This window comes from Rhinolophus ferrumequinum, chromosome 22, assembly GCF_004115265.2.
Source record: "Rhinolophus ferrumequinum isolate MPI-CBG mRhiFer1 chromosome 22, mRhiFer1_v1.p, whole genome shotgun sequence".
Taxonomy (NCBI): Eukaryota; Metazoa; Chordata; class Mammalia; order Chiroptera; family Rhinolophidae; genus Rhinolophus; species Rhinolophus ferrumequinum.
Window position 1 is genome coordinate 40,931,567 of NC_046305.1, and position 144,179 is coordinate 41,075,745.

Consider the following 144,179-nt stretch of genomic DNA (forward strand, 5'->3'; position numbering starts at 1 on the left):
GCAAGTAGAAATGATATGTGTCACTTCCAGGCCAGGGCTTTTGAGAAAGTAGGTGTGCCTTTTCACTTTCTTGTTGAACCGTCTGGCAGCCGGAAGCAGAAGGCGCGAAGGCCCAAGGAGATGCTACCAGCCCCAGTGAAGCAGCCTGACCCTCCAAATCACCACATACAAGAAAGCCACCTGCCAATCAGGTGAATTCATCAAAATGTTTACTGAGCAATGTGAAGATGACACAGATGAGAAACAAACATCTATTATGTAAAGCCATTGCAATTTGAAGGTTTATTTGGGTAACCAGCATTCCCATAATGAACTATCCCTCCCATATGCACAGAACTATCCCATGGGAGACAGACCTATATGTACAACAGAAAGAAATGCCTAAAAGCTATCTAGAATATCCCATTCTTAAACATGACAGACAACTAAAGATCACAAGATCATAAGAAAGAAGACAAGCAACATAAAAGAGAAAGACCAAAATAAATAGCACTGATCTTAGGGAAAGAGCAGAGATTATCTGTGGGATAGAAAAAGAAGCTTTAAATTTTTCATATGAGCATTATCAGAGAGAATTGAAAAAATATTGCTACCACAAATTTAGAACTGGATGCTCTGTCCTCTCACTCTGACCTCCCCACACACACCAAAGTAAAAACCCTAAAGAAGAAAGGGTTCTCGGAAGTTAAGCATGATTGCTGAAATTTTAAAGAAACAGTTGAAACAGTTGAATAGTTGAAAAACAAAGCTTAGGACCTTTCCTGGAACATAAAGCAAAAGATTAAATGAGAGAAAAAGAAGAAACAAAATCCAGAAGATCGAGTATCCAGCAAATAGAAGTTCCAAAAGGAAAAAACAGGTAAGAATGAAATAGCTTTTTTAAAATTACATATATAATTTAGATACATGTAATTTATACATATATAATATTATTTTATTTTTTGCCTAGAAGCAATGTGTGATTAATTCTCACACAGTAAATGCAAGGAGGGCTTTCCATCACTAAATGAATTCATCAAAATGTTGTTTACTGAGCAATGTGAAGATGATACACACTAGTATTCTCAAAAAAAAAAATGCATTAAGCTGAGTAGCTTGGACTTGGACCAAATGTGGCAGAAAAAAAGGTATACAAATGGAAAAATATGTATCAATTTTTTTAACTCTAAAATATGGTTTAGTGGAAACCCTCTTAGCGTTTTGTAAAAGGACTTGATAGATTTTATTTTACTGAAACATAGTGAAGAGGAAATATTTTAAAAGACATCATCAATTTTTATTTATGCACTGCCCTTCATTTTGAAGGAAATGATACAATTTCAAATCAGAACTTCCTTCTCAAGAAGTGGTATGAAGTGATTTAACACAATCTTCAACAAAAATAAAGTTTACACAATTTACTGGGAAATAAAATGCATGTGGAATTTATGTTAATCAATGTAATTCTCCATAGTCACAAGTATAGCTAAAAAAATCATAATGAAAAGTTGAATAAACCAATCAAATTTATAATTATCCTGATTTTTTTAATTCACAAATAATATGTAACTTTTCCAAAATCCATTCAATAACCATTATCATACTAGATCTTATTCTAATTTATAAAAAATGATTAGACAATCACATAATATCAAGAGTCTTCAACACAATGAATTCCATTTTGTTAAGAAAAAAAAGTGGAAACAAGTAGTCCTTAAATTTTCTTAGATCTCCATAGCATATTTCATATAAAATTAAAGTCTGGCATATACAAGGTCTGACGATTAAGTTTACGAACTCATCCTAGAAAAAGTGCTACATATCTCACTGCTGAATATCACTATGGTCACCTTTGATGTACTCCCCTTGGGAAGCTATGCACCGATGCCAGCGCCTAGTCCACCCTTCAAAGCAATTTTGGAACTCTTTCTGGAATGGCCATCACAGTTGTCGTCGTATTACGCTTGATGTCCTGAATGTCATCAAAATGTCTTCCTTTCAATATTTCCTTTATCTTCAGGTAAAGAAAGAAGTCACTGGGGGCCAGATCAGGTGAGTAGGGAGGGTGTTCCAATACAGTTTTTGGTTTATTGGCTAAGAACTTCCTCACAGGCAGTGCCGTGTGAGCTGTTGCATTGTCATGATTCAAGAGCCATGAATTGTTGGCGAAAAGTTCAAGTTGTCTAACTTTTTCACGCAGCCTTTTCAGCGCTTCCAGATAGTAAATTTGGTTAACTGTTTGTCCTGTTGTTACAAATTCATAATGAATAATCCCTCTGATATCAAGCAAAGGTTGTAACACGATCACGAATTTAATTGTCATACTTCGTATGTAAATGTGTGTGTGTGTGTGTGTGTGTGTGTATTTAAACCAACTAAAACTAAAATTTTTTCTGTGCATTTGAGTGTGTGCTTTTGGAAAAAAGATCTGAAGACTATATTGCAGCCTCCACTGGGTAAATTTATTATGTAATTTATTGTTTATTAAACATAGGACAATGAAATTTTGAAAGCCATCTATTAAAGATGACAATGTTAGTTTTAGAATTGTTAATATTTTATCATTTTTTTCTGACAATGTTTATTATACAAGGATTGATTGCCCATTGAGGTCATTCTTGTTTCTTGAAAGAAAAACCATATTATCCCATAATTACCTACTTCTACTCCCAATTTTCTAAAATAGTGAGGCAAAAGGTCATCAGGTGACTTTATTTTAAAACACTTTAAATTTCAGAGAAACCACCCCCAAATCTTTTAATGCTATTAAAATGCAAATTTTTAAAGCATCAGTAACCAGGAATCTCTATTAAGCTTATGTACAATTCCTGTCCTCTTCAATCTCAATAATCTCAACTCCGTCCAGATGTCCAATCCAGAAACCTGATAGCAATTCTTGCCCTCTTCCTGTACTTCACTCGCCATATCCAACCATCCCCTACAGTCCTGTTGACTATAACTCTAAAATATTATCATGAACCCTTTCACGCTCTCTAGTTAGATATTGCAGGAGTGGCCAGTTAGCTCAGTTGGTTAGCGCGTGGTGCTAATAACACCAAGGTTGCCAGTTCCATCCCCGTATGGGCCACTGTGAGCTGCGCCCTCCTTGCAAAAAAAAAAAAAAACACAAAAAAACGATATTCCAAGTCACCACTATCTCCTACTTGGGATGCTAAAGTAATTTTAAAAGTGAAAATAGTAACAAACACTTCATAATACTTACTATGCATCAGGCACTCTTCTGAGTACTTTATATGTATTATTCATTTATCCCTCTCAACAACCCTATAAGGCATTCTCATACATCACCAGTTTAAGATGAGGAAACTGATGCACAGAGAAGTTAAGTGACTTGCCCAAAGTCACACAGCTAGGAAGTGGAGAAGCCAGCAATCACCTCCTAAAATCACCTCCTAACTCTCCCTCTGCATTCACACCAGTCATCCTCTGATCTGATATCCACTGAGCAGCCAGTGTGATTGTTGAAAACAAGTAACTTTTACCCAGAACCAGAGAGTCTCTTAAAGTGAGAGCAGAAAACAATTTTATTCTTTTTTTCCCAAAAGCCTGATCAAACCAGCTCTGTAGGACAGGTTCTTCCTAACGCCTAGGGCAAGTCCCTTGACTTTTTTGGTACTCTCCATTAATAAAAATCCTTTTTAGTCACAAAGTAGTCTCATGTCAGTAAGAAAAATGCCCAGTTTAGTGTGTTGCTCAAAACTCTGAACTTCGTTACAGTTAATTCTTCCTCCCACCACCCACCCAAACTGCTTGGGCTGGAGGCCTTTGTGGTAGGTAGGGGTTCGCTCCTCTCTTCATTCTCTCCCTGGCCTTTGACCAGCCAGGGGTGGAGCAGCCAGAGAAGGAAGGGAGGTAAGAGGCAAGAAAGTTCTGTTTGAGACATAGACATAATCTAGCATTGGTATACTCTGGCCACAGCAAGTGTTTAAAAATTGACTCTTGCTCCCAGGGTTGTTTTTATGAGCATATAGATATTCCCCTGTGGGTTCCTCTGACTATAACTTCCTTGAAGTTGGCAAAGCCTCTACACTTACACACCTACCCAACCCTCAGCCTCAACTTCAGTCTTTGAATCTGATGGCACATCTCCACCTTTTTCTGCTAAGATTGTCTGGTTTAAGCAGAAGGTTTCTTGAGCATATCTTTTTAAATGACCCAAGCATTTATTCCTACCTTTAAGATGCCCAAGAAAGGATCACAGTTACTTTCCAAATACAATTCTTTATTCTGATGCCAGTAAACTATTTTCCAAGTATTTCTGTATCCCCTGGAATCCAGAGGATGCAAGTCAAACTCTCCGTGTTGTCTCCTTAAAGCCTTCCTCACTGGGCCTGAGGTGAAGTAAAAACACCTGTCCCACCAGTCTCCCATGGGTGTAGGGAAGATTCACAACACATTGAAGATTGTTTCCATAGGAATCTTCCAAATCTCAACTAGCCCCTCAGCCCCTTCGATTTTAGCACTTTTATAGTCCTAAGATAGGGGAGTAAGGATCCACAGAACAGTTTCTAGCACCTTCTTTTTAATTCTGTCATTGAAGATCTGACAATAACACTTGTCGACTGAGTATAAATGAATCAAGAGACTTTGCTAAAATTAAAAATGCAGTTTTATTCAAGTGTCTTAGGATTTGCAAATCCTAAGAAACACAACTAGGCAATACCCAGAGTTTTCTGAAGAAGAAAGAAAGGCTGAGAGTTCTTACAGTAAGTAGTACATTCTTGAGAAGAATCAGTTCTGAATTCTTAGCTTCTGGATTGGTCTAAGATGGTAATCTTCCAGATGCCCAGTGGTCTGGAAAATAGATGGCAATGGTCTAGACATATGAACATTCTTTCCTAAGTTTGGAGAATTTTTTGGAGGGTTATCTGTAGAATTTATGTATCTCTAGGCATTGACACACAACCAAAAAGTTTAAAAGTTTAAATCCTCAGACTAAAGTAAGATGAGAATTGCTTCTTCATGCCTCAGCCTACCTGATTTTAGTCATTTAGCAGTTTAACTATAGTGACTCCATTTTATCTCTTCGTATTTTCCTCACACTTCACTTTGGAACGTGACTCAGCTGAAAGTGATTCAGAAAGAGTCCCTGTTTAACATCCTGTTAAAAACACGAAAATATTCTGTCTTTCCATTGCTATTAGGATGAAATGCTAACTCCTTCCTACGTTCTGGGGAGCACTGCATAATGCGGCCATTGCCTACCTCTCCAGTCTTGTTCTATGACACTCTTCCCTATGCTTAACCACACTGGTCTTGCAGGTCTTTAGACTCTCTAAGCTGTTTCCTACTTCAGAACCTTCATACATGCCTAGCATGTTCTTTCTCCTACCACTCTTTGTCTTCTCATTTTTCAGGTCTCAGTTTAAATATTACCTCACAACAAAGGACTTTCCCTTTAATAGCTCTCCCACCCCTACTCCATTATCCTCACTCATATACCCGAATTTACAGCATTAACCACAAGTTATATAATTGTGTGTTTACTAGTTTGTGGCCCTGTGGCCAGAGATCATTTAACTATTTACCAAAGCATGTCTGTTTTCCTCTGGACATACAATTGGACTACATTTCCCAGCCTTCCTTGCAGTTAGGTGCAGCCATGTGACTAAGTTCTAGCAAATGGAATGTAGGCAAAAAAAAAAAAAAAATACCACTTCCAGCATAAAGCCTTCCAACTTTGAGTTCGTTATAGTCATGAACCTCATTCAGAAAACCCTGGTGTAAGTGGCTTCTGCCACTTACTGATTGTGTAAACTTGACAGAGTTGCTTAATCTGACTGTAACTCAGTTTCTTTATCTGTAAAATAGAAAAGTAATATCTACCTCATTGAATGGTGTGGCTTAAATAAATGAATACATTAAAGTGCTTAGTCTAGAACAACACCTAGTACATAGTAGCTGCTCGATAAATGCTGACATGATTACTGTTATAACAGTAATCATGTCAGCTAATATATGGAATAACAGAAATACAGATTTGCAAATATACAGAATAAGAGAAATACAGATTTTTTTTTTAAAGATTTTATTGGGGAAGGGGAACAGGACTTTATTAGGAAACAGTGTGTACTTCTGGATTTTTTCCAAGTCAAGTTGTTATCCTTTCAATCGTAGTTTTGTGGAGGGTGCAGCTCAGCTCCAGGTCCAGTTGCCGTTGCTAGTTGCAGGGGGCACAGCCCACCATCCCTTGCAGAAGTCGAATCGGCAACCTTGTGGTTGAGAGGATGCGCTCCAACCAACTGAGCCATCGGCAGCTCAGCTCAAGGTGCCGTGTTCAATCTTAGTTGCAGGAGGCAGAGCCCATCATTCTTTGTGGGAGTCAAGGAGTTGAACCGGCAACCTTGTGGTTGAAAGCCCAATGGCCCATATGGGAATTAAACCTGCAGCCTTCGCCATTAGGAGCACGGAGCTCCAACCACCTGAGCCACTGGGCCGGCCCCGAGAAATACAGATTTGCAAGGTTTAAATTGATAAGGTAAAGGAAACAGATATTTTCCACATTCTGAAAGAATTTTAAAAATCATAACACATAAATATGTACAAGATTAACAAAGCAGGGCTTGACTACATGAGAGGTAAGAAGTAGCAGAGAATTTCAGAATTAAAGTCTTAGAAACCTGTGCCAACTGCAGATCAATCATAAACGAAAGTAAAGGAATTCTGAAAATATAACCTAGCCATTCAGATTTGATTAAGAACAACAACAAAAACATCATTTTACGTACAACTTTTCAGGAACACGTCTGTGGTGTAAGTCAAAGCACACCTGTACCTTCAATACAAAATGGCTCTCTAATCAGCAAAGACAGATGGGAGCCCTTTCGTCCTGCCCTCTCCCTTTCTATCCCACATAACCACCACATCTCCCTTCTATAACAACTTCTGTATATAAGGCAGCAACACCAGTATTGCTCTAGCCCAGGCTTATCAAATTAGCGCAAGGCCAAAATATATTTCCATAAATGAAGGTGCTTGATTAATTAGCTAAGATATGTGTTAAGAAATCAAATCTGCACTAAAAATAAAGCCAAAAATTGAAGCAAATCACTGGATAATTTTAGTAAAACTTCCTTTTCAAGCAATTGTTTGTGTATGTACTTCAGTTTCCTTTCCTACATATCACTGGAAAAAATTTTTTCTTTAATTTTTTTATCCCCCACATTATTATTCTGGTTTTTGCTTCACAGTAAAATCATCAGGGTGAGATTTTGCTGCACTACCCTCTGGCCAGAATGACTTGCCAATTATGTAGCAGTCTTCTTGTTCCCAAGAAAGGAAGCTCCCATCTTTTCACAGGTAGTATTTGAAAGTGTGCCAAAGAAAGGAAATGATGCTGGTTGTCTCAACATACCTTAAGTCCTGGCTCTCCTCTCCCTCAAAAAAAGAAAAAAGCTTCTTATAAAGATAGCTCTTAAGATTTAAAGGGTGGCCAGTTAGCTCAGTTGGTTGGAGCATGTTGCTCATAACAAAAAGGTCAGTGGTTCAATCCCCGCATGGGCCAGTGTTAGCTGTGCCCTCCACAACTACACTGAAACAACTACTTGACTTGGAGCCGATGGGTCCTGGAAAAACACACTTAAGAGAAATAAAAGTTTAAAAAAGATTTAAAGGAAAATTTTAAATGTGTGAAGTTAAATATAACCTTCAAAGTATCGGACTAAATAGGCCTACTACATATTCCAACTGTAATTCTTTTTAGATTGAAAATCAAAAACCACAGATATGGAGGAAGGTACTGCTCAGAACATTTTGTGTTATAAATGGACTCAGTTTTCATAGCAGGTCTTCCTTAGCCATCTATTTAGAAAGTACTCTACTAAAACAATTGTTAAACTCCTAATTTTTTTTTTATCTTAACCAATTATTCTCAAACCTCAATATTCCTTCTTAGAAAGATTGTACAAATAAAATTACTGTTTTCAACTGGGAAATATTTGGCTGCATTAGTCATGATAGTGACAGAATGACAGTAATTGGCTATGGGCTATTTTTTTTTAAATATATAAAATACATCAGATTTAATCTGGAATGCCCCTGAGTTTAAGTGTTCAAAGAACATGTAAGCTAAAAGCTTCAATCAAGTCCATCTATGGATAGGTACTCTTTTGTTATTATTAGATAAAGATCTTTTGTGCTATTTTAAGATTCTCCTTGGTTAAAGATTTTGAATGCAGTAAAAAAATCTATATACCTCAGACACTTGGCTAACCAAGAAGGTCAGGTTAAGGTTACAAGAGGCATTTCTCCAAGTCTTCAGTCTGAGAAAATATATATACTTAGTAAAGGGAACAACATTGAATACAAGTAACCTGGATACTCATTATTATCACAGTGCAAAAATTCAAGATGTCCCCCAGTGCAGTTCACATTTTCATCATTGGCATCAGTTAAAGTGAATTGAATATATATAGAGGGTGCCCAAAAAATGTATACACATTTTAAGAAAGGAAAAAACCGTATTAAAATTATGCTGATGGCAACCACTTTGAGCACCTCTGGTAATTGCAGAAGACAAATGTGACTTGTATTCATCTTTTGTTATCGGTACATATTGAGTATTACAATTTTAATGCAGTTTTTTCCTTTCTTCAAATGTTCATGCATTTTTTTGGCATCCTCTGTATATTTCTAGAATACAGTGTAAATATATTTCTTCTTTATAGGTTCGTATTTTTTATATAAATCTTTATCTGTTTTTCCTCCTGAATCTCCTAAACCTGCTTGAAGTACCACCATCCTCTCTGTCATGGAGATTTATAACATCAAAGTCATTTTTCTTACTTCTTCCCCTTATCCCATAACCATATGCAATAGCTTGCCAGGGCCTATTGATTCTAGGTTTACAATAATCTCTCATGAGTTCTCTCTGCTCTAGTGTCCCTAATAGTATCCTAATTTAGAGCCTCATAATCTATTGTCTGCATATCTGTAATAACTAGCCTTGTAACTGGCCCCTGCTTCAGGCTCTTCCTAGCTCAACGTATCTTAAATACTCCTGTCAGATTAATGTTCCCAATGTACAGCTCTGATTTTTCATTCCCTTTCTCAAATGGCTCACAATCTATGAAATAAAATCTCAACTACCTAGCCTAGCATTTAAAACCAGGTTCTAGCTACAATCTGTTTCCAACCTTGTTTTCCTGTACTTCTTTTCGTAGCTATGTTTTCCTTTATTTCAACTCAGAGTCTTCTCCTCCCTAACTTTATGCTTTCCTGCCTCTTTGCCTTGGCTCAAGTCCAGAAATGGCCTTTCCTTCCTTCTCTGCATTTGCAGATCCTACACTTCCTTCAAGGCTCTAAGTCTAGCTCAATGCCACATCCTCCACAAAGCCTTCTCTTAATGTCTCATCTGGAAGTAATTGCATCCTCCTCTGAAGTACTCTGGTAGTTATATAAATACCTCATTATCAACTTTCTTCTGTTTTATTTTCTCTCAAGTCCTTGAAAAAAACCAACTCTTATTTGTTTTTGTGTTCTCTGATTAAATAGTTGCATATTGGTCAACTAAACAAATAATAATTGAAGAAATAAATATGTATATATATCCAATTAGAGGGCAATAAGAGTTTCATGGAAAAGAAGACATGATCTAATGCATAGAAAAATACTGGACTTGACACTGTAGCCAGACACCATCAAACAAGAAAAAAAGAACTTTGAAAAGGAGTATGTATTTATATCCAGGTAAGAACGTCATATAATCCTTTTGTGGATGAAAAAGGGGCCACATACTAAACCTGACAAGCTCAGGGGAGGCCTGCGTGGCAGGCCCTATAAACTTAACCACATAGGATGGTCTGAACATAAAAATTGCTAACTAAAAGCAGGTCATGGCCCGTAGTCACATCCTTGGCCTGCAGCTTCCTTGACAAAGGTCAGTCTTTACCTTAAATGAGCCTGTTTGCATTGTTGTCTTTTTTGCATCTAAGATAATATACCCTTGGAATGTCAGAATAATCCCTTTTTCCAGATGCATCAGGGCACAACCACCCACACCAGAGCAGGAAACTCCAGAATCCCTCCTTTGTTGTGCCCTGATTACCATCTCTATGTGCTGTAATATGCTAACTTAACTATCCTGTGTCCACCAATGTCAAAGAAGTATCTGTCCCTCCAATATACTTTTTATCCAATCCCAGAGATCCCCCACCCTTTGCTTTTTCCCACCTCCTTAATCTACCACCAATGGATTTCTGTAATCCTCCTCCTTTGATTCTAATGTATAAAATAAGTTGCAAAATCACCATTTTCAGGAGCATTTTTTCAATGCATAGAAATTTTGCTTCCCGGCAATAGTGATCAGTTTGGCTCAAATAACTCTTATAAGCTTTCTCTTAGGCTAGATGTTTTTCTGTCAACACTTTCTAAGAAATAGCTCCTCAAAGTATTTATTCTAACTGATCTATTGCAGAACTTATGAACAAACGTGCCTAATCCTTTCATTTCCACTTTCTTCAATTCTAGTCAATGCTGCTGATTTGATCTTAGGCAGTTGAAATAACATTTGAAGCACCATCAATTCTAAATATGACTGACCAAAGTCATATTTAGACCAATAAATATAAAATTGAATTAAATTGAAACACTATCAATTCTAAATACAACCAAACCCATCACCTGGTAATTTATTTCCTGAAAAATAGAGTCAAAGTCTGTTTTTATTTCACCGTACACTTCTGAGATCACCTTTAAAATGTCATCAAACTCATTTTTTTCATTCATGCCTAGCAAAGCGCTTGGTACATAAAGAAACACTCCCTAAATGTTGAATGGATGAATCTATAGAATAAGAGTGCTGATAGTATTTGTTAGTTACTGTCTCTAACTGATAATGCTGTACTCAGAAATCAAGCTAATAATGAGCTGGACAGAAAATATGTGCTTTGTAAATATTTGGTGAGTTTAATTCATATAATTTTAGAGCTGGAGAGGATCTTAGAGATGACTCGCTTTCCACTAAATGCTCTCTCCTCTGTGCGCACAGTGCCTTTTACATATGAAGTCAGACAATTAAGTTCGTGAACTCATCCTAGAAAAAGTGCTACATACCTCATTGCTGAATATCACTGCAGTCACCTTCGAAGTACTTCCCTTGGGAAGCTATGCACTGACGCCAGTGCCTAGTCCACCCTTTAAAGCAATTATGGAACTCTTTTTCTGGAATGGCCATCAGAGCTGTCGTCATATTACCCTTGATGTCCTGAATGTCATCAAAATGTCTTCCTTTCAATATTTCCTTTATCTTTGGGTAAAGAAAGAAGCCATTGGGGGCCAGATCAGGTGAGTAGGGAGAGTGTTCCAATACAGTTATTTATGTTTACTGGCTAAAAACAACCTCACAGACAGTGCCGTGTGAGCTGGTGCATTGTCATGATGCAAGAGCCATGAATTGTTGGCCAAAAATTCAGGTCATCTTTGTCTAACTTTTTCACGCAGCCTTTTCAGCACTTCCAAATAGTAAATTTGGTTAACTGTTTGTCCATTTGGTACAAATTCATAATGAATAATCCCTCTGATATCAAAATATGTTAGCAACATCCTTGCAACAAGTTCACGAACTTAATTGTCAGACCTCGTATGTTTATTAAAGCACATAGTTTAGCCAATATTTACTTAGCTTTTCTTCATGTTAATTTCTTGATGGCAAAGACATGGTGATGACCCACCTTCTCCATAGCCTGATGCTTGGCAGATTATAGGCAGTCAAATGTTTGCAGAGTGAGAGTGAGGCTAGACCTTTACAGTCCAATATGGTAGCCATTAGCCACATGTGACGATTGAAATTAATTAGAATTAAATAAAATTTAAAATTCAATTCTTTAGCCATACCAGGCATATCTCACATGTTTAATAACAGTGTGTGGCTAACATCTTGAGCAGAGGATATTTACATCATTGCAGAAAGTTCTATGGGACAGTGCTGTTATGGACTATTCCCGTATTTTGCAAAACAAAATGAGATCAAGAAAGTTGTCACTCAAAATCAAACCGCCAAAAGCAGAACTGGGATTAACACCTAGAACTCCTAAATCAATGCCCATAAGTCATAACTCTGATTCATTTCAGAATTCCAGTTGAATATAGCCCTAACTTAGAACTACTGATATTATGGGAGGCATGGTTTTGTCTTATGATTGCCATAGAAGCTATTTATTTTTGTATTGTAATCTACCAATTTGCATGTTTTATAAACAAAAAAATACAAGTAAAAAAAATGTACCTGAAAGTTCTATACCTCTGGTGTAAAAGGAGAAAATAATGCTAATTAAAAGAAATGTTACGATAGTATTCTGGTTTTGTGCCAATTTAATTAGAAAATGAATAAAATAGTCCCTGGGTTAGTGGTTGCTTTTTGGTTTGGTTTCTTTAAAGCATTCCTCTTTGGTTTACTCATTTGTAAAAATCATTTGGATCTAAATCAACAAATTACCAAGGTTTGTTCAGATTTGGGATTCAAGGTTAATTTGGTTTCAATTCTTAAAAGATTTCTCAGCTTTTTTCAAGCTCATCCATAATTTCTAAAAAGCTCTTAGAGAAAAAAATCCTTATTTTTTTACAACGTCCATAATGTATTTGTTTATGAATTTAGTATTTAGTGTTCTCCAAAACGGGAAATCTAGCTCTGCCTGATAGGAATGATTATGAAGAGGTGAGGAAGTGATCATTCCTATAGGTACCCTAACATTAGACCACAGGAAGCAAGGAAAGAAAGGACCAAATCGTTGTTTAAGGATCCCCCAAATGCTATCAGTCTAGGGCACTTGACTATCACATTTGCTAAGCAAAAGAACCCTTCGTAATCCACTCTAGATATGTCCTGACTAGAATGAAGTTGTTGAATAAACATTGGGATTGCTGATAGAAGAGCATACAGTCCAGTGTTTGCTTTCAAGAACCACAAAGGCAATTTGCCATCTTTCCATAGAAATTTGAAAAAAAGGTAAAAAAAAAAAAAAAATAGTGATGAGAGAGATCAAGTTTTAGACTTAAAGGAGGCACTTCAGAAAGTAATCTGGTTCTTTCCTTGAAAGCCCTTATCCTTCCCTCAGGCATACTGGTATTCAAGACAGTTAAATGTTTGTACTTGAGTATCAGTAACATCCCTATTTAACCACAGGACCAAAGAAGGAGAGTCTGTTTTTACAGCCATATTTCCTTCGATGTGAAATTAAAAAGCTTTTGTTTGGCTGGAAATGTTATTATTTGTACTCCTTTGTCATTCTCTTATAATCATTCCTCGATAACTCCAGTCTAGTTTGGTTTTAGGCAACAGAAAATTAAAGCATGTATTTGATTTATTATTAGAATATATGCTTTTTTAAACAATCCAATATAGCAGTGTTTCCCAAAAATGAATAATGTATAGAAAAAAATGTCATGGACTCCCAGTGTTGATTTATTTCAATTATAAGGTTTCCTAAATGTATTGGTTTATAATTACCCCTGGTTGTTCCCAGAATGTGAAAGAATTCATGAGACTCTGAAAAGTAGGAGAGCAAGAAAAGGTTTATTGAAAGTTGGGCAGCAGGATGCCCGTGGCAGTGTCTGGAGAAGAGAGCTGGCACAGGTTTCTGTTTAGAAAAGAGAGAAAGCACCGGCAGAGGAGTTGCTAGGGGCAGTCAAGAATAGACAGCTGCCATGGGTTTCTGTTTAGAAGAGGAATACTTGCAAAGAAGTTTGACAGGGCAGAGTTTGATAGAGATAGCTGCGGCGGGTCTCTGTTTAGCTGGGATTTTATATTTTTCTGTACAGGATGTAGGATGCTTGTTAGTTTGCAGGGGGTTGCTGTTCACAATTGGCTTCTTCTGTGAAGTGTCCTATTCCCATCTATGATGGATGTCAGCTTGCAGGGGGTTGCTGTTAAAACTGGCTTCTTCCAGGAACTTCTGTTCCCATCTATGATGGGTGTTTGTTAGCTTGCAGGGGGTTGCCTTTGCAAGTGGGCACTGTTGTGTTCCCACCTATGATGGATATAGGGTGCTTGTCAGCTTGCAGGTGCAGTGCTAGCCAGGGGAGTCAAAGCCAAGCAGTTAATTTTTAATCTCGTTCCTGCTAACTCACAAGCTCACTTTTGTTAATTCTTTGCCTGTCTCATTCTGCTAGCTCACAAGCTTACTCCTGTTAATTCTTTACCTGTCTCTTCACTAAATGTATATTAAACAAAAGTAGATATTTTATAACTTTCATATAACTATAAAACAGTAAAAGTTTACAAATAAAATACAATATAATGCTCTAAATGAATGTTTCAAATTAATAACAACAGTTGAATGTTCATTCATTTAGCATTTATTTGAGAATCTACTCTGTTCCAGGCACAGAATATGTAATTCTGGCTGGTACAGTGAACACACCCTAAATTTCAGTGGCTTTAAAAAGTAAATGCTTAAGTGAAATAAACCACTCACACAAGGACAAATACTATATGATTCTGTTCATACAAGGTACCTGGAGTAGCCAAATTCATAGAGACAGAAAGTAGAAGGGTGGTGGTCAGGGGGTAGGGGGGAAGAGGAAATGAGGAGATACTGTTTAACCGGTAAAGAGTTTCAGTTTGGGATGATGGAAGAATTCTGGCGCTGGATGGTGGTGATGGTTGCGCATCAATGTGAATGTCCTTCATACCACTGAACTGTATACTTAAAAATCGTTAAGATGGTAAATTTTGTGTTATGTATTACATTTGTATTATAATTTTTAAGAATAATTTTTTTACATCACACACCAAAAATTAAATGCTAATTTCTCACAGACCAATATCCTGGTCAGTGGGTTTGAGAGAGTGGGTGAGGAGGCACTGCTATAAACTAATAGAAAGACCCAGGCTGATAAAGGATTTCTCATCTTCAATGCCTGGCTTCCAAGTCCATCTTAACAACAATATTCAGCCATCACATGGGGGAAGGGAAAGGTCCACATGCAGGAGGTTTTCAAGGACCAGGCCTGGAGGTTACACACATTCCATTGGCTGGAACTCAAGTCTTGCAGCAACACCTAATTTCAAGGGAAACTGGAAAATATAATCTAACTGTGTACTCAGACAGACGAGAAAACAGGTTTTGTGATGGCCTACCACTCTATGCCATAGTCCATCCATTTGGTCATTGAATAATCCATTTCACCCTTCTTCCCAAATAATACACGCACTCACTCTTTCCCCAAGGGAGGTAACCTAAAATCTCGCCCAGTCACTTCATCAAATTCAAGGTACAGGATCTCCAGGTGACTGCGCAGGCTTCCCCATCTGTTCTGAATACAGCCCCACATCATCTTATGACCTGATGATTCCTAACCGGGGATGACTTACATTAGGCAAAGTCTGGGAACAGCTTTGGTTGTCACAACTGGGAAGGAGAGGCATGCTGCTGGCATCCAGTAGGTAGAGGTCAAGGTACTGCTAAACATGGTACAATACACAGGCCAGCTCCCACAACAAAGCGTTGTCCGGTCCCACATGTCAATAGTCCCAAAGGTGAACAGCTCACTGTGACCTATAAACTAATAAGATGCCTTCCTCAAACATACCCAATGCATAATGATGAAGCAAATGTATTGCAGTAAATACTGGCAGGTGGGAAATGGAGAAAGGGAGACACTGGCCTACCACAAAGATGAAATTCTGCATGGAGGCGTTGTGATGTCCCTGAACTGGCAGTGGGGAAGTTCCTAGGCTAGACGTCGTTTCTACTTTCTGCAAGGAACCCCCTTGTCCATTGTCCTCTGTGGTTACTGGCTCCACCCTGTGGAGTTTTTCCTCTACGCCCACATGTGAAGTGGATGTTGGGAAGCATGACTTCCTTGTAGACAGTAAAGCTTTTCATACAGGTTCATGATTTCTTTAGCATTTCAGTCCCTCAAAAACTGAAAGACTTCTGATCTATTTGCTTCCAACCAGTTCCATATGCCAGTAACACTAAGTTCTTTCCTAGAGATAAATATAGGCTCTATTTTATTTCTTTGCTTTTTCACCATATACTTCTCTTCTTCTCAATTTAAAAGGCCTTCAGTCTTAAATGTGAAAGCTACACCCTAAATATAATCTCTGCTGCGTGGCTGAGTTTTAATGGGCCATAATTGCTCAAAAGCTTTTTCAGTCTTATTTCCTATTCTTTGAAGTATAGAACAGTCGGTTTTTCCAATCCCTTAAGGCTCCAGACTTCTGTGCTCTCTATATTCCTTTTCATTTATGTTTGCAAACCTGCTTATTACTGCATGAGCTCATCTCATGTTTTCTAATATCTATCTAAATGCAGCCAGTAAACATAATCCACTAACACTCCATTTTCCAACCTCTTCTAGAGCTATCGGCTTTGTAGGCAGCTTTTTTGCCTTCTGATTATCGCAGGCAACTCTTTTAGCAAATGTCTTGCCATGGGTTTCCATTTTCTAGCTCCTAATAATGGTTTCCTTATTGTCTACTGCCTGTCTGACTAGTTTTAGATTTTTACGATAGCACCCTACTTTGGTAACAATTTCTGTGATAAGGTAATGCTAGCTATTGTGGCAAACATACCTCAAAAGATCCCAGTAAAATTTTGTTTCTTGCTCACATAACAGCTCAGTGTAAGCGCTCCTGCCTGGTTAGGGATGGAGGATTAAGGGAGTAACTGTTTGGAGACCCAGGCTTACAGAAACTCTGTCATCTTCACCATGGAACTTCAGACATTTCCCTTGACATCAAATTCCAACCAGCAGATGCGAAAAGAGAGGGAAGTGACTGTTAACTAGAGTTATTATGGTAAACATTTCACTATATATATGTGTGTGTGTGTGTGTGTGTGTGTGTATACACACATATATATATACATATACATATACATATATATATCAAATCATTAACTTGTACATCTTGGACTAATACAATGTTACATGTCAATTATATCTCAATAAAACTGGGGTGGGGAGCGTTTACTGCTGGTATTAGCAGTTCTCCATGTGTTGATTCAGTGAGCTGGTCTGCTTCAATGTGTGGCTATTACATCTCAACCCACTGTTTCCTCCACAACAATTGTGGCAAGGAAGACAAAGTCTAGAGAACTGCTCAGAGGCTTCTCACTGTCTCATCCTGAAAATGACACATTACTTTTCACCTGTTATTGGCTAGAGCTAGTCACATGGCTCCACCTAACTGCAAGGTGATCCAGAAATATAAACCCCCATATGCCCAGAAAGCAAAGGAAGACCAGATACTAGTAAACACTAGTAATATTTGCAACAAATGATATGACCTTGAATTCAATAGTCTGTTGACTTCCACTCCTCCAGTCCTTCCAAGGGTTTCAGAAGCGCTGAATTGCCCGACTGATACCCCTTTGTTTTTTGAAATATCTAGAGTGGCTTCAGGTTCCCGCAGTGAACTTTGCCTAAATCAGGTATGTGCTGGTAGCTTTCTGTCTCCTTACCTACATCCACTCTCCACCCTTCTGTGCCCTGCGGTGTCCCAGTAGGCTATCCTCTATGAACTGCATCTTCCAGGTTCCTTTTCCCTCAGGTTTGGTTGGGTTTGGGTCATGGGACTTACCAGCGGGAGGTCAGAAAGCAGGAGATGAGAGGTCAGGGTATCTCTCCCCCTTTTCAACTCCTCACCAGACTGTGGGTCCCTTATCCTGCCCTCAGTTCTGTAAAGAGTCCTTTCATTAAACTTTTCTCATTTAAACACTTTGAATATAATGTCTTTTTCTTGTTTGGACTTTGACTCATACAAGGTATTTAATAATCAAATCATGAGACTAAAAAAAGAGTACTAGACTCTCTACCTCCTTCCACTTTTACTGAAGCTTAAAAGCTTTATAGAATGCAAATCTGAATGTACCATTCCTCTGTTTTAAAACTTCAGTGGCTCCTCATTACATCCCTGTCGCCACACCCCACTCTAAGTTGCAACCAGACTGAACTACTTTCAGTTCCTCCTGCAACACAGGCTCTCTTCCTCTGAGACTCAGCACGTGCAGTGCTGCCCTCTTCCTGGAAACCACTCCCTACCCCCACTCTCATCATTCAAACATCAGCTCAAATGTTGCTTACCCCAGAAAGTCCTCCATAAACCTACTTTTCCTAGTAGTTAGATGTTATTATACACTCCCACAGCAACCTCTATTCACCATCATATATAGATAGAACTCAGTGTTACATTGAAACTGTATTGCAACTGCCTGCTTAGTTGTCTCCAATAGACTCCAACGGTCCACCAATAGACTGTAAGATACAAAACGGGGACTGCATCTCAGATCTCTAGGACCTATTAAGGTGCTTGGCACATAATAGGCTCTCAGTGAATCTTGGATAGTTCCTGAATGTTATTTTAAAAGCTTGAACCCTTCTTCTCTAGTTACGGTCCTCTCTCTCTTCATTCCCTGACAAAATCAGAAAAAATAATTTTTAGTCACCCACTCCTCATTACTTCCTTCCGTTCACTTCCCAGAACATTTTAATCTTACTTTGCCACCACCTTGTGTGGAGATTTCTCGTCAAGATTATCAATGACCTCCTAGATCTTCAGTTTAACAGCTTCTTTTCCATTGTAGGGGAGGAAAAATAATTTTCCTTTTACCCTTCTAAATTCTTCTGGCTGGTCTAATCAAATTAACATGAGAGAGTAAGAGGAAAAAATAACCACATTTATTACATACGAGCATATGGGGGTTTCATAAAAATTTGGGACCCTGAGGACATATCCAGTTGAGGTATGTATGCTGTTAAGGGTTAAGGAGAGGGAGGCAGGGCTCTGGGACTTCAAAGGGAAAGCAGGCAATTCACACATAGATGAGAAGGAGCACACCTTTGGTAAATAAATTCTTGCTGGGCCACCCAGCAACCATGGGACACACAGGGGAGTTCAACAAATAGAGATTGCTAGGTTCCTCCCTTTCTGACGCACTTAATTTATTTATGCTAAGGTGATAGCTTCCTTCCTTTAAGCGGGTTTTTCTATCTGAATTCCTTTAGTCAGGTAAAGGGGAGAATCAAAGGTTCTTTCTGAGTCTTTTGATTCTTAAAAATAACCAGCTTAACATAATCAATATCCCAAAGAGCTTATTTTGGGGTGGCAAACTCTGCTTCCCCTCACAGTCCAAATCCTCCAGAATTGCCCTGCAGCATTTTCTGGAAACTTTCTCCTCTGCTCTCCATGGATCATGAAGATCTCTCTCTCTCTCTCTCTCTCTCTCTCTCTCTCTCTCTCTCTCTCTCTCTCTCGTTTCTCTCTCTCTCTAATTGATCTATTTGCACATCTATGTTATCCTTCATTTATGTATAAGCCCCTGTGTATCCTGGTCATTTGAATAACTATGAACATTAAATGATTAAAACTCTTTCTTGGCTTCCAGGCCATCTCTCTTTCTTGATCTCCTCTTTCTTTTACTGTTCTCAGGCACTTTCACAAGCTCCTCTTCCTCCTTCTACCCATTAAATGGTCTTCAAAGTAACTCATTTTTATCTACCTTTGGGGCTTCAGCCATCAGGGAATACTCTCATTCCCAAGTATTTTCAGTCTTAACCTTTCACCTGAGCTAAGGCTGCCCTTCTCTCCCTGAATATCTCTAAGGCAGTTCAAATATTCATTATCTTTTCCATTTCCAACCTGGCTTCCTCCTGCTTCCTGTTGACGGAAAAAACATCCAGCCTAAGATAAAGCTTATGAGTATTTGAGCCAAATTGATGACAATTGTCGGGAAGCAAAATCTCTATGGATTGAGCAAATGCTCCAGAAAATGGCAGTTTTGCAACATGTTTTGTACATTAGAATCAAAGGAGGAGGATTACAGAAATCCATTGGTGGTAGATTAAGGGGGTGGGAAAAAGCAAACGGGGGCGGGGGGATCTCTGGGATTGGATAAAAAGTACATTGGAGAGAAAGATACTTCTTTGACATTGGTGGACACAGGATAGTTAAGTTAGCATATTATAGCACATAGAGATGGTAATCAGGGCACAACAAAGGAGGGATTCCTGCTCTGGTGTGGGTGGTTGTGCCCTGATGCATCTGGAAAAAGGGATTTCTCTGACCTTCCAAGGATATATTATCTTAGAAGCAAAAAAGACAACAAACAGGCTCATTTAAGGTAAAGACTGACCTTTGTCAAGGAAGCTGCAGGCCAAGGATGTGACTACAGGCCATGACCTGCTTTTAGTTAGCAATTTTTATGTTCAGACCATCCTATGTGGTTAAGTTTGTAGGGCCTGCCACGCAGGCCTCCCCTGAGCTTGTCAGGTTTAGTATGTGGCCCCTTTTTTTGTCCACATTCCAAAGCTCAGTCAACAGAATTAACATCCATCTAGTTGTCCAAGTTACAAACCTCAGTGTTCCCTTAATTTTTCCCACTGCCTTTCCCGCTTGCCCTGCTGGGCAGCCAGCTTTATCCCCTACCAAACATACAGCCTCAAAGTCCTAAACTCTGCCTCTGGGTCTTTACTTCAGTTTCTTCCACATGGGAGACTCCTCCCCACTTTGTCCCAAATCCTATTCATTCTTTGATATTCAGAACACTGGTTAACTTCGATTAATTGCTTCTTCTTCCCAGTTCTAGACAAATTGCTTCTTCACATTCTGAATGCTGTTTTGTTTTTTAATGACTGATTTATATATGCCTCCCTCACTATGTTACAGGAAAAGAGAGTTCTTGGCTTCACCTAGCAAAGAATTCAAACGTGAGCCAATATAGAGTTTAAAGTAAAAGTAAGTTTATTTAGCATAGAGTAAGAAACCAAAGGCTACCCCATAGAAAGAGTGGCGGTCTCTAATCGCTAGTGGAAGAGAGACCCCCTCCATCCACCGGGCTAGGGAGGGTTTGTATGTGTTTTCTACTTCCGTGGGAAATTCTCTGGTGTGCAGAGAAAGGAGGGTAGAAGAAAAATGGTAAGTTAACTTCAGTCACATGCAAGAAGAATAGGGGCAGGTTTGTCTTCAACTCTTGTAAAGCACAACCTGTGTTTCCTGTCCGTGGGCTTAACTACAGGGATGGTCCTAATGCAATCTCAAGTCTTCTGGAGAGATTGCTCTGTCATTGATTAACGTCGGCCTGAGTGCTCTGTCTTGGAGCTCGTCGGCAGCAGGCTGGGAATCCAACCTCCTGGTTCCTTCTGCAAAAATAGGCCTCATGCCTCTTCCCTGTATCAACGGCTGTAAAATTCTTGAGGGCAGGCTTTTGTTATTTCTTTTATCATTGGGTCTAGCCAGTGACTGACATTTTAGGCGACTAAAAATATTTTTATATGAATGAATGCGTGAATAAATGAGTGAACTGGGAATGTGAATCTCTTCAATTACACCCGTTCAGAGACGACTGCCAGGGAGGGACCCTTTGAATTAGGACAATAACTCGGTTTGAAAACAGGAGTATTACGTAACCAAGTAGGCAATACACGTTGTACCGACATATTCATGCTTGTAGACAGCAGGTAATTGCTACGTATCTAGGGAGACTTTATTTTTAGGCTTTTTAGTTCTTGGTATGGAAGGCCAAATTTTAAAAGGGAAGGTGTTATTTTAACCCGTTCTGTACTCCATTATACTGGGTGACAGAAAGTAAAAGTATAAACAAGAGAAAACACTTGTAGCAGCCTAGGCACTTGGTAGGTCCCCAGCACATTTTAATCCCTTTTTCCTACCTCGTCCTCATTTTATACTAGAAGGCTCATGAATTTAGAGAACCTAAAGGAAATTTCAGCTTTAGGATTTCAATTTGATGAAAACAACGTCGTGAAGATTCTGATTAGCTCTATTCACCCAAGATTCTCAATCCCAAGGGGAAATCCCCGCTGGAGGGGGGAGGGGAGAAAGGAGACGGAGCAAAAACTGAAAGACCGAGACGAGAGGAAGCGGGAGAAGGAAGCTCCTTTTTGGTTGAGTTTGTCTTTTTTTAACCCGAGAGACGTGACGCCGTTAACTGCCGTCGCGGGTCGGCTTCCCGGCGGAGCGCCCGCCCGCCCCGAATTTCCTCGCCCGCCTTCCCGCTTCCGCCCGGCGGTGCGCTGCTGGCCGCCGCCGCTGGGGGCGCTTGGGGAACGGTGGCTGAGGCGGCGGCAGCCGCGGCGGTTCTCCGAGCGTCGCTTCTCCACGCTCTCAGACGGGCGGCAGCGGCGGCAAGCTGCGCACCGAAAGGGCGCCCACCGCCCAGGCGAGCTGCAGCACAACCGCTCCCGCGCCGCGGCCGCCGCCGCGCTCCGGCCCGGGCTGCCGCGAGAGGCGGCGGCCCAGTCCCCGGCCCGCCCGCGGCGCCCCCCGGCCGCGCCCCTGCGCGCAGCTCGCGGCCCTGGCTATGGGGCTAGGCGGGCCCGCAGCTCGGCCGAGCTGAGGCGGCGGCGGTCCGCGCGCCCCTTCGGGCCGCCCCCGCACCCCGCTCGCCGGCGTCTGGCTCTCAGGATGATGAAGAAGAAGAAGTTTAAGTTTAAGGTGGACTTCGAGCTCGAGGAGCTCTCCTCGGTGCCCTTCGTCAATGGGGTCCTCTTCTGCAAGATGCGGCTGCTAGACGGCGGCAGCTTCACCGCCGAATCCCCCAGGTAACGCGCCGTGCCTCCCCGGCCGCTGTGCCCGCGCCTGCCCGCAGGGGATGGTTTGTGGGCAGCGTCTCTTTCCTTGGCCGTTTGCTCCAGGAGGGCGGCCAGCCTCGTGAGCTCCTTTCTCTAGGGACTAGTTTGAAATCAGTCAGGAACGTATTGATCTGCACAAAGTGCTTCGCAAATGGTTGCATCTGGACTGGGCTGGGCTCCTGCTCTCCTGATTCCAAATGGGTCCTGCTGTCTGCTCTTCCCTCCTAAATTCTCTAGGAATGGGAGCAATGGCCAGAAGGGAGAGGATGCTTCTGGTTTCTCCTTAAGACGTTTCCATATTTGTGAAGTGCAAAGTGGAACTTGGGCTGTTGTTAAAACAATAACAAAAAATGACCCAAACTGCTTGAATTCCAAGAGAAGCCTGTGCTTAGCCTAACTCCTTCTCCCTTGTTGGTTCCTCAGGGACCCAGGAGCCCAGGGGCAGGCCTGGTCGGGCTTGACTTGAGTCAAGTGTTCCCTGGCAGATGGGACAACAGTCTGTGATTCATCAGAGAGCTGCGTCTCCAATTCTGTGCTAACCCTCACTGAATTACCGGTCTTGAAGTGGCCACTAGTAGCTCTGAGTGTGGGGGACTTAGAACCAACCAGAAGGAGAACCCAGATCCTTCCCTCATTTTGATGAGCCCCTCGGCACTCTGGGAGAGTCGTTGGCAGGTTGCAGAATGAAGTCAGGAGTAGTAATGATCCTTGAGTAATTTCAGGGCCATTCGCAGGTTGACAGATTTACCCTAAAGTGTTCCTTAAGAAAATAGGAATTTTACAGCATTTTAAAAAATCAACCTTGAAGTTCCTGAGATCAAGGGAAAAGGTTAATAGTTAAAGCTTCTTTTGCCTAAATTTACTGTTCATAGACTTTATTTTTATCCTAAAAATATTCTGCTTTCCTTCTATCATTCCTATTAATCATGTATAGGAAAAAATGTCAATGGGTTGTGGAATTGGGGCCAGAAAATTGTGGCAAGATCGAAGCCTATAGAAACCAGAAATTGTAATGTCCAGTTGGCTGAAGCCAAATATGTAGGAAGCACTGTTGATTCTTAGAATTAAAATACTGTCAGCAGAGGATAGTTTTTAAAATTAAACTGTGGTGACAAATCTTCTGTGGCTATTCAGCTAATGAATTATACTACAATCCTTTTTTTTCCTTTTTTTTTGAGTCCCTATTAGTGCCTTGTTTCATTAGTGACTTTTAGACACATTCAGTAGGCACTAATTATTCGGAACAATAGCAACGTACTAGTTGGAAAACATTCAACTACTGAAGAATACACTACAATCATTTTTAACACAGATAAGAGAACAATGTAGCTTAGAATGGTGCGACAAATATTGTACCAGCTGTTAGGGTGTTGAAAAGCCAAAGCCAATTCTTGAATGTCCTGCAGGTGCAAGTGAGTCTTAACCCTGAGCCGTTGGGTTTTGCTGCAGGGTCCTACCGCCACTTTTAGCAGTCAAACCATTTCTTCTGGGCCAGTGGTGACACCTGGTGGCCAGGGTACTTCTCTACCATCTCCTTTCTCCCTCAGGTTATTGATTTGGCTTTCTCCTCAGTTATTCCAGTGTTGCAGACAATCATTTATTCAGCAAATATGTATAGGCTGGGTCCTTTTAATATAGTATCGTATTTAATTCTCACAGCAAATTTTTGAGGTAGGAATTCCCATTTTGTGGATCAATAAACTGAGGCTCAGAAAATATAACCAACTTTCCCAAAGTCCCCACATCTGGTAAGTGAAATGCCAAAATTCTGATACCAGATTGATGCCAGATAAAGGGTATAGTTCGATTTGTAATTTGCAAGGGTTGGACAGGAAAAAGCAGAGTTTTTCCTGGGTTAAACTTAGCCTGTTCTGATCCAACTGAAATTTGACTTTGATCAAAGTCATAGTGCTCTGTATAACCAAAAAACTTTACATATGTATATAAAGATATGTATGTATATATATATATATATATATATATATATATATATATATCATATAGTTTGGAGGGAAATGATTCATAATAAAGAGGTGGAGGTAGTTGGTATAAACCAAGACCATGGGTTTGGAATGAGGTGGATCTGAGCCTAAATCCTAGCTCACCTGGTAAACCTGGGTGGATTACTTAACCTCTCAAAGCTTCCACCTATAAAATACAAACCAAGAGCAGACAAGGAACTTGTCTGAGAGGGTTCATTTCTTTTAGGTATTATACTTAATTCCTTATCCTGACATCTGTGAAAGTTTGTTTTGAAAAAGATACCTCATTTTACAAGGGAAAAAAAAGAAAGAAAGAAAACCTGAAATACCTAAAGGATGTGAATTATTTAAAAATTGTATAACTTTTAATTCTTGGGTGCTGGTCTAGGCAATGCATCTCTAATTAAATGCTAGATTTTAATATTTAAAAAAGTAACTTTATGTGCCTCTTATAACTCAAACATAGTGAACACTGTAACATTTCTCCCATAAAAATACAAAACGAACTACATCGAAAAGATTTAGCATAGCAGGCCCAAGAGTGCTTTTCTTAGAAAGACCTGCTTACAGTGTTTTTGCTGGCAGCTGAGAATTTGAATAGTCAACAGCTCCCTACACCGATATAAAACTTCAGAGTGGCTCACTGTGCCACCCTGAAAACACCCTACAAACAAGGTGACTTATGGTGAATACTTTCTGGGAGTCTGGAATTGACCAGCCCTTAAAAAAACCTTATGCACTGTGTCTCCAACAAGCTTCCTTGATAGACATCGTGTGTTGTCACAATTTGATGCTGGAGAAATTGTGCTCTGGGTGACTCCACTGGGCGAGGACTCTTGGAAGCTTGCACTTGGTTTCTCAGGACTTTGCCCCTGTTCCTTTTCCCTTAGCTGATTCCGCTTTGTATCCTTTCACTGGAATAAATCTTAGACATGAGGACGACCATGCGCTGAGTCCTGTGAGTCCTCCTGATGGATCACTGAACCTGGGGGCGGTCTTGGGGACCCCCCCATGCATGAACCCATAAAATAAGAATTCATTTTGTTCAAGAAAAGCCTTAGAGGTACATAGCAAATTATAAATATATTTGGCTTTGTACAAAAACTTAAGATACAGCTCATTCATGGTTCACCAAATATTGAGGATTTACCAGGTTTGTAGCTGTCAGGGGTTATGAGAGGTACAACTAATAGAAAGGACCATAAGGGAATTACTTCTTCTTAATTAATTTAGGTCATAGATGTATAATAGCTTGACAGTAAGAGGCATTATGATTTGGTGCCAGATCAATGGGTCAGACAATATGTGAGTGTTGTTGGAATTCTGAAGGTGAAGAGTTTATTTACAGCTGTAATGGTTACTGAAAACCTCACTAGTAGTTTTTCAGTTGCGTGTTGAGCAGCATCCTCTCTGTAACTAGGAAGCCAGGGTGGGAGGACAGCTTGAGCAAGTCATCAGTAGGAGCTGGTGACATCAGCCTGACTGTGGAGAGAGTTCACGTTGAACAGAAGCAGAAGATAAAGACTTGGGATACCTTAATAAAGGGTTCGCTTTCCACTGCTCATAGGATGAGAGTTAATCTAAGATGCTTGCAGTAAATTGTAATGTGATTAAAGTGGTATTTAAGCTGGCTGGTGGGCTGATGCCCTTTGGATTCAAGTGGGGTTAGATTAGAAATGGGGAGAGACATTAGGAGTCTATTTAAATAAGCCCGGCAGGAGCTAATACGAACTTGAACTTGGAGGTCTCTTATGTAAGTGACTGATGAAATGATAATGATATGACAAATGCCTTGATGATATATGACAGTAAAGAAGTCAAGAAGAACCTTTGTTTTGTTTTGTTAAGGGGAGCGTAATTTTGCTTTGTTAAGGGGAGTGTAATATATCATGAGGGAGGATATGAGGTGGTAAGTTGTATGTTAACGTACTACATTTAGGTGACAGAGAGCCTGATAAGCAGTTGAAGGCATATAGAGTATGTATTTCTTAGATTCTAGTCTATTATAAGTCAGCCTGTGCACTGAACATTTCATCTAGAAGTTTCTTATACCATTTTGCCCCTTTAAAGATTATTAGTGCAAATTAATTTTAGAAGGATTCAGTTTTTCCCTGGGAAGCTATGTCTAGTGAAGGGGTTATAAAAAATATAAAGACTAAAAGGTATTTATTTGTAATAAATGTTATTAAAATGGTCAAATTTTACATACCATAGTGAAAAATACGTTGTACATTGTACGATTATAGTAAACTGAAGCTAAATTATTGCCTAATTTTATTTTATATGTATGTGTGTGTGTGTATATATATGTATATATACATATATACACACATATATATATATATATATATTTTTTTTAATTTTTTTTTTAAGGAGGGCGCAGCTCACAGTGGCCCATGCAGGGATTGAACCAGCAACCGTGGTGGTGTTAGCACCACGCTCTAACCAACTGAGCTAACCAGCCACCTCACTAAAATATTTTTGAAGACCTTTCAAAGACAGAATGTTACATTATTTAAATCTTTCAGGGCACCCTTCCTTTGTAAAAGCATCTGAATCACGTTTGAGGTTCATTAAGACTGTCAAAATAGGTTTAGTTTCTGGTTTGCTTTAATAAAAGGAATAAGAATGTTTTCCTGTATTTTTTAGGATTCCTAAATTTGCCTTGTGTTGTTCATCTTTTTTGATTCCTATAGCTAAATACTAAGTTTCACATGGGCCTGTGGAAGAAAACCTCGTGAATTCAGGGAGTGTCCGGAAAGTAATGAACACATCTGTGTACTGGATCTTTTACTTTGTAAACAAGCCAAAGGGATTTCTTGTCTTTGGCCAGAGAATGCCTTAATGTTTTCAAGATTTTAGTTTGCTGCACATTGTGTACTTCCTTTTAGTAACATTTTTCCTTATTTCAAAAGTAATATAGATTCATGTGGAAAACTTATAGAAAAGCAAAAAGAACAAAAATTACATAGAAATGAACCAACTAGAGATAATCACTGTTATTTTTTGTTGTATATAACCTAGGAGTCTTTATTAATCCATGTACACACACACACACACACACACACACACACACACACTGTTTTTAATCCAAAATGGGATCATAGCGTAATTGAATGTTTTTTCCCTTGACATATCTTCCCATATCATTAAATATTCTATTACAAAATTATTTTTAATAGACGCATACGATTCCATTTTATGGATTTCCATAGGTTATTGAATCAAGCCTCTTTTGTAATAGTCTTTCTTCTTTGCTTTCTTTTTTATTGATACTTTTATAAACACATTACAACGAGCATCTTTATAGCCAAATTTTAGGCACATTCATTATTATTTATTAAGGACTAACAGTTGGAAATGGAATTGAGACAAAGGGCTTGCAGATTTTTTAGGCTTTTGAAATATAGTATCAACTTACTCTTCGGTACATTAAATTGACTTTTTAAGATGGAAAAAAATGACTTATAAGTAGCAAATATAAAGAATAACCACACTATTAGAAAATGCTATTTGTCCATATAGCACAGAATTCTTTATACCCTGACCAGAAATGGTGTCATCTCTTCACATTATTATAATCGGTGTGATAATGGTAGCTAACGTTTATTGAGCACTTCCGCCATGTGCCAGGAATTTTTCTAAGCCTTTACATCCTCAAACTAATCCTAGGAGGAAGGTACTATTACTGTTATTACTGTTACTGCTACTGTTATTGCTCTCATTTTATATGTGAGGAAACAAGCGCAAAGAGGTGCTGAAAGTTGCGCAGCTAGTCAGCGCCAGAGCGACGAGTCGATCCAGTCCCAGGGTACACTATTAATCACTAAACTCTGCTGCCTCTCCAATTTTGTTATATGTGTTCTCATTTTTATGTTTTAACAAGATAGTAGATAAAAATGTAGCATGAGTTTTTCTGAATGTCAGTCTCAGAAAACTGGTTCCAGTATGTGACACTAAACAGGTCATGAGACCTGGCCCCTTTGGATTTGCCCGAAGGTTATTGTGTGTGAAAAAGAAGAAACATAGTAGTCATGCATTTACTTCTTCAAGGTATGACTTTCCAGTAGTAGGTCCTCAAAATTCAATCTCATTAATGTGCAGTTGTACCTTGTAAAAATATTATTAATGCCATTTTACACCAGTAAGTTAGTAGTCACTATTACATCACTAAGCCTGCACAGCAGGCGGTTTATAAATATTTGTTGAAAGAATGCAGATATTTGGAGACAAGATCTGTTGTAGCTTTGCTAAGGGTGACAAATGCACAGAAATCCCCCAATTAAGTATATAGGGAAGTCAGAGGGGGAATTTATGCTGTTCTATGTACAAAGCTTGCAAAGAATTTATGTTCAGTTTGAGGTGTCAGCCTTTGAGGGGTATTATCAGATAGAGATCCAGGGAAATATATTAATCTTGAATTATGTTAATAACAGGGTCTGGGGTCAGTCTCAAGAGAGAAGATGATGGTCTTCAAACAGTAAAAAATGAACCTGGGTATATTTTGTAGTTCTAATTTTATTTAATTCTTACAAAATTCCTTTTATAGAGGTGTTACCTCCTATTGGGTATCAAAGTGCTGTAAGACATATATTACAAAAAAAATAAATAATAAGTGGCTTAAACAAGACAGAAGTTATTACTCTCTTGTATAAAGCCCAAGCTGATGTGATGGCTATGCTCTGGCAAGTAGTGAGAGGCCCTGACTTTTCATCTTGTTGCTCTGTCGTGCCAAGGGTATTGTTCTCATCCACAGGGACTAAGTTGGCTCGCCCTGCATCCGAATTCCAGCCCCTGGGAAGGAGGAAAGGGAGGTCCCATTTGCTCACAGCCCATTGACCAGAATTTAAGCACAGGCCACATCAAGCCCCAAGGAAGACTGAGAAACGTAGTGTTTCCTGGGTGCCCATGTGCCCAGTAAAAGACTCAATTACAATAAAGAGAAGGGGAGGACAAATATCACGGAACAGTTAATTAGCCTTTGCCACATGTCTCTTTTAAAAATGAAAAAGTTGATCCTCAGAAAAGCGACATAATTTGTTCAAGGTCACACATCAATAAATGAAAGCTATTTTAAAGACTGTCCCATAAGGAGGGAATAGACTCATGCTGGGTGCTTCAGAGGAGAGAACTAGGACCAGTGGGAAGCTGTTAAAGAAGGTATGTTTCTATTCTATATAACATACTGTGCTTCCCCGAAAATAAGGCCTAGCCAGACCATCAACTAATGCGTCTTTTGGAGCAAAAATTAATATAAGACCTGGTATTATATTATATTATATTATATTATATTATATTATATTATATTATACCCGGTCTTATATAAGATTTGGTCTTACATTAACATAAGACCGGGTTTTGTATTAATGTTTGTTCCAAAAGATGCATTAGAGCTGATGGTCCAGCTAGGTCTTATTTTCAAGGAAACACGGTAGATATAACACTTAGTATAACATATATAACAGTATTCAGTATAACATTTAGAAGAGTACAGTGGTATATATGCTACCTCAATACCTTGTCCATTTGTCGAGAATGTTATTCTCCATTTGAAAGATGGGTGACCTAGATGATTCTTAAGGCCTTTTCTAATTCCAGGATTCTGTGATTAAGCTTTCAATTTTATTTTCTAATACTGCTCTTCCTGAACCTCCTGTTTTAGCCAAGATTGGTCAGCTTATAATAGCCAAAAGTGTGTGCATTTCCATCTCTTGATCCTCTTTTCCCTCCTCTTCACCATTCTTTCAGGTGATTCAAATTTCAACCATTCTTCAAGATCTAGATCAATTGTCTCATCACCTTTATGCCCACACCTGTTCCAACCTACAATCCATCCACTTCTTCCCTCCAACACTCACTACACATACTTGTCCTTAAGAGATGTTGGTTATTTGTTGAATGGATGAAATCTTTCCGCACTGTCCCACTATGATTTCACCTCTCACTCAATTCCTGTGGTTCTTGTTTCTGCCAGTCATTTCAAGTTACCTTTGTGAAAAATTTCCATGCATTGTAAAATTTAGTAAAAATAAATATAAGAAAAGGTAGGAAGAAGTGCTTAACTTTTTTTGGGTGCAGAGGTGGTCAGGGGAAGTGTCATGGAAGAGAATTCTTTAGCAAGGTTTTGAAAAAAGTCTAGCTGGAGAAGGAAATAGAATGGAGAAGAAACTACACACAGTGGTAAGGAACAGTGTGTGGGGGAGGAGGGGCATTATGAGTGTTCAGCTTGCCCTTCAGTACATTAACTTGACTTTTTTTTTTTACTGGAGAATATTGGGGAACAGTGTATTTCCAGGACCCATCAGCCATTGTCCTTCAATCTAGTTGGAGGGCGCAGCTCACTGGCCCATGTGGGACTCGAACCGGCAATCCTGTTGTTCAGAGCTCACGCTCTAACCAACTGAACCATCTGGCTGCCCTAACTTGACTTTTTAAGATGAAAAAAATCACTAATAAGTAGCAAATATAAGGAATAGCCAGTATGAGAAAATGCTGTTGCCACATAAAGAGAAGGGAGAGAAGGATCATTACAAGGAGACTGGACTTGCTTCGATACTGTAGGGCCTGGGAGCCAAACGCAGGGGAGTGGCTGACGCAAAGGTAGTTGGTTGGCTTAGGGCTGAAATTTGAGACAATTCTCATCTGGTATCCTTAGCTTTCTCAGTAGCAACCAAAAAGGGTGGAGTAAGGGGCGTGAGGATACTGACAAAAGATCAGAAAAGCTTCTATGAAGGTCAGACAATTAAGTTCGCGAACTCCCCCTAGAAAAACTGCTGCATACCTGATTGCTGAATGTCACTACCATCACCTTCCAAGTCCTCCCCTTGGGAAGCTGTGCACCAGCACCAGTACCCAGTCACCCTTCAAAGCAATTTGGGAACTCTTTTTCTGGAATGGCCATCAGAGCTGTCATCGTATTACCCTTGATGTCCTGAATGTCATCAAAATGTCTTCCTTTCAATATTTTTTTTTCTTCTGGTAAAGAAAGATGTCATCAGGGGCCAGATCAGGTGAGTAGGGAGGGTGTTCCAATACAGTTATTTGTTTACTGGCTAAAAACTCCCTCACAGACAGTGCCGTGTGAGCTGGTGCATTGTCGTGATGCAAGAGCCATGAACTGTTGGCGAAAAATTCAGGTCATTTTCATCTTTTTCATGTGGCCTTTTCTGCATTTCCAAATAGTAGACTTGGCTAACTATTGGTCCAGTTGGTACAAATTCATAATGAATAATCCCTCTGATATCAAAAAAGGTTAGCAACAGCATTGCAACAAGTTTGCGAACTTAATTGTCAGGCCTTGCCTGTGTATAAGGAATGGGGCCACGTGAGGATACTGACAAAAGATCAGAAAAGCTTCTCTATAAGGAATGGAAGAGGAAGCTAACGAAAGACAAGTCCGAAAGGCCCTACTGAAATTTAAAATGTAAATTGTAGTGACGGCAGTGTGTGTGTGTGTGCATTTTTCTCCAGCCATGCTCATAGGTTTGACATAGGAGAAAATGGGTGGTAGGATTGATTCAGGTTTAGAAGTTTGTAGGTATGTGGAAAGGCGAATCAGACCAGGGAATTAAGTATTGGTGAGAAAGGAATTTAAGAACTCAGTCATGGGGTCTGTACATCATAAAGAGAAACCGTGGCCAGGAAGATAAATCAGGAAAGTATAGAATGGAATGGTTGGAATATGAAGGCCTCCATGATTGTGAAGGAAGGCAGGTATGGAAGGAATGAGGCTGTGACAGATTTGGTCGGGTATTGAAGCTTGGGATCCCCTCAGAGCAGTCCAGAGAGGTGGTGAAGTCCAGAGTGTGGGTGTTAACTGATGTGGTGTGAACATAGCTTGAGACAAAGTCTAGGGTGTTAGGTTATTTGCATGGTTTAAAATAGCCCGTGTGATTGTAGGTGCTGGGGTGAAAAGAGAGGGAGCCAGAGAGAGAAAAACAGGTACTTCAGTGTGACATTAAATAGGAGAGGAAGCGTGTGACATAGCCAGATCTTGTGTGCCTTCAGTTTGTAAATAGAAGAGTTACAGCCCATAAGTGGCATTGAGAAGTTAAGAAAATGCTAGCTAGTAGCGTGGCCTCCTGTGGAAGGTGGGGGTGAAGAATAAACATCATCTACTCCACAAGGCTTCAATATAAGTAGTGTCCTCATGAAATAGCCCGGTTTCGGTTAGGAATGAGCAGGGTTAAGTGAAGAGGTTGCACATGTAAGCGTGTATTTAACCATGGAAGCAGGGTTCAGGTTACGGTATGGTGGAGTGAGTTGAGAAAGAGCAGCCACAGAAGAATGAATCAGAATGAGGAAGAAGAGAAGAGTAGGAAAGAGCAGACTAGGGATTTAGGGAGGATAGGTGACGAGGACTTGCGTTTTTGTCTTTTTCTGTAGGTTACAGAGATGAGAGGTGTACATAGAACTGAGTGACCTTAAGATTTCCAGTATGGATATAAAATGATTTAGTGTCATCTCTAAGGCCTAGATCATACAAGTCAGTTTCTCCAGCTGCGACTTGTGGAAGTGCAGGAATGAGGTCATGTTACGCCTTACCTTTCACCTCCTAAGAGGCCTTGCCAGTCTGTCTCTGTGTTTGTCTCTGTCTCACAAACCCCCTGCTTACAAACTAATCTTCTTCCTCACTAACCTTTTCACTCTCAGAAGACAAAATATTATTCTTCTTGCTCAATGCCAACCCATTTCCCTCTATCTTTGATCCCTTCTCCATCTAATTTTCCTCTCCTCTCTCTGTACAATCCTGATCGAAATTTCATGAAAAAATAAGCTACATTTTGTCTCTTAGGCATTCCGCCTCTCCCCTCACCCCGGTACTCTGACTGCTTCCTCACTGCCCTTGCCGACAGCATCAGCCATTTCTAACCGCCGTATCTAGTCAGTATTTTCTCATTTGTGTTCTATTTGAAATTCTGTGATAATTACCTGTTTCCTGAAACTTGGCTCTCTTGGCTTCCATGAACCTTCTTCTCCACTTTAACCTCCCATTTCTCTGATTCCGTCCATGAATTCTCTGAGGGCACGTCTGTCCACCCTCTTTCTCTTTTTAATGGACTTTATTTTTAGAGCAGTCTTAGGTTTGCAATACAGTTGAGTGGAAGTAGAGAGTTCCCATATAGCCGCTGCCCTCACACAGTGTCCCCAGTGTCAATATCCCACACCAGAGTCATGTATTTGTTACAACTGATGAACCTGCATTGACACATCATTGTCACGCACAGTCCATGGTTTGCATCAGGGTTCACTCTTGGTGCTGTATATTCCTACGGGCTTCAACAAACATACAATGACATGTGTCTGCCATTTTAGTATCATACAAAATAATTTCAGTGCTCTGAAAATCTTCTGTACGCCACCTATTTATCCCTCCCCCTAACCCCAGGCAACCCCAGGCAATCACTGGCTGCATAGAATTGCCTTTTCCAGAATGTCACACGATTGGAATCATACAGTATGTAGCCTTATTCAGATTGGCTTCTTTCACTTAGTAATATGCATTTAAGATTCCTCCATGTCTTCACGGCCTGATAGCTCATTTCTTTTTAGCGCTGAATAGCATTCTGTTGTCTGAATGTACCACAGTGTATCCATTCACCTACCATTCACTGTATGATGCCACTTGCATGAGGTAACTAGAGTAGTCAAATTCACAGGGACAGAAAAGAGAATGGTGTTTGCCAGGGGCTGGGGGAGGGAGGCATGGGGAGTCGTTTAATGGGTACAGTTTCAGTTTCTCAGAAAAGAATTCTTGAGATTTGGTGCACAACAATATAAATGTACTTAGGACTACCGAACTGTACATTTAAAAATGGTTAATACAGTAAATGTTATGTTATGTGTACTTCACCACAATTTTTGGTGAATGAATGAATAAATATCTCAGCCCCCCCCCAAATTTTTATGAGGCCAAGCCAATTATTTACATGTTAGTATTTTCAAGTAGAGTGGATTAGTATTAAAAAGAAAGTTTTCTCCTTTCTAAACTTTGTAATTTAAGGATATTTTGCCATGAATTTTCTGCAGTAGCATTGAGGTGTCTGTAACTAATAGGATTGAATGAAATATAGACATATAGGCTTATACAGTCATTTTTATTTAACAGTTTTAGAAAAAAAAACCCTTTTTTTCCTTACTCGTGTTTCTGCTTAGCTAAACCATTATGTTTGCTTTGTTGTGTAAGTCTTGAGATAATCTTATTTGTTGCTCATCAACAAATATCAGCATTTATTGATAATATTATTTCAAGTTTATCTTTTATTAAGTATATTATCTTGCAGATAAGTTTGTCCTGTGAAAATACTCTCTATGGTGTTTACTTTCATTTTTTGCATGAGCCCTCAAGAGGAATGATACATTGTTTTTAATAATCATTACTGTAAACATAGGTATAAAACATAATTTTTAGTATCAAGGAACCTGCGGTTTAGTGGGTGATACTGATACATATATTGTTAAATACAATAGAGGACAGAGTGAGTGACAAAGGCTACAGTTTATGTACAAAGAAAATTGTATGGCAGTTCAAAGGAGGAAGGGAACTATTAATTCTGACTGAGAAAGTAGGGAAGACTCCTTAGAAGAGCTGGCATGTGAGATAAACTTTGAAAGATTAGTAGGATTTAACCAGTAGGGGGGCAATTGTATGGTAGAATTTCTGACATTTTGACTCTAATGACATTTGACTTGTGTTTATTGTTAAAAAAAAAACTTATTTTAAAGAGTGGTACATCATTACTGAATCTTCATCAAGAAGGCATTTTCTAGTGCAACCCCTTTGAAAAACAGACTGGCAATTCCTCAAATATTAAACAGAATTACTGTATATGTGGCAGTTCCACTAATATACCCAAGAGAAATATGTCAACACAAAAACTCGTACGTGAATTTTCATAGCAGCATTATTCATAGTAGCCAAAAAGTCAAAACAAACTCAATGTCTGTCAACTGATGCATGGATAAATAAAATGTGGGATATCTGTGCAATAGAATATTATTCAGCAATAAAAAGAAATGAAGTCCTGATACATGCTACAACATAGATGAAACTTGAAAACATCATGCTAAGTCAAAGAAGCCAGTCACAAAAGACCCCATGTATAATTCAATTTATGTGAAATGTCCAAAATAAGCAAAACCTATAGAGACAGAAAGTAGATTAGTGGACTACTAAAGGGTATGAGGTTTTGAAGATGGTCAAAGCATTCTAAAATTGTGGTGGTGGTTTCACACTGTAAACATACTGAAAACCATTGGGTTGTACATTTTAAACAGGTGAATTGTGTAATATGTGAATTATATCTCAATAAAGCTGTTTTATTATAAAAAGTGTTTACTGACAAAACTCCATTAAGCCAATCTAATTAATTCCTTGGACAATTTTCTATACAGAACAGTTCATTCTTTCATTTAACAAATATCTTTTGAATCTCTGCTATAATGCCAGAACTATTCTAGGCAATTGAACCATTTCTGTTATTTTTCACATTTTTATTTTATGAAATTATTTTCCTTCATGTTTATTCTCTTCTCTGTATATTTTACAATGAACATGAGTTATAAAACAAGTGTGTAGATCATACCATGTTTCCCCGAAAATAAGACCTAGCCGGACCATCAGCTCTAATGTGTCTTTTGGAGCAAAAATTAATATAAGACCCGGTCTTATTTTACTATAAGACTGGATCTTTATAATATAATATAAGACCAGGTCTTATATTAATTTTTACTCCAAAAGACACATTAGAGCTGATGGTCCAGCTAGGTCTTATTTTCGGGGAAACACGGTAAGTGAAATCATACTGTTTTTGTCTTTCTCTGCCTGACTTATTTCACTTAGCGAAATGCCTTCAAGGTCTATCCATGTTGTCACAAATGACAAGATTTCCTTCTTTATGGCTGAATAATACTACATTGTGTGTGCATGTGTGTGTGTGTGCATGCGCTTGTGTGTGTTTTCTTTTTTCAATATCCATTCATCCATGGATAAAACGCTTAGGTTGTTTCCATATCTTGGCTATTGTAAATAATACTGCAATGAAAATATGGGTGCATACGCATATATCTTTTCAGGCAATTAATGTTTTTGTATTTTTTGGATAAATACCCAGAAGTGGAATTGCTGGATGATATGGTAGTTAGTTCCATAGTGACTGCACCAATTTACATTCCCAGTAAGTGCACAGGGTTCCCTTTTTTCCACAGTCCCTCCAACACTTGTTATTTCTTGTCTTTCTGATAATAACCATTCTAATAGGTGTGAGGTGATATCACATGCTTTTGATTTGCATTTCCCTATTGATTAGTGATGTTGAGCATCTTCTCATGTACCTGTTGGCCACTTGTATGTCTTCTTTGGAAAAATGTCTACTCAGATCTTTTGCCCAATGTTTAATCAGATTGTTTGATTTTTTTGCTATTGAGTTGTATGAGTTCTTTATATATGTGTTTTGGATATTAACCCCTATCAGATAAAGGATTTGCAAATATTTTCTCCCTTTTGGTAGGTTGCCTTTTCATTTTTTTGATGGTTTCCTTTGCTGTGCAGAAGCTTTTTAATTGGATGTAGTCCCACTTTTTCTTTTGTTGCCTTTTCTTTTGGTGTCAAATCCAAAAAGCCATCACCAAGACTGATACCAAGAAGCCTACGTTTTCTTCTGGGAGTTTTATGGCTTCAGTACTTAAATGCAAGTCATTAATCCGTTTTGAGTTCATTTTTGTGTATGGTGTAAGGTAATGGTCCACTTTCATTCTTTTGCACGTGGCTGTTCAGTTGTTTCATTTTTGAGTCATAGGTTTCAAGCGGTTAGGGAGTGAACAGAAGCAGCAGAAGCACTGAGAATAATTGTCCTTTTGGTAAGTTTGTTAATTAAGAGAAGAAAAGCAGAATTAGGTAAAAGGGGGAAAACAGGATCAAAGAAAGATTTTATTTTATGCTATTTATTTTTAGGATAGAGACTTGAACATGGTTATAGGTTGGGGCGAGGGAAAAGTGTAAGAGAAAATAGGGATACAAATATTATAAAACAAATCCATGATTGAAAGTTTGTTTTTCTGTTGTCTTAAAGAAAACTTTTTCCTGTTCTGAAACCTGTTTACTGTTTTCAGAAGAACTCAGGCTTTTCCTAATCAAATGGTATTTCCAAGCTTTGTGACTTAGAAACTCGCTTACACCCAGGACTTTATCTTAATGAAATGAAGAACTACCCATAGTACTGATTTTGGAGTTTACATGTTTGCTTCATTTCATTGTAGTGAGTCATCACTAGCATAACAGCAGAATGAACTCATTTATTGGCATTTGCTTTCCAGCCAAAAATTATATATTTCCTGCTCACACAGACTGCAACCACATTTCAAGAGCAATTGCTGGGAATTCTCTAGTACTGATGTCTAACATGGTTACTAACATTCTGTCTTCTGTTGTTACCTTTTGAGGCCAAGTTAGGATCTCATAAGGTATTGTAGTTTTAAAAGTGTCACCTCTGTGTATCATCCTAGACATCAAGGTCTCCCTGTTTTGGTCATTCCTTATGGTTAAGGAATTATTTCCAGAAAGCTCAAATGAATATCTTACTGGGACTGTCCTGTGGACATCACTGTTTCCTCTGTGTACAAGGCAGCAACAGTTTTAGAAATCACAGCCTCAGGAAGGTAGTTAGAAAAGATCATTCAGGGCCGGCCCAGTGGCTCTGGTGGTTGGAGCACCGTGCTCCTAACACCCAGGTGTCAGGTTTGATTCCCACATGGGCCAGTGAGCTGCACTCTGTACAGCTAAGATTGTAAACAAAGGCTCTCCCTGAAGCTGGGCTGAGCACCCGGAGGCTGCAAACAACAGCTTGAACGAGGCGGGTGGTGGGGGAAGAAAGGGGGGGGAAAAAGGAAAGATCATTCATAGTCCCTGCAAAAGAAGGTAATTGCTTCCAAAATTTTGCCTGTAGGTTAAATTAGTAAAGTACCTTTTATAAGCAACCATAAATTATCTTTATAATTTCTATTAACACATTTCTAATACAGAAAAATAAACTCAATTATTAAGTTAGTAATACAGATAATACACATTTGTAACTCTTTCATTGTACTAATAAAGTGTAAACCTCCCTGAAACAACCAGGAATTCAGTAATTAATAATTGCAGTATTGGTACTTGCCATTTCCTAATTTGAGAAACTAAATTAGTACTGGTACTAAACAAAATGCAGTCTGAGAGCTATTTTTGCTAAGGTAACCCGTATAAAACCAGCATACAAAATAATGGAGAAGTTATTTTAAATATTTATTGCAATTTCTCTAACTCCCCTACTTACTCTGCTCCCACAGGGGTTTATTTAGATCTGTGTGAGGAAAGGTATCAGACATGTCGAGTAATGCATTTGTGCCACGTAAACATCCAGCTTACACTGACTGTGATCAAAGTCAGCAGGAGCTACCATAGCTGATCTGTGCCACTCAAGAAATATGCCAACATGTATGCTCAGTACAGTCCTTTTTCTATACAATCCCCCATAATTTCATCCTTTCACTGCTGCACAGGTTTCTTCCAGTCTCTTCCCCAGACGTCCATTCAAAGTAGGGCTCACAAGACTGTGTTGCCTGCCATGCTTTTGACTTCAATTTACTTTATTTGCATGAGATTTTCCTTGTCATTATATCATTGTCATTCTTTTAAGGGTAACCGAGACAGCCAATTAGAGTCTTCACAGTAGTTTGTAATACTCTTTGTGCTATGTTGTCATATTCCACTCGTTTCGCTCTCAAGGTTAAGAATGTGAAATTCTGCAGTCGGTTCCTCCTTATCTGTGCCTCCAGGTAGGACTTGGTGGCTTGTACATGCTCTTTGGGATTCCCTACTTCCTATCCCTGTACCAGAAAACACTCTCTGATACCATAGATTCAGTTCCCTTTCAGTGATTATACCAGTGAAAAGTACTTTCATAACACTCAGCAAAACTTCATTGAAGTCTCATTTCTCTTGCTCGCAGAATCTTTCATTTGCAAGGCAACTCCAAATGTGCATATAAAATGTCCCAGGATTTTATAGGAGCAAGAATAATTTTACCCCAGGGCTCGGGAAATGTATCATAGAGAAAGCTTTTCAGTGAAGTTTTGATTCATAACACCTTGTGGTTTACACAGTGATATATACCAGGGGTGCCAAAAAAATGTATACAAGTGGACACTTTGGTCAACGTTGCTCAAGCCGTAGTTTGCCATAATCAGAAATGTCTAGACACTGATGGTAACCACTTGGAGCACCTCTTGTAATTGCAGAAGTCAGACGTGACTTGTATTCATCTTTTGTTATCAGTATATGTTGAGTATTACAATTTTAATACAGTTTTCCTTTCTTAAAATGTGTATACATTTTTTGGCACCCTCTGTATATTATATCATTTCATTTTCAAACTACCCCTTAAGTAAGTTTTGATACCATTTTATAGATTCAAGCAACATGTTTATCAATTTGTAGATGGCTACAAAACATTTCATGAAAGAGGAAACTAACACAGGGGAAAGTAATTTGTTCATCATCATTGAGGGTTGAAATTAGACTTGAGCTCAGGTCTTCTGAGTCCCAAGTTTATTCCCGTGCCATTATACCATGTGGAAGATGCCGGATGGTGGGTAAAGTATAGGCAGCACTGGGAGGGCATCCCAATGAAAGGGATGAAGGCAGAGCAGCATGAAGGCGGGCGTGCGGGGACATAGTGCCTGTATGGGGAATAGTGGATAATTCAGGTTAGTGAAAGGTCAGCAAAGGTAAATCATAGGGGATCAAATCCGAGAGGTTAGGGGAAGACTGTGGAGGGTTGAATATGTAGTTGAACTTGGCTTTTAGTCTACAGATAAAGGAGCCATACATTTCTTGATCTGGAAACTAATTGAATATATGATATAGAAACTGTTTACAACTGTTACTTTCACACATGCTTTTAGATTATTCAGAAAAGACAGAAACATCCTTTTGTTCAAAAATAAAGTATTTTTGAAAGAACAGGTAACCCTTGGTTTCTTGCCCTTCTTTTCTGTTACTGTTCTTAAGATCTAACTTAATTCATTCTTGTTCTTGCCCGATTCTTCAAGTGTCTTATTCAGATAGTGTACCTTGGTGATAGTTTTTTGCTTTGTTTTGTTCTGTTGTGTTTTGTCCTTGAGTATCTGAGAGAATATGTATTTTATTTCAACACAGTGCATAGTTTGGGCGTGGTATAGAATCCATAATTCACATCAGCTTCTGAGTTCTGTAAAATGAGTCCCTTGCCCCTTTGTTTTTAAGAGTTATGGAGAACACATTTGCATTCCTATGTACGTAACCTGATTTTCATTTCCTATATTCTTGAAGGATTTTTACATTATGGAGATTAGGAAGTTTTGTGTAGTTTTCTTTTCATTAAATAATCCTAGACTATACTGTAATGTGTATTACATTTTTAGTAGGTCTTTTCTTAGATTAGGATTTTTTTTCCCTATTATTTCATTTTTTATTGTGTTTTCTTCATCTATACTGCCCTTTCTGGAAAGTAGGGAAGTGATGCTATGTAAAATACGTATAGTTGCAGCAAAATAAATTAATTTTCTAGGATGATAAAATATTTTTGTCAAAAATATTTATTTTGATACATGGAATCATGAAATTTTATGCTACGTAGCTCTAGTTCAACACTGCTGTTCTAGATGAGGAAATTGAGGCCCCGACAGGGTAAATGACTAATTCAAAGTCACTTACATAGCTTATAATAGACAACATCTTAACTCTGTCCTTTGCTCTTTCCATTATACCATCCTGCTTTCCTTTCACTGGCCATTAAGCTGAAAAGTTATGAATAGAAAACTATATGTTAACTGATAGCTGAACTGGGTACTAATCTCCCTTTTTTATAGTATTCTAATTGTTTGTATTAAATGTTTAGAAATGTGATTGAAAAGTATATAGAAAGAATGATCTAAGTCTAGATATGAGGGAATTTAATTCATGACTCTTTAGGTAAACGTAAGTTCATATTTTTAGTTTAAACATTTTGCCCCATAAAAATTATTAACTAGTCTATTATGGTACTATAAAAAAGCACATAATTTTGCCTACTTTAAATGAAATTTTTCATTACGACACCTGCTAAGTCAACGAATGACAGCCGTTCTTGAGTGAGGCTACAAAGATTTTTTGTAATATATAGAGCAGATTATTAACAAGCAAGTATTCAGCAAACTTTTGTATGCCAAGTGTACTGTGTTGTTTATATGAAATTTTTCATTAGAACAGTCTGGGCAATGAAAAGTGGCCTGTTGACAAACTTACCTGCATTAGAACATGTCATTTTTGCTTCCCCTCCTTATGATGCAAGAGGAGCCCCTTCTCTTGTCCAAGGCCAGACCCCCCCCCCACCTGTTGTCTGGATCCCATCCCCTCTGACATTCTCAGGGGTGGGTCCCCTCTGGCACCATCATTCACACCCTGTCAAATCTTTTGACTTCTTCTCTTTATTGATTCTTTCCTATCAGCACTAAAGCATGCTTAAGTCTCTTGCGTGTTCAAATGAAATCCTCCCCCCACCCCATATCCCCATCTGCTGCCACCCTGATTTTCTCCACTTTATTACTAAAATACTTGAAATCAATTGTCTGTGTTCTCTATCTCCATTTCCCATAGTAGTCTGTCTTCTACCCCCACCTTTTCACTAAAACTACACTTACCAATGTTATCAGTGACTTCATTTTAATCTTTATCTTACCTGACCCCTCTCCCACTTTGATATTGTTGAGCAACTTCCTTCTTAAAAATCTTTTCCCTTGGTTTTCCGTGGTTACGTGATCTCCTTTGACTCTCTGTTGATCCTTTATCTCCTTTGCCTGCCTCCCTCCCTCTGCTGTATCTCACCGTGTTCCCTAGAGTTCACACTCAGCGCTCTTCCCTTCCTACTCTGCGCACTCTCCCTGACTGGCCTCATCCATTCCCATGGCCTCAAAGACGTTCACATTTGTGTCTATCCCTGTGCTCTCCTTTGAGTCCTAGGTCTCTATGCCTCTGTCTGTTTGCTGGGCATTTCCAGATGAGGGACTCTCAAGGCTCCTCAAACTCAAAAACGTCCAAAACTGGGTTTTCCCTTCCCTCACTGTCTAACACCATCAGCAAACTGCATGAATGAAAGAAAATCTTCTTGTGTTCAAATGTTTTCCACTGAATGATAGTAGATGGTGCTGTCCACCCAGTGACCTTAAGCCAAAAATACCTCTGGGATGTGTGAAAGCCATTTATCCTTAATATTGTAATTAAAAGTCACAGTTAGAGCTAATTTATCTTTGGAGCCTTAAAAACTTGTGTTTGCCTCAATTCCAAAAGGTTCATTTTTCTCAGTAAGCAGTCCTTTATAAAATAGATTAATGTCAAAGAAAATTGTCTACTTGTAAATTTAACCCTTACTTCTCTCTGAAGAAAGTCCAGCAAATGTAAGTGGACTTAGAACTGTTTATATCCTTGATAATAACTTCTAACATTTATTATTGAGATCCACTATAAGCCAGGTACTGTCACTTGGTTTCCCAAAGTTCCCATGAAGTGTAGGTACTGTTAGCATCCCTGTTTCACAGAGGAGGAAACGGAAATGCCGGGAGGTTAGAGAATGTGGCAATTGGCAGAGGCAGGATTTGAACCTAAACAGACTAGCTCTGAACAGAAGCTCTTCACCTCCGGGCAGTAATGTTGTCTGGCAAAACAGTTTGCATTCCTCATAGCAGTTTTTTTTTTAATCACCATTTCTAAAAAGTTTAAAATATCTTTAATTACCAAGCCATAGCATAATTTTAAATATGTGCTAGAGTATACATATGCAAGTTATTCTTAGAATATTAATACAGTTTGCTAGTACAGTAACTAAGTAGTAACAAAAAAATGGATCCATAGTTTTCATTTTATTTTATTTTTTTTTTTTAAAGACTTTTTGGATTTTCTTTGACTCTTTCAAAGCATAAACAGTGGCCATAGCAACATTTATCTTCCTTTAAGTCCTCTGCTTATGTATTTCACAATCAGCAACTTTATCATTTTATCTTAGAAATACTTGGCTTTCCACAGTATCAACACAAATCATATTCTGTTGCTTTGTTTCTTGAAAGTGGTTAAGCAACCATATAAAACTCATAGGAAATTAATGACTCATGTAACGGAAAGCATTTACTAATGTGACTTTTGTCTCAGTTGCCAAGTAGTCTGAGTTTGTTTCCATGGTAACCCATCAGTATAACAAACTGTCATGAACCAACTCAGCCACTTTTTTTGTTTGTGTGTATACTTTGGACAGCCTTCTAACAGCTGTGTGTGTGTGTGTGTGTAAACACTAAAGATTATCACAAAAAATTCTGAGTAATTAATTTCCTTAGGCACAGAAACATTTTTTTTTTCATTTAGAGAAGTTGTTTAATACTCCAGGGCTATTATTTTTTGCCATTACAAAATCTAAAAGATTATTTAAATTAACACACCTATTTCTGCTTGAGTTCTTACTAGGAAAGGCCATAGTCAACGATTTTTTAAGCTTATAAATTTTTAAAATTCATTTACACTGTTGGTTCATTTGAAATATGTGTAATCATAGAAGAATCTGCCTCAAGCAAGGCAGGGAAGAAGAAATTAGGACCTCGTCCTGGGGGGATGAGGACTGAATGGAATGAAGGAGGAAGCCAACTCAGCCAGTTCTTGCCAGCCCTTCCCTGGATGGCAGTTCTCTAGGAGGGCGCCAGCCCCTTCCCTGGATGGCAGTTCTCTAGGACGGGGCCAGCCCCTTCCCTGGATGGCAGTTCTCTAGGACGGGGCCAGCCCCTTCCCTGGATGGCAGTTCTCTAGGAACACTGAGGTATTCAGGGAATCGAGGCAGACCAGGCTTTGACGTAAAGGCTGAGTTGGGAAAGATTCTTAGAGTTGGTAATGGCTAAACTAAAGGAGTTAAAAGGCAAATATGGGAAGTTGAAAAGAAGAGTAGAGGAAATACGAGGGAAAGAAAACATGAACAAAGGCATACAAATGAGAAATACTGTGATACAAATGGGGAATTGCAGGATAAGACAGAAAGAGATGAGACTAAAGGTAGGCAGGGGCCGAATCACGGAGATGCCATGTTAAGAAGATTGGACCAAATGCTCTGAGATAGGGGGAAGCGGTGAAGGATTTTAGACAGAGGCATGACGTTACCAAATTTATATTGCCACTCCGGTAGCAATGAAGAAGGTAGATTTGAGCAAGGACCATTCAGGAGACTGTTACCAAATTCCAGGGAAGATCTATGAGGGACCGACTTAGGGTCGTGGCGCCAGACAGAGGAAAGGGGGTGGAAGTAACGTAGGCCAGAATGGGTAGCTGGGACTGTTCACTTGTGGCCCATGCGTGACATTTATTCAGTCAACAAACACTGAGTGTTTAACTGTGATTGGCAGTGGCTCGTCCAGAATGTCATGCTGAGCTCATGTGTTCTGCATGCATCGTTTCTAGGTTTCTTCTCCAAATAAGGACCTTTATTGTGAGTTAATTAATGGACAGTTTTCATAGCCCTCGTTCATTCCAGCCGATCTCTTGGCTCATTAGACCTCCTTCCTGTCACAGAAGAACCTATTCCGGAGTCCTAGCTGATACGTCAGTCAACACTCGGGAGGCAGTATTCATGTGTCTGCGTAGTGTCTTCTCCTCAGCAAGTGGGTCTGAGCTTTTTGCGACTTCACTGGGTGGGGCTAAACAGGTCGTGAAAAATATGTACAGTAGGTTCCAAAGCATTTTATCCCTACGATAATTTTCTTTTTTTTAGCTTTATTAAGGTATAATTGGCAAATTAATTTTGTGTATTTAAGGTGTACAACTTGATGTCTTGATATATGTACACATTGTGAAATGACCACCACAATCAGGCTAATTAGCATATCCCTCACCTCACATAGTTAACTTTTTTTTTCTAGTGAGATCACTTAAGAGCTACTCTCAGGAAATTTCAAATATACAATACAGTGTGTCAGCTAAGGTCACCCTGCTGTACATCACATCTCCAGAACTTACTCCTCTTTGCGTAATTTTGAATTTTGTACGCTATGACCAGCATCTTCCTCCTTCCCCCACGTCCCAGCCTCTGGCAGCCACCATCTACTGTATACTTCTGTAAGTTCAACTATTTTCGATTCAGTTTTGGTAAGTTGTGTCTTTCTAGGAATTTATTGATTTCTTCTAGGTTGTCCAATTTGTTCGTAATAGTCCCTTAAAATTCTTTTTATTTATGAAGCATCCATTGTAATGTTGCCTCTTTGATTTCCAATTTTGTCTCCTTTCTTTTTTTCTTAGCTTAGATAAGGGTTTGTTGATTATGTTTCTGTTTTCAAAAACCCAACCCTTATTTTTGTTATTTTTCTCTGTTGATTTTCTGTTCTCTGTTTGACTTGTGTCTATTCTAATGTTTCTTATGTCCTCCTTTCTGCTAAATGAAATAGCCATTTCTGTCTCTCTGGTAATCTTTTTTCTTCCTCCAGCATAGACTATTTTGTTCAAGTTGCCTTTTTGCTATTCATTTCAGTCTCTGTCTTTTATACTTAAAGGGCTATCCTCAAGTGTCTGCCCATATTTAACTACGAGGTATTTCAAGTTCCTTAGAAGCTTTGTACACGTGGAGAGTGTTTTTTGACTCAGGGTTTTACTGTAGATCGAGCTGGCTGAGCCATCTTGTTGGGAACCCTCAACATCCACCCCATTAGATCTTTTCTCTGGGGCTGGTTGGATTTCCCCAGAGAATGTTCTTCCCCCATGTTGAGGAATATATTCCGAGAAGCCAGTTTAGGGAAGAAGGTTGGAGGTCTCAGCATTCAGTAGGTGCTCTTTCACCACCCTCAGCCTCCCCAATATGCCCTTACTAACATGTCTTTTCTAATACCAATCCCTCTGTTTTACCTGGTCAGGAGAACGAGTCTCAGTCTTCTGCAGGAGTCAGGGAGAGGATATGAGGGACTGTTTCTGAAACAGTTTTCAGCCAGCCCTTCTGCCTTTTGTCCCTCCTTCGTTCTGCTTCAACACCAATTTAAGATTCCTGCTCTTGGCTTTCACCGTTACCAGCTGAAGGTTCAGCTTTCTTCGGTTTGCTAAAGTCAGTTATCATTTGTCCATCCCAGGCCACTTATTTTGGTCTCCTCTCTGGTTCTCTTTGTCTTTGTGAGAGAATAACTTAAAAATAAAATAGAAGCTATGGGGGAGGGAGCACTCAACCTGCCATCTTTAACTAGAACTTTTTATGTAATTTAAAAGAAAAGTAAAATAAGTGTTTGTTTGTTTGTTTGTTTTAATGTTGTCTCTGGTTCCTGATCATACATCAGTGGTCTGAGCGACAGGAACAACCGAGTGCCTCGAGGCATAGCGTGCTCCTGAAAGGTCCAGCACATCAGTATTCCTGCACACCTTTTGTGGGGAGCTCCACAGGCCACGGCTGATGCCTCTGTCAAGGCTGGAGGCCAAGACATGTTGAGAGGAAGCAACAATTTAAGAAAAAAAAATCTGTTCTATTTTTTTCTCTTTGTTATTTTCATTGTTCACTGATTTTTTTAAAAACCGTTTATTTTTGAGTGTACAGGTTAGTTACTGCTCATCTTACTGGGGGTGCCTCACGTGGCCTGATAAATACGTCCACATCCATCCTTTGCCAATTACTCATTCTGCCTGTATTGTGACCATACAAATAAATTGCACCCTTGCTGAATTTCAAGGGAAATTCTCCTACGAAGATAAATACATTCTCTTCGCATCATAATTTATTAAATCACCTGAAGATTCCTAATGAAAAAAATAAAAAGGCTAAAGTTATCACAGTGAAACCTGTGATAAATTATATGCCCTTGGCTCCCATTTGTGCGTCCATTTATATGTATATAAATACACATGTACATACCACATGCAAACATATACTTGATTTTTAAATGATACTTGTGTTTGCAATTTTTGTTCTGGATTTCTGTATACTGATGGACAAATCCATGAAACCAAACTGACTGGTTTTAATACAAATTCATTTTTTTCACCGAGACAACTACAGGTTGATGCCCTGTCACATCCTCCACTTCAGTTGTTTCTGACTGTCATCAGCCTTTAAGTTTTCAAATCAGCCATCAGCCTCTGTCATTCTATAGAAGTAACCTCACCTATTACTTTCCTAAGAAAATCAAAACTATTCAGCCTGGGCTTTCTTGCCTCTCCCTTTGCTTTCTCCAACTTTCTCTTTATTTTCCCCCATTGTCTTTCATTTCTTCCTATGTTAGAGGAATAGTTATCCTTCTTTTCTAAAGCTAAGCCCCCTATACTTACAGGGAACAGTGTAGGGGACAGCACATACAAAGGCCTGGGTACTAGAGAAATATAGATATTCTTTGGTGAACAAGTAAGCTTGTGGGTTAAAAGGACCTGGTTTGAATGCTAGTTCTGCTACTTTCTCCCTCAGTGACCTTGAATTAACTTCCCTCCTTGTGCTTCATTTTCTTTATCTACAAAATGGCTACCTCCTAGCATTGTTGTGAGATTAAATAGGATGTGGTACACTGTCAGTAAATGGTCACTGCTGTTGCTGTTATGGCTGGAACAGGAGTAAAGCTATGGCAGTAGCTCATTTTAGAAGAACTATTTGTTTATATTTCTGTCTCTTTCACTAACTGGACCATAAGCCTTTCAAGGTTAGGAAGGCTGTCATTCTCATCTTCGTATTTTAAACCTCTAGAAACATACCCAACACTCTAAAGTAAACATGTATTATTGTATGTTGACTGAATGAATAGTGAAGCTTCAATTGGTAAGTAAATTCACTTTTTTTCAGTTTCTGTGGATAATTAAAAGCTTCAAAGATTTTCAGATCACATTGTTAAGAATTTGTTTTCTTCATGTTTTCACTGTTTCTGAATACTGGCTTTTTATATATCACTTTCGCATTATAGACGAGTGAAAGAGTGTGTACTTTTTAAATATGTCATCAATAATAGTTAATTAACTGGTTCTTTTTATTTTCTTTTCCTTCAGGGAGGTGGTGCAAGCAAACTGTGTTCATTGGAGGAAGAAGTTCTCATTTATGTGCAAAATGAGTGCGAGTGCCACCACAGGCATCCTAGATCCTTGTATCTACAGGGTATCTGTGAGGAAGGTATAAAAATAGCCTCTTACTTCTCCCCTTTCAGAAACCATAATTAGTTCCATAGTCACAGACTCACTTTATTTAGCTCTGCTTTATCCTTCAAACTGTTACATGTAATTTCATTTCACACTTGCAGCAAAAATGTAAATTACATGACCAATATGGTGAAGAATCCGAAGTTATAAATTAAGATATTCAAGGATCTTAATCTCATTGTCACTATGCATAAAAGTATTAACCTTATTTGTGTTATTTTGGGGGCTCTGTATATCTATATCCTGCTATTCATTAAGTTCCTTTTTGTTAGGCATTAGGTCTAATAACAACCCTGAAAATAGGTGGGGTTTTTTTTGTTTTTTTTCAATTCTGAGGACAACTCAGGCTCAGAGAGGCTGTTACTCACCTAAATTCACATAGCTAATAAATGGCAAAGGACTCAAACACAAATCTTTCTAATTCCAAGTCCATGTTTTCTTTTATATAGGTTGAGGCATATTATCAGTAATGTACAGAAGTGGAAACTTAATCATATGTTTCAACTTAATTATATGTAAATATGTGATCCTGCCTTTTTAGGGGGTGAAAAAGAGGGATCCATTAGTCACCAGTACTGGTGAATTAAACAGCTGGCGTTAAAATGTACATTTTTATGTTTTACATTTTATATACATTTTAAAAATTACCAAAGTAATTCATATACATGTTCAAAAATTAAATAGAGAAGGACTTAAAATGAAAATCAGGAGTCCCTTGCTTTGTTCTTTTCCACTCCAGTCTTGCATCCTTCTATATGAGATAAAAAGTTATGTGCATATTTTAGCTTTCTTGTTCTGCTTTGAGTGAACTGTTAGCACTGTTATGTGTGTAGCTGTATTTCATATTCTCTTATATTGCTTAATCTACTCAGTTAAAATGTAACATATATGTATATATAATGTATGTATATATATAAAATGTATATATAGTGTATATATATATATATATATATATATAATGTATATATATAAGAGAGAGAGAGTTTTAAGCCTTAAATGAAAATAGACCCCTAAAATAGTCATATTTGGAGCAGCAATAATTGAATAGACGCTTCCTAAAAGGAAGCGTAGTGCAGTGAAAGAGTATATGGTATTATACGACCTGGATTTGAATCCTAGAAATACCACTTAACTGTGAGACCTTAGGCAATTCTCCTGATTTTTAAAAAATCAGTCTTCTCATCCAAATAATGGTATAATAATAATTACTTCCTCAAGAAATTGTAAGGGATAACCGAGGTATAAGTAAAGCATCCTAACTTCCCTTTCTACCTTAATTGCTGCTCAATATGGCTCTTACATTGAAACCTTTTCTAAATGGTGTTCTCATCATGATTTTTGAAAGATGATCAGTCTTTGAATTTTAAGAAAAACCATATAACCAGTTTAGAATAAGGAACAACTGCTAATTAAAGAAACTCGGGGCCAGCCCGATGGCTCAGGTGGTTGGAGCGCCGGTTCGTTTCCCACATGGGCCAGTGAGCTGCGCCCTCTACAGCTAAGACTGTGAACAACAGCTCTCCCTGGAGCTGGGCTGCCGTGAGCAGCTGGAGGTTGGCATGAGCTGCAGTGGGAAGCTGGGTGTTGCCGCAGGCTGCTGTGTGCTGCCATGAGTGGCCATGGCCAGCATGCGTGACCGGCAGCCAGCGTGAGTGGCCGGCGGCCAGAGAGAGCTGTGGTGTGAGCGGGCGACTGGCGACCAACTGCCTCAGCCTGGGGGAGCGCAAGGCTCATAATATCAGCCAGGCTTATAATGGGCCAGGGAGCTGTGCCCTACACAACTAGACTGAGAAACCACGGCTGAACCAGAGTGGGTGTGGGAGGCGGAAGAAGGGGGGAAAGAAACTCAGAGTCTGTGTTTATAAAAACTAAATTTTTTGCTATTTAAGGTAGGACTTGTTCATCTGAAATAAACCAGTTCCTCATATTACGATGGTTTGGTGTATTAGGGCACATATAATAAGCTTCTGACGCAGACACCCAAATGTACAGTGACTTAATAAGTAAGATAGAAGTTCATGTCTGTCTTGGATAGTAGCCAAGGATCCAGGGCTGGTAGGGCAGCTCTGCCCTTTTCCGACGTGGTGCCCATCTTTAGAAGGAGTTGCTCCAGTCTTGTCGTCTCTTAACCACTGAGAAAGAAGAGAAAACCACATGAGAATAAACATAAGATCCCATAAAGAAAAATTAGTAAGCTTAACTATATAAACATATTCTGAATTGAAAAGAAAATAACCTTAAGCAAAGTCATAAATTAGGGGAAAATATCTGCAAATCACATCAAAGGCCTAATTTTCTTAATATGGAAAGAGCACCTTCAAATAAACTATGTATAGTGATAGTGAGGTAAGGTTCTTGAATAATATGGTAATTTTACTTCACACTTGCAGCAATAATTTAAATTACTACGACAAATATGATGAAGAATCTGAAGTTATAAATTAAAAGATCCGCAACCCTATAGTTAAATAGGCAAGGGACAGTATAGACATTTCACAAAAAGAAAAATAGCTTAAGCATATAAAAAGTTACTCAGTCTCACTTATGTATATTAAAACTACAAATAAGATACCATTTTTTAACCTATAAATTTGACAAAGATCAAAAAGTCTGACAATATACTCTTGTTGTCTGAGCCACAAGGAAGCAGTCAATCACCAGTCAACAAATATGTGAGGTCCTACAATGTGCCAGCTACTATTCTAGGCACTAAAAGAACAGCAGTGACTTGGAATGAGTTCCTGCCCCCAAACATTCTACTTTCTGATTCCAGTTCCGTGGCTGTCTTCCTGTGTGTCTTCGCATCATCTTCCCTGTGTGTGTGTCTGCCTCTATATTCAAATCTTCCCTTTTTTATAAGGACACCAGTCATATTGGATTAGGACCTCATTCTAACTAGATTACCTACATAAAGAGTCTATTTCCAAATAGAGTCACATTCTGAGGTACTAGGGGTTAATATTTCAGCATACCTTTTTGTGAGGGAGGCCTACAATTCCATCCATAGCAGGCCCTAAGATTATAATAACCCTGGGGATTTATGCTTCTGAAATGAATGGATTAGCTTGTTACAGACCACCACTCCCTCCAAGAACAACCAGAAAAGCTAGACAAATTATTAAAAATGACTGCGTGAAGGAATCAGAAGTTGCCAAGGCAGTAAGGATTTGAGAGGCTTAGCATCAAAGACAAGGGAAGTGTAAAGAGGTGAGCCTGAGATTTCTTATTAATTTTACCCTTGAAGCATTTGTTAATTTTCAAGCAATGGTTAAGAAGCTGAGCCAAGGGTGGCTGGTTAGCTCAGTTGGTTAGCGCACGTTGCTACTAACAGCAGGGTTGCCAGTTCAATCCCTGTATGGGCCACTTTGAGCTGTGCCCTCCTTAAAAAAAAAAAAAAAAAAAAAATGGAGAGGCTGAGCCGAAAACAATGACTGAGAGGCTAAGAAGCTGAGCTGAGATTCCAGCAATTTTACAGGACTAAAGGGACAAGTACTGTATTCCCAGGCCCATCAGCAGAAGGTGCCTTGATAAATACCCCAAGCTTTTCACTGGGACTCCCTAACATTTTCAACCTAGAAGGGGGAATATAATGGATATAGATTGGCCCTTATAAAGACTGAAACTCAGCTTCCAATCAGCTCAGTCCCTGCTTGGATGAAGATGATCTGCCCCTACTTTACTACTTACCAGAAGCAAATATATATATATCTTTTCGGAAGGAAAGTAACATTACTCTGAGCTTCAAATTATTTCTTCAAGTTGTCATGCATAAAAAGTACCAAGCGTACCAAGTGACATGACTACATGACCCACAATCAAAAGGAAAATAGGTAATAAAAACAGACCCATAGAAGATACAGATTTGGAAGATCAAAGGCAAACTTTTTCAATAACCATAATTAGTGAACAATATGGGGAATTTCATTAAAGAACTAGAAACTATAAAAAAAGAAGCAGATTGAATTCTAGAACTGAAAAATATAATAACTAAAATATAAAGCTGAAGAAGTGAAGATAATCTCATCAGACAGATTTAATAGCAAGTATACCATAACTGAAGAGAGCTTTGGTAAACTGGAAAATAAGACAAGAAAATATGCAGAATAAATTATAGCAAAAGGGTGGAATATATAGAAGAGTGTAAGACATGGGAAACGGTATAAAGATCTAACATTTATGTAATTGGAGCCCTAGAAGGAGAGGAGAGAGATTGTGGCTGAGACTCTTCTAAGACTGATGAAAAATATCAAGCTATAGATTCAAAAGTCCTGTGAACCCCATTTAGGACAAATAGCAAACCTGACATGTTTAAGTGACAGAAGGCCAGCCTGGAAAACATGGAGAGGGCAAGTTCTTGGTGATAAGATTGGAGGCACTAGGTCAGGTGGTGCCTTACAGGCCATGGTGATGAGTTTAGATTTTATTCTAATTATAATTGGAATCCATTTGAGGATTTTAATGAGAGACATGATCTTTTAAGATCACTTCTGCTGAAGCATGGAGGATGAATTGCAGAGACCACTTAGGTGTTTGGGACAGTTCAGGTGAGGAATGCTTGTTTTGGCATGGAGTTATTAACAGTAGAGGTGTCATGACTCAGGATGGATTTTGGAGATAAACCCCCCACTAATGGATTGGATGTAGCAAATGAGGGAAAAAGAAGAACTGAGGATAACTCAACGCTTTTGCCTGAGCTTTAGGTAGCTGATTATGCTATTTCTTGAAATGGCAAACATTCAAAGTGGAATAATTGGGGACAGATAAGCAGAGATCAGTCGGCCTCTTTTGGTGATGTTAAATTTGAGGTGTCTGAGACACCAAGTGGAGATGTCAAGTCGGCATTTTAAAATACTAATCTGGCACTCGGAGGAGAAGTTCAGAGTAGGGAGATATTTGAGAGTCATCAGCATACGGTTTTTATTTAGAGCCGTAGACCTGAATGGGATCACCCAGCGAGAAAGTGTAGAGAGAAGACAAGAGGCCCTTGGGCAAATCCTGGATCGCACCCACACGTAGATGTAGTATAAATTACTCTTAGCGGGTTCAGGAAAGGAGCAAGAAGGCATACATACCACTTACATGCCTTTGGTCAGATCGTAGTCATATTGCCGTAGCACAGGAGGAAGGTAGAAAACATCATTATTTTCGGTAGCCAGGTGTCCAGCTCAAAATAGAGGATTCTGTTACGTGGAGAGGGGTAGAATGGATAATTGGGGTACAACTAGCATTCTTTCTACAGAGGTTGAGTACAGGGCTAGGTCCAGCAAAGGAGACTGAGAAGGAGCAGCCAATGAGGCAGGAGTAAAACCAGGCAATTGTGGCACCATGGAAGTTTAGAGAAAATGATAAAAGCAAGGAGATGGAGTGGGCAAGCCTTTCAAATGCTATTGAGAGATTAAGTAAGATGAAGACAGAACCTTTGGCTTTAATAAAAAAGATCATTGGTAATCTTAAGAGCCACTACAGTGAGAAAATGAGGACAAAAGCCAGTTGGAATGATTGAATAGAGAGTGGGATTCTGCAAATTAAGTCTTTTGAGTAGTTTAGTTACAGAGGGGAACAAAGAAAAGAATGGTAGAAGAGACAAGGATCATCGGAGTAAGTTTTGTTTTGCTTTATTTAACAAAGGGTGCTATTAAGGGAATATGACAATGACCTAATAAGAAAAATTCGATAATTCTTAATGGGGTAGATCTGGTGGCACGGCCACACCAGCCTCAATGGGGCACAGAAGGGAAGGGGCAGCAAATATTCATGAATAATAGAATTTACCATAGATTGCTTCTCAGCTTATTTAAATTCACCACTTTAATGATAGAAATGGTAGATAATGCCTCATGTATCTGGTTTATGGAATAAAGATAAGAGACAGCTCCATCCAGCAAACCCGTTTCCAACAGTGGGTGGGGAGAGAGAAGTTTGGCCCTAATTATAATCGCAAACACTTAAACAGCATATACTGTGTACTAGGCATTGTTCTAAGTGTTTTACACTTATTCTCACATTTGTGTGACAGCCTGAATCCAGAGATTTGACAAATCAATGTACAGTTCTATATTTTAAATTAAAATGGTAAGACATCTATATATTATTTTGTATTTCTCACTCTTGCCATTGTTCACATTAGATAAGAGGGTTTCTCCTATACTAACACGGAACACCACCATATATATATGTGTGTATATATATATATATATATATATATATATATATATATATATATGGAAACAGTAAACAGTAAGGCATAGATAGAACAGCGTGTGTAGTACGCTATCATTTCTGTAAAAGAATATATACATATGCATACGTATGCATGGAGTGTCTGTTGGATACCTTCTAAAAATTGATAACTGGTTGTCTCTGGCAGGGGTTTTAACTCTTGTTAAAATCTTTCTACAATGTGTTAATATGCTTAACTAAGTAAGTAATTTAACTTTTCTTTAGTGATTCGGGTTCTTGCAATGTGTCTAGGACCCTTTTGGCAATTTCTTCAGCAAAGAGATTAAATATTAACTTGTCTTCTTACCATTTGTCACTTTCAGATTTAAGTTAAATTCTAAATAAAAATTCTGGTTATTTGCGGCGGGGCGGGGCATCCAAATAGTTGGATATAAGATCATTAGACTTATACTATCTATATTTGCCAGCATGTAAATCTCTACTTCAGAATTATTTGACATGAAAAACCCAGAATTATTTGACATATATTTAATTTTAAATTTTTAATCATGTGATAACCTTATAGTATTTTCTATCTTTGGCAGGAATTAAAAGGTGGAAAAACTTATGCAAAGGTAAGTAAATGTTCTTTAACTCTTTTGGAATTTGTATTATCACTCATTGCTATTTACAGGGTTAAAAATTAAACAATTTGCTCTTCTAATTGCTGTTCAGGTTGGCTATCTTTAAATAAGGCAACTTGGACATTGAACAGCTGGAGCCAACAATAAATTATAGTCAAATTCTGTCTAAATGCTAATTATGGGATGTTCTTCTTACGTTTCAGCTTCCTGACTAGATAATGATCTCTGGTTTGCATTAAGCAGTAGCATCTGTTAATTCAGGCTCCCTTGGAAGTATTCCCAGTCCCACCATTGCCTCCACCAGTAGAATAGGACCGCTCGTCTGTGTCCTCTTAGCACTCTGCATATACATGATCTCTCCTTTCTTTTATACATTTACTAGCTATAAGCAATTCCTAATGAATGTGCTCACCTTTTTGCTAAATAGAAGAAAGGAGTAATTAGTCATTCTACCAGAAACCCACACACTCCTCTTTTATTTCCAGTCTCTGTGATGGTATCTCCATCAACCCAGTCACCTGAGCCAAGTACTGGGCACTAGTTCCAACCATCACATCTACCTAACTCCCTAAAATTAGCTGGCTACAATGTCAGTTAGGAATCTCTTTGCTATAAGTAACAGAAAACCCTCCTCACCTAGAGATTTTTTTTAAATCTCACTAAACAAGTAGACGTGAAATAGAGCTGCTCCAGGATTAGTTAATCCACTGACTGGAGAATGTCATCAAGAACCCATGTTCCTTTTCTCTTTCCGTTCTTCCATTATCTATGTGGTGACTTTGACCTTGGCTAGCTACCCTCATAGTCACCAGGTAGATGGCTGCTTGAGTTTTAGTCTGCACATTCAGATATGGCAAAATCCAGCTGCTTCCCCACGTATGACTTTTTTGCCTGAAAAAAACTTTTCCTAGGTGGCCCTCAAAGCAGTATCCCATCCTTTCATTGTTCACAGCTGGAACATATGCCCACTCCTAAACTATAGGCAATAGGAGTGGATGGCCATGGTTAGCTTAGACCAGGGGTGTCCAAACTGCGGTCCGCAATCCATTGTTAATTGGCCCGCAGCAAATTCCAAAAATATATTTAGTTTACTTAAATAAACCAGGTGAGGCAATATGTACTTCACCTCAAGTGAGTGGCCCGGCTGTTTGTGTATTTGACCGCATAAGGCCCTTGGTGAAAACTGTTGAAAAAAGTTTGGACACCCCTGGCTTAGACGATTTAACAATGAGCTAGAGGTTTAGTTAACTTTCCTTATGTACATGGATGAGCTAAAAGTGGACATGAATAAAATCAGAGCTCCGCTAGCTAGGAGTATGAGGGCATTGAATGGTGGGATAAGCAAACAACAGGGTCTGCTATCATTGGCAAATCCTCTTGGTTTCTCCCTTCCAGAAAGCTCTTGAAACCATCCCTTCTCTCCATTCCCAAGTCCACTGCCTTAGGTTATACCTTCATTAATTCTCATTTAAAGCCAACATTGGCCCCTATCTTTTGTTTTCTGCCTCTGTTATCTCCTTCCAGGCCTTCCTCTATATAATTGCCAGAGTGATGGTTTTAAAGTTCAAATGTGATCATATCATTCCCTCACTTTTAGTCCTTCAGCAGCTATCTATTACCTGTAAAGGGAAATGAAGTGAAAAGTCTTTAACCCAGTATATTAGACCCATCTTGGTTTGCAGATCATCTGTCTACACGTGCACACGCACACACGTACACACGTGCACACACTCACTCATCCTTGTGCTTCAGACATACTGCCCTCGTAAACTTCCTGGAATGCGCCTTGTGACTTGATGTTTTCCCTGCCTTGTGTGTGTTACACTCCTCCCTCCTCTTGTCCTGTCAACTCATCTATCATTCAAACTCAGCTTAGTCATCCCTCCCCACTGAGAAATTTTCTTTTCCCCTCTTTCTTGCAGTTTGTCTTCCTCTGTGACAGCACTTACACTTTTTTATAGGAATTTGTTTTCTGTTTTCCCTTAGCAAACTGTGAGCTCCTTGAGAATAGGAATGATTTCATTCCTAATGCCTAACATTACCTGGAACATAGATGCTCTAAGTTATTTGGCAAATGAAGTAACATTGTCCACAGATACCATGTTAATGAGACAGTTATATCAGTGAATCCAAAGACAAAATCGTAAGGAAATATGGGCTCTGATACATCACTAGAATGTAACAAGACAGCCCTTACCTGTCCTGTTCATCACTATATTCCAGTGTCTAGAACAGGACCTGGCACATAAACAGTGCTCAGACCCTCAGCCTGGCCTGAAACACCACATTGGCATACCCCACCTTTTAATCCTTTCTGAACAGGGACTGACCGGATTCTTTTTTTTTTTACTTGCATTATGCTTAGTGACACTGTAATACCAGCATCCCAACAGTGGATGGTAAGCCGATGGGCTGTTTTTTATTCAACAAACATGTATGAACTGCCTACCATGTGCCAGGCATTGTTCCTGGCACTATTCTAAGTATTGAAGATGCAGCGGTAAACAAAACAGATAAAAATCCCTGCCTTTATAGAGCTTACATTCTAATGGAGGGTTGAAGCAGGGGGGCAGACAATGAACTAAATAAAAATGAAATGCGTGTGTACATGACGTGATGATAACTACTAAGGAGAAAAATAAAGCAGATAAGGGATAAGGGAGGCCACTGCAGGGTAGGGGAAGCAGGAAGGGTCAGCAAAAGCCCCTTTAGAGAGATGACATTGGAACATAGACCTGAATGGAGTGAGGAAGAAAGCGACAAGAAGATGTAAGAGAGACTCCATCTGGTAAAAAAACAAACACAGTAATTGTTAAAGGCCTTGAGGTGAGCTCGGCACGTCCACGGAAACCGGAAACAGGAAACAGACGCTGTGGCTAGAAGAGTAAATAAGGATGGGGAGAGAAAGTTGAGGAGGTGCGAAGGACAGAGGGGTCAGAGCCAGTCCACACAGAACTCCTTCAAGGAGTCGTGCGATAAAGGGGAGCAGCAAACCAGTTCAACAGACTGGGGACAGAGGCGAGGTGAGGCTCCGTTTTCTTTTGTTCATTAAGACGGAGAAAATCCAGCACGTTTGTGTGCTGATGGGAATGATCCAGTGGAGAAGGGACGTTGTAGAATGCGAAAGCGAGGGAAGGATTCCTGGAGCCATGAACGTGAGTAGGCAGGAGGAGAGCGGTTGGCCTCAGATGGGCGCACAGCCAGTTCACTTACAGTCAGCGGGAAGGCAGGTATGTGGGCACAGATGCAGGGAAGTGAGTAGATGTGGCTGGCAATGAGAGCTTATGAAAGTTAAGTGCTCTTTGATTGCTCTTATCTTCTGAGTGAAATAGGAAGCAAGGCCTCATCAGAGTACAGATGTGAAGGAGGTAATGAGGTTATAGAGAAAAGAGAATGTATGAACTAGGGCATGTGGATGCTCTGTGGTCACGTAGGCACGTGAGTCTTCACATGCTCATTTGGATGCAGCTTTGTCCTGGGCATGCCCAGGCTTTTTGGCTGATCTGTTGGACCCCTACAGGAGGCAAGTGAATTAGGTAGGTGTTACCTGTGGCTTGCTGTGTTCCGACCTATTGCATTTGGGGCTTGTGGCCCTTCAACTAGTCTCTTAAGTTCTAGTCCTTCATTTTTTGTGTACTAGTTGAAAGCTACTAAAATAATGCTCCAGCTGGCAATTAAAATCTTCATCTCGAATGCCATTCATATGTGCCCAGTGTGTGTTTTAAAATCTTAAAGCAGGCAACTTAAAATCACAGCAGTGTCTGAAATGATCACTGCTTTTTATTATGTATTCAGGGAGATAATCGCAAACTCAAAACATTTTTTTGTTGTTGTTAGCAAAAGATTCCCTATACACTTAGTCATGTGTTTAAAAAAAAAAAGTTATAATGGGGTTGACTTGTTGTACCACTTGGAAAGAAGAAATAGGGCTAAGCAACATCAGGGGAAAGACCGAAGGGCAATGTTTGGTAGCTGCATAAAACAGAGACCAAACCTGGGTAGTGGCATGAGGCAGGGACAGGTCTGAGCTGAACTTCTGGATAGCAGCAGAGAGGGTCAGTGTGGGCACAGCTTCGAGGAAGGGAGGAAAGGTGGAAGGGTCCCTAAAGAGAGTCGGCTCAAGGATGATCAGCAACACAAGGTTATGGAAGATGCTGAAGGAGAAGGGGCTTATACCAAAGAAAGTGTGTAATGCGCCTAAAGCATTTGAGTTCTTGTGTGGATAACTTAATAACCTGCAACTGTCTGCAGTCGCCACTGGTTAACTGAGAACAGAGCCAGAACCAGATTAGGGAGAGGGAAGTCTGATTAGTTTTCTATATGGATATGCAAGTGCTCATGATGGATCTGCTCGTATTTCCCACAGGATGGTGTGAGGACCACTGTTACTTGCAATGATTTTAGTTGTTTGACATGATTAACTTCAACAGTTACATATTTTACTGTGTACAAGAAAAACATGTATATATTTGGCACATAACATCTGTGATTTCAAAGACTGTAGTGCTTAAGACAAGAGTAGAATAGGTAATAAATATTTTTACCAAAAGGGAGCCAATTTAAAGACACATTAAGTAGATAACAAAACAGATATTGTTAAGATGGCAGAAGTCACAAATGACTGTAGTTTGAGGTAGCTTGTCTAGAGCATGGGTTGAATGTTTATTTTAAGTAGAATATGAGAGAAGCCTAGTAGATATTCTATTAATATAATTATTTTTCTTTTCATAGCTGGGCTTTGCAGATCTAAACCTGGCAGAGTTTGCTGGATCAGGAAATACCACTCGTCGCTGTTTACTGGAAGGCTATGATACCAAAAATACAAGACAGGATAATTCTATTCTTAAAGTAAGCACGTTTCAAGGTTTACATGTCAACAAATTAAATTCTCTGCATTTTAAATAAGCATAGGTATATACTCTCAAGGGCAAGATGGAAATCAATACTCAGATCACAAGCTGACCTCACCATTGAAATACTCATCATGTAGGGGAAAAAAATACCCAAATCACAGAAGCAAATATTCACCGTCTTGATCCCAAGGTGTTTCTCTCTGGTGCTATGACCATTCAGGCAACAGTGCACACAACCACTGCAGCACAAGGGCTCGTTGGGAGGAAGGAGCATGATGAATGGGTAGCTTAAAATGTTTATAGCTCCCGAAAGGTCATTTCCAAAGCAGCTGTGGTGGCCACAGAGAAGTCACTGGGTTCTCTTGTCACTAGTGAAGGGATAGGTGGAACTCAACTTTGGACGTCTGCCCTTCGTTTCCCAGTACCATCGGGGGCCACGCGTTTTGATGGCCACAGACAGAATATACACTTCAGAGAGTTGGTGGGAGCATTAAATAAGGCCCGTTGAGAAAATGTTTGTAAAGTGTCTTGCACCTCGTAAAACTCACTGGATAAACCTTTTGCTGTATTTCAGTTAGGTCACCCATGACGGTAAGTTATCTAATGATAAGAAAAATAATTCTGAATAAAAACTGGATGGTCAGAGAGTGGAGCAAAGAATTACCCCATACCTACAGTTTTCAAACTTTATTTTCAGTAAATATTTAGCCCTGAAGATGTGAAAATGCATGAAGTGGTTATTATAGCCAGTCCATTCCTTGCACAAATTTAGCAGCTGTAAAGAAAGGGATGTAGCTGGGGTGGAGAGGTAGGTGGTGAAAGAAGATAAGGAGAAAGTTAGAAAAATAACATGGTATAAACTTCTGTGCACATCTTGTTAATTTTATGGTTTTATGGTCATCTCTATATAGATGAAAAATTTCCAAAGCACTGCATATACCTGTGTGAAGTAGATGGGGTTGGATAGGTGGGCATAGATTGTCTCCATTTTGTAGAAGAAGCTGAGACTCAGAAGGTTAAGGGTCTCACTAAAGTAGTGGGTGGCAGAGCTGAGACCAGAATGCAGACCTTCTGCCACCTGGTCAGCCATCTTCTCATGTTACCATGCTGTCAAAACATCAGACTCACAAGGAGCAGACGACGCTGTTCATTCTTAGACTGATCCTGAACAAGCCACTGAATTCAGTTCCTTCATACTTCTTATATAAGAAGATAGATAATCCTTCTCTTTATTATGGTGTTTTTATTAGAAATTGAAATTACTTTGACATTTCAGACCCCCACATTCCTTCCGGCCAGCTCATGGAGTAGTCTCCTCCTGGCTCCCCATTTCTCCCACTTTGTCCTACAAAAACCGTATTCTTTTATAGATCATACCTTTCCGCAGTCCTTCTCTCCCCCTTCTGATCTCCGTGATCTTTTGGCCGCTTAATTACCTTCTTTCTCCTACTCATTGATGACTTAGCTCCTAGCTCACAGTTTTTCTCTCTATCCCGTCTGTCATCATATTTGGTGGCTTCAGCATCTGTGTGGGTGAGCTATCCTTCTGGACTGTCTTCTCTGTATAGTCTCTCACTCTGGCTAATCTTACATGTGCCTAACGCCTCCAGTTTTTTAAACTACGTATCTCCAGCCACCTTTTCCTTTTCTTCATCTCAATTCCTATGCCCATGGTCACACTCTGGACTTTCTTGCCACTAGAAACTTTACCAACTCCAAATTTTCGATTTAAAGTATTCCTGTCTCCTGCTACTACCTCTTCTGTTTCCAGCCCTCTTGGTCTACTACTCACTTAGCTATCCTGAACGTTATCACTGTCTCACTCTCTCAGCCTCCTCTTGCTTTCGCTTTCCTCTTTATCCAGCTTAGATTCCATGATCCATGATTATCATAACTTTCAAAGTACTCCTTGCTCCTTTGTCCCTGTCTCCCTCCATTGCCTTCCCCTGAAGAATCCCTCCCCTGGATAATCCCTAACCTCAGTCAAACTCAACTCTCCTCTCTAAGTCTGCATCCTAGTTGTCGGACATTGCTGCAGAAGATCACACCGCCAAGCCTAGCTGGCATTTCTAAAGTCATGCCCACCACCGCCACCAATCGTACTCTACTCCCTTGCCCTGTTTCCTTGAAATTCTGTTTCATACCTTCTTTCTCCTCATATCGCCACACTCCAGTCGTGCTCTCAGCTAATGGTCTTGCTTTATGCTTTATTGAGAAAATAGAAGCCATTAAGCTCTAATTCTCTCATCTTTCCATTACAGAATTTACAAGTCTTCCTGTCTCTCCAGCCCTCTTGTCCTTTTTGCCTGCTCTTAACGATGAATGAAGTGTCCCTCTTCCTGTCAGAAGTTAATCGTACTCTGAGGTTCTAGAATCCAAAGCTTGTCTATCAAGAGCTTTGCCCCTTAGATATTCCCCTCTCCTAATCATTTCTCCCTTTAATGAACCATCCTCATTAACATATAAAGCAACAGCTCAGGCAACTTCTCGGCTCCAACCACTGTCGCATTTCTTAATTCTACTTCCCTACACAATTTCTTAAAAGCTGTATGTGCCATCTCCATCTCCTCCCTGAAACTTTCAAGATAGTTAAGAGTGCCGTTTTGATGAAATTGGAAACCAGGTTGTAGAGTTCTATGAAAGAAGAGGTGATGAGGAAACCAGCACAGCAGGTGTAGGTCACACATTTGGTATTTTCAGCATTTAAAGAGAAAAAGAGTAGTAGTGGTCGTACTGGGGATAAGAATAAAATGAGAATGTAGAATACATATCAGCCATTAGTGTGTATATATATGTATACAACAGTATATATATATAATACACTGTTCTTCATTGAGATCATGAGTTTTAGTATTATGCAGTCCTGGGTTCAGATTTCAGCTCTGCCCTTTACTAGCGACCTGATCTTGAAAATATTGCTTAATTTCCCGGGCTTAAAATGGAAGTATCGATCTCTAATAGGAGTTTTGAAGATTAAATTAAATAATTTATATAAAACACTTAGCTTCTGCCTGGCACATAATAAGTTCTCAAATCATGAATGTTGTTGATATTACCATTATCATTATTATTCCCAGAAGAACACAGTAAGATCCAATGGCTGATTCTTAAAAGGCACTCAGCAACTAGCAAACAGCAGCATTTCAGAAAACATTAGCAAAGCTTTGAATTCTGATTTAAAGCTGGCGCAAAGGCAGGAAGCATTCTACTCTTATAGACCACCACCAGCAGGCACCCCTCAAAGCGACGACAGGACAAGTTGGAGCGAAATCTTCCAAACACTTGAGCACTGCTGGGAGGAAAGACACAAACTAGACAAACACAGCACACACCCACAGGCTTGGTACTGCTGAAGCACCTGCTTTTTGTTTCCTTCTTCTCTACTCTGGTTTTTGCAATGCCAAAGTTTTGAATGTTAAAAATGATTTTTAGTCTGTGTCTGCATAAAGCAGCAATTTAGTATCGGATATAATCCAATTTAGCAATCATTTTATTTAATGCTCTCCAAGTAGGAAATACTGGGCTAGGTGCTCTGGAGGATGCATAGGTTAGTAGAACATGGCTTCTCCTCTCAAGAGATCTTTTATAATCACAGAATTTCTTTTTCTTATGTTTAGGTTTTGATCAGTATGCAGCTGATGTCTGGTGACCCCTGTTTTAAAACGTAAGTTGATGCTCAGTAAATGTGTTATTTATCTGAAAGTATAATAGTGATTTATGGGTTTAAATTTTTACATTCATATTTTAGTGTTTACAGGTCAATACCAGTGAAGGGATGGTTCCTTTCCTAGGGAACTGACCTGACCCTCACAGAAGTTACTGTTACCTATTACCAGACGAGCTCTCCACACTCAATAATTTTAGCTATATGTCTTTTGCCACCTTCAGGTTTTGGGTAAAATTATACACATTAAAATTTTTAATTTGACCTTTGTGGACAAATTTTCTTCAACAAATACCTATAAAGTACCTTCCCATGTCTAGGCCCTGTTCCAGACACAACAGAAACAGCAGGGGGGAAAATGATAGACACGGTCCCTGATATCTTGGAGCTTATATTTGAAAACAAACAACAAACTAACAAGTAAATGTATAATATAAAGGTGGCAGTGAGTGCTTTGGAGAAAAATCAAGCAGGGTAGGAGGTCCGTGGTGGAGGAAGTGCTGCTGTTTGTTATGGAGCAGTCAGAGAAGTCTCCCTGGTAAAGCTGATATTTGAGCAGAGACCTGAAGGAGGTGGGAAGCAGGCCATGCAGATATTTGGGGAAAGAGCATTTGAGGTAGAGGTAACAAAGGCAAAAGCCTTGGGGGAGGAGTGTGTTTGACACACTCAAGTGACTGCCAGGAGACCAGTGTGTCTAGAACAGTGAATGAGGGAGGAGAGTGATAGGAGATGAGACCAGCTGGTGAAGCGTTTGTAGGCCGTTATGATAGTCTCAGAGGCCACTCATAATGTGAGTGAGATAAAAAGGTACTGAAGGGTTTAGAGCCGAGGAATGAAATTACCTGACTGTGACTGCTAGCTAGGGGACAGTCTGGGAGCGTGACAAAGGAAGCAAGGGCAGAAGTTGGTAGATAAGTTAGGCAGCTGTTTGATTGGGCCTGAGTAACTAGAAGAATGGTTTTTCCATGTATTGAAATGAGAGAGCCTCCAAGAGGAAGAGGTTGGGAGCTTGGGTGTTGATCGTATGAAGTTTGAGATTCCTATTCAACATCTATCCGGGCATATCAAGCAGTCAGTTAGATATACAACTACAGCGTTCAGTGGGGAGCCCCGACTGGAAATACGTACTTGCTTGAAAATCGTGACATCATCAGCACATAGATACTAGTTAAAGCCATGAGATACAATTAAATGACCTAGTGGTAGTGAGTATAAATTAAAAAACAAACAAAAAAAAAAATAACCAGACTGAGGTGTGGGACACTCCAGCATGTTAGGGGTTGAACAATCAGTGAGGTAGGAGGAAGAACCAAAAGAGAATACTGTCCTGAAAACCAAGTGAAGAACGTGTTTCAAAAAGGAGGGAGTAATAGACTGTCATACACTACTGAAGTGGTCACGGAAAGTGGGGACTGAGGGTTGACCTTTGGATTTTGCAGTATAGACACCGTTGGTGACTTTGACAAATACTTTGGTGGAATGCTTAGACTACAGCTTTATTGGAGTGGGTTAAGGAGGATTTTGGAGGAGAAAAATTGGACAGTTGAGTACAATGGTTTCCTCCCTTATCCACAGTTTCGCTTTCTGCAGTTTCAGTTATCCGCAGTCATCTGTGGGCCACAAATAGTAAATGGAAAATTTTAGAAATGAACAATTCCTAAGTTTTCAATTGCACACTGTTCTGAGTAGCGTGATGGAATCTCTCACCTTCCCGCTCTGTCCATGTGAATCATCCCTTTGTCCAGCACATCTGCGCTGTATATGCTCCTCACCGTTAGTCACTTAGTAGCCCTCTCGGCTATCCGATCGACTGTCACGGTAGCACAGTGCTTGTGTTCAAGTAACCCTGATTTTATTGTTATAATTATTCCATTTTATTATTAGTTATTGTTGTTAATCTCATACAGTGCCTAATCTCAGTTATCATAGGTATGTATGTGTAGTCAAAAATACAGTATATCCATGGTTTCAGGCATCCCTGGGGATCTTGGCACATATCCCTCACAGGTAAGGGAGCACTACTGTATCTGTATACTGATGTGAATGGTCCAGTAGAGAAGGGGAAATGTGGTGCAGAAGAGAAAGGGGACAATTGCTAGAACAGTGTCCTTGGATCGTTGAGGGATGAAGGTAGAGAATATGGCTACAGATGCATGTATATGAGATGCGGAAGCATGTAGGCGTTATTTTAAAATTGGTGCTGGTTTCTTAGTGAAATAGGAAACAAGGTGGTCATTAAAGAGTAAGGCTCTCTGGTGCGGCCCGTTAGCTCCGTTGGTTAGAGCGCGGTGCTCTTAACAAGGGCGCCAGTTCGATTCCCACATGGGCCACATGGGCCACTGTGAGCTGCGCCCTCCACAACTGGATTGAAACAGCTACTTGAGTGGGATGGATGGGTCCTGGAAAAACACGCTTAAAATAAACAAAAGTTTAAAAAAAAATAAGATGAAAGATGGAGGTGGTGGTTTGAAGAAAGAGGAAAAGATGTGTAAAAGGCTTCTCAGAGAGTGAGCGAGTGAACTGAATGGAAGAAAGCAGTAGGATTGCCTGTCAGCAGTTGAAGACACTTAATAATTAAACATGAAAGTTAATTAGATCTTATTTAAATATCTGAGAAAAATGTATTTAGAAAAGTAAAGAAAACATTACTTCCCTATGCATCAACTTCATGTTTTTAACAGCAACATCTCTGTAGTTCTCTAGTCACGTACTGTTTTGTAAACATGAAAATACATACTTTAATACAAATCTTTTATTGATTAAAACTATGCATTTTCCTCCAACTTAGCCTTCCTGTACTGTCTTCTCTCAAACCATAATTTTCTGACTTCTTTATTTCCTGCTGTCTTGGGACTAAACAGTTTTTGATATACTATTTTTTATTTCTTGGGTGACAGTATGTTTTTCTGGTGGAATCAGTTTTGGGTGAAATGAGAAAATGAGCAGTAAAACTTAGTACAAGAAAAAGAATTTATCATTTCTTCTCATGAACTTTTTATGAACAAATAGTACCTTACTAGCCCTTCCTCTGCTGTTTTATCTCTTTACTTGTGAAATTTAAATACTGAAAAGCTCAAAAATAGATCACTTTATGTTCTGTATTATCTCCACAAATGTAATTCTGAGTTTATATTTATAGAAAAAGACTTTTATAACTTGTTAGAATAAATAGACCTTACCTCAGCCCAAGATATATGAAAGTATTTCTCCGGAGAATCAAACCCCCAATATTTGTTTTCTCTTTTCTTTGAATATCTGAAATTATGCATCTGTCAGTGGAAAAAGGGCAACTCTTAAAACGTCCATTCACTTGTACATACTAAATATGGATTGAATAGAAAAAAGTAAATTATTTTTATCAACTTATATTTCAGTGTATATAAATACGTAAATCACAGTACTTTAGAGCTGAAAAGGATGTTGGAAGTTGTTCAGTTTGGTGATTTTTTTTTTCATAATATTTAGTCATAAGATTGTTTTTGGCTCAAATGTATTATAATCCCAGTATATGACATTTTTCTAATGAGAGGCAAAAATGTGTGTACCCCCCTGAAGTCCCTGATGGAACTTCATGAAGTCAGTTCAGCAAGTGTTGGTATAATCCAAGTCCTCATTTTACAGATGAGGAAACTAAGGCACAGAGCATTAGAGTGACTTGACTGCGTATTTGTCTGTAAGACACAGATTTAAATAACTGCTGGAGAAGTTCATTCCATTTTCTCTGCCTTTGTCTGTCTTTAAATTTTTCATGATATAAAATTTTTAAAAAACCTACTAGAGAAACTATTGGTAAAGCCAATCCTTAGCATTCTCAGATTAAATCCTAGTTTTGGTATTTTATGAGCAGAAGATCTGTGGCAAAGACTATATAATTTTTCTGAAGCAAAGTTTATACTATGAGGCCAGTATTTTATGAAGAACAGCCAGTAAGTCAACCTCTAACCACCTAGTACCTCCAACTCTGTTTTATAGTTCTCCACAACTCATCAAATATCCACCAACTCTTGTAAAAGAATGAAACTGACTCTGACAAGAAAGGCAACCACTAGTGCTGATAAAGCAAAAGAATATTTTGAGAGAAAAATTATATACTATACTGGCATTTGGTAATTTGGTGATAAAGCAGATCTAGGGATGATGTGACCCCTTGAATAGCTGTGGAGCATTTATATTCTAGAAGAAAGGAAATGACCATTTGTCAGCATGATTAAATGAATATTACAGTTTCCCAATTTGATTCTTGAAACAACTGTGTGATGTGAGTAGTAACGGTACCTGTAAGTGAGGACACTGAGGCTCAGAAGTTAAAGAGCTGGTTTGTCCTGGTCCCAGGATGCGCTCATTCATTCATACCTGTGCACTGATAGCTGCCATGTGCACACATTCACCAGAATGAGTAAGATCAACGCTGCCCTGAAGGATTCACTGCTTATGTGGGAAACAGACACACAGCATATGATGTTACTGAGGCAGAGAGGACGGAGTCCCATCTACTTTTCCATGAAAGCCAGGAAAGTCTTCACTGAGGGGGTGACACTGAGCTAAGTTTGAAAAGATAAATAGGAAAGTAGTAAGCAGGGGAGGCGGAGAGAGACATTCCAGAAAGAGAAAGCAGCTTACACAAGTTTATGGCATAGTTACAGGGCATGGAATATTTACAGAATACCAAGTAGGTGGTGTGGTCATTTTAGAAGGTCCTTTTTCATATACTGTTAACATTACTGTGAAATTAAAATAATCTCATCTCTTTTGTTCTTTAATTGAGCTACATTCAACAATTTCTGTAAGGGATATGAAACCATTTCCAGAACAAAAGGGGTAATAGAATAAAAGCTGGCACGTGATAGGCACTCGATGATTATTTATGCAACACGACTGAGTTGTTTAGGGAGACTTAGGAGCGCTGCCAAGGCACAGCTAACATTTTAGATTCTAAATTTGCCTTAATATCAATCCCCATGGTTGATGAATTTTCTCCATCATGCTTAGTTGCCCCAATATTAGAGCAGTTAGTGTTGCAGATGGCTGAAATTATCAAGGGCTGGAGTTCAGGTTTTCTGAGACTGCAGACAAGTGCTGCCAAACTGAAGATTTTGCTAAGAGTGTCCTGACTGCGGAGTCAGGCCGGACAGGAAAGAGCGGAGCCAGAGGGAGACTGATAGAGAAGGAGAAAGGGAAGAGGCCTCAGGCTGGGAGGTCTGAAGGGTCGGAAAACGGCTCTAAGAGGTGGAGGGACAGAGACGCTGTAATCAGGCCATCTGTCAAAGGAAAACCAGAGGAGCTGCCATTGAAATGATAAGAATTGGGTCAGGCAGGCATGGGCCACCATCAGTGATTAATAACTGTGACTATCGACTCCATTCTTTGTAGGTGTATTTAATGTTAGTCTTTCTTATACATTGAATGCAGGTTTTTTCACCAAGCTGTTTTATATTACAGCAGGTCCTCAAATAACATTGTTTCATTATAACATTTATGAGATACCACAGGAACTTACCTCTTGTTTATATCAATTAGCTTAGGGTAAAACCGGTCTTGTTTGTACCTTATTTGTCTTAAAGTCACAGAACCTATCAACAATGTTAAGTGAGGACTTACTGTATTTAAAAATATAGCTTTTGATATTTGAAGAGGTAGGTCTAGGCCAGACTACAAAGGGCCTGATAGTACCATTCTAAGGAGTTTGAGCTTTATCTCTAAGGAGCTAGTGAAGTATTAAAATCAGAGAGGAACGTGTTCATATGCACATTTCAGAAAGACCACAGCGACAGTAGCATAGAATGGAGGTAGGCAGACTACGTAGCTAAGAGACGCTTGTAGTCATCCAGGAAAAGGTACAAAGGCCAAACTAATTAGTGGAGGCAGAGGAGAGATGGTAAATAGGAAAAATATTAGGTGAGAATCTGTGGAGTTTGGAAATTGGATGTGGAGAAATGGGAGTAGGAAGGAGACAGGCAATATCTAGGGTTCTAGTTTTGGTGACTTCGTGGATTGTGGCAGCACTCACAGAGACGAGGAATACAAGAAGAAAGCAGATTGGAGAAAGAAGATAAGTTTAGTTGGGGATATGTGACTTTGATTTACTTGCAGGACAAATACTTGAAAATTTCTCGATAGGACATGGAATTTTGGAAATTAGAAGATCCTGGGATATAAAGAAATTAAATAGGTTTAATGGCAATCTTAAATGTCTATATCCTCAAGGACCTGAATCAGCTTCATGATTCCTTTGATCATCTTCCTATTTTATCTCAGGTCTCTGAGGAATAGTCTCTAGGAAAATGTGGTTTTCCCCAGGAAGATCAAGCTCAAAAGGTTAGGGATGTTTTATTTAAAAACAAAAAGATTTCTATTAGAAACTTGCCCCACCCTTTTTCACAGCTTCCACATGAAGATAGAAGCCTACTTCCATCACCTACTTCTAGAGAATCCAGCCCCAAACGCAAATCTAAACAACTGAGTTTCTTTATAGACTCTCCCTGGGGCAAATGAACCATTTACAGAGAAGAAAGTAGACGAGAAAACCATGGACGGTATTTAAGAAGTTAGTGACGCCAACGAGAGAACATAGGCACTGAGGCAGGAGGCATTCCCTTCCAACTTCAGATGCAGGGGGGCTTGGAGCTGCCCCCTCCCCCTCTCAGACGCCTCCCTGCTTGGTCTGAGCGTAGAGCTGACAGTTGAAGCACCCTCCACTGTTAGTTCTGGGAACACACTGACTCCCTTTCTAGTCTCACATTTTTTGTTGTATAAAAAACTCCCGCTGTGAATTTCATTCAAGTTTTGAGGATGCTCATACATTATTCGTTGATATTTATTACCTTTCCCCCTCAAAGAGGTAGCATTACAGGCACCTTACCAAGGTTGTGTACTGACTACACAACCAATCTAACAATATTTCTAACTTTCAGATTCACCCATGTACCAAATTTCTGATCCTTAGAAATGTGTATTTACAGGCCTCCTTCTACATCAATGTCTATACCAATTGCTGGTGAATCTGAATCTCTGGAAGAAGATAGAAAAGGTGGAGAGACTCTCAAAATCCATCTTGGAATAGCAGGTATGGATGTGTAGTTTATTGTTCGTTTGTTTGTTTGAATTTGTGAGAAACAGTGCCACTTGATGTCCTAAAAGTTTCCCATTATTCCCTCCCAGATTTAAAATTCTATAGATACATGACTTGAAGTGGACCAATGAGTATCAGCAGAGTTTTGATTATGCAGTTTTTGGTTAAGCCAATGCTTCGTTCTGTCCAAGTGTTATGTTTGTTCTGACTGTTTAAAAGCGAAATGTTGCAGTGACACACCCCACCACTGTATGCTTCTACTCCCCACACGTAAAAACAGGATACTGCAGGGTTAGGATCAGTGGATCCTTCCTGTACTTTTAACCTTTCATTAGATTGTTCTCTTTAGTATGTAAATATTCTGAAATTTTCCTCATATTGGAAAAGAAAAAACAAAAACCCACAATAACTCATTACTTAGCCCCACGTCTTTCTCTGGCTACTGCTCTTCTGTGGGTTATTGCTCTCTTTCCCCTCCCTCTTCCTCACACTTTTTATAGCCAAATTTCCAGAAAGAATATACTGCCCATTTATTCCTAAACACCTATGCAGTCTGGCTCCTAGCTTCATCTTCTTTCACGTTCCTCTTAAACGTGGATGTTTCACAGGCCTGTCCCTTTGCTCACTCTCCCTGGACAATGTCATCTGTCTTCCTGGAGTTAACTGTCACATAAATGTACATGTGATCATGTCAATATGAGTTAAATACTTTCCATTTACACAGTTGTGTTGCCTCCACACCTCCTTCCTGAACTCCAGGCACATATTTCCAAATGCTTTTTGGAAAGGTCCACTTCATGTCACATCTCATACTGACATCCATCTGTTTATCTTTTTCTCCTCAGCTCATTCTTCATGATCAGGTCTTATTTGTCTCTCTGTGTCTCCAGCATAATGCCCAGGCCACAGTAGAAATTCAATGAATATTCAGTGAATGGGTGTCCTCAGGTGTGTCAGTTGCACATATCCAGCACATGTCTTCCTAACTCTTCCTCTTGTATTTTCTATCTCAGTTATCCTGGCACACGCTTCTACTTAGTGACTGAGTCCTGTCATTTGTGCCTGCTACACGTCTCTCCCTCTGAGCTGGATTGTTATGAAAACCCTCACCCCGTTTCTCCTGTTGCCAACGTGATCTTCCCAAAATGTGTATCTCATCATGTCACACCCTTGCTTAAAGCCACTGAATTCTTTCCTTCTTTAAACTCACAGAAGGTCCTTCATTAGCAGGCACCTGCTCACCTCTCTTTTCCCTTCAATCTACACCACTACCCTATTGGCCAGTTTTATCAGACGATTTCCTATTCTACAAACAAGCCATGTTGTTCTCTGTGCTTTTCCCCAGTTAATCTAGCTGAGGAATTCCTAGATATTGTTAAAGACCTGGAGTTAACCTCTTCTGTGGGGTATTTCCCCCATTATCAGGTCGTGTTCAATGAACTTGTCTTTTGGAGCTCTATCATAGTAGCTTCTTTTTGGTGCTTGTACGTATTTTAGTATTTGCCACATTGTATTATAACTGCTTCTACTTCTAAACTCTGAGCATATATTTTTTGTCTTACTTATTTTGTACCCCCTGTTTATGGTATTGGGCACCTGACTTGGTAAGAGGTTAATAAATATTTACTAATGAATAAATTTTGTAAACCAATGGATAAATGGATAAATTAAGATCTGAGCCAACCATGGGAGTACAGAGTTAGTCCTGTATAATTCTTGATATGAACCAAGTCTTTGAGTTCAGACTTTGTTTGTCCAATTGCATTCAGTATCATTTATACACTGCTGCCATAATTGCTGTTACTCAGGTGGTTTTCTAAATGAAAAACAATTCGTTTCCAAATATTTCACCCTAATGAAAATGGTCACAGTTCTGCATTCTTTGGAAGAAGCCTGGTTCTGGAAATACATAACTGTCATCCGGAATGTGCACATTATCAGGGAACTGCTAGAAATGACTTTGACACTGCTTTCTTTTAAATACATTTACTTTGAAACTAAATACTATAATCAATTTCTTAAGAATCTTTGCTCTCAGTGCTGTATTCCATGTTGTGTTGACTTAAACCACAGATATTTGGCCAAATTACAGCCTAGCACTAGCAACACTAATGTTAAAGTAACAAAGTACTCTTTAGTTTACTGCTGTCATCATCGATTTTTTGAGAGCAAGATTTCCTCAAAAAACCTGACAATTCTGTGAGAATTTATAAGAATACACCTGACTCATTTTTATTAGAAATACCAAACAATAAAAGCTGAAATAGTTTTCAGATAGAGTGCTGTTAAATCTTATTGAAAGAAAGTACTACAAGTCTGGCGTCAGCAGCCACAGTAGGGGACGCTGTGAGAGCAGCAAGGTGGTGGCATTGGCCGTGTGGGAGTCCAGGGAGCCCCATCTGTACTGAGCACCACCGGGAGGCCTCCTTCGACATCCTGCATGCATCCGTGGTGAAGCGTGACATTCCGGAGGGAGGTGAGGAAGCAGTGCAGGTCCAAGCACAGAGCATCCGGGAACTAGGGTCTCTCCTGGTGAAGACTGGACAGGCTGCACAGCTTGGAGGACTCCTGAAGTACGTATGAGCCTTCCGTCAGCAAGGCTAAAGCAGCTCGTCTTATCCGATCTCTTCTCCATCTGTTTCTTAATATGGAAGCAGCTACAGGGCAGCAGGTCGGGTTGTGTTTAGAGTGCATTCAATGGGACAAATCAGAGAAAAGAACTTTCTTACACCAAGCTTTGGAAATAAGTCTGGTGTCTTTGTACTTTGATACCAAAAGGTACCAGGAAGCATTGCATTTGGGTTCTCAGCTGCTGCAGGAGTTGAAAAAGATGACAAAGCCCTTTTGGTGGAAATACAGCTTTTAGAAAGTAAAACATACCATGCCCTGAGCAACTTGCAGAAAGTCCACGCCGCCTTATCTCTGAGCGAACCACAGCAAATACCATCTGCTGCCCCCCCAAATTGCAGGCCACCTTGGGTATGCACTCAGGTATTACCCATGCAGCAGAGAGGGTTGGAAAACTGCATCCTCACATTTCCATGAGGTATTTGAGGGTTGTGACTCCATCGATAGCCCCAAAGCCATCTCTGAAGTACATGTCTCTGAAGTACATGTTACGGTGCAAAATCATGCCTGGCACCCCAGAAGATGCCCAAGCTTTGGTGAACAGGAGGCTTGCACTTCAGTATGTGGGAGGCAGACAGAAGCATTAAGATGTGTGGCCCAGACTAGCAAGAACAGACACTGGCAGATTTTGAAAAGGCCCTGACAGATTACCGGGCAGAGCTACGGGATGACCCAACCATCGGAACACACTTGGCCGAGTTGTGTAGTAACTTCCTGGAACAGAATCCGATCCAAGTCACTGAGCCTTTTTCCCAAGTACAGATCAAACACATATCAAACCTCATCAAACTTTCCAAGGCCGATGTGGAAAAGAAATTATCACAGATGATTCTTGATAAGAAGTTCATGGGGTCTTGGGCTAGGGGGAAGGTGTCCTGGTTACTTTTTATGAACCCCCAGTAGATAAAACTTACGAAGCTGCTCTGGAAACAATTCAGAACGGGAGTGAAGTTGTGGATTCTCTCCACAACAAAGCCAAGAACCTAATGTGCGTTGGATCTGTGGCAGTCTTCTGGAGAGTGTGTGTGGCACGAGACGGAAACCTTTGGGGAAAATGCTAGGAGACTCTTCTTTCTTTTTGTTCTACTTTTCCCTCTGAAAGCTTTTAAATCCTCATTCAGTGCACCTGGATTCCATCTGATGAGTGTGCCAGTTTTTGTGTAATCTTTACTGGCCCTACTTGGAAGTGGGGGCATTGCTTAAAAAAAAAAAGGAAAAGGTTATTCTAAAAAAAAAAGGAAGAAGGCCTGCCCTACCTAACACTGTGCTCTCTGCCTCCGGCGAGAGGGCCACCACGCCAGGCCCTCTTCAGAGTTGGGTGTTTTCTTGACCATCAAAGCAAGGACTTTTTATGCTGTTTGTACTGAACCAAAACAAACAACTGTGTTCAGACTGCTGTTTTCTTTTTTATTTGAAATGAGGCGTTCCGGTGTTCTTTCCCGTCATACGGCCTGTCCGCCTACCCTCCCCTCCAAAAAATTGCTCCAACACATTCGCCGAAGATAAGCCACAGCCGCACAGCAGCAGCAACACCTGCAGGGCCCCGCACTGACCTGTGAAGGAATGGGGACCAGGCCAGGAGCTAGTGTCACCATGGCCACACAGGGAGCAGTGTGGGCCCTCGGGAGCCTGCGTGTGGCTCTTTTTCACGTAGTAAACTACATTAGACATCATGTTTTAATTACTCCTCTCCTGCTCCTCTCTCCCTTCTCTTTCCCCTCTCTCAACCCGGAGACGGACCATCACGTCTGTCTTCCTCCTTCTCTCCACCCAAAGGACTCAGACTACCTGAAATCCATTAGCTTTTCTACCTGGCCCACTCCTCCTCTCCTGCTGTCAGATGGCTTTATTCCTTTTTTAAACAATGAACATTGGAAATGAGACTGTAGGGTATGATTTGGTGGGTTTTTGTTTTAATTTTTGTTGTTGGGTTTTCAAGCAACCTCTCCAACCCAGGGATCTTTTTTATTTACCTCTTAGAAATCGAACAGATGGGCGGTAGAGCATGTGTTTCAACATGCTTTGTTTTCTGATGAGGTTACATAGCCAGGCTTGAATGCCAGTGGGCAAGTCAGCTTCTGCACCTCTATTGTGCTCGGCTCTATTTTCTTTTTCTTTTTAAAGAGGATACTTTTCTTTTCCCCCTAAACTTTTATTTATTTTTTAACTGTGTTTTTCCAGGACCCATCAGCTCCAAGTCAAATAGTTGTTTCAATCTAGTTGTGGAGGGCACAGCTCACAGGATCCCATGTGGGGATTTAACCGGCAACCCTGGTGTTAGGAGCACCACGCTCTAACCAGCTGAGCTAACCGGCTGCCCCTCTATTTTCTTCTTCCCCTCATCTCCTCTTTGTTTTCTCTTTTTCCCTTTTCCCCTCCTCCTGCCTCCTTCCTGTTGGCCTTCTTTTATCTTTCTTTCCCTTTCTCAGATTATCCTTCCAGGTTTCATAATGAATTTATATTTTTTAAAAGGATTTGTTGTACCAGGTTTCACATCCTCACTGAATCTGACTGGCTTTTATTGTCCTCTCCAAAATCAGGTTTTTGTTGCCAGTGTCTCTTCCCATCATGTCCAGTCACTGTTTTTGGTTTTGGCACCAGATGTACAAATGGTTCTTACTAACAAACAGTAGGTACATCTGATGTTCAGATGAGTTCCAGTAAAAGCAATTTTTTTCAAAAAAAAAAATATATACTGTAGTTCTTCAGTAAACTATATTTAAGCTTTTTATTTTCTTGCAGTACATTTGTTTACATTGTACTGACTTAAAGGGATCTCTTTCACTTTGTAACTTAATTTCCTTAATAATGAACTTGGAAGTTTAGGAAATCCGCAAATTAGAATACGAGTTGACCATTGATTGTCTTGTTGGCCATAATAGTAACATTATGTTATGACATATTGCAGATCTCTCAGCAAAGAGTGCCTCTGTTCCAGATGAACTTGGTGCCTGTGGACATTCTAGAACATCAAGCTATGCAAGCCAGCAGTCAAAAGTGTCAGGTACTATCTTTCGATAGATAATTTGATAAAGAAGATGTGGTATATACAATGGAATACTATTCTGCCATAAGAAAAGATGAAATACTGCCATTTGCAACAACATGGATGGGTCTTGAGATTATTATGCTAAGTGAAATAAGTCAGATAGAAAAAGTCGAGGACTATATGATTTCACTAATATGTGAGATATAAAACTGAAAGCAACAAAGGAACAAGACAAAGAAACAAAAACTCAGACATAGACAATAGTTTAGTGGTTACCAGAGGGGAAGAGGGAAGGGAAGTGGTAGATGAGGATAAATGGGATCAAATATATGGTGATGGAAGGAGAACTGACTCTGGGTGGTGAACACACAATGTGATATATAGATGATGTATTACAGAATTGTACACCTGAAATCTATGTAACTTTACTCACCATTGTCAGCCTAATAAACTTTAATTTTAAAAAAAGTATCAGGTAGAGGCCAAAAATGAAGTTGAATTCCTTAGACATTTATCGCTTTAATTTCACTATTGAAATTGCTGTGATGTGGGAGGAGAACGTATGATTGCAGTGTGTTTGACATCAGTGTTATATCCAAAATGATTTTCTCTGACAGGGTATAGCACGTGCCACTCCCGGTCATCTAGCTTCTCTGAGTTCTGCCACAGGAGAAATACCTCAGTGGGAAGTACATCAACAGGAACTGAAAGTATTCTGGAGCCATGTGATGAAGTGGAGCAAAAAGTAGCTGAACCAAATCTTGATACAGCCGATAAAGAAGATACAGCTTCAGAAACACTCAACAGGTATCATTTTTGGTCTCAGTTTAAATGAGGAAGAAGGAAAAAAACCTTTGTTATCACAACATAATAAAAAAGAGGGGAAATTTTTAATTATTTTCAAAGGTGCCCAGTGAAACAAGATTCTGTAGAATCTCAGCTGAACCGAGTTGATGACACCAGAGTGGATGCAGATGACATTGTGGAGAAAATATTACAAAGTCAAGACTTCAGCCTCGATTCCAGTGCAGAAGGTATGTAGGTGATAATTTAATATATATAGATGCATGTCACCCAGGTTTGTATAACCCAGGGGTTAGCAGGACCTCGTGATACTGACTGTAGCACATTTGTAAAATAAATGTCATGCCCATAAAAATCTGAAGATAACTTTGTAGCTTATTTCTAAGAACAGATACTAAATTCGGAATAGGATGAACTTTTAAATGTTCAATTTTAAAGAGAGCTTTCATTGTATTTTTTAATTATGCGTCAGTGTCTACCATGTTTGTGTACCTGGTGTAGATAGCTACATTTGCTTTGTCAAAGCTGGACATTAGTACTTCAAGTCACTATTGTAATTTGGAACGTTGGGTGGTGATCTTGAAATGATACTGAAAAACAGAATCTTTTTCATTCCCTCCTTAGAATTTTCACTGAAACTTAAAATTTAAATACCACCAATTTGAAAGGTATAATTACTCATGCTAGTGTGAATAGAGAGCAGTTAACAATAGCTTTCGCTCCATTATATAACTGGTTGTAAAGAGAAATAATTAGATTTCACTTGTGGAAATTTGTAGAAGAGCTGTCTTGACTCAGTTTTAAGAAAAATAGCTTTTCATTAAAAAAAAAAAGAAAAGAAAAATAGCTTTAGGAAAGCTGATGAAAAATAACTATTAGGATATCTTTTAAATTGCCTGTTTTAAAACATGTTTGTAGTTTTTTAAAGTTTTTTATTTCTTTAAAATGTAAAATATGAATGTATTACAATATGAATATTATTTGGCAGTAATCTAATAATTGTACCCACGGTATTTTAAATGTGCGTTGCAGAAGAAGGACTGCGGTTGTTTGTGGGTCCTGGGGGAAGCACAAGCTTTGGCAGCCATCATCTTCCAAATAGGTATGTATTCCAAACAGTATCTTATTAAAATAAAGAACAGACTGACTTTTTCTTTTAAATGTTCATGAATAGAAGAAGAAAGTTATAAAGTTTGTATTCGGCTGAGGATACAATACACAAATCTTAGTAGTTCCATGAGAATTACACCTCTTCATGTAGCTCGTAGTTTTCCTTATTCCGACTACATTTGGAATTATATAAGTTTATTTGTTGATTTCCTTAGATGTATTTGTAGAACGTATTAGTAGAGGACTAGTAGAGGATTGGGTGGCATGCAATACAAAAAGGACATTTAGAAACGAGTTCTTAGTCTAATATATTGGAAAGAGCAAAGCCCAATTACGTTTTCACTCAGTGGTCTTGTGTGTTATGAGTTGTTATGAGACTGAGCATCATCCGCTGATACTAACCTTTCTTGTGCTCTCCTTTTCTCCACCCCCTGGAGTCTAACATACATAGTAAGAAAATTTCAGAAAACCAAACATCACTTTGGTAGTTATTCAGATTGAGGTGAAAAAAACGCACCTGCCAAACTTCATATTCTCATTCCTGGCACTGCCACAAAGGGTAATGAGCGCAGATGCTGAGGACACCTTAGGGATGCTGGTCACTCCATTGCTTCCCCACAGCCAGACCCCTGTCCTTCTGTGCACCCCTGATACTCAGTATTTCCATGTAATATTTGTGTAGAGTTCCAGCACAACTACAGAGTAAGTCCGAGTTGCAGGGGGAGGGAGTCCCCTTGGTCCAAGACAGTTATCTTTTTTTTTTTTTTAATTTTTTTTTTTAATTGGGGAATATTGGGGAACAGTGTGTTTCTCCAGGGCCCATCAGCTCTAAGTCGTTGTTCTTCAATCTAGTTGTGGAGGGCGCAGCTCAGCTCCAAATCCAGTCGCCATTTTCAATCTTTAGTTGCAGGGGGCACAGCCCACCATCCCATGCGGGAATTGAACCAGCAACCTTGTTGCTACGAGCTCGCGCTCTAACCAACTGAGCCATCTGGCCTCCCCTCCGGCAGCTCAGCGGGCAGCTTGTTGTCTTCAATCTAGTTGTGGAGGGCACAGCTCACTGGCCCATATGGGAACCGAACTGGCAACCCTGTTGTTCAGAGCTCATGCTCTAACCAAGACAGTTATTTTATTCTCTAATGAGCAAAACCTGAAAGAATTTTTAATTCACTTCTTTTATCAGTAGTCATTTTATTGAGTACCTCCTATATGTCCAGCACATTGCAGGGCCCAAAGGATACAAAGGACACAGCAAATACCCACATCAACAGCTAACTATAATACAATCAGTGGGGGTAGATAAGAGAGGGGCATAGAAAGATGCTATAAAGGAACAGGTAATTTGAAAAGAGGTTTATAAAGGATTAGCACAGTTTAGACCTTTCGAACCCTTTCATTGACTTAACCAATTCATTAAATTCATTAACTATCTATTGGGCCAACTTGTAGAAAAGGATGTAAAGATGAAAGACCTAGCTTTCACCCTCAGCCAGCTTATGGTCTAGCACCTGAGGTTGGCAACCTACAGTCCGAGGGCCCATTTGGCCCACTGCCTGTTTTTGTAAATAAAGTTTTATTGAAATACAACAACACCTGTTTATGTATTGTCCATGGCTGCTTTGTGCCATCGTAGCAGAGTTGAGTAGTACAGTGTAGACCATATGGCCCACCAAGCCTAAAATATTTATTATCTGACCCTTTCTTTCTAGCAGCTGAGATACACAAATAAACTAAAATTTATAATAGTATGATAAGTACTATAATATAGAAAAGTAGAGTAAACTCTGATAGAGCAGAGATGGGGCCTCACTCAGAAAACTTCCTGGAAGAGTTGACACTTCAAGAGAGTCTTTGGATGAATAAAAGATAGATTGGAGTGTTACCAAGTGGGTATGCGGAAGACATATTCCTGGTAGTAAGAACAAATAGAAGGAACTTACATACGTAATAATTACGTAGTTATATAATAAATACACAATAATTACATGGTAACACTTCCTGAGCACTTATTAGTTATGTGCCAACCTCCATGTGTATGTTTCCTTCAGTTCTTACATCATCTCTCTTAATACCCGTAACGTACTATTATTAGTTTTTAAAAAGAAGAAAACATACAGAGAGGTTAAGGTACCTTACACAAGGCCTTAAAACTAGTAAGTGGTAGAAACCGAGGTTCAGGCTCCTGTTTCTTGGAGTCCAAAGCCCATTCGTTGTACTAACCACTGTACCTACTGGCCCGTGAATGACAGAACCTACTTAGAGAACTGCCGGTAAACAGGTTCTTCTAAGGAGAGAGGCGTGTGAAATGGAGTTGAGGGACGTGAAGTGGGCAAATGTCTTGAAGCCAGGTGATAAAGGGCCTCTGTCGCTATAATGACATGTTTACCCTTATCCTGTGGACATTGAGGAGCCGTTGGTCATTCTGTGGCAGGGATGTGACCCAGCAGATTGGCATCTTAGAAAAGTAACTGGCCATAATTTTGAAGGTGGATTGGAGCAGGGAACAGGTAGAAGAGTAATGTTTATGAGAACCGTGATATGTATGGTACAGAGAACATGTGTTTTTGAGTTAAGGAGACTTGGGTTCGCATCCTAGCCAGACCATGTTTGGTGCAGGTCATTGAACTTCAACTGAATTTACCTCTGTTGAAAAGTGCGATCATATGCCTACCTCATGGGATTGTCTCAAAGGTTAAATGACATGATACATTCAGTAAACCCTAGCTACTGTTAATGTAGGTACAAGAACACCACAAGATACAGCTCCACCCAAAAGGAACCAAAATAGTACATGCGCAAAACACGGCTGTCCTTAGACTGCTCGGGGACAAGTCGTAGCTCTTCCTCTGTGGACTATACTGATGGTATTAACCTCTGTACACCTCATTCTCCTCACCTAGGAAATGGGAGTGATAAGTAAGTTACCTAACTCATAGGGTTTTTGGGAGGATTGAGTTAGATAATTTACATAAACAATTTAACACAGTGCCTGGCACATAGAAAACGCAATATATGCCAGCTATTTGTGTTGTTATTCAGAGGAAAGAAAGATAATTTCTAGTTGACAGAAGATCTACAACCTAAGACATAAAAGCATTTATGAAGTTAAGAATACTGGCTCCCAACACTACTAACAAAATTAAATTAAAAATAAAAAAGGAATTGTGGCTCCCACACCCTCCCCAAATGAATTTTAGAATAATCACCCAATACATGAAAGCCTAAACTGATTATTAGGGGTTGAAGTAGATGATTAATACTACATGCCAAAGGTGGAGGAATTTCAGAGACAGCGTGTCATAGCGAAAAGATAATGGGCCATGGAGTCAGACGTGGGTTTGATTCCTGGCTTAGCCATAATTATCCACCTTAGCCATGACCTTGGCAAACCACATCTCTTGCTTGCTACCAAAACAGACAACTGCATCCCTTTTATTGACATCACAGGCTCTGGAGTGGGCTGCCTGGGTTCAGTCCCCCCAGCTCGACCACTTGTTAGCTGTGTGTCTTTGGTAAGTTACTTCACTTCCGTCTGCCTCAGGTTCCTCACCTATAAAATAGTGATGATAATACAACTCCCCTTATAAAAGGTGAATTAAACAGTTTAAGTGAGGTAAGACATGTAAATGCTTAGAACAAAATCCGTCCTGAAGTAAACACTCAAATACTTTATATACACTAATTAATGGTCCACCTTGCAGAATTATTCTGGAGATTAATCTATTTGAACTGCCCAGCACAATACTTGTATACATAGTCTCTCCATAAATAGTAGATATTCATCAGAGAAGCTAATGTGTTAGTATTAGATCTATTCTGTGAGATAAACTGGTAGCACAGGATGAAACCAAAATCATTTGCCTAGGACACAGAAGAGGCACAAGAACCGTAGTTGAGAAAAGTCATCCAGGAGAAGAAAACAGAGCCACGGAGATAGAGACTTGGGGAAGAACATCTTGGGGAGCTGGTTTTAAGTCTGGTGGGCACCGCCTGGCCAGCTCAGGGTTGCTTACGGAGCTCTGCATGTACCTCCTCACTTACCTTTGGGACATTTAATTTCTGACAAGAAGTCTGCTTTCACTCCCATATATACTCCTCTATGATTTATCTTTCATCTCTGGCTGCTTTTAAGCATTTCTCTTTATTACTGTTTTTTAGAAGTTTTCATGAAATTTGGAAATTCTCCCTCCGTTATTTCCCCCCACTCCTGATATCCTGACCAACAAATTCTAGCCCCCAGGATCTCTGAGCTATGACCTGTGACTCCCACCTAGAGAGACCACCTCGCGTTTTGGGTTCTCCCTCCCAGAAGGAAACAGCTTTAGGCCGCACGTTGGGACAGTTGTCTGGCTTTCTTCATAAGTTTCCCTTCTCTCAGGACCAGTCCCGTGCTGCCTGTTGTCCAGTGTGTGAAAACTGTCATTTCATATATTCCATCCAGTTTTCCAGTTGTTTAAAGCCGAAGGGGAAGTCTGGTTCCTGTTACTCCGTCACTGCCAGAAGCAGGACTATTTTAGGGCATCTGAAAGCCAGTGTGCAGTGGTGCTCACCACGGTTCTTTTGAGTTCTTGTTATCTGTAGCTATGAATGGGTGTTTACTGGTGTTCTGTTGAGGATATTAGTATTTCTTCTAGACTGAATGTGTAAAAACAGGAGTTTCTGAGCAATCAACTGAGAAGTCCAGCTCAGTCCATGGTGGGCTGGTAACCGTGAGCTTACTTCCATTTTTCAGACTTTTCCCTTAAAATTCCATTAAGAGCAGACATCAGTCATGGTTCTGATCTTCCTGACCTCTGGCGTACTCAGAGGGAAATGTCAGGTAGTAGCCCCTGACATCTTGACAGATAAGATGGGTACCTGGTGATAACCTTAGGCTGTCACGCTCCCTCCATGCAACAGCACTTCAACTCTCCTTCTAATCACTCAAGAGGGGTAGAATGATCTTCATCCAAAAGAAACCCAGCTGCTATTACACTGTGTGCTTTTATAAGCTTGTAGAAAACATTTATCCTACCAGACCAAGAAGTGCTAGAGGGAGCATGTGTGTTCATTCCATAACATAAGGCCGAGGTACTAGGTGTGTCTATAATAACCAAATAAGTATTGATGAAGCCATTGCTTAATTTAAATCTCTCTAAATACTTTATTCACAGAGCTTGCGAATTTTAAGTCTTTTAGTGCTCTCCATATTTCATTAATAGAGGTTAGTTAGTACCTAGCATATTAGAGCAAAGGCTAAGCTGCCATAACAAAGAGACCCCAAAATACAGTGGCCCGCTGATGGGACAGCTTACCCCAGAAGTGATTCACTGCCCTCCAAAATGGAGGTACCCTCCATTTTGTCCTTCACCATCCTCCTTACCTGTGTTGTCATAATTGGATTGCTACCATTCCAAGGCAGGCAATTTCCCTTTGAGCAAGTGAGGCAGAAATTGATATTTCTCCATTCACGTTCCCTGGGGGGAAACTTAGTCACATGACCACACTAGTTTACAAAGGAGTTTAGGAAATGTGGTCTCTAGCCAAGCAGCCTGTACCTAGCTAAAACTATGAAGAAGGGGAGAGTAGATTTGGGGGTACAACCAGCAGTCTCCAAACCAAGCTAGTGAAGAAATAAACCCCTCTTCAAGATCATTTTCTCTTTAAATCTACATATATAAAATTTGCAATACTGACCATGTATAAAGATATTTGCATATTTGACTAAAAGAATTCTTGCACTTCCTAGGAAAGTACATTAAGACACCACACTACTAAAGCAGCTAAAACTGTCATCCATTAATTCTGTGCAAGACCTGAACTGTCAAAGTCAATTTATATTCTTGGATAAGACTGATTTTAAGATTTATATATTAAACGTGTTTGCCACAGTGTGTTGATAGGGTAAGAATTTGGAAACATTACTAGATTATTGTGGGAAAATAAGTATGAGAGGATCAGGGACTAGACTAATCCAATGTATTATAAACATTTAATATTTCAAATATTTTCTATCTATGATATCTTTAAACCCTGTGGAAATCAAATCTAGCAGAAAATGCCTAATGCACTCTCTCTTTGGAGCCAAGTTTAACTATAACAGTTTCAGACATGATGGCTTAAAATTTTGAAGTTATTTTTTTTCCCACTGTTTTAGGGTGGTGTCTGGAGCTTATGAACAAGTTGTGATCAAACGCTAGAAGTCAAGCTGGTGAGCTGAAGCTTCCCTGTGGTTTAAAATGTGGGCAGTTGAGCTATGAAGGCACTTTATTCAAGCACTTATGAGAAAATGAACCTCTTTAAAAAAGGAAGCATGTTCGTCTGTCACGAGGAAAATCAACACTGGTTTCTTCTCTGAAAGTGCCCACCGCTACCCTTTCCCATGCACCAAGACGGGCCATCAGAATGGCAGCACCAAGGCAGCGTGCCATGTGTGTGTTTTGAGGTACACGGCTTCTGTGGTCACTGCACATGATAATGAAAAGACAACTTTTTCTTTGAAAACATCCTGGTGCGGAATACAGACCTACACATCTGAGCTGAGTTCTAGTACTAAAATGTAAAACCTGCGATAGAGGTGCTCAACAGATTTGGGCTATAATTCATTTCATGTTCGAGAGACAATAAGTGAAGATCATTTAAACCCTATAAATTCTGTCAAGATAGTTATAATTCCTGGTAAGGAAATCTTCCATATTATACTACCTACAGTATTGTACTAAGTTTATTAATTCTTTTTCATCATTGATATAAAAATGTGGGTGTTCATACTTTGGGAAAAAGTTATACTACAATTTAAACATGTAAAATGCTTAATAATTCTAAACGTATCAGTCATAACTTGAATTAAGTGTTTTTAAGTCTGAGATCCATGAATGGCTATAATATCATTATAATGCAGTATGTATTGTCACTTGTTAATAATAGATAAGCTGTAGAACTCCCAGTAGCACTAGAGAAGAAATTCAAGAGAAGTTGATATTCACTATGTTAGGCTACCACGAGGCACCCTAACAGAAAAGCTGTTTTTGCTAAGTGAATAGTATCTGCTGGTTTCAGGAGTCAAAATTTAGAACAGGAGGGAAATGGTGGTATGATGAGAAACACGGCAGCTTTTTCTCTATAAGTTCAGACTTACCTGAAATTGAAGAGTATTCCCAGGAGGTAGTGGATAAAAGACAGGGGACAACTAACATTATTAACATGGACCTTGGTCTTCTATTGTTTTCTTCTTACTAGATCAGAAATTAGTTGTTTTAGGCAACAGTAGAATATAACATACATCATGCAGAGCTTTTAAACTAAGAATACCTATTCCAGATCTAGTTTAGTAGCACAGCAGATAAACCTTAGAGAGTTTATCCGGTCTTATGTGACAGTTTCTGTGTTGGAAATAATTTTCTGTGTTTTCTTGGAATTACTCAGTCACTGAAGAAAAATGTAGATTCTGTAGAACTAGAAATTCCCAGTCTTTATTCTTACCGTGTCCAAGTAACATAACATGTTAGAATTACTTTAGTTTGGGTGTTTTCATGTTGGCAAAAGTAAGGGGAAAAATATGTTATTTTTAAGAAACCATTAATATCCAAATTGAGGTTTGGGAAAATTTGCATAGTTCATGTTAGGGCTTTTTTCTTTGTTTTTTATTTTTATTTCAAGGATTGAGTATTCCAAATGAATCCAATACTACTTTTACAGATAGATTCTGAGATTTATAAAGAGATGACACCCCAGTTTAGAATATTTTGAATATCAAGAGATAGGGTTTTCTGAGTCATTAAACTTTCTTATTTTTTAAGATTTGTTTTTAAGAAAAAAAAAAATTGACCTGAACATTTTAGTCTAACCAAGGAAAATGTTATCTTAAGTGATAAAGACTTGCTGTCTGTGAATAAACAAGTGAACTGATCCGTTCATTATATATTATAGAAAAAAAAATCAAAGAAAGTTTTTAATAGAGATATGAAGATATTGTTTAGAGAGAGATTTATTGTCACAGGTTTTAAAAACATATTTTTCTATTTTCAAAATATTATTTCTAGGATCTATTTTTTATTGGCGCTTCTGCAAATGATTTTGCAGTTTTGAAATGATAATAAAAACTATATTGTAAGCAAGGTTCAGTGAGGACGTTCTTCAGATACTAAAAGGTGCTGTAATTAGGGCACTAGCCCTGTGTACTCATCCTTGGCCGCCCTTGGGCAGTACCTTCATACCAGTGTATTTAAAAGCGATATAAAATTATTTTTTAAAAACAAAATGTGGATTTTGAAAAGCATAAAAATCATGCCTTTGTAATTTTAGCAACCACCAGATACATCTTGATTTCTATATGAGTAAATATAACAAACATTAATTAGGAAGAAGAGAGATGGCAGTGTCCTCTGTAGTCATTGGTCTAGATTCATTTTATTTTGTGTTCCATCAGCATACTTTGCAATCATATTTCATTACAGTCCTTGAAAATATCTGTTAAAGATTGCCTAAGTGTCTGCCTTACTTCCAAGTTTTTCTTTTCTGAGAGCATGCACTGTTAATATCTTAGCCATGTAGCAATTGAAAAACAATCTTATTAAATATCAAGTCCACTTTTGGTTTTGTTTTGAGTTTAGAAAATGTAATTTGAAAGAGTAGATCTTAATACATTGACTTTTAAATATTAAAATCAAATTTCAAATCGCCCAGTATTGGAGAATTTGCAGATGTGTAACATTTTCAAATCCTATGCTAGAGAAAAGATCAATGGTATTTGAAAGCTACATGCCTGTGGTAAGATAAGAAAGTCTTTTTAGGGAGCAATACAGAGGCAAGTCAGGAGCCCACTTCCTGTGACTTGTGCTGGTGACTGAGACCAGAGAGGATGTGATGGATAACAAAGGGCAAAGGAGGCCCTGGGCCATCAGTTTCCACTTTGATGCTTGATTCCCGTTTGTGGTGGTGTTGAAGGCTTCTGTACACAGACAACTAACGTGGATTAGTATTTATAATCTGACAAAGTCTTGACCAAGAATCTTAAAGTCCACCATCCCATTCCAGCAAAATACTATCCAAGTATGTAATAAGAGCCAACAAGATTCTTCTGTATGTGCTTTTTGTCTTTTTTTTTTTCTTAAGAACTGTGAGCCATTTAGCCCATTTGTTGCTAGAAGGAAAAAGAAAATCTAGCCTCCAGGCAAAATATATTCAAATAGCAGTGAGTTTTAATAAGTTAAAACACCCCGAAGTAATTTTAGACTTTGAGATTTCCATGCTAACTAGACCACTTTGCAAGCTGAAGGTGACCGTATTTTTAAATACTTTACTGAAGTGTTAAGTCAGTACATGTAATAATGCTCTGAAGAGACTGGGCTCATGTGATGGGGTTGTATTTTATTTTAACAGGCCTTTAACTGAGGCAGTTCAGAAATTACACTTGGTCAGTTTTCCTAGATAGTACATCATGTGAATATAATCAGGTACTGTAGTTGAACTTGTGTTACGCCACTATTTATATCTTAGCTTAGGTACTATGCATAATTTTAATAGTTGAGATGTTAAAGAATATGAAGTCTAAAAATATAAAGAATGTTATATGCCTATATGAACACTGTTTTAAGACTGCTCTGGAAATAAAGGCCTTATTATTCCCTTTTGTGACTTTTCATAAAAAAATATATACACAGTATATTTTAAATGATCATGTAGGTGGTCTCTAGCTACTGTCCTATATGACAAAGCTGGCAACATTTTTAATTTACGTGAACAATAAATATACTCTGCATTTACAAATGTTTGTTATGTATATAAGAAAATTCTCATTGACCAAGTCTCACGGAGAGGAAGACATTTAGGGTATATTCAGTTCGTTTTTTTTGGAAATACATCCTATTTTTGCAGTCACCTTTCTCTTATGCATTTATTTGATCCTGTGGAAATTCATACATTTGTGGGTAATCATGTAAATGTTTATGAAAAAGATTTTATTGAAGTGACTCCATTAGTATTCTGTTCTAATACTTGGAGAATGATCTTTATATTTGTTTTAACTGCACAACTATAAATCCGGGAAAATGTTGGGTTTTTTTTTTTTTTACAAAAACTGATTTTTATTGTAAAGTATTTGTAATAATGTAAGGGTGTATCTTATACATGTTCAATAAAAATTATATCTTAAAGTTTAGAATGTCGTTTATACTTTAAATTTTCAGTTAAGATTGTTACTGGCCAACGTAAGAAAACAAAAGTGAAAAGACCAGTATAACTTTTCCCTGAGGGTTTCCTTTTATTACCAGGTTGTATACTGTGTTTCCCCGAAAATAAGACCTAGCTGAACAACCAGCTCTAATGCATCTTTTGGAGCAAAAATTAGTGTAAGACCCGGTCTTATAGTAAAATAAGACCGGGTCTTACACTAATTTTTGCTCCATTAAGAGCTGATAATCTGGCTAGGTCTTATTTTTGGGTAAACATGGTAGCACGGTCTTGAATGCCTCGAGTAAAAGACATTTCTTTGAACCCTGAGGCCGCCCCTGCAGTGGCATGGGCGCGGACCTTGGAATAAGACAGCCCTGAGTCTGAATTCAAACTCCCCTATGACCCCGTTTTCTAATCTAGGATGGAGATAATACTTTTTTGGGGGGGGAAGTGAGGGAGGAATGGATTGTAAAATGTTAAGAATATGCCACGTAGTAGGCACCTAAGTGTTTTATTAAGCTAAAATTTGCCTTTGTGGAGATCAACACACATCTTAATTCTAGTATCTAGACACAGATGGTCAGTGAATGTGCCTCTGTTAGAGGTTAAGATCACCACTTAAATGATGTCCAATGACACTACTCTGTAAACTGTTCTTCCCTTTGACAAGAATGTCCTCCCAAAGGAAAAACAGTACCAACACATTCCCTCTGCTGATACTCAAATTACAATAGCAATTCAAAGTTAATTAAAAAAACTGGTTCGGTATGTGTCTGAACCCAGATCTTTCTCTGCAGATTGTCATGCTTCCCTTGACAGTGCAGATTATAAAAGGTTATATGAGTTAAGGAGAAATTACCCTACTTGCTGGCAGAAGTGGGGTAGGGTTTGAGCTCTCTAGGAGATACCCTCAAATTTCCTATCCATTGTATAGGATCTAGGGGATCACCCAGGATAACTGTGAGACCACAGAATGTGGCAGGCCCCTCTGATCTGCCCCCTCAGACCTCCCGGCCCTCATTTCAGGCATGGGGTTCCCAGGCCCAGCCTTCTTGTCAGGACAACGCCTAGTGTTTTTCTCTCCCACCCTCCCCTCTTCTACCGTATTTTACCTCTTCCTTTGTGTATATCATATACCCGGTAGCAGCACATATAAGAAAATCTTTACATGTGCATGGTAGTCTTTGGTGGAGTTAGTCCATCCCACATGACATAAAATGTAACAAACATTTACGAAACAGAAAATACATTTAAATGTTCCGAGTCAGTGATCTTTATTGCAGATGGACTCGTGAGGAAATTGAAGAGACCTTGTATGAATTAGTTCAGACCCCATTCCTATGCAGTTATAACAGCTATGTCAAGATGTCTCCTCAACCATTTCTCTGAAATTGACTTTACCACTAGATCTTTAAACCATTTAAGCAGTAATTTCCCTGTGTTGCAAAAAGCTTCAAAGCTCTATAGAAAATTAATATGACTAAGTTTTTTTTTTCATCTTGTATCAGGCAATGCTCAAAGCAAAAGAATGCATTTTAGTGGAAAGTGTGCCACCTTCTGGTATTGAACTTCAGTGATTCAGTTCAAATATACCTCTCCCACGTGATCCTGCCTTTTCCCCTATGTATATGGAATTAAGACCAAAGGGAAAACCCATTTTGTATTTTTTCAGTACTAATTTTAAATAATTTATGAAAGAACAGAAGGAAAGGGGTTGGGAGGAGAAACTCGAGGAAGGATGTAAGATGGGTCCTGATGTTTGGAAGAGTTTCAGGAATCTCAGAAACACTCGGGGCCAGCTTCACATCTGATTGTGTGGAAAATAAACTTGCAGACTGCTATGAGAACCTAAACTAGGAATTCACAGAAATCTTTAAATGGGTTTTGGAGATGCCCGGACCATGGAAGTAGGAATTGGAAGGAAATCTTAGCTCTCAAGGGACAGGGAGGTTCCAAAACAAATTTCACACCTATTCTGGGGGGTGGCCCGTGGTGGTGGTGGTGGTAACTTTACAAGAAAAATCTGCAGATAACTGCCTCCTATATTATTGCCACACAGTGCGGTTTGATTCCTTAAAGCAAAGTTTCTGTTCTTGATGCTGCTATATTTACAAAATAATGTAGCCCATTCTGGCAGTTTTTCCTAGAAAAAAAGAAACATCTGCCCCCCCCCCCAAAAGGCCACTAGTTCTTGTAAAACTTGTGGTTAATTGGGAAGAAGCAAAACTTTGATGGTTGTCTAACTGGTATCAAAATAGACATTTTATCCACTGGAATTCTATGAGAAATGGTAGGCAGGCAGGGCTGCTCACTTCACAACACAGAATTCAAGATGCTTGGAGGGTACACCTTTCCTTTAAATTCTGTATAGTTCTGAATTCTTAACTTTTACAGATTTTTGTAAATTAAATTTAGATTATTAATTTTATAGACTATATCATCTTGGTTCTAACAGATAAATAAGGAAGTCATGGGGTAAAAATTGCAGAGGCCTAGGAAGATAAGGACAGACATGGCTAACCTCCCCAACCCCTACCCAGCCTTGTCTGTCCTTAAGTATATAAAGCTCTAGATCATAGGCGTTCAGGAGGGAAAAAGTAAGTACAAAGGCAGGGGTGGGGGACAGCATCTGATGGAGCAGTCTATGAAATTTAAGGAGAGAACAGCTGGTTACCATGTGATTGTTCTCTTCCAGAATCCCTTCTGTCCCCTCACTTCACCAAATCCACTTTCCATCTACTTAATGGCTAGATGCCACAATGTCCTTTCTCTTGTTACTTGGCAGAAGAGCAACAAGTGGACAGAGAGACCCCTGATTAAAAAACGACACCTCTAAGCTTCCCTCGTTGTAAGGTGTGTTAAGAGACAATCTGGTCAAGTAGTTAAGTGGCAAACCTTACCAGACAGCCAACACCCGTTCCTTTCCTTCCTTTTTTCCTTTCTACTGCATTGGAACACGCAAGTGGTAGCTAAAGTCAAACATCCTTCTTTGTCCCTGAGGTACATACGAAGTATAGAACAGCCCCAATACCTAAGATGCAGAACTGTCATGTCTGATCAGCTTACCTCTGCACTTCCATTCCTCACTGACAGGCAACTGAAAGAAATGTCTCTCACTTAGACCACTTTCCCCCATTACATGAAGCTGTACCTCTCTCCCTACCACCACAATCAGTTCCAACCAGTATTATAAGCTGCCAGAGAAGAGGGTGCTCAAATACCATGGACAATTTTTATATCATGAGGAGACTTCTATTTTCTTCAATCACCTGCGTTCCTGTTTTATATGATGTTTTAGGCTAAGATTTAAAGGTTAGAATTTAGTCCAAAAGAGGCAGAGAATCCTAGAGATTTTAAAGCTACTCTTACCTCCTTTACTCAGGGAAAAGGCAAAAAGCACTCTATTTGATAATTCAATTTTCTTTAAAAATTTTTAATGTCACTCAACATGTCGCTCCAACACAACAAAGCAAGCATACTATAAACCAACTCTCTACAACCCCCCCAAAATAAAGCATATTTAAAAAAACAAGGTTACATAATTTCAAAATGAAAAGTTACCTGAATTATGACTACACATTTAAATTCTAAGCCCAACTACTGCTAAGACCCTGACCTTCAGGAAGGATGGCTCACTCATCATGCAGGTCTACCTTCACTGCCGAACCATCGCGGTTCAGTTTCATCGTGTCAGCAATGAGTGCTCTCATCGTATCTACATTATCACATAAGCGGTTCACCTTGGGATAAGCAAAGAGTCTTTCCAGAGGTACATAAAACTTATTTCCAAAACTGAAAGGTTTGGGAGACTTCTCTATGTTGGTTTTTTCAAGTTCTGTGAAGACCGGTCCAGAAAATGTGATGAGCCCACTGTCACTTAACCGCTCAGATGCATCATCCTGTAGTATCTTCAGACTTATGACATATCCACGTCTCAAGCACTGGACTTGTCGGGACACCTCATTTACCAATGCGTATTTGCGGACTTCTTTTTGCTGTAAACTCGGGTATGAGATTGAATAAACCTAAAGGGAAAAAATTAACACTTGGGATAGAGGGAAAATTTCAAAACCATTAGCAACTTTACCACAATAAGAATTAACTATATGTACAAATGTCAAACCCTACTAATCCATAAATGCCGCAATTATCATGGGAGTCAAACTATTGAAACATAGGGTAAAAAAGAAGTGTTGCTAAAAGGGAAATGTGTCGATTCTTCACTATATATACCTCTTGAAACCAAAAGAATCTGAGAAGCTTGGAGGCTCAGTTCCAAGTCATTTCTTGAGCCCAGCAGTGAAACTGCTGGGTGGTTTCCTCTTTCCTGCCGATCCTAACGCATTACAAAAGTGGAGTTTGGGGCCCAAACGGCTAGTAGTCTGAGACTCCAGCACATCATTTGTCTTGTTTTAAGACCTGGCAAAAGGCCAGGTTATGGGGCATGAAGGATTCTTCTATGGTCAACCTCAAACAAGGTCATTTACACTTTTCTCTACAATGTGGTCTCATAAAAACAGTTCACCATCCTAGTAAATGTACTTCTTGTCCTAATAACAACCTCCCAAAGAATACTCACCATTTTGTAAACATATTCATCATGCTGCCCTGCAATGCATGATTCAGTTGCCTTTGCTCCAATTTTCCGGAAGACCCCTATCTGGGTACAGTACCCAACATTCCCAGCTCCTGCTGGTGGTTCTCCCACGCCAGTAAACTCCACGGAGTAATTGTAGAGATTTGCCACATCTGAAGCCCTGAAATCAAATCAAGGAGAGCAAGTTTTTCTAAACACTATTGTTAAAAGATAACTTCCAGTACAATAGAACATGAAAAAGACAACAAAAATTCATGATGATGCACCACATAATGCTTCATCATGGGGTTTGCTTATTTCTCTAAGGGGTATTAAGGCAGTGACCAAGTTTAATTAATCACAAAAATATGGAGGAGAAAAAGGAAGTTGCAGAGCAGAGCGTAGGGGTGGACAAGGACACAAGGGCTACAATCCCAACTCTTACTTGGGTTTGGAATTATGCCAGGAACATGCCAAACCCTGGGGAGATGCCCCTGGAATGGGCAGGGCAGGAGGCTCACCCCCGCAGCCCCACGCAGTTCCCTCACTTTCGTTTCCTGATCTCCACACCAACACTCATGACACCTTCACATAAAAAGGTTTGCCTGCATGAGACCTAAGAGAGCAAACTTCCCCATTTATTTTGCCCAGATATGGTGGTTCCTTCATGGTATTACATGCTGAGTGGCACTTTGGAAATCAATTTTATTGGAATAATTTCAGTAATGTATAAAGACTTACTTCACAGGATTTCTAAACTTCAGTGGGGTCCCCAAAAAACCCAAACACAAAAACACTTCTGAACTCACCAGGTCTGAAACTGCTTTCTGTTCCACTCAAATTTGTGATCGGAATCTCTTAAGGTCACTGCTGGAAACAGGGGATTGAATTCCGAGTTTGGTGTGCTAATGACAATCATGGCTGGAGACAAGTACCCAAATACGACTTGAGGAAAATCGGCCAGATCTCTCGGCTCCAGATGTTCTACTCTAAAATGGTTAGTGGGAGACAGAATAAAATCTAGCTTCATTTGCAAATATTTTACTAATTGCTTTATCAAAACAATTTCTATCTGTACATTGATTTACCCCTTCTTAGAATCGGTAAGTGAGCAAAAATAGTCTCATCCTTCCCTTCGCCCATAGTAATAAGCCAGTGCCACTGACAGGCAACTGAAAAATAAGATTATATTAGGATGCTGAGTTTACTGAGACTAACATACAGTAGGAATCAGTTTAATACTTACAATTCAATACATGTTATTAAGTCAAATCCAAGCAAACGAGAGTCTCTCTCCACAGCAGAACCATGATACAAGATAATAGACAAATTCAGTTCCCGGGGACTTAGATAATCCCCAAAGAACGGAGACAATCCACACCTGCAAAAGCATTATTGTAGAACTAAGGATATTTGAACACAATAATTCTGTTTAGAATTATCTCACCAACTACAGGACTCTGACCCCCTGATAATTATCTTCTACCAACACTGGCATGTCTGACATGGCATGATTTATGAAGCACCAGGCCAGAGTGTAACTTCCTTTCATGGGAAACTGGCCAGTAAGATTTTGAGTATTTGATATTGTTCTCATTTTATTATTTTTGGCCTTCCACCTCACTTTGTATCAATGATTTTTCAACTTTTTGTTAGTTAGAAGAAAAAATTCTTGAAACAATCAATACATACAGAAGAGATTAGAGAACTGCTCTGCTTCAAATTGGAGGAGGCAGCCTGGGACTCTGTTGTAAGTTACCATTGTGTCCAGCAATTAATTAAATTCTTGCCATTTGAAATTCAATTTGCAATGCTTTGACTACTATAATGACTTAATTGAGGCTACTTTCTACACTGGTAGAAACACAAAGGAATTATTCAATGTATACAGCTAATTATTATGGCATAGTCATTTGGTGAGCCTGAGGCTCTCAAGTGTGTGTAACATATAACATATTTTATACACTGTATAAAATTGACACTTCCTCTATTATACTAGTGCCCCTAGTTTTAGAGTAATGCACAATTCTTTCAGAAAGTAGGTATTACCTTTGCGATCCTATTTTATCTTTATTGATATCTACTCCAACAAGCAGTTCAATGCAACTGTGGCATTTAAGTGTCTGTATTAGCAAAGCATTGCCACAGCCCAAGTCTGCAACCTGTAGATGAGATGGAATGTATTTCAAAGACATTTATAAATAGAAGTTAAATGTGATCTAAGACTTTTTGCAGGAGTGGGTATCAAAAAACCATAAAGCCATTTGGAAGGATATTTCTGGCAGAAAAGTACAGAAAAGGAAATTAATCTGAGACATTTATAAGCCTGGGAGAAGCCTGTTAATGTCTCATGTTAACCAAACTTTGGTCAAGCTTCTCACCTTTCCCCAAGCCCGTAAACTGTGGACTGCCCTCAGCCTTTACTCAGGGTAACACATTCTACTCTCCAATAACACCAACCCTTTACCCCACTTCGCTCACCCAGTTCTTTCAAGCTTACTTTGCTCTTCTCTAAAAAACCCTTTTTGCCCCAGCTATTGAGACAAGTGTGGATCTTGGTCAATATTCTCCCTACTGCAATAATTCCTTTCCCTCCTTGCAATAATCTTTTTGAAGTCTCTAATTACCTGACAAGACATTTTATAAGACAGTCTTATGTTTGGAAAGAAATACCTACCTTCTTGGGTTTATGTTGATCCACCAGATTTTTAACGAAGTTGTATCGCTGTCTGTATAACGGAGGGCTAAACTGAATTATCCTCTTGATGGGAACTTGAAAACCACCAACCGAACTACTGCACTGAAAGTTTACAAATAAGGTGTTCTAAATCATGCATGACTTCCAAGATTCAGAAAAAGCTGCTTTATTTCCCCCAATCACTTTGTAGAACGTACTAGCCCTTCAACCACCTCTGTCCTAAAATTAGGTGACAATGCATTTCCTCCACAGTTCATCTAAGTCTCCTCTCTTAAGAATCTGGCTTGGGGCGGCCGGATGGCTCAGTTGGTTAGAGCATGAGCTCTTAACAGGGTTGCCGGTTCTATTCCCACATGGGCCAGTGAGCTGTGCCCTCCACAACTAGATTGAAGACAAGCGGCCGCTGAGCTGCTGGAGGGGCGGCCAGATGGTTCAGCTGGTTAGAGCGCGAGCTCTTAACAAGGTTGCTAGTTCAATTCACGCATGGAATGGTGGGCTGCGCCCCCTGCAACTAAAGACTGACAAGGGCGACTGGACTTGGAGCTGAGCTGCGCCCTCCACAACTAGACTGAAGGACAACGACTTGACTTGGAGCTGATGGGCCCTGGAGAAACATTCACCAATAAAATAAAAGATTCTGGCTTTATTCTTTCTATAGCTCAGAGTCAGTTGAAGGGGAAATTACTTATGAATGCATTTAACAATTACAAGCCTCTGAGCCAAGGTATCTTTAGTGAATTGCCAAAGCCAGGGATCCAGGTGGGTAGGAAGTTGATAAAGTCTCTCCTTAACCAAACTGAAGTCAGGCTCCTTTGAGTCCTATTCTAACTAGGCCTCGACCTGGACCCCGTTATGTCTTTCGCCTGCCTAGACCAGTTTTAGCAAAATTCCTGCTTAAGCAGTACAGAAAGAATCCCCTACCCTGGATCAAACTATCTGATCAACTTCCTCATCCCCACCCTTGATAGGTGATCACCTTGGCCTGCCTTCCTTCAGCAAAAACTTTGTTAAATCCCTTTAGCAAGAATCCCCACACCCTTGATGTTCTCTTTTGCATCCACTGACCCCCTCACTCTGCTCATAGCCTATAAGTCCCTAGTGTTTGTTGTATATAGAGTTGAGCCCAATCTCACCTATTGCAATGCTCTTATTGCAATAGTCATAATGGTTCTCAGAATTTTTCTTGAACATGACCCCGTTAGAAAAAAGGAATTGACTAATCCCTAACAGCAGCTATTACTGCTCCTAAATACCAGTATTATAAAGGAGTACAGTCCAAAATGCACTTAATACTTATCGTGCTGTCCAAGAGAAAATATAAGCCAAATATGCAACTTTCTTGTAGCCTATTTTTAAAAATGTTTTTGTAATATCTTAGCAACCCAATATATCCAAAAATTGCCAGAATAACTCTTGAGAGTCATACAAGCAGGTTCGGAAGGGCAGCAATTACCTCTTTATTGTTCTGTTCCATTTTGTTTCTAAGTTTCGTTGAAACAAAAACGCAGAGGTATCCTTCAAGCTCTACGAATCAGCAATGACTCGGCTGTAAATACAAACATCAGTTATAAAAAGCCTATAGGGGTGGCCAGTTAGTTCCGTTGGGTAGAGCGGGGTGTTAATAATACGAAGGGTGCCGGTTCATTCCCCACACGGACCGCTGAGCTCCGCCCTCCTTTAAAACAGGCCTGTAGAAAATGGCTGCCGAGATCAACAGTGACGGGAGAGAACGGGCTTTCTCCCCTCACTTCCCCTTTAATCCACAGAATTTATTCAGTACGTATTGTTTCAGACAACAGCCAAAAGGCTCAGGAAATGTAAAGAAACTTCACTTTGCCAAACCCAGCGAAATGCAATGACACACTTTCCTTTTACTGTTTAATTTGAAACAAACGGAACAATCCTGTCAATTTGACTATTTCAGTAAAGCCCTCGACCTCATTAAAATTGCTTGCAATGACTCTCTCACACGTGGTCAAAAGGGTATTTCGAGGGAAAGAAAGTGTCCTAATAATTAACAAACTAAAGAAGCTCCATCTATCCAATTCACTGACGGACTGGAACTTAAGTTGTGGTTCTCTATTGCACGCCGGTCTCTATCAACTAGAACTCAGTCTGAAACGTAGGGAACATGTCAACAGCACAACTTTGCGAGTTATTCTCTTAACTCGAATCCGAAACCCCCCTCAAGCGAGCCAACGTTACGGTCCGGAGCATGAGTCGTCGCATTTCTTACGCGTCGAAACAGCCAAGCCGGGCGCCGCCGCCGCATTTAAAGCCTGGTCCCACCCTTGATGGCTGCGCATGCGCGGTCCCGCCCCGGGACGTTACCGCCCCGGCCACACCTGCGCCGTCCACACGTGCGGCGCAGGCTCTTTTGCGAAGCTACGCCCTCAGCCCTCCGCCTAGGCCCCCCGAGCCCGGCCGAAGCCCAGCCCAATGGCTCCAGGCTCCGAAGCATCGGTTTTGTGTTTCCTAACGGCTGCAGCGGCACAAGGCCCGAAGCCATTTTCTAGCCGCTACTGTTGGACGGAGGCGTCGCCGCACCCCGCGCGTCCGCAGGCCGCGAGCAGGACGGCGAGCACCGGCGGCTGTTGGCGTTCGCGTCAAAGCTGAAAACGGTCCCGGCCCATGGAAGGAGGCAGGAGCCGCCTGGCTGAGCGCGAGCCTGCCGGCGTCTAATATTCGAATCCCTGCCACTCGGGGGTCCCCAGAACCATCCACAGCAGCCCTAAGGGTACTCTGGGTTACATAAAGTTGGTCCAGTACATCTGAGCTCTGAAAGAAAAACTTACTTTGGGCTCCCAAAACTAATCAGTAATTTCTGCATCCTTGGGACGCAACGGTCCTAATCTCTTGGGGAAAAAAGTCACAGTATCAGGTCCTCCTTCAGCTGTAGATGAATCTCTGCAGGTTGAATCAATTGACACTTTATAAGTCAGTCCTTGTATGTGATGAAAGACTTTAAGGAAGGAGAGAGGAGACGCGAAGCTGTCCTTTTTTGGGGGGGGGGGCGGAATTCAGTACTATTTTAAAAGACACAAAAGCTGATGTTTACTAATGAATAACCCATTAGTATAGCATAAATAATATGTTGGAACTGTATTTTCAAATATTTCATACCTACTATAGGCAAAGCACTGCTACCAAGATTGGAGTATCACAAAATTACAGTTCTTGTTTTGGTATTTGGAGGAGTCGAGTCTCAAAAAAATGTAACTCGAGGTAAGCTTCACTCTTTGAGAGGTTCCTATTGTCCTGGAGAAACTAGTTTAACAGACCGTCTTCATTAAAAGAGCATAGTACTTGTTACAGATTATGAATTTACATAGAACCTTGAAAAATTAAATGAATTCCACTTCTGGGTATTTTTTAAATTAATTAAACGAGGCCATTAGACTAGGATGGCTCTAATACCTTGGCAGCCTGCATAAGCAAATCCAAACCTAAGGCTGTGACTGCCTCAAGGTTAAGAAATGGAAACCTACAACAACCAGTCACAAACAGCCACCTAGGCTTTCCCAAATAAGGGACCCCCCCTCTAACACTCCTTAAGCTATAGCCAAATAATTTGTTTGCTTTGCTTTGACATCTTCCCTATAAAAAGTCTTTTCTCTACTTCCTGACAGTGGTTAGGAGCTACCCTATTCAAATTGATGTTTGCCCAAATTCTTAAAAATGTCATTATGCCTCAGTTTATCTATTAACAGTATACACTCAAAAGAATTGAAAGCAGAGACTCAAACAAATATTTGTACCAATATTCACAGCAGCATTATTCAGAATACCCAAAGGTAGAAGTAACCCAAATATCCATTGATGAAGAAATGGATAAACAAAATGGCATATACAATGAAATTATTTAGCCTTAAAAAGGAATGAAATTCCTACATAATACAACATGGATGAATCTTAAAGACGCTATGCTAAGTGAAATAAGCCAGTCACAAAAGGAGAAATACTGTAATGGGAGGAGGAGGAGGGAGGAAAAATAGCTTTCAGTAGTTCACTTTTGTGGATATGTGATTCTAGTCCTATTCATTGTCTTTGAGGTTTTTGTTAACCTACCTGAGAACTGGACAGGATCCTGACTTCTAGTTTTTCTCTATTATCTGACTCTTAACATTTCTAAATTTCTCCCCTTCCCCTTCTGACTTGGAATCACTAAGAACAAAAACCGCCCTTTTCCCAAATCCCTAAAAGCTGAAGCTGGACGGCTTACTATAAACTTGAGAAAAATCATCACAACAGTTCATGTATGAACAACCTTTGTGCCTTTTGTTGTGTGGGCAACTCAGAAAGTTCACTGGAACACCTATGACATTACCAGAGGCATTCAATCTGCAAACCAGGAAAATATCAGATGGCCACTTCCTCTCCTCACTCAGACTGAAGTTGCTTCAAGCCCAACATCTAGAAATCTTGACTAACTGCCCTCTGTATTCGAAAACTGAGTTTATAGTCTATTCTAAACCTTAACCTTTCTTTTTCTTCTGTTTCCATAGAAATGCTTATTAAATACCTGATAGCTTGCACCATATAGGCCTAACTTTGGGAGCCCAACTGCCACACCACCTCCTGAAATGAGACACAACTTTAACTTAACTGACTTATTCCCAGGATTAAAAGACTGGTTCAACGAGCTATAAGATATGGAATAATCTACCAACTCAGCTTCTGGACTGTGAAACTTATTAGGAAGTTTCAAAGGCAAGAATGAAGGGTAGCTGAATATGCCACCCCAAAATATGTCTCTGGGTCATAAGGACTGTTTTGAGCTAATTATTTAAAGAAACAGCAGACACAGGAGAAACTCTGAAAACACAGTAGAAGTTACCCTTTTGTAAAGGAAATTTACATTTATAAAGGAAATCTCCATTTTTAAGGGTGTCTTCTCTCTATACCAGGCAGAGAAAGATGATTAAATCACAAGAAATCTTATCAATGGAGAAGACACTGATTCAAATCTGCAAAATAAATCTGACCCTTGCTTTTCCTGGTAACCTCCTATAACTGGCCACCCCCAACATCGTTCATCTTTACTGAGGATGATATTTAAGGTGGTGACTTGGACTTTCTGGAGAAGTTATTCATTCTTCTTGGGTATCTCCCTTTTATACCTGAGGTATACATGTTAATAAACTTCTGTTTGTTTTTCTCCTGCTAATCTGTCTTTTATTACATGGAGTCCCAGCCGAGAACTCAGAAGAGTAGAGGGAAAATTACTTCTCCCCTTCAGTATGATTTCAGTTGTATGAGGTAGCTAGAGTAGTCAAATTCATAGAGACAGAAAGTAGAATGCTTGTTAGAGGCTGCGGGTAGGAGGAAATTGGGAATTATTATTTAATGGAAGAGTTTCAGTTTGGGATGATGGACTAGTTCTATAGATGGATGGTGGTGATGGTTGAACAACAATGCGATTGTACTTAATGCCACTGAACTATAAACTTAAAAATGGTTAAGTTTTGGGCGGCCGGTTGGCTCAGTGGTTGGAGCACACTGCTCATAACACCAAGGTCGCCAGTTCAATTCCCACATGGACCAGTGAGAAACAATGGCTTGAGCTTGGAGCTGAGCCACTGGACTCAGTGGTTAGAGCACAGTGTTCAGAACACCAAGGTCACCGGTTCGATTCCTACATGGGCCAGTGAGCTGCGCCCTCCACAACTAGATTGAAGACAATGACTTGACTTGGAGCTGAGCTGTGCTCCCCACAACTAGATTGGAAACAATGACTTGACATGGAGCTGATGGGTCCTGGCAAAGCACACTGTTCCCCAATATTCCCCAATGAAATTTTTTTTTTAAATGTTAATAAGTGACTTCTACAAGATTCCTGAATCTAGAGTTTTTGCTCTACCTGGTAGTTGACTTGTTTATAAATTTGAATTCTCATGGCCATGCTCCCTCTCGAAATTTGCCTATTTCATCATTCTGCTGGTCTCCTATTGTTTCAGAGACTGAAAATCATCCTTGGCTTGACCAATTTCTGCCCTTCCCACAATTGGACATTCACCAAATCTTGACCTCTTCAAGCTGTCGGTTGCATCTGTTCCTTTCCACAGCCAGTAACTTAGCTTGCCCTTTGTTATCTCATTTTTTCATACCTAATCTTAACCTTCCTTTACCAAATTCCAAGTCCCACTGACATACAGACCATGTTACATTTTCAGAATGAGTTTTAAGTCAAACAGACCTTAAATCCTGATTTGACTCTTACTCTCTAACCTTTGGGAATTTACTTACTGTCTCTGAACGTTGATTTACTCAGTTGAAAAAATGAGAATTAAGTCTCCTCATTCAATAATTATATATAGTGTACCAATTATGGATCATTGGTTTGAGTGAAAAAGACAGATAAAGATTGTTCTCCTATGGCCCCCCGAGTACAGCTGCCATGCAATAATTGACCAAAGTTATCTTGGATGCCAGCTTGAGCCTGATGCTCAAAATAGGACGAAATACGTGGAGGTCTTGGGAGAAGGTGATTGTATTTTGCATGTAAAAGTCATACCGCAGACTCAAAGGGGTCCGCTTGCCTGTGCACATCCAAGCCAAAGAAAACACGAGCAGGAGTTTGCAGCAAAGAAAGGAAAGGTTTATTCAAGGAGTTGGTACCAAGTCCAGAGACTTAAGTGAGCCATTGCTCTCACAAACCCAGCTCCTCGGTGGCCTCTAGTGGCTCGGTTATACAAGGGGAAAATCATTAATCTTGGTTGCTAGCAGTAGATCATGGCTCCAGGTCCTGGTGTCAGTCATGGCGTTGTTCTGTCCATTTTCCAGGGGATGCGGTCCCTGGGGCCCTTCTGCTTTCATCAGTCCTGGGCTGAAACACAACTGAGGCCACAGTGTTAGCTTTGTTTGACTAAAACTTTATTCACTGTTTGAGATTTAGTTATTATATCCTCATCAAGGTTGATAGACCTGAAGCTTTATTTTTAAATGAATTTGATGTTGACCAGGACCTTATAATGTCCTAACGGCTTCCTGATTAAAAGGGAGCTGACACATAGCATAGGTCCAGAGAGGAGGATCTGGGGACAGAATGCAAGGGTGTCGTAGTTCTATCAGGCTAAACAAAACTAGCTTGGATTAAAGCAGCATACATGCTAAAGAAATGAAGTTCATGTACAGTTACAAAAGGAATGTAAATAGTTTGTGGCAGAGGGAAGACTGTGACCACTCAGATGCACAAATTCTTTGATACTCCTATTGAAAAGTGAGGTCTATGTCTTCTTCTTTCGATTCTAGATGGATTTTGTGATTTCACCAATGAATCGAATACCAAAGTGCCAGTTTCAGGCCCAGGTGTTAACAGACTGGCAGCTTCTACTTCCTGTCTTTTGGAACACCTACTCTTGGAATCCAGATGCCAGGCTGTGAGGAAAACAAGCAGACCGAGGAAGGGGCCCACAGGGAGAGAAACCAAATGTGCCCACCCTACCCCCAGCTGACAGCATCAACTGGTGTATAGAGCATATAAAATGTATCATATATGTTGGATTGAGGCTTGAAAAACAAGTTGTTTACTAGTAGGGACAGGACTGTGGCCACACATGTGTGAGACTAATCAGAGTGAAGTAAAAAACATGTTTTTGTGTGAAACTGAGCATAACAAAATTGAGTGATGAACACATTTACCAAGCAACTTCTGGTTATCATCTAAGAGGTAAAAAAACTCCTGGCAAACAACTTCTGGTTATCACCTAAGAAGTAAACAAGTCCAAGGAAAAGAGGATAAAAGCAGAAATCCAGAGCAAAGCCATAAGAAGTCTGGCTGGGCGCTCCGGCTAAGATCCTCTACAAGGTGCAAGCCGCGATACTCCAGGACTCTCCGAAGCTCTTCCTTGCAAGACCAGCTCGCCTCAGACCCGTCATGGGCCCAGTCATCTCTCCCGGACCAGGGACCTTTTCCATCCCGATTGACTCTGGGACTTGGTTCGTTATTAAATTCTATTCTGTATAACCTTCTGTGCTTACCAGAGCACTGGCCTTTGGAGGGACACTGGTTCCCAAATAAAGCTGTGCTACTATCTGAACCTGTGTGCCGGTACTTTGTTCCCCACTCACGTCACGAGTACCACGCAAGGACATAAGGCCCTGCAGAGGGGTTAATGTCCCCTTGACTTTCAGGAATAGACTGAAGTGTGGCAACTGCCTTACAGGAGCTCACAACATCTTGCTAGCCAGGTGAGTGAACCATCTTGTAAGTGAATCCTTCAGACTCAGTGGAGCCACTTTAGTGAGCCGCCTCAGGGCTGCTAGAACAGCTGTGCCACATCATGTGCACAGAGAGCTGGAAGTCTGAGAATTTACATTCCCCTAGGTAGAGAATTTACATTCCCCTAGGTAGAGAATTTACATTCCCCAGTGACTAACTGGTAGGGATATATAAAAGTCAGCTCTCTTGCCTCGTTGGAATAGAGTGGGGTATAATTTATACTCCAGAGTTCCCCTCCTATATCAGACTAAAGCCATTATACACAGGACTTTACCCAAAATTGGACCATTGCAATGGTTTCTTCTGTGTCCTACTTTCCCTCTCCCTTATCAGCTTCTGGGAAGATTACTTGCACAGGGATCTTCATATCTCAGGCTCTGGCTCTGGGAACTGGACCTACGACAAACACTCAGTTTTGTGGAGACTAAATTACAGGGCATCAAGAGTGGAAGCAAGGTGACAATTTAGAAGTCCATTTCAATGAGTCAGGAGGGGTATGACCGTGTCCTGGACTCCATGATGGCTGTGAAGATGGAATGATGTAGATAGAGTCTAGATATATTTTGAAGGTAAAACTCATAAAGTTTCATAGTGGTATGTTGATTGTCAGAGGTGAAGAGGAGGAGTCAAGAATATTTCCCAGTCTTCTGCACTCACACTTGTCATGGGGGCACCAGGCATGGCTGGACACGCAGATGACATGGGGTGAGTCCCTGCATCTGGACATGCTGTGGAAATGCTCTGCCAGCAACGTATCATTAGGTGCCAAGGACCACGCATCCACCCAGATGAATATGGCTGAGGTTGACAAGGTGACAAGCAGGTTCAATGGCCAGTTTAAAACATGCTATTTGCAGGGCCATTCTCAGGAGGGGCAAGTCAGATGACTCCATATTTGGACTGTCCAACAGCACCATCTCAAAGAAATTGTGATTGGAGAGGGTCATGGATGAGGAATATTTGTCATAAATAAATAGTGACCCCCCCAAAAAAAAAAGTATTTCCCACGTTTCTGGTATGATCAACTGGTAGGATGGAGGAGCCATCAGCGGATGGGAAAGATTATGGAGGAAGAAGAGGATTGGAAAGGATTGAAAATCAACCATTCAATCTCAGATATGTCTGAGATGCCTAAAAGATATCAAGTAGAGATAAGAAGGATAAATTGTTAAAAGTGCAAGTTTACAACCCAATCACTTTTGAACTAGTTAAAATTAAAACTTGATAAGCACATCCTAGGAAACTAAAATTTGAGCTATCAGTTTTTCTAGCCAACCAATCTCAGGACATTCCTGAGGATCTCTGCATTGCCCTCAACCATGTATGCCCTGTAGCTACAGGACTCATTCAAAGCTTCCATGGTGGCATTCTGATTTCCCACAGTTCTCAACTGGCATGATGGTTAAATTCATATGTCAACTTAGCTGGGCCACAGTGCCAAGATACTAGGTCAAACATTATTCTGGATATTTCTATGAAGATGTTTTTTGGATGAGATGAAAATTTAAATTGATGGACTTTGAGTAAAGCAAATTACCCTCCTTAATGTGGGTGGGCCTCATCTATCTGTTGAAAGTCTTAAGAGAATAAAGACTGACCTCCCCTGGAGCAAGAAGACTGACTGCCTTTGGACTCCAACTATAACTTTTCTCTACTGGCCCACCCTGCAGAATTTAGATTTACCAGCCTCCTTAATTACATGAGCCAATTGCTTAGAGTAAGTCTCTGTCCTGATTCTGTTTCTCTGGACAACCCTGTCTAATACAGCTTTTCTCTACTTTCCTATCTACACTCTCTAGGGCTGCCAGAAAAGGCCTACTGACTCCATTCCTCTCTGCCTATGCCCTTCCATTGACCTGATAACACCCCTATACCGATCAACTATTGCTATTTAACAAACCACCCCAACTCTAAAACTTAAAACAGCAGCTGTGATGATTGCTCATAGGTCTGTGGGTCTGCAGATACACACTGGGCAGCTCTGCTTCTCTGTGGCAGCGGGGCAGCATTCAGTCTTGAATACATGAGACCACCGTAACCATTTACCCTTTCATGTGCCCAGAAGCATAACCAGGAGGAAAGTTTTCGCCCTCCTTATAAAAAGTGTTTTTTATGTTTTTCATTATTTCTTTTTCAGAATGCCTAGTCTCTCTTCTCTGATTAACTCGTTCTTTAAGATCCAGACCAAAGGTCACCTGTCCTGAGAAACCTTCTGATTCCCTAGTCAGAGGCTCCTTCCTCTGGGCTGCTGTAGCAGGTTGTTCATCGTTATATTGCAATCGCTTATTACATCCATCCAATGTGGTTGTTTATTCATATGTATCTCCCCTAGGCTGTAAGTTCCTGGAAGGCAAGGACCAAAGCATTTTAACCTTATGTTCCAGCTATGGTGCCTGAAATCCAGAAAACGCTCAGTGAACTTACTTGACCAAATTAAACCTTCTCTCACAATCTAACCCTTATTCTTACCCATAACCCTTACTCTAACATCACTCTTGCTCACGTTGATTTTGCACTTGTCAGAGTCACACAGTTTGGCATGTATTTATTCTCTGATATTTTGTAATGTTAGCTTTCTATCTCAAAGTTTTTTAGCTCCATAGAAAAACTCTGTCATGCAGGGTGTCATTCAAGGTCTCAGCTCCCACTCCCCACATAAAAACGCAGGATATGGTGAGGCCAAAAAGGAGCACCCACAGAGCCATAGATAGGGGAGTCGTACCACTATATTCTCACTGGCGGCCAGGGGAGACACACAAGTAAGATCCACACCATCCGCAGTCCGTTTTTCCACCTGCCAACCAGCCAACCAACCAACACAATCACGGCAGTTATATCAGCAGCCAATTGGCCAACCGGTTACAAACGATGGCCAACCAATCACAGCCTACGGCTATCCACTACGGGAGCCAGCACCCCTCCACGTGAGGCCGAGAGCCTGGAAACTGCTCTGTGGGACTCTGTCCCCACAAACTCTGTTCGGTAAATGTTTACAGATGACCCACTGTGTTACTGTTACCCCATTTAACAGGGTTGGGCACATAGTTGGCCTTCAAGAAATTATTGTGGATTGGATCAGTAAATTACTAAAAGTTTGTTTTTTTTCCTGTTTCTGTAAGTACAAAAGCTACTTAAAAGCCACCAAAAAATGAAAATTAGTAAAAAATAAAATTACAAAGGAGTTAAATCTATCTTCATTAGCTCATTTTATTCATCAACCCCTCTTAATATCTGATATTAGATAGATCCTGATGGCTAGATCACACCACTTGTCACATATTTTCTCTTGATTTTTTTAAATATATAATGGATTTAAAAGGAGTATAAAATGCTGCCAAAGCAGTACTGTCAGAAACCATGAACTTTTAGCTATCTACTGTTAAAAAAAAATTCAGCTGAGTAAATTTAAGGATCAAATTGGTTTTATTCAATGATTCATGAATGAAGCAGCTTCCCATCTAGCAAACAGAGGAGCCCCCCAGAGCTGTAGCAAAGGAAATATTTTTAAATGCAGAAAGGGGGCAGAAAAAAAGGAAATCATTAGCAAAGAATGCCTTGTTGCAGGAAGCTCACCCTCCTAAGGGCAACTGAAGGGGTCCATAGGGTAGATTATCTCACTCCTCAGTGCTGACCAGGTACTTCCATGTTGACAGGTTAAAGGTTACATTCCTGGGAAGCTGAAACTGAAATTAGGTTAAGTATTAAATCTTGATTTGCTGATGTGGGCCCTAGCACAAGTGGCTCCATTTTGGGTCTGTTGCCTCTTTTGTTTACCACTACAGTACATACTAGTACATTGGACAGGAAAGAATTGTGTAAGGACAGTCATTTAACCTTCCTAATAAGGCCAAGTTGTATTATGAGAGCAAGCAAAAATTAATCAGCAGTCCACTTATCACAGAAGAAAGTAAGGTATGTGTTGCCATTCGTCTTCTTTCGTGATGTTCTTGTTTCGAATCTCTCTTTTCAACAAATGTATGTTGATTGCCAATATTACATAAAGCACTACCTGGTACTTTAAAAATGGGAATACTATCTTCCTTTAACTGTGTATTCCTGTGGTACCTGATAACTACTCAAAAAATGTTTAGTGAATAAAATCATTCAGGGCCTATGCATTTGTAGGAGATTACCTACTCTATGAAGCATTTCCTGATATCTCTTGATATTATTGAAGTTTCTCCATTGACCCTGGTTAGAAAGAAAGATATAAATTATACTAGATGCAATAAGTACTATGAGAGAGGTGTATAAAAAAACAGGGGGGGCATAAATTAGGGTAAAATTCATTCTGCTTTGGGTGGGGGAGGGTCAACAAAATCTACATAGAAGAGGTGGCCTCTCGGCTGGGCTTTGTAGGGTGAAATGAGGAGAAGGGCCTTCCAACGGAAGGAAACAAATTAATCCAAGTCACAAAGGAATGAATAACAATGCCTTTTAATAAGAGGATTCCACACAATGCATTGCACTGTGTTTGAGAATTGATTATTGTATGAAGAAAATTTTTAAAACTACATAATTAATATGGTGCCATTATAAAGAAAAAGTAATTTACTATGTATTATAATAGCTGAGGTTAGGTAAGCTAGAGGGAAAAAAATATTCAATTTATCTAATTACACTCACTTGGACCATCCGAGGTCCTCAGAAGGTCTAGCATGGGTTACGTAGTCATATTTTTAAGGTAAAATTTGCATTTAACTGTATGTGATAAAGACTGCTCTCTTTCCAATCTAACCCTCTTGTCACATTTGCACTTGTGTTAGGTAGCACTGAAGTGACTGTGAGCATTTTAGGGACCTGGTAGTCAGGTGGAGTTGATTTGGGTATACAGTTAATGTGTGTCACAGTCACTCCTGTGTATGGTATAAAATACAGTTCTCAAATTATTTAAAGAAAATAATTCTAATACAAGTATATAGTGAGCATGGGGCAAAGTTTTAGTTAACTCATCGTGAGGGAACCAGTGGAAGAGCTGCTGAGCAAAGGTTTGAAGAACTGGAGTGTATACTGTTAACAGGGAAAGAAAGAATGAAATAAGATTGCCAGATTATGCCTAAAGCTATATGATATCCTACCAATTGACAAAATTGTAACCTTTGGAGTATCTTTGCTATCATGCAGGAAATAAGACATTATTCCTACTTATCAAGTTTTTACAAGTTAAACTCTAACTTTTCAGGGCTATAAATTCTTTGGGGTTTCTCCCTTGTAGATAGTAACTCAGAGAAAGTTCCCATCCCAAGAGAATCAGATGTCTGTGAGACAGGCTTAATACTGTGGCGTGATATTAAATTATCATGCAATAATCAATTTCCAAGTGTTGGATATTTTTTCTGCATACATGAAATTGTTGCTGGCCATCTTGGTGTAAAAACAGCCAATGTACTGTCTTGCATCCTCTCAGGAGGGTGCAGGGCCAGACCTCAGATCAGAATCTGAATATGTCCTAGGAGCCAGCTCTGAGCGTCAGTGGGCAGTAAAGAAAAAGACATAAGATTTGAAATGTAGATCCAATATATGGTGATGGAAAGAGAATTGACTCTGGGTGGTGAACACACAATGTGATATATAGATGATGTATTACAGAATTGTACACCTGAAATCTATATAACTTTACTAACAGTTGTCACCCCAATAAACTTTAATTAAAAAAAAAAGTAATTAAATGAAAAAATAAAAACAAAAAAGAGAGAAAGAAAATAAATTAAACCAAAAAAAAAGAATTTGAAATGTATGATTCCAAGAGTCTGGAAAATTCTTCCAGTCATCAGACATGCCAAACTGCAATTTTTTAAAAGCAACTTAAAAGCTTATTTGGGGTCTTCAAGGATTCAAATCCAAGACAGGCTGATTCCGGTAGGAGCCCAACCTGCACTCTCTCAAAATTATATTTTATATCTATAATTTTAAAAAAATACATTTTTTCTTTGCAAAGCTCCCTACATTGCATAAGCCTAGAAAACCTGGATCTGCCCTGCAAGGACCATGATGGAGAGAAAAACTGCTTCCACAACAGTGCAATTCCTCTGATCCCATTCTCCCAATACAGCATAGCAGGACCTCAGGCACATGGGGGCCCTCACAGCTTAACAGATACAGTCTCTGTATGTTCAGGAGAGGAAATCTCGTTAACTTCGGTCAAATCTGCACTCCTGGTTCAATCACATGTAAGGCCTGGGCAGATGGTTGAGCTCACTGGGAACACAGGGCTGCCTATTGTGAGATCTGGATTTCTCAGAGAAAAATATGGTTGGAGAGGAAATAGGACACGTACTTTGGAAGCCCTCAAGGATTCAGCTTAGTCCATTCAGTACTTTCCTTGCACCTTTGTTTCCTTAGATGTGAAATGAAAATCTACCTGCTTCAGAGGGTCATTACGGTGAGAGAAGTGAAGAATTAAAATGTGGAAAGAAGGGCATAAATTTAAGATGGTTTAAAAACCAAAATGACTTTTAACACCGAACTGGTGACCTGATCACAAAGATGGTGGGGTAGGTGGAATGAAGAGAATGCTTTTTACTTAGAAATGGATTAAGTCAAGTTTTTAGTTGTAAGAAATTTATTATAAGATATTGAAATCTCAGCTAATTTCTCAGATAACTGGAAAAGCCAACTCTTCCAGGGCACAGCCTGGAACAAGGCCCAACCACCGAAGGGATTCTTTATCAGAAATACCTGCACCACCAAAACCGGCCCAACCGAGGCTTAGAATAGATGTGAGAAGTACTGCCACCTCCACTACTATGCTTGTTGGGAGATACGGGGCCAGCTTCTTGCATTGTTCACTTTTTTTTTTCTTTCAACCAGTATTGAGTGCATATTTTCTACTGAAAACTATGCTAAGCACTGGGAATAGAGAACAAAACCAGACACAGTTCCTATTTTCATAATGAATATATAATTATCACCTGAGATTATAGTCTGAGAAATATAATTTGTGAGACCATATATCAAAGAAAACTAACCTAGACTGTAGGTCAGAAATTTTCCTGATTTCCGAAGTACGAATGAGAGTCAACTAGGCCAACAGAGGATGAAAGACAGGCATTGAAGCACAGTCCCATTTATTTCATTAGTTATTTAAAGCACATTCCTGACTGGGAGAACAGCATAAGGAAAGGCCCTCAGTCATGAGAGATCATGGCACATTCTTATGTGGCAGGAAGAGAGGAAGTAAGGGAAGAGTGGGCCAGACATGTAGAGTTTTATGATCCCTTTAATTGAGATTAGTCTTTAAGAGAAAGAAGAAGCCATCAAAAGATTTTAAGCCTGAGGCTATCTAATGTGACCAGTTTAAGTTTTTGGTTTTTGCTTTTTTTAAAGGAGGGCGCAGCTCACAGTGTCCCATGTGGGGATCGAACCGGCAACCTTGGTGCCAACAGCACCACGCTCTAACCAACAAAGCTAACCGGCCACCCCCTAGATTAAGTTTTTGAAAAGAATGTCCTGGTGACAGCATGAAAAATACAGAGGGTGCCAAAAAAAATGTATACACATTTTTAAAAAGGAAAAACTGCATTAAAATTACGCGGACGGTGACCACGTTGAGCACCTCCTGTAATTGCAGAAAGTGACTTGTATTCATCTTTTGTTATCGATATATATTGAGTACTACAATTTTAATAGTTTTTTCCTTTCTTAAAATGTGTATATATATATATATTTTGGCACCCCCTGCATATTGGAAGGAGGCTAGGCTGGATGGTAAAGGAGACCAGTTAAGAAACCATCATAATAGACCAGAGAAGAAATGCAGGTAGTTAAGGGCTCGGGTAGTGGCAGTGTTGGTGGAGTAAAATGGATTACCAGAGACATATTTTGGATTCAGTTTCTAGGACTTCATGATGAATTCAATATGCTGGGTGAGGGAAAGGTGGATGTTGTGGACAAAAAAAAAGGGGGTTCTATGGAAAGTAAGTAAACTCACAGGGTGATTTAAAAGAAATTTTTTTTCAATTACAGGTGACATTCAATATTATATTAGCTTCAAGTATACGGCATAGTGGTTAGACATTACTATAACTTACAAAGTGATCTGCTCAATCAGTCTGGTACTCACCTGATCATTGCTCACTTCTGAATCTAATTCTTCTATGGGTATATCTGATGGGTTAAGTCTAGGTCATATTCAGCTGTAAGAAAGCGTTGGGATGTAAGATTTGGGGAGGGGGGAAGAGGGTTCTATTTTGAAATAAGTATCATTATGTTGGAAATTACCCAATTTAAAGAGAGTGTTCAGGCTACAATGACAAATTTCTAACTCAAAAAGATATACCTTTATGTCTTGGGCCATGAAAGACATAGGAAGAATCAAAAAGAGCTGTAATTACATAACAACAAAGCAACAATTAGTACTTTATTATAGGTATCTTTTATGAAGCAACTACAATGTGCCTGTACACAGTGGTGCTAGACATTTTACATACAGTATTTATTTAATGTCCATGAGATCCTGCAAGCTGAGTACCGCCAATTCCATTTTACCGATGAGAAACTGAGATTTCAAGTTACCCAAGATCCTAAGTTCCATAAGCTGCAGAATTGGACTGAGAACCCAGGTCAGTCTGGTTCTCACCATGCTCTGGTTGGAGCTGGGAACGGATATTTTCTCCCTTGGTGAGAAAATGTCCTCCAACTGCCCTACACAATTTATTTAGAGTAGTGCAAAAAAGGCTGGGTCTTTAGGTCACCTTCTCTGACATTGTTTTCTTATACCTCTACTACTTTTTATCTCTACTCTCTCTTCCTTAAATCCTCTTTAGAACAGAGAAGAGTGAAGAATCAATAATTATAAAACATGTTTCTGGCCTCTCAAAAATCTGCCCTTGCCCCTTTTATTGCTGTAACAGGTTTTAACAACGATGTTTCGGACTCTGGTGACTCTGCCATCGCACACCGGCTTTAACTATTATTGCCAGGGGTCACATGCTTCTCTGGCATAAGGAAAGGAAGCCACCCTTCCCAGAACAACTGATCCTGTAAGCCGACTGTGGATATACCAGATAGTGGTATTTGATGGGACCTGAATTCGGAATCCACTGATGCACAACAAAGTCAGAAAATTTTACATAAAAATATCATCTTTGTTTCTATTAATCCTGTTTTATTTTTTAAAAGTTTTCTAAATTAGGATATCCTTGTATCTTTGGTACTTGGGGTCCAGTAAAGAGTAAAAACAATATTTTTATTTACCAAAGGGGTTTCTGTTGAAATGGCCATGATAACATATGGCCATTGTCTCAGGCTTTGGCCAGGAGCCAGAGACTGTTGAGTCCCTGCAGGGGATCCATGGGACTTTCTCTCCTTTGTCTATCAGTGGCTTGTTTATTAATGGGATTAGGTTTTACAAAGGGATTATTTATAGTAAGTGGGTTATTGTAGGTGTATTTACTCTAAGAGGTTGGTTGTTTCTGTTTCTCTGCCACTGTAAAGTTTCTGGTGTTTCTATTTGGGTTTCTGTTTTTATAATTTGGATTAAAGGGTGGTGGTCTAAATTGTTTAGGTAGCCAGAAGGGTCTTGTTCTTCCCATCTCAGTGAGCTCTCCTGTGTTTCTGGTACCTGCCGTCCTATGCAGGGCAGCTTTTAAGATGATACTTTTAATTTGTTCTCTTGCTTCCACATGTAGCTTTGAAGGTGTCTATCCCCTTTCAAAAATCATGGTCTTAATTTCATTATTATGTTAGTAGTAGCTTCCCCTGCTGTTTTCCATGGAGATGTTTAGGGGATAATATATTAGGTATAAACCATTTTAATCTCCAGGTTGTTGCTCCCCAGTCAAATAAAGATCTTTGTGTATTAATATTATGCTCTCCAAATGCTCTAAATTGTTGATTACACTTACCATCAGTGGTAATGGGTTGGAGTTGCACAATCTCTGCTCCTTTTAGAATCAGATTGTGTCCTTCTTTGGACCATACATCTAATAGCCACTGGGTTCCTGTGTCCAAATCAGTTTGCTGGAATTCCATTCTAGTTTTTGTCATTTCTTGACTAGTATAAGCTCTTTCTTCAGTAACTCTGACTAGATCCATGTTAACATTTGTTGCAGTTTTGTCTGTTCTTACAGGCTTAGCTGCTAGACGGTTAAAGTTATCAGGGTCAAAAGCTTTACAATAATTATTGTCCTCTGGGTGTGGATTGCTACCGTTAGGGACAAAAAAGGTCTCGGTTTCTTCCTACTCTGGAGATTGCTTTTTGTGGTAGCATTTTTCCTTTCTGCCTATAGGTGTCTATGCTACTTAATGCTGTGAATAAGAGTTCTGGAATTTCTTCCTTATTTGCTCTTTTTAATATAGGATATAACTCACTGGGTTTGTTATTCATTTCAACATCTGGAGATTCCTTAACTTTAAGTTTTGTGCAGACTAAATCTTTAGTGCATCTCCAGGGATCTTCAGAAGTCAATATATAATCCATTCTACCCTTAAACTACATTTATTTATTTATTTATTTATTTATTTATTTATTTATTTATTTATTAATTTAGGCAGGGTGAGTGAGCAAGGCATATATGCAATCATCCTCCTGCTTTTCACAACAGTGTTCAAAATATGTTTTTTATAGAGATGCTTAACAGAGCATTCTAAGTTTCTTATAATATGGTACAGCACTATTAAGATAATTATCGTGGCCAGCATCAGCATCCAAACTATAACAGCTTTATCAATTTGTCCATACACAGGTAGCTGATACTTTTAGTAGCACGCCATAGCTAGTGAATAATATGTTAAGTTTAAAGTTTGCCAATCTACTAATGAGCTTTACCATATTTGGGTCAATTATAAATTGAACATACTTTATTAATCTATTTCAAATTTGGCATGGAGGATGATATAGCTCACAGTACCAACCAATATTAATTATTATTACTTCTGGGTTGGGTTGCCCACTGTGCCAATTGCTTTGTTTTGTTTCAGTTTTGGAAGGCAGCAAACGTTATGCTCAGAGACGGATTACTGTGTTTGCCCGCAATTTATTTAGTTCATGTTTGCAGTGGGAGTTATAATAATTTACAAGTCAGTAGCATAGAGGATAATATCTCTTAATAAACAAAATAAAAACAGTAACATACTCCACATAAATGAGAGATTAATCACACTATTATTCCAGGCAAGGGGAGGTGAAGGAACAGAGTCCAAATTTAACATGAGGTGTACCTTTTTTTATGATTAGGCATTCGTATAAAAACTCAGATGGTTGGTGAACAATCAAAGTGCTGACTTCTGGCTGCCAGTGCAAGGTAACAGTGTCCTGTTGATAGAGCGCCTAGCTAGGGAATGAAGAGGCCATTGTTGGTAGGGGGATGATCTCTTTCAGGGGGCTTATCACCCCATCTGGGAGGGATGCCCCAAGGGTCTTGGGAGAGTTTTTATGTTAGGGAAGAGTCGCCTCACCCAAACTAAGGCTCTTTAATAGTTCTCACAGACTCTTGGTACTTATAAATGTGCCCTTGTCATCACTGCTTTTCCACAAGTCCCTATGCAAGGCTCCTAGTGGGACCCCTCAGAAGCAGGGCTGCGGACCGTTTATCAATGACAACAGATGTCGAATGATGACATCCTGGCACTGCTTCATTCTTATATCAAAGCCACCTATTTGCAAAGGCCCAAGAGAGGAGGGACTGGTTGTTAGAGTTATTTCCCGTGTATGATTTTCAGAGCTTTCAGATAGAACCTCTGAATAGTCCTTATTTCTTGTTAACAGCTTAAAACAACTCTGGTATCAATAAGCTCATGAAATATCTGCTGAATAGATTAATCCCTTGTGTAACCCTGGCCATGCTATATGGTTGGTAGCCATGAAACAGGGCCCAGTTAGCACCCCCACAGTGGAGGCCTCTCCACGTCCCAGCCTCACCTTTCCTTGACCTACCTATAGCTTAACAATAGATCATCCCCCTGTAGCTTGAGCTAGGAATGTCCCCTGTCCCATCCAGTTCCCTGTTTTAGAAAATTACCCTGAAACTTATGATTAATACCCTTAGGCTTATTGCTCACCATCTCCATGGTCTACCAGGCTACTCCCATCCTTCTTCCTGGATTGATGACTTCACCATAGAATCACGTGGCCAGAGGGAAGGCTCCATGCAGATCCCCGGAACCAGCAGGTAGCCTCTGGAGGAACACCCAGGTTTTCCCTTAAAAACCCCAAGCTGGTCTGAGAATGTGAAGGCAGTTTGTGGAGGTGTTAACCCGCTGCCTTCTCAGACCACCAGTGCTCTGATAATACATGCTTATTCTATGGCCCAACTCCTGTGTCGGTCTATTGGCTGAACAGCGCAGGCAGCACGAGCCCTGGACTCATTTGGCCTCAGGTTTCAACCATATGAAAATGTCTCAGGCAGAAAACTGTATCAGAATTTAGATTCCTAAGGAGAAGTAAAAAGTTAACTGTTAGAGATTTAGGAAGAAAATAAGACTGCAATAACATTTTTTTTTTTTAAGATTTTATTGGGGAAGGGAAATAGGACTTTATTGGCAGGGCTTTATTGGGGAACTGTATTTCCAGGATGTTTTCCAAGTCAAGTTGTTGTCCTTTCAATGGTAGTTGTGGAGGGCGCAGCTCAGCTCCAGGTCCATTTGCCGTTGTTAATTGCAGGGGGCGCAGCCCACCATCCCTTGCGGGAGTCGAGGAGTCGAACCAGCAACCTTGTGGTTGAGAGCCCATTGGCCCATGTGGGAATCGAACCGGCAACCTTCGGCATTAGGAGCATGAAGCTCCAACCGACTGAGCCACCGGGCCGGCCTGCAATAACATTTTTAAGGTGAATTTAGAATATAATAAAAATATTCAATGTTATTTAGAAAACAGTAATAGCAAACATTTAATGACATGGTATGTGCTAAGTACTGTTCTAAGCACTGACATAGATATCAATAAATTTGATCCTCATAAAACTCCATGAGGTAGGTGATAACATCCCCATTTTAACAGATTAGGAAACAAAGGCAGAGAAAAGTGAAGTAGCTTGCCCAAATTAAAATGGTGGAGCCAAATATTAATCCCAGGCATTCTGACTCCAGAGTCTGTGCTTTTAACAATTGTTCTTGTCTATCGTCCTTTTTTTATACAGCAACATCCCAGTTATGTAAAAATGATGGAGAGAAGGCTTTCTCAGATAACTAAGTGTTAGCCACTTAAACCTTAAATAACTTTAATAATTTTATGTAACTTTTTCTAAAATATATAATCTCATGCCCTAATAAAATAACTCTAATTTAAATAGCTCAGGTTCATTCTTATCACTGTTATTTTACATTGTGAAAACTGCTCCACTTTTGAATAAAACTGCCACATCTTTGAGACACAGGTCTTCCCATTATATTGTTTTATTATTGTCTACCCTTTTCTTACATGGCATTAACTGACTTCCTGAACTGTTCTCACAGGTAGAGCCAATAATTCATTCATTTGTTCATTCAATAAATGCATATTGTGATATAATAATATATACAGACAGTCCTTGCCTTATGACGGTTCGACTTACAATTTTTTGATTTTATGATGGTGCAAAAGCAACACTCAGTAGAAACTTAGAAGTTTGGCCTTTCCCGGGGCTAGTGATACACAGCAGATACATTCTCATCTGCTGGACAGTGGCAGCAACCACAGCTCCAGGCGACCATGATCACGCTCGCCAGCGTTGTGCTGCCAGCTGCTTTTGGATATTATGTTCTGAGCACGTTTAAGGTAGGCTAGGCTAAGCTATGATATTCTAAAGGTGTATTAAAGTGTAAAGTGTAGTTTAGGTATATTGTAAGTACATTTTCTGTTACCAAACCCCCCCCCCCAAGTTTGGCTGCTTACCACTCAGAAGCCAATACTCGAGAGACAAGTGTTGGGTGACAAGGAAAGCTTGCTTTATTCAGGAAGCCGGCAACTTGGGAAGATGGTGGCCTAATAGCCAAAGACCTTCTCGAAGTGGTGAACCAAGCAGAAGAATTTTAAAGGGGGTGACAGGGAGGAGGAGTTCCAGGGAACTGAGAGAGAAGTCTATGTTCTCTAGTCATAAATGACGCTTTTTCACATCAGACTCCTGGGTACCAGCAGCTGGTCACAGCTACCTTGGAGACATTCTTTCCTTTTGCAAAATAAACCCTTAAATTCTCCCCATGACATTATCTCCCACTTGAGGGGAATATTGGGGAACAGTGTGTTTTTCCAGGATGTCTTGTTTTTTTCAAAATCTAGTTGTGGGGGACACAACTCACCTCCAAGTCAAGTCATTGTTTTCAATCTTGTTGTGGAGGGCGCAGCTCACTGGCCCATGTGGGAATTGAACTGGGGACCTTGGTGTTATGAGCACTGCACTCTAACCACTGAGTCAACCGGCCACCCACTGGCGGCCCAGTTCCAAGCTCAAACCATTGCTTCTCACTGGTCCATGTAGGACTCGAACCAGAGAACTTGGCATTATGAGCACTGCACTCTAACCATTGAGCCAACCGGCTGCCCACTGGTGGCTCAGCTCCAAGCTCGAGACGTTTTTTTGAATCTAGTTGTGGAGGGCGCAGCTCACTGGCCCATGTGGAAGTTGAACCGGCAATCTTGTTAAGAGCTAGCGCTCCAAACAACTGAGCCATCCTGCCGCCCTCCAAGAGCTTTAATTGTAATAGCCCCAAAATAGAAACTCAAATGCCCATCAACAGATGATTGGATAAACAAATTGCAGTAAATCCATACAATGGAATATTATTAATAATAATAAAAGTCAACAGAACTTGTTGGTACAATCAACATGAATTTCAAAATTATGCCAAGTCAAAGAAGCCAGGCAAAAAATGATAATGTATGATTCCATTTATTTAAAATTCAAGAAAACGCAAACTAATCTATCTTGACAGAGTGATTGCCTGAGGATGGAGTTAGAAGGACAGATGAATTACAAAAGGGTACAAGAGAAAGTTTGGGAGTGATGTATGATTTTTTGATTGTGGTGATGGTTTAATGGGTGCTGTAGTCTGAATGTGTTCCTAAATTCACATATTGAAATCCTAACCCCCAAAAATGATGGTATTAGGAGATGGTACTAAAGCGAAGAGGATAGCGCACTCTTGAATGAGATTAGTGCTCTTATAAGAGACTCCAAAGAACTCTAGATTTAAATATCATTAAATTTGACTCATCTTGGCATTCCAGGCATTTCAGTGGCCCAATTGCTATCCAGCCATTACTCCCCCATAGCACGTTTCCTGGCTAGTGTCAACTGGACTGTATACTCTTTAAAAACCTGATCTTTCCTGCTTCTATATATGATCACGTTATTCTCCTCCTGTGATTGACAACACCCAGTCTGTTAACGCCTGCAGAAACCCAAGTGCCTTTTGTAGCCCTCTTTTAACTCCCAAACACCACGAACCTTCTCTAGTTTAACAGGTTTTGAGGATGAGATAGATGACTCATTTTTACACCACTTCCTCACCTCTCACCCTCTCCCCCCATTTAGTGCCTCGCCCAATGTTTACCACTCATTCTGCATTCGCCGAATGTAAGAACTCGAGTGGGAGGGAAAGAAGACCCGACAAATGCCTGGAGCATTCCACTAGGCCCTACAGGTATAGTAACTCTTCTAATGCTTAGCAACATATTAGCTCGATCTTAGTTGAATAAATTTAGGCTCAAACAGCAAGACCTCTGGTCCGACACTACAGCCTAGCGGAAGACAGAAAGACCTTGCATCGGAATCACATGGAGGAGTGAGGTCCTTACTATTCTCCTTCCAGATTACTTTAAAACTGAACTCAGGAGACTCGGATACTCCGTGGGAGTCAGTCACGAATTTGCCAGCACACAGCCATGGTTCCTCTCCTGTCCGGCTTTCCAGAGAAACCAGGGCCCCAATTCAAGTACTAAAATATATGAATTGGACCCACAATCCCTTCCTCTGGCCCCCAAATGCTCCGTAAAAAACTTAAGAGTCAGAAACCACAGGCCACCGCAGCGACTGCAGCGCGCACAGAACGCGCGGCGGAACTAGCAAGAGGAAACGCCAGCCCACCTGCGCGTCTCTGATTGGCTGCCGGCTAAACTTGGAACTTTGGGGCGTGTGGCGTCACATCCGCCGTGCCCGCCATCTTGTTCCCAGGGGCAGTTGGCGGAAGAGATCGCGCTCCCTGGCCGCCGGCTCGCCTTCTGCCGGGAGTTCTCGCGGCCCGTGTCTCGGCGTCTGCTCTCGACTCGGAGTCCATTTATCGGTATCCTCGTTGCCCTCCCTCACCCGGTTGGGGCACAGCGAGGCAGCCCCCTCTCCCGACGGCGTTCCATGGAGTAGGGTCCCGGACCGTTGTCCCGAAGAGCGAGAACGAGCTTGGCCCCCTCCCCCTCCCTTCTCCCTCCCTCCTCCTTTTCGCCGCAACATGGCTAACAACAGCCCGGCGCTGACAGGCAACTCGCAGCCGCAGCACCAGGCGGCGGCGGCCGCGGCGCAGCAGCAGCAACAGTGCGGCGGCGGCGGCGGCGCCACCAAGCCGGCAGTCTCGGGGAAGCAGGGCAACGTACTGCCGCTGTGGGGCAACGAGAAGACTATGAACCTCAACCCCATGATCTTGACCAACATCCTGTCGTCGCCTTACTTCAAAGTGCAGCTCTACGAGCTCAAGACCTACCACGAGGTGGTGGACGAGATCTACTTTAAGGTATGAAGCAGCTAGGGCTGAGAGAGGTAAATTCGGAGTAGGGGGTGTGGAGAAAACGGGCAGAGGCGGCCCCCAGGCTCTGAGGATTTGTGGGCTGGGGGAAGGTTGGGAGCGGTGGCCAGTAGTCCGCCAGGGAGGGGTCAAACTGGGGCCGCCCTCACTTCCTTTTCAGATTTTTAAGGCCGGGAGAGCCCGCCGCTGTTGATCTCTCTCCTCCGCCAACCTTCTGCCCACCCCTGGGGGGAGTGGGACAAGGGTGGGGGAGAAAAAAGAGTAACTGAAGCCTCTCCAGTTCACCGCTTTAAAATTATTCCTTTTGATGTGAAGTTGGCGCTTCTCCCGCTCACCCGGGCCAGGGCGCGTATTGACTTCAATGTTGGCCTCGTGTTGTTGGTATTCACTATCCAGACAGGGAAATGGTCAGTGCGTGAATCGGGTGGTTGGGACGGGTGAGGGTGGAGAGGTGCCAGGGCAAGAGGTGTACAGAAGGCCTGGAAATTTTCCCAGCAGGAAGTCAGGAGTATGTGGTCTCAGTTACCTGTGCATTGGGCTTATTTAGAATTATCTGGGCCCTGGGCTTCTGCGGCAGGGTCGGTGTTGGCTTGGCTGTGCTGGGGAGCTCACCTGGCGCCTCCTCACTGCACTCTTGTCTCAGTTCTTGTTTCGTTAGCAGGATTGACTCAGTCTTGCAGCGAGGCTCGGAGCAGCCCAGGGTCGCAGGTAGAGGTATGCACTATTAATCATGCTCAATCGCCATAAATGCATTTCCCTGGGTTAAATGAACGGCTAATTAGGGTTCTTTTGGCCATTGGTTTTGGTCTTTTCACCAACTAGATACAGGCTTTCTCCACTTCCTTGCAAATTACGTAGTTAAACAAAAATATCTTCCAGGCCTCCTAAGGTTATTTTTCAAACAGTATTTATAATAGTCTTAACGATCGTTAAGTATTTTAGCTAGAACGTCTAGTATAATTCAATCCATTTTGTCTATTTTGACTCTTAAAACACTTGACAGACCACATAAAGTATTCTCTGTGATCTGAACGTGTCCGTAGAGGTGCTAATTTTCTTTAGTTGCTTTTAGGTTACGTTTTGTCCTCCTTTTTCCCAATTAAGTGATTGGGTTATTAAAGGATTTTTGAGGTATTAGTCGCTATTGATAGAAAATTATTTTGAGAGAATACAGTTCAACTGTGAATATAAAAAGTATACTGAAATTTTGATACCCTCTTATAAGAGTATTGTAATTGTAATGCTATGAATTAGTGTTTTTAGCCTAAAAGGTAAGGCCTTTTCAGCATGATACAGAATGGTGAATTATTTAACTCTTACCTTTATGTAGTAAACTTAAAACACTTGAAAATTGGGTTCCTTCTCTTTTGTGGCAGTTTTCTGTTTAATAACAGACAAATGTTAATGTGATAGAGGAAAAGCTTGTTTTCAAATTTCAAGTACTGTGTTTTGAAATGACTTTAAAAATCTACTACAAATTATTTAAATTTAGTTATAAAACTAAAGAGCCAGATTTTGCTATCAAGACATTCACATCAGATGATCATTAAAATATGTAGCCTTCCAATTTTGTAAGTAGGTATTGTATTGCATCCACCCCTTTGGCTAGCCTTTAAGGAACTGAAACATCTTTAATGCAGCAAGCTGGGGGGAAGGAAATGAAACAGTAAAGCAGTGTAGGAATCAGCTGAACAAAATAGTGTAGTGCTTACATTTAAATGCATGCTTTTCTGTCTGCAGCCACTGAAAAAGACTATAAAATGTAACTGTGGATGGGTGGAAATGCCGTTTTAGAAATAGTGGAAGAAAAAGATGTTGTTTTTGTTTTAAGAAACAAAGGATCTTATGTCTCCAAAAGACCTTCTTGACTTACATCTTTTTATGGAGCTGTTATTCTCTATTTTTAAGTGAAGTATGTGGTTTTTATAGGTAGCCCACCTTAGCAATGATGCTGTACCTTTGGGCATACTTAGTGTAATGACCAGTCACATTTATACAATATAGACAGTTTATATTCTGGGGCAAAAAACTGAATTGGTTCACATAATTAGGCTGAAAACAATTACACACTAACAAGAACGATCTCTGTGTAGGTGTGTAATTTCATCTTTAATCAGGAATGAATATAATGCTTGATCATGGTAAAAAAAAATGAATAAAATTTCATAACTGCATCACAAATATGTTATTGTTTTAGCATATTTCAAGTCATGTTTTAATCTTATAATGTAGAGCTTTAAATCACCATAAAATTGAACTAGGAAGTGTATTTTTTTAATACTTAATCTTTATTAGTACTTTCTGCTTTTAAGTTGGAGCTTCAAATCCGTTTTAAAGTGATAATTTTTATTTTTTAAGCAACTCTTGATAAGATGCAAAGTTGATATATTATATCTTTTACAAGTGTATGAGACTAGCAATTTCATGGCTCCACATGTATCAGCTCTCTACAAAACTAATGGGATTTCTACTCTATATAGCTGTTGAGATTTTGTTAAACCTTTGTAGCTTTATTGGTACTCTTTAAATATCTAAGCAGATTTTCAAAGATGGTTTACATACTTAATGTGTGTAAACAAAATATATACTTCATGTTAAAGTACCCAACTTCAAAAACTTTTGGAAGAGCTGCTCTGTTGTGGAGTTGGGGTTTACTTTAATCATACTTTTAAAAAAAATTCGAAGTATGAATGTTTGTTGTGTTCCTCTTTTCTATTTTCAGGTCACACATGTTGAACCATGGGAGAAAGGAAGCAGGAAAACAGCGGGCCAAACTGGGATGTGCGGAGGGGTAAGTAGAAGTACGTGCATTTTTCAGTTTTTCTGTGTCTCAGAACTAAGTGTATATTTAGAAAACTGAAAGTTTGTCAGCTACATACTCGATGACAATTAGTTGACATATCTTAGACTTTTGTGTGTTTTAATCTAAATCCAAGTATCCTATGAATGGGGTTAGAAAAGTATTGATTTTTTATGCTCCATTCTCAGTTCTGGATTATATCTTGTTATTAATACCTAACAGGATTAGCCAATTGGTGTTAAATATCTGTTAATTATTTTACTGCTTTTTCTTAACTCTTTACCTTAAAGGTTCGAGGTGTTGGAACAGGAGGAATTGTCTCTACAGCTTTTTGCCTGTTATATAAGTTATTTACTCTGAAGTTAACTCGCAAGCAAGTGATGGGTCTCATCACACACACAGACTCTCCTTACATTAGAGCTCTTGGATTTATGTATATAAGGTAAGCGTGCATTTATCTACATTTCTAATAAAATACCTCAATTTACATAAGCCTAATCATTCTTTTGTAATTCTAGGTACACACAGCCCCCTACAGATCTATGGGACTGGTTTGAATCCTTCCTTGATGATGAAGAGGTATGTCAACCAGGGTAATAATTCGTTTTCTTCTGATTACTCTGTTTTTTAATATCTTTTATTTATTGGAGGTTTAATGTCTTCCAGAATTTTCTGCAGTTAAATTTATTTTACTCTAATATATCTTAGATTAAATTTCTTAAGTTTTATTTCATTATTTTTAAATCATTTAAATGTGTTTTGATAACTATTAAGAATTTTCTCTTCCTAATTATGTGTATGGTATTGATCTTGTACAGTTTTAAAGGTGGGCCATGCTCAAGACTGAAATGATAAGACATGCACGTAGAATACTAATTATAGCTTTTTTCCTGGAACTTTTTACTTCTTTATCCTCTAACTTCTTCCAAATAATAATATTCCCACTTGCATAGAAGTACGAAATTTAAGAGCTGGGTGGGACTTAAGTGGGCTGAGTTTAGATGACTTGGTCAAGGTGACCAAAATATTTCAATTCTAGCTTTCTGATTCCTATTATACTACATATATTCATAAAGCTAGAAGAAAACCTTTTCTTTGAATTAGTTTAGATTTTGTTGTCATTATAAATCTAGTTTTCCATTCAGGCTTAATATGGTTGAGCTTGTTACTGAAGCTCAGAAAAGTTACTTTGGGAAACTTAACTGTTTCAGATTTAAATCATACATGTATTAATATGCCTACATAGTGACGCTCCAGATCTCAAAAGGGACTTTACTAGTGAGCTGTGTTAGGCGTATATCTACCCTTACCGCTACTTTATATTTTCAGGATCATAAAGTAGACTTTGAACGTTGTGTTTTAGTACTACTGTTTTTTTTTTTTTTTAAGTTTATCTAAAGACTTTGTTGAATTAAAGAGTAGTTCTAATGGAAATCTTTCTAGTGTGTTATTTTGTGCACACCTAAAAAAATCTCACTCGTGTAGACATCGAAAATTTTTCTCTGCATTTTTTTGACCAGCTTACTGAGCTAGCTGTTCAGTATCTCAGAAGCAGCAAAAAGTGTATGAGGTGATAAATCACAAACGTTGTATCTTTACAGTTTTTTTTTTTGTTTTTAGATGAGATTTTTCAGGCTGAAGCACTTCTCCCTTTAATATTTAAAAAGCATGTCCCTCTTCATAGTTGGTATTATGTAGGTTTGTTTCTGAATGCTACTATTTAATCTGTTTTTTATTGTATTAACAAACCTCAGGATCTCTATTTAAGCTAACTTATTGTTTTCTTCCTTAGATATCTGCAGCGATTAAATTTGGAAATACTGTATATCTGAACACTTAAATGTGTGTGAGTGCAAGCAGTTTTACCTTTAGCTCTTGTTTTCCTGTTTAGATAACAAATCTCACTTTCCTTGTGTGCTTGCACTATAGGTTTGGGACTGACAATAGCTGACTAACATGTCCTGAGCTGTGAGAGGGCATAGCAAGAAGGCCTTCATGCGGTAATGACCCTTTTCAGAGACAATGGTCATCATGGATTATGCGTTTCCAATTATTTGTTCATTTATTTATTTTCTACATACTCTAAATTAGAAACCTCACTGCTTCATGGCAGTTGGTTTGCTATTGCTTCCAGTTTTATTAGGGCTTCATTTTATATTAGAGCTGTTAAAAGATAGTCTTTAGATAGGAATTGTCTGAAGTAGTTCATATGTAGCTAGGTTACAGTGCTAGGAATGATGTGTACAAATATTTCCACAGAAATAGATACATACTTAGTAGGTATGTGGACTGTAAATTTAAGTTGATTGTTCCACATAGTTTAGTAATGTAAGGGGCTGTTTCATATTCTTGCTAACTGAGTGAGATCAGTTCTCTTTATGCCCATGAAGCTGCAGGATATGCTCTCACCTGCATGCACACACTTAAGCCCAAGTATTTCCCTGTACCATTCATTACCAGATTAGAAGGGTACACAAATTGAAATTGTTAGAATTTTTTTTTGTATTTGAGATTCCAAACATGGTAATTTTTTTTATAGTATTCATGTATATATTGGAATAATTTTTTGACGGCTAGGTTATCTTTTGTGTTTCTGTAGGACCTAGATGTGAAGGCTGGTGGAGGCTGTGTAATGACCATTGGAGAAATGCTGCGGTCTTTTCTCACAAAACTGGAGTGGTTTTCTACCTTGTTTCCAAGAATTCCAGTTCCAGTTCAGAAGAATATTGATCAACAGATAAAAACCCGGCCTAGAAAAATCAAAAAAGATGGAAAGGAAGGTGCTGAGGAAATAGACAGACATATTGAACGCAGACGTTCAAGGTAATATAACTTGAATTCCACTTATTTTTAAAGCATGCTTTATACAAATGTCCTTGGAAATAAGGGGCAAATTCTTAGGAAATTCTGTTTATAATGTTAATTTTATTATAATTATAATATTTATAATGTTATTCTTTGTCCCAAAAGGTAATTCTCTGCCTTTCAGGGCATTTTCAACAAAATTGTACATCTGTAATTAAGAACAAATTGTTTGCTTTCCCTGCTCCCCTTCCTCCGCTCCTCCACTCTGGTTTAAGCCGTTGTTTCTCAGTCTGGTTGTGTAGGACACAGCTCCCTGGCCCATGCTGGTATTATGAGCCTTGCGCTCCCCCTGGCTGAGTTAGTCGGTTGCCAGTTGTCGGTTGCTGGTCGTTAGTCAGCCACTCACAGCAGCTCTCCCTGCCTGCCAGCCACTCATGCTGGCTGCGGCTACTCACATTGGCCACCGGCCACTGGCGGCACACAGCAGCCCGTGGCAGAGCATAGCAGCATTCAGCAGCCCACAGTAGCTCATGCCAACTGCCGGCTGCTCACGACAGCCAGGCTCCAGGTAGAGCTGTTGTTCACAATCTTATCTGTAGAGGGCGCAGCTCGCTGGCTCATGTGAGGATCAAACTGGTGACCTTGACCTTGGCGTTAGGAGCTTGGTGCTCCAACCACCTGAGCCACCTGGCCAGCCCCCTCTGTATTCTTGACATGTTTCAGCTAGGAACCTAAATAAATTATACTGATGAAAGTTAAATTTTTTTACAATTTTCATTCATTCAAATTTTCTTCTTCTCTCCCCTTTCGTAAATATTAGGTCTCCAAGGAGATCACTGAGTCCACGGAGGTCCCCAAGAAGATCAAGAAGTAGAAGCCATCATCGGGAGGGCCATGGGTGTTCTAGTTTTGACCGGGAATTAGAAAGAGAGAAAGAACGCCAGCGACTAGAGCGGGAAGCCAAAGAAAGAGAGAAAGAAAGGCGAAGATCCCGAAGTCTTGATCGGGGGTTAGAGCGCAGGCATAGCAGGAGTAGGGAGAGGCATAGAAGTCGTAGCAGAAGCCGTGATAGGAAAGGAGATAGAAGGGACAGGGATCGCGAAAGAGAGAAAGAAAATGAGAGAGGTAGACGACGAGATCGTGACTATGATAAGGAAAGAGGTAATGACCGAGAAAAGGAGAGAGAGCGATCAAGAGAACGGTCCAAGGAACGGAGAAGTAGGGGTGAGGTAGAAGAAAAGAAACATAAAGAAGACAAAGATGATAGACGGCATAGAGATGACAAAAAAGATTCCAAGAAAGAGAAAAAGCACAGTAGAAGTAGAAGCAGAGAAAGGAAACATAGAAGTAGGAGTAGAAGTAGAAATGCAGGGAAACGAAGTAGAAGCAGGAGCAAAGAGAAATCAAGTAAACATAAAAGTGAAAGTAAAGAAAAATCAAATAAAAGAAGTAGAAGTGGCAGTCAAGGAAGAACTGACAGTGTTGAAAAATCAAGAAAACGGGAACATAGCCCCAGCAAAGAAAAATCTAGAAAGCGTAGTAGAAGTAAAGAACGTTCCCACAAACGAGATCACAGTGATAGTAAGGACCAGTCTGACAAACAGGATCATCGAAGGAGCCAAAGTATAGAACCAGAGAGCCAAGAAAAACAACATAAAAACAAAGACGAGACTGTGTGAAATTTTTTTTTGTGAAAATGGATCACATTGAATCCTATAAATGTTTGATTAAATCTTGCTTTTTTCCTCCTCCCGAGTTGAGATTGTTGCAGTAGTTATGCACTCTTCAAGCTCCCTGTAGGCTGCATTTTCATTTCCTCTTTTGTGTAGGGAAGTGCCTTTGTAATCCCATTTATTGCATTGATGTTTTCACCCAATTGTTGAGTTTGATACATGATGCACAGATTGTTCTTGCATTTTTATTGTTTAATTGTTTTTGAGATACACAGTCTGTACATATGTCCTGAAAATGTTTTAATTCCTTTGGCATGGTTGCCATGTTGGTTAAATTTGTATGAGGCAATAAACTGCCACTAATTCTATTTTTGTTTTGTAGGTGTGGGATTATGGTTTATGTACTGAAGTTAGCATGGCTATGCTTTTCGTAATAGAATGCTAAAGACTTTGAGAATGGATCTTGGATGTCTATTATAGGAGAATTATGTGCTTTCAATGTACGTGAAGGCAGCAGTTGTAGGATTAACATTCTTGTCCACTGTATATTATCTTGAAAGGCTCTTGTTAATAATGTTACCCTTAATATTCTCCACAGTTAACTTTAGAGAGAATTTATGAGAAGTTAGTTTCTGATGCAGAGGTTTAAATTAGGCTGTGATTTGATCAAAAGTCCTTTTAGCATTCTACCTCAAAGGGACACTGTTAGTATTCCTAAAATTTATTCACTTAGTTTTCCTTTTTTATTTGAAAAAATACATGACGTGTAATCTTTTTTTCTTGAATTTCTCAGATTTTAAAGTACTATATTAAAGGAAAAAATGTTTAAAGCCTAGCATTCTTGCAGAACCCTATACTAACGTGAAATTGGGAGAGGATGGGGCAGAGTAGAGAAATAGATTCAAGCCTCAAGCTTCCAAAGCATTTTTATAAATGGAAAATACTTAAATTATGAAACAGCTTGATATAGTGTCCTTTTTTTAAAATTCAAAACTTTTTTATTGATAATGAGATTGCTGTTTTGAGTTTTTAAACTTAATCTAGAACAGAGACGTATTAAAAGTAATGCTATGCTGCATTATTTAAGATTATTGGCAAATTATTTGATAGATTGTTCTTTATGACTGTATTCTGATTACAGAGAACGATCATGAGTGTGGAATAAATACTGGATTGAATCCTTTATTCTGGGTGTTGGCTTTTACCCCATGTGTTAATATTGTTTAAAATGTTTATTGTGGAAATTGATAAAATGTTAGAGTCACACTTTGTGTAGAGAGGTATCTCAGTCCCCAGAAGACAAGTGAATTTTAAGCATGTAGGCCAGAATTGGACACGTGTGTCCTTACTAGAGTTATGGTAGTTCCCTTTGTCAGTGGGTGTTGTGTGTCTTCTGTTCTTTGGATTGGGTGATTACTTAGTTTCACATCATAGGTACTTACTGAAATACTGTGCACTTGAATTACATACTAGAATCATTTAAAATTTGGACTTGAAGGAACTTTTATAAATTAGCTCAGTTAATTCTTTTTAGAACGAGAGATGGAGGCTCAAAATCAGTGAGGTTCAGTCAGTGGCAGGACTAAGTGTTCCTGGCAGCCTACACCTTGTTAACGCTTGTTTGATCTCACTGTTCATATTGGCCAACTGATGGGCTCGCTGTCAGACTCCACCTTGCAGAAGTGTTAAATGGAGCAAACAAAGTGCATTCGAAGAAGAGCCCTGCATATGCGGGCTTAACAATTGTACCTACCTAATTCCAGAAAAATCTCATGAAATGAACTCCTTTATGAAAATACTGATTATTTAAAAAAAAAACAACAAACTTCAGTCATCTTGTCTTAAATTGAGATCACGTGTGTTTACACGAGACGTGTAGACTTTAGAAAACTATTCTTGAGTAATGAGAACCAGGTTTATCTTGACATTGAAAATATTTTTAACATACGTAAATTAATGGTGCTACTCCTTTGAATATAGTTGTACCTAAAATGTTAATTCAATGGTGTATTTTAAGTAAAATGTGGAATTTATTTCAAATAGAGGTAAAAATAACAAGCTGCATTTGATTTCCTATGATTTTTAAAGTTTGCTGTTGAACATTTTGATAGAGCATGTAATACTAGTTATTGCTAAATATATACATAATTTGGAGAGTGACTTTCCAAAAGACTGGGAAAACAAGGGACTGAAAGATTGCAGGATTATTTCTTAAAACGTGAGGAAACGTGAAAAGCTTTTCATAGAATTTGATACAACTAGCAGCCTCCGTCCAGTTCTCAACTTTACTGAAATGATTTCACCTTTCCATGTATTAGTACCTTTCATCTGTTTTCTAATGTTCAATTTGCAGTTAAGTTCTATACATGGGCTAGTTTATTATCAACCTTGGGATTTTAATACAAAATTTGTTTTAGCGCTGCCCAATTAATAACCGCTGTTGAGTGTAGTTCCTTAATTCCTCTAACCTTTGAGTTATAGACCCCTTTTTAGCAATCTAATGAAAGCTACAGATTATGTCTAGAAAAATAAAAGTGCCCAAATTTTCACGTAATTTCAAAAGAAAACTGCCATAGGGCTTCAGTGCTGTTTATTTTCAGAAAGCTGTGATTAGGTGTACAGTAGTTGGGAATGAATAGCAAATTTAAGTTCCTGAGTAGCCCAAAGGTGATGGCGTTTTTTTTTTTTTTTTACTTAAAAGATGAAAAAAAAGTTGAATGGTATTCATTTCATTCTCTTCCTCAAAAGATTAATCCTTTATGGATATAAGTAATTTTTTATTTAAACAGTGAGAGATGAGACCCAGAGGCTGGCAGTTTGTAAGTTTTTCATCGGATTACAATGTGCAGCCTCAAACACCAACTAGTCCAGTTCTCCTTGTTTATTTTGGCAAACATGGGTTTTAAGTTGGTCTGGTTCTAATCTCGTCCTGTCATGCAAATGAAGAATTCAGCCTTGAATGACTAACCCAATTACAGGACCTCTTCAGTTGTGGGGAAGGAAGCATTTCTTCTGATAGTTTCAGTCTCAGAAATTCCTTCTTCATTCCATCCTATGAGATCTCCCAGCACTTTTCAAATAACTCCTGAAGTGGCATTTTTCATTTTAAAATCACTGGGTATCAACATTTGTTACTGAAACATGACAGCATTTATACAATCAACCGAAAATACCATCAGAGCTGACCTAAAATCCATTCTGTTGCTCAGCATCGATAGTCGAATTTCTATTACATAATCATGATCCATAATGTAATACACAGGTAAAATATATTCGGGGGAGGGGAGGTGTCTTCAGCCTATTGAAAAAATGAGTTACTTATTCAGGTTACACACCTTAGCTCCCAAGTCCACCTTTCATTGCTCTGCTTTGTGATATTGGAGCTGAGACCTTCATACTTATTTTGCCTGCTGGCACAATGTTCAAGTCAGTAGAGGATGCTGAGGGAAGAGGATGCTGCAGAAGAAAGAAGCTTTTCCGGGGTTTTTTCCCCCTCTCATTTTCTCCCAGTGTATAGGGCTATTGGTATGTAGTTCACCCACAGGCGCCTCATGTGAGGGTGTTTCCCAGCAAGTCCACCATCCTCCTGCCAGCTTCCCAGTAAGTCTCATTGGCGCCCCAGTGGGTGGCTTCCTACTGGGTTCTGTTGACATCCCCTCCTCTCCAGCCCCAGGCTTCATTCAGTACCTCAGCAAACAGTGGGTCACAGCCACACTCCAAGTCTGAGTCTCAGTCTTACAAGGGAAACCTTTCAGATTTGTTCCTTGCTTGGGTCTCCTGCCTCAGCCTTAGAGGGCTGCTCCTGTAGCCACCATTCCTGTATCCAGAACTCTATTCTTAGTAATTAATCCTATAACTGCTTAGTAATTTTGTTTTTGTTCCAGATGGATGACCATGTCTTATTTATTAAATCATTCTTCCTTGACCCAAAGCTCTGCAATGTGAAACCTATCAGTATCAAAGGTCCATATATACCTCAGGTCTAAAAATATGGAGCGTGGCACAAATTTGCGGGTCATCCTTGGGCAGGAGCCATGCTAATCTCCCAATTTTTTAGTATATGTGCTGCCGAAGTGAGCACTGGTTAACAATTCTTTATATCAATCTTTCCCTGTTCCAATCATTATATGTTTTCTGTCTCCTGACTGGATCCTGGCTAATACAGTGAATTAAGATACAACTAAGGGGAGCTGCTGGTTAGCTCAGTTGGCTGGAGTGTGGTTCTAAGAACACCAGGGTTGTAGGTTCAATCCTCACATGGGCCACTGTGAGCTGCACCCTCCTTAAAAAAAACAAAAAATAAGGGTGCCACTTCAGGCTGGTTGATAACCCTTGATGTAGTCTAGTATGAAGGGCTCAACTGAGTAAGTCTGAGAATTAGTGAATCAGGCTGGCTCCTTCTAGAATTTTGAGAATTAAGAGTTGTCCAGTCCCTAAAAGAATGGACAAGATTTGTACAGTTGTCACATGAAGATGCACATGTGAAAGACATAACATGATAAATTACCCCTGAAGCTCCTCTCTCTCTCTCTCTCTCTGTCTCTCTCTCCACCCACCCCACCCCCTGCTCCCGCCCCCCAATGGCTTGAGTTTCTCTGCCTTGGGACCTACAAGCCTTAATGGTTCCTTTTATTGTAGCCATCAGGGACACCCGTTCAGCAAAGGTCTTCCTGACATTTCATTGACATTTAATTCTTACCTGTTCGTGGTCAGCACCGGTAAGACAATGTCATCCACTTGATTGGACTTGGCAAATAAGTAGAAAAATACATTCTAGGTTCAACTGTATTTCCTTGGTAGAAATAGTCTGCCCAAGGGCAGGAAGGGGATGTTCAGGTATGGTGGAAGGATGGAGTGTGAATTAGGGCCACCATAAATCTGGTAGTATCCAATCTTTTCCTGGACAATCCTCCATGTCCCTTCTGCATCACTAAATAACTCATTTCTCCTACAATGACATTTCAAGTCTTCATTAGTTTCTTAAATCCCCTGTTCCACTTCCACACTTATTCTCACTTCACATACAGAGAATACCAGGACCCTTAACTTGCTGCCTTTCCCCCACCCCCAAACTACAAATTAGCCACATCATATCTATCCTGTTTTCTTCCTTACATCGCTTTATTCTTATTCTTCCGTTAAATGTTGCAAGTTCTGCTAGCAGTAGGCTTGTACGTGTACCTATGCTCTGAATCTTCTACATTCATGTGGTACAGAATACCGACTGTTCCTTATCCATTCTTCCCTTCTTCCATAGCAATAGAATTTTGTGACTGAGCCTGCCTTTTTTCTTTCAGCTTGACATAGCCATGAGACCAACTTCTGACCAATGAGGTTTAAGTGGCTGCGGGAATCTCTCTTAAGAGCTTACTGGCATATAGTTGATCTTTTTCCTCTCCCCTTACTGAATTCTGCTGCTTAGAACTTTGATATAATAGGGAAACTTTAACTTAGACTGAGAAGAAGAGGGCCTCTCCCTAAGGGTGACAGACTAAACTGAAAGGAGCCTGGGTTTCTCAGGATTCCATGGACGAGAATGGCCATACAACTAGATGCTCGGCCGCCACTATTTTATATCAGAAAGAAAACTTCTGTTTCACCAAAAGCTAGTTCTTACATTACAGAATTGATATCTGGACTTGTCTACCAAGTAACAAAACCTAAAATATTTAACATTAGTTTAGTGAAGGAGGTTGGTGTCAGAAAGCACGGAGACAGGGATTGTGGGCTAGAAAGCTGATGACTTGTTACGCATCATCCTAACATTTTTCTCTCTTTCATTCCAGAACCTTTGTCTTTTTTTTTTTTTTTAATTGGGGAATATTGGGGAACAGTGTTGTTTTTTTCAGGGCCCAACAGCTCCAAGTCAAGTCGTTGTCCTTCAATCTAGTTGTGGAGGGCACAGCTCAGCTCCAAGTCCAGTTGCCATTTTTAATCTTTAGTTGCAGGGGGCATAGCCCACCACCCCATGCGGGAATTGAACTGGCAACCTTGTTGCTAAGAGCTCAATGCTCTAATGAACTGAGCCATAAAGAATGTAACAGATGGCCCACTACCTCTTCCTCACTACTCCTTCGGTAATTCTTAGTGATTCCAGTATCCATTAAACAATCTTTCCAATACTCATGTCTCTCAATTTCTTGATCTCCTGACCTCCAGTGATTTTTTTCCTCTACCTGACCTCAGCTGCCAGTTCTTACGGTGACATCCTAGAACTGGCCATTACCAATAACTGAAACTTCTCCAGTTTCCATTTCAAATATCCTGTTCTCTAATCACCAACTCCCATATTTTTTATTTACTTCCTCTAGTATCCTTTCCAACAATTCTTTAATTCCACTGAGCTCTCCAATCTATTGCCCCTACACACTTTTTCCTCTCCATTGCAGACCCTTCACTCTCCATTGTAAATACCTAGGAGGGAACTGATTGGGTCACATAATAAGTGTATGTTTAACTTTTTAAGAAATAGCCAAATTGTTTTGTGGTGGTACCATTTAACATTCCCACCAGGTATGAGATTTCCAGTTGTTCTACATCCTTGCCTGTTTTTCTTTCTAATTTTAGACATCTAATATGTATATAGTAGTATCTCATTGTGGTTTTAATTTGCATTCTCCTAATGACTCATGATGGTGAGGGTTTTTCCATGTGCTTATTTTCTACCTGTGTATCTTCTGTGAAGTGTTTGTTCAAGTATTTTGTCTATTTCTATTGAGTTGTTTGTTTTCTTATGAGAGTATATACATATACTCATACATATGCACATACACATTTATTTAAAAAAATTTTTTAAGTAAAAAGTTTTTGGATGCAGATGCAAGTCCTATATCAAATATGTGATTTAAAAATATTTTCCCCCAGTTTGTGGTTTGTCTGTCTTTTCATCCTTTTAATAGTGCAGAAGTTCTTGATTTTGATGAAGTTCTAGTTTGTCAATTTTTTTTAATGGATCATGTTTTCAGTGTTGTATTTAAGAAATCTTTTCCTCAACAATTGTCAACCCAATAAGCTTTAATTTAAAAAAAAGAAAGAAAGAAATCTTTTCCTCATGTGAGGTCACAAAAATCTACTTTTTTCTAAAAATTTTATAGTTTTAGGTGTTACATTTAGGTCTATAATCCATTTTGAATTAATTTTTATATGGTGTGAAGTATCGATCAAAGTTAATGTTTTTTGCATATGGTCATCCAATTGTTTCAGTATCATTTGTTGAAAAGACTATCCATTCTCCATTGGATTGCCTTTGCATCTTTGTTGAAAAATCAATTGTCTATATATGCAGGGTGTATTTTTGAACTCTGTCCTATTGATCTATTTATCTATCTTGATGCCAATCCTTATAATGAATCTTGTCTTAATTACTGTAGTTTTATAGTAAGTCTTGAAGTCAAATCCATTTTACCCTATCTTGGTTGGAAGCAGAGGTTAGACTGATGAATTTTAATCCTAGATCCACTATTTAATACTTATGTGATTTCATACAAGTCAGTTAATAATGTTTATCGGTTCTCTTTGTACTTGTTTATTGTTAGAATTAAATATTACAGTGCTTGAATTACATGCTACTTATTATTAAGAGCCTGAACTAGGAAGATGACTCTGCAAATAAAAGGTCCTGGAACCGTAGGGTGGTACTGGGGAATGGATGAATTTAATGTACTCATCAAGGACCTTCCACTATCTTTTCAGCGCGGGGACATGCTCCTTGTCTTTTACCTTTATATATATATGATATATATATATATATATATATCATATATATATATATCATATATATATAAAATATATATATAATATATATATCTTTATATATATATTATATATATATATAATTAACGTATAACATTGTGTAAGTTTGAGTGTCGGTTTGATACATTTATATATTGCAATATGGTTGCTACAGTAGCATTAGCTAAACACCTCTATCACATCATATAATTATCACTTCTTTTTCGTGTGGATAACCGTTGAGACCTAGTCTCTTCGCAACTTTGAGGTTTATAATGCAATATTGTTGACTATGATCACTAGCTGTGCATTAGATCTGCAGATCTTATTTATCTACTAGTCGTAAGTTTGTACCCTTAAGCAACCTCTCCCTAATTTCCCCACCTCCAGCCCCCTGCCCTTTCATCTCCGATACTGAAGTTTTGCAGCAAATTGCTCCCTATATAGCAGGACTGATCATTCTACTGAAACAGCAACAGTAAGATCAACAAACCAAGGTAAAAAAGAATAAATAAAACTAGTCAGGACCCTCAAGTTTAAAATTATCATTCCACTATATCAACAATTGCCTGTACAGTTTTGTAAATTGCTTATTTAGAAACAACTGTGTTTGTTTGTTTAAGAAAAGGAGAGCCTTCTCCATGTTACCTTAAAACCCAGGTTACAGTAGCTTTTTGGCCTGCTTGGCATGGCTTTCAACTCTCTTCTTTTTTTCCGTTTTTGCAATCTCGTCCCCGCCAGTCTCCAAGAGCCCCTAGTTACAGGTCAGCTCCACACTGAGGGGAGGAGCCACGTCCCAGGGGCTGTTCCCAGCATCACAGCCCCACATCCCAGCGACCAACAGTGCCACCCTCCTGGGGACCAAAGAGGATCCTAGTTGCTCTGCCGTGTGCCATGTGAGTGCTGTGGCCAACAGAATGGCTGGGAGACCCAAGAAATCTTTGTCTTTGATTGGATTCAGTCTTATCTGTCTTCAAATGGTGAGTCGACCATTCTGACCTACCTGCAACTATATAGGGAAAGAAAGACACATTGATTATCTTTCTCATTTTTTGAGGGTGTAGAGGGTGGAGAGATAGAAAGCAAAATACTTTGGGACCATACCAATATTGTGTATGTTTGTGTGTTTGAAATTTAATGCGATTTGCTAGAGAAAGAAAACAAGCTTATCATTATATTTTAAGAACAAAGATTTCTGAAAAATCTGTCAGCAGCTTCTGACTTAGTTCAATAGGCAGATTCAGGGAGAAAAATGAAATAGTAATGTGATCTGCCTCCAGCTTCTAAATTCTGTTTAGGATAGCTTTGTGGTAGATTTGAGTGTTGGAAAATGATTTGTGCAAATAAACAATCTGTATGGATTGCAAGATTGTGCACACTATGTATAAAAATGTTGGGATTAAATTTATTACCATTCTGATGGATGTTTTACGTTTTCCAAAATGGTGTTTTTCTTTATGGTTCTAATTTTTCTAAACTTTCTTTTTCAGGTTGCCTCAGCAAAAACAGGTAAAATTTTCAGAAAAGAAAGTTTCCCTTCCCCGTATTTGCTTTTAATTTTCATTGTTCGTTCTTGGGCTACCCTGAGATACAAAAGCTGTAGCAGGACAAAGTATTCAACCTTTTCTGAGCACTCACATTGTGAGTGGAACCAGGAAGACGAATACATGGCTCACACTTCAAAGATAAGTCCTCATAAGATATTTTTATTGGGCACTGAGATGTATAAAGTCTGTAGTCATGGATTTTCTCAAACACAGTCAGCCATTAGTAAAATATTACCATGATCATCATTTCAGTTAAAGAAACAAAAATTTCAGTCATAAATAGTCGAGAGTCTAAGTTATATAACTTTCCTAACTTGTCTTCTGAGAAATTAGAGGAGAAAACTGGAAATGTTTCTGATTAAAATTTCAAGATTCTCTACTTTTATAAAAAAGGATTTTACACTTCTAACATTGCCTCCTTAAAATATAGACAATGCTAACTCAGAGCTGGAAAAGGGCTTTCTTTTTAAAAGATTTTGTCACCATTTGTTCTTGAATAAATGACTAAAAGCAAGGATAATTTCCCTAGAGGCCTCCCCTGGTTCATACATTCTAGGAAAAAAAATCTAAGCCCCCAGAATGGAGATTTATATTCAATGGGATTTAGATGATCTGAAGGAACTATATAATATCGATTATATCACCAAGAACCTCTCAGCAATTCCACATAAGAACAATTTTATATGTTAGTTTGTCTATACCACAGAAAAGGAAGTATAAATAAGGCAATTTTAAAGTTTGATACAGACATGGCAGAGCCATAAAATCCATGCATATACAATAGTTTTTTAAAAAATTATTTCGTATTTTATTATTCATTTATCTTGTTTTTGAGAAACCTTCAGCATTGAACAGGAAGCTATGAGAAGGACTGTTTGGCCATGTACAAAGCAATTTTTTAAATAAGTGGCCTTTGAATGGACAAAATCTACCTCTGCTGTCTCTTAGACGGCCCCAGATACACTGAGCCCTCAAAACAAGCTTCTGTTTGGTTCCTCACTATTTGGGAGAGAGCATGGGGCAGGCTGAGATACCAATGATGCTGTTCATTCCTTTGTCTCAGCTTTTCAAGAGATGGATGTGTTTTATTGATACCATGTAGGAGGTTTCCTTTTGGGTGTGTGTATTTGAATTTTCTTTGGCCTCGGGCATCAGCTGTTTATCTGTGTCTAGCCACTGGGACCATGTGAGCTAAGTTACGATCTCTGAGTTGGTGGAATGCACAGATGCGGAGAATCAAAGGGTTTCACTTTTGACTCATCAGAATGGTTGATTGCATATCTAGGGGATAACGTTTCCTCTTTCATCAATGCGCTAAGTGGGCCAAACATAACTAAGAGAGAGTGAAGAACTGCTGCAATTTATGGAGCCCCACGCATCCCACTCAAGCTTCTCATCTTTTTAAGGGAAACAAAGTACAGGGGTGTTGATCTTCTTTTATTGCTGTTACTGTTCAGATCCTGCCCTAGGACCAATTGTGAAACAGGCAGTCTATATCTCCAGCCTGTTCTTATAGTGGACTCCCCAGAATCTCACTTTCCCTAGCACCCTTCCATGGCAGAATCTCACTTTCCCTAGCACCCTTCCATGGCAGTGCCATGCAGTCTGGTTTTTCCAGAACCAAAACTTGCTCATCCTGGTACACACACACACACACACACACACACACACACACACCCTTCTACCTTTCAAAGTGCCCTTACATACATACACTGTTTCACTTAATTGTTACAGCAATCCTAAAATGTAGGTATTTTACATTTCAATGTGAATCCTAAGATGTAGGTACCCTGTTTCCCCAAAAATAAGACCTCGCTAGACAATCAGCTCTAATGTGTCTTTTGGAGCAAAAATTAATATAAGACCAGGTCTTATTTTACTATAATGTAAGACAGGGTCTTACAGGATATAAGACCCCGTCTTAAGACGGGGTATAATATAATATAATGTAATATAATATAATACCAGGTCTTATATTAATTTTTGCTCCAAAAGACACATCAGAGCTAATTGTCTGGCTAGGTCTTATTTTCGGGGAAACATGGTATTAACATTCCGCAATCTCAAGGGAGAAAACTGAGACTAGAAGAGATTCAATGACTTGTGCACATTCACAAGCAAAAGTAAATGGCAGAGTCAGGGCTCAAACCCAGAGCTCCTGAATCCAAACCCTTTGCTAATTTCCACCATGGAACCCTGTGTTTATCCTACTGATGATGCTGGCTTCCTGTAACACTCCTTCTGGGCAGGTGTGCCTCTCCCAGCTCAATTCAATGGGCCAAGTTTCGGGAGTCCTCAGGCCCCTGACAGTCCTGTGGGGAGAGCGTCTGTGTCATGCTCGCCTTTTAATGCCTTTCAAACCGTTCCATGAATGCACTAAGGCTCCCATGTCAATGGCTAGTTTGGTTGTCATTTTTCCAGAAAGTTATTCCCTTGCACTGAGCTGGGCTGGCTAATATAGGAGATAGGAGGAAACAGGAGTTGAGAGACACCACCAAGTTATAAGAAAGAAGGCATATAACACAGGACAAGTAACTGGGGAGCAGAAAAGGGATGTGTGTGGGGAAAAGGATGAAGATAGGAATCTGCTGGGGGAAGGGGGAGGGAAGAAAGGGCTTCCTGCAGAGTCAGCTGCTGGCAAATGGCTAAGATGAACAGGCCTGCAACTTTTCCCTAGAATATAGAACCATCCTCATTTTCTTCTGATGGCAAAGGAGACCGTCCTGGGTGATGTTCAAGGAATGTCTGGCCAGTGCACAGTGGAGACTTTGTTCATTCTTGTTTCTGAGATGCTGCCAAAGCTAACCCTCTGGGCTGTTGGAACAGAAAGAGAATGTTGTCTGTATCATGCACATAGGGATTTGGCAGGTGGGAGGCTACTGGGGGGTGATACCGGCAAATCACCCCCCTGGTCTGTGTTTGCTGTTTCTCCTCTTTGCCCTATGGTTTGGTTTTGCCCAGTAGTTCTGAATTCAGCATATAGTGATTTTTACCTAGCAAACACTGTACCTTAAACATAAAAGGCCAGGAGCCAGTTTCAAACCTGAAACCCAGCTATTATTTTTTGACCTTTTCTTCCACTTGGATCTCCTACTTTCAGGGCATTTTTGTGTCTGTGGAATTTTGCAAAGTAACAAATTTGATTACCATGCTGTGTCCCCTACCGCATGCTTGAAGTGTAGGAATGCCTTGTATTAGGTTGGTGCAAAAGTAATCGCGGTTTTTGCTATTATTTTCAACCTTTTAAACCGTGATTATTTTTGCACCAACCTAATATAAACTCATGACGTAAGCATTTGCATCCCCCCTGGCGCACCGTCCTCAGGCGCAGGTGAGGAGGGACCAGAGCTGCCCATTCTTATACCGAGGCGGATATTTTGATAGAGAAAGGGAGAATACAGTTTATTTTATTTTATAGAGAAGAATCTGAAAATGGTTCCACTCTAATGACATGAAAGAAAGTAAGATGGCATAATTATACAACAAAGAACTCAATTCCCCCTCCTTCCCGTATTAGGTGAAACGCCATTAGGGAAGTGTGCAAAGTGCATGAATGGAGACGCGGCCACGGCTGAGATGGGAGTGGAAGTGGACGCTGGCAGGAGGCAGTGGAGCTAGTCATGAGGCCGGGAGGGGACATCAGGGGCAAAGCAGGCTGGGAAATTCCCAGAATACCAAACTAGAGTAGAATCCTCTGGAATGAAGCCCCTCAGTTACCCTATCTCTCCTCTCAGAGTTCTTTCTCACAATCACTCCCACTCTTACCTCTTTTAAAAGTGCAGAGGGTAAATTATCCCAGAGGTAACTGGGAAAAACCTCTTTGAAATTCCATTCCTGAATGAAAGGTTTGAGCTTTCTGGCTGCTGGAGACTAGCTTTGCCTTTCTTTTTCTCTGTTTTTCTTGATCTGGAAAGTAAGGGCAAAGTTCATATCTGAAGAATGGCACGAGAATAATTTAGTTTGAAAAGTAAAATGATGAAAGAAGTAGTAATTCTTATAGGTGTCTTAGTTAATGCACAACTTCAAAATCTCTTTCAGCTCCCGAAATACCCACTATTGACCAGGCATATTCAAAAATCAGCAACAGCATCACTGTCGAATGGGCTACAGTGCCAGGGGCCACCAGTTACCTCCTCACAGCCGAAGATGGGGACACTGTCATTGAAACCATGGTGGCCAATTCCCCAGGCACTGTGACGGGCCTGAAGGCTGCCACCTTGTACCAAATCACTGTCAGATCCATCGGTGCCACTGGGAGAAGCCAGGCATCACCTCCAAAGCACGCAAAGACAGGTAGCTGGGTGCTCATCCTCTGTGAGCCATTCCTTGTCACCTGGAACAGTTATACTGAGGCGGCAATTGCATGATGTAATTTTGTGTCACGTGAATTCCCAGAAGTGAAAGTACTTGTGGGGAGGGATGCAGTTATCTGTGGAGAAGGTGGTGTTTAAATTCCAGATGCTTTGCCTTTGGAAAATAACCATTTCTTGGCATCTTTAAAAGCATCCCTGCTTTTAAATCTCTAAGAAAGGGATTTCTGTTTTTAACCTCAGTTATCCATCAAGACCATACAGAATAATAAAAAATACACAGAAGGGATCTTGCGGCACTGTGACTTGTTTGAAGTAAAAACATTTGGAGTTTGTCATCAGCATTACTTAAATTGGTTTCATAAAGTTGCACCGAGGCGTATTTCTGAAAGGTTGTGTGCACCCTAGAATGGTACTAAACCATCATTTCCCCCACTGATTTATATTATGATTACAGGGATGTTTTATCTTACCAACATCCCATTGAAAGTAATGCTTAATACTAGAATTTATCTGTTCCCCTGTCCTCTGCCGAGACATTTATGATTCATACACAATTACATAGCAATTCTTTCTAAATGTATTTATTTATTTATTTAAGTGTGTTTTTCCAAGACCCATCAGCTCCAAGTCAAGTAGTTGTTTCAATCTAGTTGTGGAGGGCGCAGCTCACAGGGACCCATGTGGGGATCGAACCAGCAACCCTGGTATTATGTGCATCGCGCTCTAACCAACTGAGCTAACCAGCCACCGCTAAATAGCAATTTTTAATGGAACTCTGCCATGAATCCTTTTGCAAAGCAAATGATTATTTTATAATATGGATAAATCAACCTCAAGGTACTTATTCCTAAATTTGAATTATCCTTTCCTGAACTTTCATAGTGCAAATGCACGTGTGTTTGTCTTTGTAGTGTTGGCTGCCCCAGTTCTAGAAGTACACTCTCCAAGCCCAGACTCTATCCTTGTGCGGTGGGAAGCTGTATACACGGCCGTCGGATTCTCTGTGTCCATCATGCGAGCCAACGGTTTGGGTAGAATATGGAAAGAGAATACCACAAACACCACCTTGACATTTACCAGTTTAGATTCTGGGACGCTCTATACCATAAAGGCCTATGCGTGGAATGCCAACGGAACCCCAGGGGATGACTCCACCTGCAATCAGAGAACAAGTAAGACTTCTCAGCTCCACCCCCGTATCTCCTTTTTGATCAATGAGAAGGCCTATGCATTGTAGCCACCAAGAGCAGTGTTAAGTGACGAGCACAGAGCAGCTGGCAGCAGCTATTTAAATTTATTATGAGTTTATTTATGGTGCCTTGGTAGTTTAAATGCTTACTGCAGGTATTAAAGAAATGCTGATTTTGTAGTAGATGTAATTAGTTAAGATGAGATCATTGGGGGGGGTGCTCATCCAATATGATGTCCTTATAAAAAGAGGAAATTTGGACACAGACATACGCATACAGGGGAGAATGTCACATGAACATGAAGCCCACCATCTACAAGCCCAGGAGTAAAGCCTGGAACAGATCCTTTCTCATAGGCCTGAGAAGAAACCAAACCTGCCAACGTCTTGATTTCAGACTTCTGGCTGCCAGGACCACGAGATAATACATTTCTGTTGTTTAAGCCCCTGACTTTGTAGTACTTTGTTACAGCAGCCCCTAGCAAAGTCAGGCTGAATCCAAAGTTTCTAAAAATTTTTAAAACGTGGGGAAACAAATGAAGAGAAAGGCTTTAGGAAACCAGTCACCTATAGGATGTAGTGCTCCCTGTTCCCAACCTCAGGTGGTTGCTCCCTCCCAGACCACTCTGTGTCTGTGCATTCTTCTATCGAAGCACTCGTTAGGTCACATCTTCCTTGGGTTCTCGAGGCTCCTGCAAAATCTTTATTGTCTCTCAAACATGTAGGTCCTCGTGCGCCTGCCAACATTCAAGTCTCTTTTGATAGCGGGGCTCTGGAGGCATCTGTTTCCTGGGCACCAACAGAAGGAGCTTTCAACTATACCGTGACGGCTGTGAGTGACTCTTCCGAGCTGAGCTGTAGCACAACGTTCAGTTCCTGCACCATCACCTCTCTCCAGTGTGGAACTGAGTACCTGATTTCAGTTTCAGCCTGTAATGATGCTGGATATAGCAGATCCACTCCAGCAGTAACTCTGAGAACTGGTATGTAAACAAGAGTGAGATCACCATGGGGCTGGCGAGCCAAAGTGACTGCCAGACGGGAAACAAATAATCACCTGACACTGCTGCTCCAGAACACTCTGGAAGAAGGGGAAACAATAGTCTGGTGTAAATGGAAGCTTTTTTTTGTTTGTTTTTAAAGATTTTATTGGGGAAGGGGAACAGGACTTTATTGGGGAACAGTGTGTACTTCCAGGACTTTTTTTCAAGTCAAGTTGTTGTCCT

At 39.7% G+C, this 144,179-nt stretch overlaps 4 protein-coding genes, 1 non-coding gene and 1 pseudogene across 5 annotated transcripts in view; 3 read left to right on the forward strand and 3 right to left on the reverse strand.

Annotated features, from left to right (window-relative positions):
• The first annotated feature begins 22,246 nt into the window (after positions 1-22,246).
• On the forward strand, positions 22,247-88,690 carry EEIG2 (EEIG family member 2). The gene is made up of 11 exons (XM_033093831.1): positions 22,247-22,500; positions 48,532-48,652; positions 55,443-55,472; positions 60,213-60,329; positions 63,952-63,998; positions 70,958-71,061; positions 76,604-76,699; positions 77,302-77,491; positions 77,591-77,718; positions 78,521-78,590; positions 84,735-88,690. Exons 1-11 carry the CDS (start codon positions 22,364-22,366, stop codon positions 84,775-84,777), a joined length of 1,083 nt encoding a protein of 360 aa, XP_032949722.1. The 5' UTR covers positions 22,247-22,363; the 3' UTR covers positions 84,778-88,690.
• On the reverse strand, positions 26,903-26,976 carry TRNAV-AAC (transfer RNA valine (anticodon AAC)). The gene has a single exon. It is a non-coding gene; the product is annotated as a tRNA-Val (tRNA).
• A 3,626-nt stretch (positions 88,691-92,316) lies between the features above and the next one.
• On the reverse strand, positions 92,317-98,307 carry HENMT1 (HEN methyltransferase 1). Its single transcript, XM_033093754.1, has 8 exons — positions 98,261-98,307; positions 97,478-97,570; positions 96,004-96,126; positions 95,376-95,488; positions 94,573-94,707; positions 94,136-94,315; positions 93,330-93,507; positions 92,317-92,775 (listed from the first exon to the last, which is right to left on the reverse strand). The coding sequence occupies exons 2-8, from the start codon at positions 97,496-97,498 to the stop codon at positions 92,383-92,385; spliced, it is 1,143 nt and encodes a 380-aa protein (XP_032949645.1). The 5' UTR covers positions 97,499-97,570; positions 98,261-98,307; the 3' UTR covers positions 92,317-92,382.
• A 22,001-nt stretch (positions 98,308-120,308) lies between these two features.
• On the forward strand, positions 120,309-129,356 carry PRPF38B (pre-mRNA processing factor 38B). Its single transcript, XM_033093207.1, has 6 exons — positions 120,309-120,883; positions 123,618-123,686; positions 123,986-124,137; positions 124,214-124,274; positions 126,295-126,518; positions 127,321-129,356. The coding sequence occupies exons 1-6, from the start codon at positions 120,605-120,607 to the stop codon at positions 128,177-128,179; spliced, it is 1,644 nt and encodes a 547-aa protein (XP_032949098.1). The 5' UTR covers positions 120,309-120,604; the 3' UTR covers positions 128,180-129,356.
• Positions 129,357-132,157: 2,801 nt separating this feature from the next.
• LOC117015498 (uncharacterized) lies at positions 132,158-132,254 on the reverse strand (annotated as a pseudogene).
• A 4,437-nt stretch (positions 132,255-136,691) lies between these two features.
• Positions 136,692-144,179, forward strand: part of FNDC7 (fibronectin type III domain containing 7) — an 18,556-nt gene continuing 11,068 nt past the window's right edge. Inside the window, exons 1-5 of the mRNA XM_033093448.1 lie at positions 136,692-136,884; positions 137,395-137,413; positions 141,490-141,744; positions 142,676-142,936; positions 143,679-143,936. Of these exons, the coding sequence (XP_032949339.1) occupies positions 136,822-136,884; positions 137,395-137,413; positions 141,490-141,744; positions 142,676-142,936; positions 143,679-143,936 (856 nt within the window). The 5' untranslated portion in view covers positions 136,692-136,821. The remainder of the gene's footprint in view (positions 136,885-137,394; positions 137,414-141,489; positions 141,745-142,675; positions 142,937-143,678; positions 143,937-144,179) is intronic.

Bases quoted from the DNA above. Each gene is read 5' to 3' on its own strand.
- EEIG2 (XM_033093831.1), top strand. From the start codon at position 22,364: ATGATGAAGAAGAAGAAGTTTAAGTTTAAGGTGGACTTCGAGCTCGAG. The intron at 48,653-55,442 runs GTATAAAAATAG...TATCTTTGGCAG, and splicing joins ACAGGGTATCTGTGAGGAAG to GAATTAAAAGGTGGAAAAAC. The intron at 71,062-76,603 runs GTATGGATGTGT...GACATATTGCAG, and splicing joins AATCCATCTTGGAATAGCAG to ATCTCTCAGCAAAGAGTGCC.
- HENMT1 (XM_033093754.1), bottom strand. From the start codon at position 97,498: ATGGAACAGAACAATAAAGAG. The intron at 95,489-96,003 runs GTAGGTATTTCT...TCTCATCTACAG, and splicing joins ATCAACATAAACCCAAGAAG to GTTGCAGACTTGGGCTGTGG. The intron at 92,776-93,329 runs GTGAGTATTCTT...TTTTCCCTTTAG, and splicing joins ATGAATATGTTTACAAAATG to GTTTATTCAATCTCATACCC.
- PRPF38B (XM_033093207.1), top strand. From the start codon at position 120,605: ATGGCTAACAACAGCCCGGCGCTGACAGGCAACTCGCAGCCGCAGCAC. The intron at 123,687-123,985 runs GTAAGTAGAAGT...TTTACCTTAAAG, and splicing joins AAACTGGGATGTGCGGAGGG to GTTCGAGGTGTTGGAACAGG. The intron at 124,138-124,213 runs GTAAGCGTGCAT...TTGTAATTCTAG, and splicing joins CTTGGATTTATGTATATAAG to GTACACACAGCCCCCTACAG.